Genomic DNA, 144,179 nt, shown 5'->3' with positions numbered 1-144,179 from the left:
AGAGGGACTGGAATTTAGCGAGAAAAGAGGGATAAAAAAACGAGAGAGAGAGAGAGAGAGAGAAGAATGGGCAAGACCGTCAACAGGTAAATAAGAAGCGCATCGGGAGGCGCCTTTGCATAAATGCAGTACGCGAAGCGCGAGCAAATCTCGTGAGAGAGTTGGAACGACGGTGCGGAGGAGATGACGAGGGAGAGAACGAGAACCAGGAAGACGTGATATGGAGAACGGTGAGTACTTAGCCGGGTATAAGGTGCGCAAAGCCTGTGAGAGAATCCTGAGCACCTACAAGGCGAGGCACGCGGCACGCGTGCGCCAGGACACTCGGGGATCTAGATGCGGCACGGATCATCGTCTGGACTCTGGCTCTGTCCGACCGGTCGTTACAAAACTTCTTAAATAGCCATCGTCTGGCTCCATAAACACTCGCATTAGCAGGAGCAGATCGTTGCGGCGAGAGTCTCGCGTTACACAACTCACCGCGAGTGCCGAGGCAGAAGTCGCGCTATCTACGAGACTTACTAGCGAGGCGGCTCTCCGCAAGGTTGCGACGACTCAAGGAGCGGGATTCATCCATGGACAACGACCCCCGGCAAACTTCTCTATCTCGCAAAACTCACTTTGCATACTAAACTTTTTCTCTCATTTGTCGCCGTGCACCTTTTGTCTTCTTCTCCTCATCTTCGCCACGATCACGACGCTTTCGCGGCATCTTACATCCCTCCGCCCTTCACCCTTCGCCCTACGCTGAGTTCAGATGCGTGCGAACGAAGAATTGAAGAAACGAGTTGAAAACAAAGGAAAAGAAAAAAAGGAACGAATCTAGCCACGCGCAGAAACGCGTGATCATTCGCCTCGAGCAGGGTGGGAAAGGCATGGACCTCACGCTTCACCGGTAATTGCTTGCAGCTTGACGTGCAGGAATTGTTTTTCTCTGATCGTTGTATGAATTCGTTAAACGCCAACTACGTGTACGACCTTCCGTTTTCATGCGGCGAACTTCACTTTCGCAACGATTCTTCGTAACCGATCCAGACTTTAATTACACAAACGCACCATCGGTCGGATGAGTGATCGACGGGCGACGGTGACGGACATCGATATATCGAATAATAAGTCCACAATGCTATCTTGAGTTATTATTGACGCGATAGTTGGCATCGCAAAGTCTAAAACCCAGCGATAATATATATCAAGTTCAATATTTGCTCAAACAATGTGCCACGGCATAAAGCTTACGGCAACATCCACATAGCTCTAGATCATCCGACGTTCCTAAATAACTCTGTACCTACGGTCTGTATCGAGGCAAGAAAATGCGTTAACTCTGGATCTGGACTCACCGGTCGCAGATCTTCTTCTCCCTCCGTGTTTTGCTCTCTGCCGCATTGTTCCGGTGGGCGACGACCAGCGATTGACTCACAGCGGGTTAGGGTTAGGCCTTCGCGGAAGATAACGAAAGGAAGATCAGGGTGGCTGCTCATCGCGTCCCGCAGCTTCGCCAAGGGGCGAGATCTCGCCAGGGGCGATCCCCGGGTTCGACTGGCCTCGACTCGTCCGGTTTCCGTGCTAACCCTGAACAGCTGACGGTCGGAGATGGACAGCTGATCGTGGAGTCCTCAAATCAGCTGACCACCCCCGTCCTGATTACCCTAGAGATTTCTCTCCCGGCACAATGATACCCACCTCCTCATTACTGCAGCCACGGTTTCAGGGTGCAGTTTTCCCAAATCCGTTTTGCCGGAAGGTGCAATTAGACGCTGCACGATTCCTTCCGGACATGTTGAACAATGCGGTGAAAAATATGTCTAGCACGTGATCGGTTAGTGTGATAATTATATTCGTATATGTATATTACGATTGCTCGATATATGTTTACGTTCAATAATTCCGTTGAGTTTGCGCTCCGTATTTACCCTGGACTGTGTCTACGCTTCGGACACAAATAACTTCTGACACAAATAATCATCGCCGTTATCTGGAGAAATATTCGAATGTCAGACGAACATTACTCGAATTCTGTGATCCGACATGTGCCCTGATACGATAACAACTACTCGAATTCATAAAATATTCAGAATTCAGCTGTTTTTTTTTTTACCATTTTTTCTACGGAGTACAAAACTGTTCATCAAGCTGACAATCGAGTCACGTGGATTGTTTTTGCACTATCCGTACAGGCACTGGAAACTATCCATTTCCTTTCATTCGTACGAGTAGAGCAACTAATGGCACTTTAACAGTTCATTTTTAACTCATGCATTTGATAAATTCAACAATATGGATAGCTGTGGAATCGATCAGCACTGTCTTCATCACAATAATTGATGTAGACTTTACTGCGGAACAATTTGTAGGCATACCCATATTCATCGTTCGAAGGGAATGGACGATTGATTGTTGCTTGATTTTCAATACATCACGGCGGTTAGAGGGTTGCAATTAAGAAATCCAATCGGAACGAAAGGGGGGTTTGAATTGCCGGAGAATATTAAAGCGCGAACTCGCGTTGGCATAAAGACGGCGCAGTGCAGGATGTAGGAAAAATAATCGAGTACGGGTCGAGTAGTAGTGCGTCTTTTGTAAGGGGCGCATTGTTAGACGGGACAACCTGACCCGACCCCCATCGGCCTAATCCATCGAGCCATTCGCTGCAGTGCCTTTACCGATGAAAAGATTGACAGTTTAAAATATGTATAATGGATGACGAGGACGCCTGTATGGAGAACCGGAGCCGGAGCGCATCAGCGACGTCGGGGCGTCGGGACGCCCTCGCCCCCTGTCGGATAGCGGATTAAATTGGACGCCGAGAATTAATCGGCTTCTGTTTGAGTGAAATTGGGCGAGTGTTGTTAGAAACGTGAGCATCGGGATTGGCAGCTTTCGCATTGTGCGAATCCGACTGACCCCCGACCTCTGCCCCCGTCGTATTCATTCCTCTTTAAATCACCGCACGCGTATCGGAAGAGCCCGCGTTATGCCGGCTGTTCCGAGGAACGCGGACTTCGCATATTATATGCAAGACAAAAGGAACGCGGGGAAAAAAAACGTCCGGACTGATCTTGCGGCACGGTAGCAAGTGCCGCGTGGGCGAAGAAGCGCGGAAACTCGCTATGACGAGCCGCTACCGAGATCGGAGATCCCCCGGGTTAATGTTTATGCAACGCGATTCTGCCGCATGCGGATACGGAGGCAACCCTCGCTTGGTGCAAATCTTTAGGAGGCTGTATTTTCAGGAATATGAGATAGCTCAAGAGCTTGAATTCTCCGGCTCCTCGGCGAGATAGACACTGATCCAACCTCACCGGCCATAACGAGTAGCTCTTCCGATCAGATAGACCCGTGGATCTTGTATTTATGCAAAGATACCGCCGTAGGAGGTGGAGGAGCCGCGAGTAGCGGAACTGCGTTCGTCCTCGGCGAACGCTGAACATCCAATAAAAGGTCTCCTTGCTAAAATAACTCGCCAGTGTTGTGGTCGAATTTTTTACGGGAATAATATCTGGACTTTTATAATGGTCGTCGTATTTTTAACGGTGGGTACGACATTTTTCGTTGAGCCCTGCAGGCTGTGACATTCCTACCGCAGGGATGAACGTAGCGGATATGTCAGTGGATGGAAATAATCGATCGGCATGTCTGTGCCGGGAGTAACGGTGGGGTATGATGCATGTGCATACCGACGTTCTAACAAAGGAAAATTTCCGATACCGGATAATTTTGTATCGGTAATAACTGCGCCGATACATTGCGGAACGAGTGAGGCAGAGTGAAATATTCAGTCTGCCAATCCTCCGGCTTATTAGCCTCCACGGTTCGCATACGCTGTGGTACAGTACGTCAAGTACATGTAACGAAATGTGCACTAGACCGTCATCTCGTGATGTGTGCGTTACGTTCGTGAAAATCACCGATTCTGCAGTGGCATTTACTCTTGAAATTACCAAATATGACTCACGTTGTGTTCATAAATTTAGAGATACTTTACTATTGGGATTGTGACTTTGCAACGCGTTATCTGGTGGAATAAAGTCAAACTAATGCAATCAGCCTGACAATTTGAGTACCCAAGAATTACGATTTGCCTCCATTAAAATTAGAAAACTTAGGTTATGTGGTGATAAAATGGCACCGACAACCAGGGTCTGACGTCACGAGGACAATTTCCAATACAGATCCAAGTAATCCGAAATCACGTTACAAAGATTCCCAGACAATGATTCAATTCCTAGAACGTATTTCGGATTTCGCACGCCACTCGTTCAATTTTATTGCCAAGGGTTTGATAAAACGGTTTATTCTTTAGATTCTTTCGAAATATCAAGTTTTTCCGAATAAAAGTGTTTTCAATTTCGTAGAGATGAGATCGAACGTGACGATCGTTTCTTGATCGAGATCGAAGCGTCCAACGTGTTATGAAAGAAGTCGGTCTTGGTACGGGATGAAGTTTGCAGAAAATGCTGATACGGTGCGGGTTCGATTTTAGAGGGTAGTTTACATCTAGACCGTATTTGCGGACGTGGGTTTGTATGCTCGAATACTCGTGTGCATGCGAGTAAAACTGAAGCAGTCAAATTTCCCCAGCCTCTATTCTCGGTCGAAAACGCGGTGCGCAGGGGTGGTTAACTTTATTACTGTCACTCGTCCAATAACGCTTTCGCTATTCCGATCTTGCAGAACCGATACAACGTGCCCACCACCTTCCCCGATCAGGGACGCGACGACGCGGTTTACGCGTCCTCTGGGTCCCACCAGATCGGCCCCACGACCCCCGGTCACGGTTAGTTATGGGTATACCTTCTCGGGCCGAACGACCAATCTCGATCGGCCTCGGCTATAAAAATATTGACCACTCCGCAGAAACGGGAATCGATCAAAGCTACACTGAGAAAGATTTTCTTAGTTGCATTTGCCAGAAAATTATAGTGATACGAGCTGTTGGAATTGTACGAAAATCTGATACGTGTAACTGTTTAGTGTAGTCACAGATGTCGATACTACGTTTTCTTTTTATTGTAAAGTAACATCTGTTTGCTTAAGTCGTTACATTTTTTACCACATTTCTTTGATCCCGTTACCTCGATTCAAATTATTGTGATACTTTATTGGAATGAGGTTTACTTGAGCTTGGCAAATTCAATCCAATCGGTACATTTTCAATTAGATTCAGTAAAATTTTACCTTCGACTAACAAAATCACTATAAACTAAAGGACTGTTTGAAGAACTTATTTTTATCTAACAAGCATATATTCTACAGTTTTTTAGATATTAAACAAATGTTCATCTACCTAACTTAACAGGTTTTAATTGTTTGATTAAATGTTTTGTTGGTGAAACAAAACTTTTGATCCAATCAAACTGCGAATGCTTTAAAATAAATTTACAATATTGAAATCAATCTAATTTCAGTCGCATAAAACTCGGTTAAATGAATCAAGTGAATGGAATTGCTGAAATAATAATAACTTCTGGTAATCTCCGATAATAATTAAAAAGTCGTTCGGAAAAATATATTCGAAATTTATACTCACGAAATTGCTCTCCAGAATTAAATTTAAAACAAATTTTTCATACATCCACACCCCTTGCCTCGGAGAAGGCTTAGATTAGGTGGCAAAGAATGGGATAAATGATCGATAAATTTTATATATTTTGCTCGTCAGCGTCCCCTCCTCGAATAATCCGAGGCATAAGCTGTCAAGGCGCTTTTCCATAAACGGAACTACCTACCAGAGCGCTGGGCTAATCACCCGGTGTAGAGTTCGCCGCCAAGCCCCTAAAACTACGCCGACCTACGACCCTCGTAATAATATCATATTCACCGCTGCACCGGAGTTATTAACCTATAAGGTTACACAACTCCACCCTGCTGTGTCGCCATAAGCCACGGTTAATTATCAGAAAACCGTACCCCAGGGAATAATGGGGGACCAAACGGGCTCAAAGACACAGCATTATATGCTCTCACGCCTCTGCCTACTCTCCTCGATCTCTTTCGGCGACGTTCAGCCGCGCAGAAAATACGCAAATCAATTATTCTCCCCTTGATTGCAAACTGTGTCACAAATTATTGAACCCGCTCGAATTCTGTTCTACGAAAAATCAGACGCATCGTGCCGATAGCTTACAATTGGATGGATTATTCGGTGGAAACGTGTAAATTTGACGTGACAAAAATTCTGAAGGCGCAATGAATACAAAAATTAAGTCAAAAAGCGAGTTACAAGAAGACTTGAAATAATGGAATGGAGGGAATTTTTATCACATTTTTTAGCTGTTTTTCATACGCAATTGTTGACTCGTTCTCTGGATGAAGAATAAAACGAAACATACGGTCTCACATAAAACGAGTTGTTCGTTCGTGTCACGTATATCGCGTCAAAACCGCAAATGAACAAAAATTTCCGAAAATTCATGGAGTTCGTGTCATTTATAGTATCTACAAAATTTTAATTGATCAATTTTTGCAATCTCCTATTCGAAAAAAAAATGATACCAATTATTTAGCGAACGAAACGTTCTAGTCTTCAACTTTTCGGGGGTTGAAATTAACTTGAAATTTGAACACGCAGGCTGCATGTAAAAACTAACTAATTATGAAAAAATTTTTAATTGTCATACGGCATTATGAAATCCAAATTAGTAATTTTTAATGTTCGAATAATAGCTGGCCATCAATATGGAAGAAACATGAAAGCCCAACACTAATTAAGAATATCCGACGCCAGACATCGAATAATTAAATACTCAGTATGGTGATTAAATTTTTTTTTCCTTTTATCTTCCGAAGAGTGCCCTTAAATATTCCGAGTTTCTGTTCTTTTTCTAAAACTACTTATAATTATTATCAACTATGAAGTTCTTCGAAAATCCGGATTCCCGGTATTACGCAATATGACGAAACCCCGACCAAAGAACATGCCGAAGACATGCACGTAACGAAGTGGAAGGAAATTCTATACGACTTCGCTTGCACCATGCATAGTCGGTTGAATGTAACACGTGAGGAATGAATATGAAAGTGGAAATATCCACCGGTCTATACAAATGTGCCGACACAAGTTTATCGATCGCATACGTTGCCTTTGCGTGATGACAATTGATTTGCGATCGCACCGAGCCCCACACGCCGCTTCGGGCTTCGACCGACACGGAAAATTAATATAAATGGCTCTATGTCTGTTTCGATACGCCGCTTGGGCACATACCTATGATTCACAGTGCCGTATCAACGGAATTAACCTTCGTTGCGTCCTCTTTCACCGATCAATAGATGAATCATTGAAACGATTTTTGAATCAGAGGTTTTATTTCTATAATTCCTCCCATTCTCCCCTCCCGCGAAACTTTATCAAAGATCAACACTTTTCAGTTACGATCTTTTCAAAAATCCCTTCTTTCAAACATTTTTGCGGAAATCGTAAAATATTTCTACTACGCTTTGTGAAATACAGTGAATTCGTATTATTTAATTATTTCAGAATTATTTTCACAGACTGCTACGATCCCACGTTTTGAGATCGGTTTAAACGGCCCTGCGGCTATCCAGCGCGTAGATTATTCTACGTGTTAAGTAAGCGAGTGTATATATCGAGGTACAAGTATTATACTTGGAAGTCAACGGGTTGGCATAAGAGCGGCGCTTTATGTTAATTCTCCACCATCGATATTAATATTGAATATTTATGATGATCGCTTCTGCGACTTATAGCATCTATTAATCTCTCAATGCTGCGCGGCTCCTCCGCTTACATAATTCATAGGGAATAGGTCAGGCTGTATTAAACGAGGCTACATCCAACCCGGTCAATGGTCACAGAACGTCAGACACGAGGAGCGCTCCGATGTGCCAGAATTAATTTTTTTCAACGAATAACAGTCGGTCATTGTCGTTGGGTTTAAATTCAGATCGCGCATTATACCGACGTGTACATATTCAATTTGCCCGAAAGCTCTCGCTTGAACCCGCTCCTCGGAGTACGATCGCGTTACACGCCAAGCTTTAGGGAAACATTCGATCGTGAGTCCGGTATTCGTTTTTCTGGATTTGGAAATTTCTTCAGAGTACATCGGCAGCCGGCTCTCCATCCGCGATAATCGCTCTCGATCCATACCCAGAGAGTGCGTTACTCTGGGCTGCAGGACTAGAGCTGGAATCAACCGCAGGCTGCACAGGTTCGAGCTAACCTGACTCAGCGAAGCGCGAGTCCGAACACGAGAGTAAATTGCTTATACGAGCTGCAAGCTGCTACCGCTGCTGGGATCCCATATGCTTGGCTGACTGGACCAGCGTCCTGCAGCGCACGGCCGCACCGATCAACAGAATTACTGACTGCGTGCAGAAGCAGCAGAAGTGATACGTGTCGTTACATAACCGGCAGGTCACCCGTGCCGCTGCGGCCGTCGTGTTGCACGAGGCTGTACATTGCGCCTGATCGTAACTCACACAATCGTCAAGCTCGAACGGCACACGGATACCTCTGCCGTGCCATCGTTTTGAATCGGGTAAGTTCGCTAGATTTATGCTCTGGTAGGACATCGAGATGATCGGGACATACCGTGGTGGTCTTTCGGGAGAATGACAATGGTACGCGATCTCTTTACACTGAGAAAAATTCAGTAATTTGACAACTTGGCAGATAATCGTGAAAGTCTGGTCAACGTCGTATAAATATGTCTTTTCTATCAGCCGCTGACTTTTTGATTTCATCTTCTGTCATCGATAAGTCAAATATGAATCGACTGTATGTTAGTTGTAAAGTTTTTTCAAATGATTTTGAAAAATGAAGTAAGCACGTCTCGTAATAACAGCTGAAATATTGGAACTCGAATTCTTAGCTGATTCGTCAGAGCTATATCTGTTTTCTAGTTCTCCCGCATAATCTATTCCGCTGACACTATGTTGGCCAAGAAAAGTATCACGAAGAGTGAAACTTTATACGGAATAGATTTCAACGTAGTCTGCCAAATTTTTAATTCAAATCAAAATATATATTACAGCGAAACTTCGATACACAAAGAGATCCCGAGGAAAGTTCAATGTTCTTCTTCGTCTTCTTTTGCTTGTTAGACGCAGTTAGCCACGAACTTTGAACCCCGTTCAGTTGTTGCTCGTAAACAACGTTTTCAACGAGGATGTATTCGACGGAACCAATATTTCATTGCGATGACAGGAGTCTTGACCTCGAACTTTAATTGTGAACAAGAATCTTGGACATGCAGGTCACGAATAAAACGCAATAATTCTTTCCAACGTTTCGGACGCAGGTATGAGCCCTCCTCAAGGAACAATTTAGTTCTGACCAAGCCTAGGACAACATTTTTTCATCGAGTTCATGTCACAACGACCAGTATATAATTCAGAAACATTTTTTGAAAAAGAAGAAAGTGAACCATATATATGTGTAAAAGCCAAGTCATTTGTAACAGATTATTGAAATGGATCACAAGATCTTTCTTCTTTCTTCAAAACATGTTTCTAGATTATATGCTGGCCGTTATAACATGAACTTGATGAAAAATCGATCCCCTGTTTGTTCGGAAATAAATTGTTCCCTGAGGAGGGTTCATACCTGTGGCCGAAACGTTGGAAAGAATTGCTCCGTTTTATTCGTGACCTGAATGTCCAAGATCTTTCTTGGTAATATTACTTTGTGGTAAAATTTCTATGCAAGATAACACATTCCTGGAGTATAACATACGTCTAAGCCTAAGATCACAATTAGGGGAAGTTTGACAGTCGATCAGCGGTTACCTTCGACAAAACCGGTGCTCGTTGAGATGGGCGTAAAATGTGGAAAAGATAAGCAGCTCGACTGTCCGTCGCATTGGGTGGATCCCTGCCGGTTCGTACCCTTGATGAATGTGGCACTCGAGGACCGTTGACGACACAAGAGGGAAGCCAGCCCTTGATTCGCTCATCCTCTCGGAGGGCCGATGTAGCGGTGCAATTATTATCGACTTATTATATAATTGCAGTGCAGACGGCGGGGGCTAATGAGGCCTCTCGAGACAACAAAACGATCCGGCAGACAGTGCGGAGGACTGCCGGAGGCCGTCGCAACTGCTTTATTATAATTCATTCATCTGGGGACGTGTGCGTTCGCGAAGCGAGTCTAGGCGCGGGTGACGTGCAATTTAAAAAATGAAAGCGGCGTCGCCGAGACGCGATTTTTGCTAATTTTAACTCGACTGTGCAGATTGGAGGAGCATATGCGGCGGAATTAATTGCGCTGATCCAAAGCTGATAAACTGGTTTTCGTTTGGCTTGCAGACGTAAAGCCGGGGCGATTAGCGCCGAATGACTGAATCCCGAGGTATTTTCTTTACGTGCGGTATATAAAGCTGCACGGTGCTGCAGGTGACACTCGGTGTTTCTGAATATAGAAATCTTTAAAACGAGGACTCTCAGGAATGATTTTGTAATAAATAAATTGCCGTCACGAAGCGCGTGCTCCAGTTCCATTTATGGTCGAAACTAGGAGGCGCGCTGCAGGTGGCAACTCCGCAGTGCTGCAGGTTAACGTGCGGCAGGTACACGTCGTAATAGTCGGTGAAAATACCGCCAACCATAATTGCTAAGGGCTCAATTTGCATCGAAACGCCTCGAGCCCGCACGCACGCACTCACGCTTTCTCTTTCTCTCTCTCTCTCTCTCTCTCTCTCTCTCTCTCTCTGTCTTACCTTTCAGCCCTGATTCGCCTGCATCGCTTTAAGCCCGAAATTTTCACGGAAATAATCAATCGAGGGGGTTTTTGTGGAGACAGGAAAAAATAACTGAGTAAAAATTTGGCTGCAGAGTGATCATGAAACGATCAGAATAAACTGTAACAGCGTACCAAGGCAAAACATTTCTTGAACGTAAGAACTTCTGGTTAACATTAGTTCATTACGTCGAAGAAATTTGGCATTATCACTCAATTCGATCGATAAGGAATCAGGGCATTTGTATATTACGCTTTATTTGGACACTGTTTAAAAATTCCATATTTTACAATATTTCCTAGAATCGACCACGGATTCATGTACAAGCTTGTAAAAGCACCCTTAAAAGTGATAGCGAATTGGGACATCCACCTCGAGTAGAACAAGCCCCTTATTTTTCTTCCAGCCCCTCACAATTCGCCTTTATAAATATTCATAAAAATCCCGATGAAAATAGCCTGGTTTTGGAGTTCGAAGCCGATCCTCTCCGCGGGTCGCAGTGCCGAATTTCCTGCGGCCGCAATGTTTGGCGAGGGAAGAGAGCCGCGGGAGTTGCCGGGAGTGGAGCAAAGGCGGGGGCAAGCCGGGCGAAGAGGCAGGGAGGGGCAGGGAGTCAGGCAGGCAGGTATATTGGTGAATTGAGGAAGGCGGTATTACAAAGCGAATCGTAAATTCGCCAGAGCTTCGACACCCGACATTCCCTCCTCCATTTTATTTATCCCCTCGCCTCACCTCGCCTCCCGGAATCGGAGGGCCGCCGCCCTCGCCTGCTTGGGCGCATCACCCCGCGCGGGGCAATCCGCATGAAATACGCCGAGACATTAAAAATAATAGGTGGTACCGCGGATAGCTTGGGGGAGAGAGGTGTCCTCGCGGAGGGACGGAGCGGCGGCATTCCGCGGAATCTTCGCCGACGACGAGCCCGAGGAACCCGGAGGAAGGCTGTGCGTGGCTCTGTATGCGCCCGCGGAGAGTGAGAGAGAGAGAGAGAGAGAGAGAGAGAAAGGGAGATGGCCGGAGGTAGAGGGGAGGGAAGGGGAGAGGAGAGCCAGGAACGCTCTCACCAAGCAGCTCCGGCGCATAAGAACGGGCATCGGCCATTATAAACATATACAAATTCGTCAGAGGGCTGCTTCGAACAATGGGCCGTTTAGCTACCGAGATATATATCATCGTGGCGGCGGTACGCGAAACCTCTCTTCGCCTTTTCCGCGCTACCGAATGCAGCCGCCGCTGCCTCGGTTTAAGCGGCGGGCCCACGAAGGGTCCGCGAATGCGAAGCGCAAAAATTTCGCCCCGCTTCACGCCTCCGGAGAAATTTAGCCCCTGCAGATATGTTGATCTGGAATGGTGGAGAAGGGTGAGGAGAGGGGGAGGGAATACCCACCCCGCTCGAATCATCCTCCGGTGAGACGCAATTACCATCCGAAGACGATCCGCAGCGTTATACGAGGTCTCAGATTCCGGACCGCGGCCCGTCAAGGGGATGAATCGATCGTTGGACCGGATCCGCGGAACGCGGGGAGACAATCGTTCGTATCCGGCTGTAGGACGGGAAGGGCAGATACAAATGGGCAGGAGAGACCGGCCGCAGGTGGCACCCGTGCCGATAAATATGTCAGCAGGTAACACCAAGCCGCGGCAAATCCTGCGCCTCCGCTGCAGCACGCGGTGCCTCCGAGCGCCTACCGGCTACTTGGATATTTTATACATTTAAATATTATGCTGATTCGACTACCGATCGCCTCTCTCTCCATCTCTGTCCGTCTCTCTCCGACTCTCCTCCAACGCGGCTCGGCACGTATTTTTTCAACAAGCTTTTGCCGAACATTCGATACCACAAATGCTCTGGCCATTTGGCTACGGCCTTATCGCGACGTATGATCGCGGATATTCGAACACCTATCTGTCCCTGCATCTGTCATATTATACGACGCCGGAAAAATTACTGCCTCCGTCTTTGCGGAGTGGGATATTTTTACCGACCGCCGTCTATTCGGGAGCTCACTTTTCGAACGACCACGCTTTGTTACAATTTTTCGTTTGTCAGACATTTTACGAGGGGAGGATACACGCAGCTATATACCGACGCGCTTGGGTGTGTATACTCACTTCGCGATATAGGCTAGGAGTCCGGTCCAATAGCTAACGGCACTTCATCGCTGTAAAGTTCAGTGAAGACAGCTGACACAATTTGCCATGCACTCGAAATCGCCTGCGAAAGAAATCACGGTGTACCAAATATGCCGGTGACTACTTTTCTCAACTTGTGTCAATGTGACCGATGATGCGGATTGTCCACTAGTCATAAACGAGACTATGATCAGGATTATTCCGAGCTTCGTTTACCTCGGCAAAACTCGAAATAGGAGCTCCGGAGTCCCGCATGAATGAAATCTTGAACCCTTATAATCCCCTAAATGATACCATGAACTTGAGTCTATTGGTGGCTGTTTCCCAAGACCACAAACTGCATAATCGCAACATCGAGAGGAGTCGGTTTCCCGGGGAGGATGCTTAAAGCGATAATCAATTTAATCGTTCGATAATAACTATCAAAGATTTTTCCGCGGTGTATAATTGCCTGAGAGATCGCAATCGGTAAGATTGAGCTGCAGAAGCGAACGAGGACTAGTTAGATCCTGCAGGCGGAGTTGGTTGCAAGCTCTGCATGGTATCGAGCGTCTTGGACCAGGCTGACAATCGACGAGGTATTAACCCGATGAAGTTGAAAGAGATCCCCGCGGCCCGCTCGACCGGCAGAATAGCTTCACCTATACCTATTCGTCTTCGGCTATCTCTCTCCTCTCTCTCTCTCTTTCTCTCTCGCTCCATTCTCGCTTTCAGCCGTTGTCTCCGCGGCTCTGTTGTGCAGAGGAGGCTCCGACTGCAGCCAAAGCAGCAGAGGCAAGAGGTGCACAGCGGAAAGGCACTGCGCCAAGGGTCGGTTTAAATGCGCGGTGAGTTTATACAGCGGGCATAAGGCAGGGACCAATACCGGACACGAGCAGGCTGCCCGCGCTGCAGGCCAACGGGTACCAGAGAGATGATTGTAGTTGCAAATGGGAGGTTTGCATGAAGAACCGGATGGGACATGCACGCCCAGTGCAAACACTGCTGACCCCTACACCCACGCAAAAGCCCCTTCTCGTCGGCGGTGCAGGACCAGGCAATGAACCACCGCCACAACTACTCTTAGTCTCTTCCACAGCCTGCACCGTCACACTGTCCACCTCTCTAATTTCGCTGTTTGTTTCGCCCTCCGTCACCCCGAAATCTACCACCCGGCAAATTGCCCTTCGTGCAGATATACCGGATTACCAAAGTCCGCTGCACCCTATCAGAATTCAACTCTCGATCCCGCATCCTCGGATCCGTGTCAATCATATGTGAAGACTCCAAAGTGGCACTCTGGTCAAAGAATTTTCGCAACTTCTCATTCGCTTTGTCTTGCAGAGTTTTAGAATATTCTCTTCCAATTTAGGACAATTGGAAACCTATTCTGTTCAGTGACGTGTCCATCGGATCATAAAGTTTTCCAGGGATCGTAAGAGAGACTACGGTCTACCGCAACGGAACACCACGTCGAATATTAACTCTAACAACTACAAGCTGCACAATGTAAGAAGAATGCAGTGTTCACTTCCGTAGATTATGAATTGGTCTCAATCTAACACTATCTCATACTGTTCACACCGGCCAATTTGGTTCGATTTCAAAACCACCATAACTCTCTTACAGTGGTACGAAAACATGAAAGCAACGAAGACGCTGACTTGCCGTACTTACACCTTGATTCCGCACTCGCACCTGACCCCCTTCATTCCTCACCGTTCGTTTCGGCGATTTCGCGTCCGGATCCGGTGCCGAGTGCAGGGTGGGGGTGAATAAGGAAAGGGATCTCTATTATACGCGTGTAGAATACACAGTGTATGTAACAACGGATCGGACGGCGGTTTGTAAAGAGAGCGAATACAGACCTCCGGTCGATTAAACATGCGCATATTGCATGAAACGGCTACCTGCCTGTCCCCGCAAGGCTCGGAGTTCGCGAATCGACCGCTGTATTAACACCTATGCCACGTGGGCCTCTCGGCACTCGCCTTTGCCAGCGTCCTCATCCCCGAGCACCGATATACCGAAGTATGTTAGTAGCCACCGGTGTTATACCCCGTGGGGTACCGTTGCTGGTAGTGGTGGTGGTGGTCGTGGTGCTGCATTGCACCGGTGTCTAGATAAGCGTTCACACGATTCTCTCTATCCGCGATGCTTGAGTCGAACGATAATGTTTCACGCTCACAACGAATATATACATATTATTTAAATATCCGACCTAACCGTGTACCGCACACTTACCTTCCGTCCCCTTGTAGCCGCTGCTACGGGCTGGCCTGCTCACATATATTTACCCTGTGAGGATTTATTTGCCGATTGAATTTGAACGACTATCGTGCGAATGCGCGAGATCTCTTCTGATCATCGTGCCAGACTCGACCGGATTAGTCGCGTAAAGAGCGAAGCCAACTTCTAATTCAACGCGACGGCTTGCCCTGTCGCTTATCTTGTAACGATTCGCGTAATTACACCTGAGGAATTATGTGCAGCCCTGACAGTATTTAGATTCCAACACCCGGCGAACACTGCGACTGGAAGCTGCTGCTCGTACATTATCGTTTGAAATACTCGAATTTTCATCGAAAATTTTCGATGCGTTTCACCTTGTAGATTACAGAGATCGACGAACACCATTGATCGGATGCTGGTGTAAAAATTGCTGGCGTTAGGGCTTTGCATCGGGAGAAATAACATTTATCGGCTGTTTGTGATTCTGTCTAATATTATTTCACCCGCATACGCAAACACCGATGCAATATGCATCAAACAAACGGTGCCTCACTTTGAGGTCTGTTCACCTCAACGGGCATCGTCAAATATGCTGAATTCCAATTCTCGGGGAATGCATGGTTGGACCGTGAAAATAGAAAATAATAGAAAACAGAACGCGGAAATACGGACCAAAAAATTAAGTAGGTACAAATTTATTAAAAAGCTTTAGAAATTGTCCACAAATATTTCTTTTGTCGTACATTGATGGCCTGGAGACGATGGGAAAAAAAATGTAGCAAATTGTAAGGAGACACGGTCCATGGAATCGCACACTGCGACGATTCAAGGATCAGAAATTATAGGTATACTTAATCCGTATCCGTTTGTATGTATGCGAAAGGTTTTTCCGGGTCGAAAATTACGGCGGAGTTGTGAGTTGGCTAAATTGTCGTTTGCAATTCGTGTGTACTTAGGGCTGAGGTACGTAACCTATTTGGATGACAGTCGAGGATGTCCTGTTCGAGGACGAGCCGGGTCCGCGGGATTATCCCATCAGATTTGTCCTGCGGGCAGGGATGAGAGCTGCAAACCGTTGAAGCGGGACGATCGCGCGTAGCATCCGACGCAGGTAGGTATAATAAGAGGTATGACATCGTGACAATATTTTGAAGGGTTCGCCGAAGCGCGAGTAACCGGTTTAAAAACGGTCCTTCTTATTTCCCCAATGCCCGCCGGCTCGTTTAGGCGCGTCTCCAGCTCCGGAGCCGCGGGGACTCGTTGGAACAAGGTGCGCGGTTCGAACACACTTACACTACTCTATCTCTCTCTCTCTCTCTCTCTCTCGCCCTCTCTCTCTTTCTCTCTGTGCGACTTCGTGCTTTGTACCTAGCCTAGCTGGGAGGCGGAATGTCTCCGTCACCAGCTCCATCTGCAACGGGAGAATTTTATGCCCCAGAGGAAACGCGGCTGCGGTACCGCACCGTAATGGTGTTTCATAATTGCCTACGGTGACCGCGGCCTTTGAGACCACATCATTCACCGACAGCTGCTCGTCTAATTCCCCATCCGACTATACGTCAACCGAAAAATCGTTCTGCCCGCGATCCTGACGACAGAAATGTGACCGTAGACACACTGTGTCGTTTCACTTCTCTACGAGGATCTCATCGACACTTGTCTTCTACGACATCGTTGAAAGCAGCTAACAAGTGGCGTTGGTAGGTGTATCGGCGGGACGTTGTCCACTTGTGAGGCCGACTCTCAAGCGGGGGATCACATCGAATCAATATACCCGACGCAGTTTCAATGTCACACTACATCTCGAGTGTGGTGTCTGGTGAAGAGATGCTACAAAACTGCGAGTGTGTTGTGCGGTATGCCGATGAAACTGACTCTTGACACGGTCGAACATTGCCATTGACCCGATGGTTCAAAGCACCTCGAGTCAACGGTAAGTTATGTGATTTTAACACTCCTTGAACGAGTGCAACGTGTTTTGTAACATTTGAAACGTTTCAAATCGATGGGCAATTAGTTAATGTGGTACGATGTACTCGATTGTAATCTTGAAAGCGGCGAAACGAAAATTCTGCCGAAGGATAGATGGATCTCCTGTTAAAAGCATGACTCGAAGACAGGTCGTACACCTGCGTGTTCCGATAATTTTTGATGAAAAACCCAGACCGTAGCGTCTCCTTAATTCGAAATATGGTTCTGCCAGCCAATTATGATAGCAGGAAGAAAGAGTGTACCGAAAAGAATCGGAGTTGTCCCAAGGATTTCTTTGGGCACGAACGCGTTTAAGGAGCGTAATATTTCAAGGTGTCAAGTTTTTGTGATTGAGGTAAAATTTTTGGAGCGCACGTGGCGTGTTCGTTGGACCGATTCGGAGTGAAGTGAAGTGAGGAAAGAAGATATGAGGAGTGGAGAGGAGAGGTAAGGTAAGGAGAGGAGGCGAGGCTGGTTAGTTCGAGAGAAATACAAAAGAGGAATACGCCGAGTACGTCAAGTCGCAGAGTCTTCCTATATCGGTAGTACAGCATTCATTAACCGTTCCACTTCATTAAAAATAATTTATCTTTTTGCCCGGTTGATCAACGTTCGCGGAATGCGTTCCGAGCAACGAGTAAACCGGGCTCTACACACCGACCCATACGAACGCGAGTCCGGACCGTGCAGCAATCTATGTACGGAAAAGCAGGTATGTCTATGGAGTTATACCACCTGGTCAACTTTGGCGTGGGCACGCGCGCCGCGACGACGAGACACTCGGCTAGCCGCAGTTCGCGATACGCGTGCGTGTTGCGTGCGTGTTCGCCAATCCGTGCACACCTTTACCGTTGTTGTTAAATACGTTTGTGGAAAATGCAAGAAGCGACCGCGAGCGATCGGCGCAACATTCCCTAAACGGTGATGACTACGGCCGACTCGTTTCCTTCGTAAAAATCATCGCAAATACTCTGTGACTGCGACCTCGGGGCTGAATGGAGGAGAGGCTCGATCCATCCGATTCTTATGAGCGATCGACCGTTTCGCTTTTTACCAACGGACAACTCCAGCCCGGGCACTTCTTCGACCTTATATATCTTTCCTAGCCCCGGCGACATCCTCTATCTTGCCCTCGTCCATCCGGCCACCATTTCTTATCCCGTACCTACCGCTATTTATAAATCCAAAATGCCTTTAAAGGGCCTACTCTACCCCTGATCCACTTCTGCCAATCAGATCTTCTCCTCTCTGACCAACCATTCACCTATGACACTGGCACGCGAAGACCGCGGCGAAGAAGACAGCCTTGCCAATTTTACTGTACGAGACGGAACTTGTCGTTTACCAATTATACTTTTTTCAGTTTTCTTTTTAGAATTATAACGACGCGACGGTACGGAAACTTTTCAAACAAGGCTCGTACCTTTTGATAAAGGCGATGACAATTGTACTCCAAAAACTTGTAGTACCTGCAGCTTTTATACCTAGTTTCGATTATAAGTAGTCGTTGATCTATATTTTGTCAATTTTGGAAAGCTCGCTTTCGTATCAATCAAATTGCGCGAGAGTTGTGCCAACGAATATGCGACACAGGTATGTACCTAAAGTAATATTCATTAATGCCTTAACCTTTCCGACTAACTTCTTTTCCGTCCGAAATAAAATGCGAGTTCAACTCGATACGAGTTAAGAGAATCGGATGCATTGTCACATAATTTTTAACTAATCGAAGTCGCATTTCGTTTCAGACTGAAAAAAAGTTAGCCGGAAAGGTTAAGGCGTTAATAAATATTACTGTACGTCTTATACAGAGCTGAAACTTTAAGTGCCCGGTGAGTCCGACTTCTTGGAATTCCTCGTGTATCTTTTTTCAACACATCAAACACGATCGTCTCAATACTGTGGGGGATACAGTGCAAATTTCAAGATTATTGAAATATCCTTTAATATCGTACACACGCATATATACGCGCAACGGAGGAATGCGCATTAAGTTCGAGTAACTCGGGCATCCGCGATCGGCTAGCTACTCGGTTAAGAAACACTAATATTATCGTTGAAAATAACTTCAGGAGCATATTAAGCTCGGTGCATCCGCACGATGGTTACGGCGCGATGCAAAGCCATTCAACAATCCCAAATATTATGACACGCAAAATACACGAGCAATCATCGGGCATGCAGACCGAACGTTGCGTTGCGTGCATTATATACGGTGCGAAGATGCAACGCGCCACAGAATCCGAAGAGAACTGCTGCTCTTCGACGTGAACGAAAAAAATATTAGACGAGCCGAGATTTTCAACTCGGAGTAGGTGTAATTAAAAATTGGTAACCCGGACCACCGGCTATACGGCTCGATTATACGCCTGTAGGATATAAGAGGTATCGCGCAGGCGGATCCTCACCCCCTTATCCCTGCTTTATTTAAACCTTTATCTTTATCGTTATGCGTCGTTGTTTCAACCTCTTTATGCCCGACACGGGCCCCCATTAACGTTTGATTTACAACTTTCTACAAATCTATAAAGGCGACTCTTCACCCCTCCTCAACCCTGCTCGCGGCATACCTGACCCAGGTATTGGTGGGCCTGCGTACAGGTAGGTGTAATCGGGATTTCGGACCAAGGATGACGCGTCCCCTGTTCCCCGGCCTGTTCCGGGATGCTGAGCTGTCCTCGTGTGCGTGCCTGCGTGCTGCGGGCAGGATCCTCTCACCCGGCTTCGAGCGGCGAGCCGAGCCGGTCAGATCGGAGACTGATAAAATTATACACTAGGGCCCATAAACGAGCTGAACCTCGCTGTTAAAATTAAAAATTGCCGTAAAACGTTGTCACGCGATGAGTTACGGGGGATTACACTCGATCTCGCAGGGAACTTCGACTTCGCCTCCTTCCATTATGCGGCACCCCGTGATATCTCCTCCTCCGACGCCGACGCGAACTCGGAGGAATCTTTGAATTCGGGGAAAGATAAATTGTTCGATTGGAAGAACGCCGATTTGGGTCTGATTAAAAATAACAATTCATTCTTTCGAATCGTTATCACCGCGAGTGATGAAATTAGATGAAACTATTTTACAAGTAACTGTTTAGTAGGACTGTCGTTACCAATTTTTCGTTATTTTAATGTCAAATCTGGTTTTCAGTTAACCCCGTTTTATCACTTAAATAAGGCTTTGAACATCGATCTATTGCAGCATTTAATTTTCGCAACAGTTGCAAGAAAATGCCGCAGGTACTCGGGACGACAATCAGAAAGATGACATCCTAGTCGTTGAATAAATTATTCTTTCATCTCTGATTGTGAGATTCAAGTTTTTCATTCAATTCCCACTCCTTCCGAGATCCGAATTGTAATTTTCGCATCGTACAAACTGAATTATAATTTTCGCAGAGTAGTTCGGCGGCCCTGAAGTCTCAACCGCAGATAATATGGCAGCACGTAATAAAGTCTCGATGGCGTGTCTCCGAGCCGCTCAGAATTACTCGTCCTTTTATTATCACTTTATTATTACTGCAGGTTCCCTTTACGGGGCGAGCATTAAGACCGCCTCATTTTATACTCAGGTACATATAACTATGCATATATCCTGGCTGCGTGCATGTGTGTTCCGGTAAACGTGTGTGAGTAATAACGCTTACACATGTAAAGAGGACCCGGTGATTCATCGGGCGTCGTTACTTTACCACTTCATCAATTAGCCGCAAGCTGGGCCTCGGTTGGTTGTGTTAGTTTATTGAATTTATATTGCTTGAAAACTATTACACCCGCCTTGTCCTTCGCTCCGTGTTCACGTATTATTATGCAGAAATATCTGTCGGCTCGCGTTCCTTGCCACTATGATAACGAGGGGAAGAATAATAATCTTATATTATGTTTGAGCGTGCAGAGATTTCGAAGAGTCAGTGCTCGGAGATCACTTTCGATCAGTGTATAATGTGGAAACGTAATTGTTTTTAAAAGAATTACAGAGTTGTTTGAAACAACGATAAAAGCAAGTTAAGGGACTTCGAATTATGGTTCAAGCTTTATCAGACTCACTTTTCCTCCGACCGTCGTCGCTGCAATTGATAGTTGCCAACGAGCGTTGTTCTTCAGCGACTCGTAATTCGAACTTCGGAAATTCTCCAAATTTAGGAGGTGATCTGCTTTCGTTTAAGGGGATCAGATCAAACAGTAATCTGACGAATATTTTCAAGTTATAAATCGCGCGTTACGAGCTTTTTTTGAATGATTTACCAAAAACAACGATCAACATATCGGTACCATCAATGAGTGGGAAAAATGGTATCTCGATAATTTTCGGTCGGTGATCGCGGGAAGACCAGTCGCGAGTTCCAAAAATCAGATTAACGTGTAAAAATAATTACACAGCACGCAAATTGATGAATCTGTGTTTCAGACCATCACCGCCTGCCCGCTGCAGCCCAGTGACGATCGCGATACGTGAAGTACAATAATTGTGGCCTAAGAATGCGTTAATGCGAGGAACGAGGTGGACTAGGGCGCGTGGGAAGATAGCGCTCGAGCATCCGTATAACCGGGGGTAAAGGGGGGATTTAGAGCGGCGCGGCAGAGAGACCAAGAGAGCGAAGGAGACGCGGGCACCTTCTCCTCCTCCGTAGCAAAGAGAAAAGAAGAGAAGAGGGACTGCAGCCGAGATGCTGAAGAGTGTGCATGCAGTGGGCGCAAAAACGGGCGGCTGATCGCAGGGTCAGAGGTTAGGCCCTGCCTCCCTCAGCCGGCGACGCTCTTCCTCTCTTCGTACCTTGGCATGGTCCTCCCAGGATCCAGAGATCCAATCAGCGCCCTCCACCGTGTACCTGTAGGAGTGCTGCAAAGTGCTCGAGCGTCTGTACTCCATCGTCTGCACGGAGCAACGTTTCGTGGGTAAGTTTTGCACGCACCCACAAAACGGTGGGAGGTTCGGTCTTGGCGCGAGGTAGGTTTAAGGTAGGAATACAGTTTGGCGTTACACGCGATGCCCTTTGACTGGAAATTTGTTGTTCGAAAACGTCGTTTTTCCCCCGCACCTCCTTCTATTTCTTTTTCTTCTTCGTCTTCTTTTCGGTTTGATTCCTCTTTTTTTCCATCCCGCGTCACCCTTATAACGAGAAACTCTTCCCGGTTGATCTGGTTTCTGAATTTACGATCCGCCTTGCTCAGTCTTCGGCCCTAGATAGGGTCTGCATGGCCCCGGGAGAAATTAGGAGGGAGGAGGATAGGTCCTTGGGAAAAGGACCAGCGGACGGAGAGAGGTTAAAAGTCAGTAAAGCACCGGAGGGCCGAGCTCGCTTGGTGCCTGAGGATCCCCCATTATTCCAATTATACCTATCTATTGCTATCGAAGTTTCGGAATTTCGTGGAAAAAGTGTCCAACCGATAATGATCTTTATGCGATGCAGGGAACTGAAATATTAGCCTCATTAGAATCTAAATTGGGGTTCTCTCGGAGACATTGACCGTATAGGTATATTTATAATTTGACCGTCTTTTTGATAAACCCGCGCGCCCGGCATTACCCGTATTTACATATTAAACTGCCTTTGTTTTAGTGTACCGGGCTTCCTTTTAAATATCGCATTTAATTGCCTCCGTAATATATACTATTATCGTCGTGGAGCGGAATTTTTTTTTACGATTATACATTCCTCCCACTCCGCGCCGCCGTACTACGGATTTGATATTGAGGCTATCCCGGTATCCTTCGTCTTCGATGAACGAAAGAGGGACGATGCACCGGACGCATCATTGCTCGATAAAACATTCCCTGGAATTTGAATTTCTTCGTATATTACCGAATAGTCATAAAGCCGGGACAGAACCAGAGGTGAAGCTTCCACTTTAACTACCGTTCAAAACCCATCATCTGGAGCACCGGATACGTCAAGTGGGGGTTTAAATTTCTCCGAACGCTTGATTACGGAAAGATAAGTTTCGGTAGAGAGACGCTTAAAATTCGGTTCAGGCAATCGTCGAAGAAATTTGTAGCAAGCGAGTAACGCACGAGCTTTTTTCATACCTAGTACCTACGAAAAATTTTCGCTTTCTAAGAGGGACTGAGTTCCACGGTAGCACGTCTTGTCTGGTGTTGGACTTAACTTTACTTGGCACCAAACGGCAGAGTACACGTTACAAGGACAAGTTTACCTGTTCATCGAGTACCACAGATCAGTTTGAACCTAAACTAGATATGATTAACTTCAAAGATTAGAAGAAGGCTTTGTAAAAACTAGCAAAAAATCATCAACAGTTTAAGCTACGAACGGGTTCGTTCCGACTATCAATTACTAGACACACTCGGGCATTGTCTTTCGCATCGGTAGGAAGGGTTTTCACGGTACCAAAGAAATTCCCTGGTTTAATAACAAGCTTAAAATGCTAATGGTTACTAAAACGGTGCTCGTCTCAGTCAGCCGCTGATCATCTTGGCTTAAAATGTGGTACCTAGCCCAGGGAGTGTGTGTACGCGGTAGCGTGGGCCCGATACGTAGGTCACATGCATCGAAGTGTGGTTTTTTTTTTTTTGTTCCCCCCCGTTGGACGAAAGGACTGCCCCCGAGGACCACCGTGAGCGTCTTGGTTCCTCGGGTACAATCGAACGGTGTCGTTGGGGATGGCGCGAACCTTGTTATTTTTAATTATGTTTATAATCAAGGCTCGTCGTGTCTATGGTAATCGTACCCTCCTCTCATCCCCCGGGCAGCCAGCCACCTCGCGATCGATGTAGCCCATATTCATTACCATGATCCTCTTTACCGTGGTACGCGCTACTTGCCGGGTGCCACTTGACACGGAACTCGAAATCAAGTCGTGCCTTTGGCTTCCCCTCTTGTCCTGGTCTATGTTCGGGGGACTGTCGACACGGGGTCCATCAGCGTCAACCGTGATGATCGCCCCTCCAGCGTTATTTGAGGATTCGGGAGAACGCTTCGTCGAAAGTAAGAGCCACCCTGTATATTGACGCTTCGTGATCGGGACACCCTACTCCGAGAGGCACCTACATCTTCTCTGTATATATGTATATGCATCGGCTACCGTACGTACATGCATACCTGGACCATCCAACGCGCATATACGATCCTGCAACAGCAGAGACAGTCGCTAATGACGCGAGGAGATACCCCCAGATAACTCTAATTAATCCTTCCTATCTCCTCGATATACAAATGCCTATTGGCTACGTACTCCGTTCTGCCATGCGCGTATACCTGCTGTACAAACCTCGGGTCGCTTCTCGTCCACATCCGATCATCTTCACCAGCTCATCTCTTGCTCCGCTGCTCAAACCACCATTCAAGGAGTATTGTTCTCCGCCGGGCGTTACGTTTATTTTCAACTCGCTTGTCAGTGTAGGTGATCAATTCGAGAGATTGTTTCAAGGAAATGTTAGGTCGTAGTGAACGTTGGTTCGAATTTATGACAAATATGTCTGCAGTGACGTTGCTTACTACGAGCATTCAAATTAAGGTCACCGATCACTCGGTACATTGTCAGAGTGAATTTGTGCGGCTAGAGCGATTGCGCGATACTTTTCAAAGTATCGGAACGATCGGTGTTATGAATTCGGGTTCGAGTTTTCAGAAACTCGCGTTAACTCGGCACGGTTACTTTGCTGAAAACTGACAATTTACTAACCGCTGTGTAACCACCTGCATGAATCGCTGATGTCCGAGATACTGAAATGACTTTCTCGGAGGTCTTCTTGAATACTGGTTTGAGAAGCCAGGTGTCGATTATGCGGTAGCGATTAACAGTTGGTAACCGTTAATCAGTTGAAATAACTGAAAATCAATTACAAAATGATCCACACCTTGAAAGAACCGAAGATATTACGACATCTGCACGCAGAATCCTCAGTTTCGAAAACCGACACAAAAATTCAATAACGATAACGATACCAATAACGACAGACTTTCCGTAATGCGTTAAAACCATTAATATTCATCTTTCCAAACTACTCGATGCTGCAACAGGAAGGCTATGGGAGGCTATGGGGGTGGTCGTATCCTCAGCGCATGGATATACGAAAGTTAAACGAAGTTGTTTACCACCAGGGGTGTGTTTATGACACGTTTGTTTGTTCGCTTGTTTGTTGGCTGTTTGGATAAGGCGGACCAGGAGGAGGTCCACGGCGTTATAAAGAAGTGACGGTGTTGACAGCTCGGTGACAGCTCAGGGCGTGGCACAGCCCCGGGGCCGGAGCCTCGGGTCGCTTCAGTCGGTGTAAATTATCATCGCCCAGGATGACCTTAGCTCGAGCTCGAGGCCCGGGGCTTAATAGGGCAAGGGACTCGGGTCTCTAATATATAATAACAGAGAGCGGTAGCCGGTTCCCTGCCCAACTTATTATCGCTTAATAGGAAGCCCAACGAGTTCCCGCCCATCAACGATGCCTCTTACATCTTATTATGGATATTAGATACAGATTTTTCTGCTCCCTTTTTACGGCTCGTTCGAATCTACAGTAGCTCTTTTGATCCTACAATCTCGAAAAAATGAAGAAATAAAAACGATACGTAAGATCGAAACCTGCGGACAGTGTATGATCAATTTACTGTCCATTCCACGCGATTTGGTTGTTTGGAAACAAAATAGCTGGAAAAATAACGTCCTCAGGATTTTACCACGCGTCGCTATTGTAAATGACGACGACGCCGACATGATAATAAGAATTCAATGTTGGCTAAACGATCGGGATTCCTCTTCTGGTTTTTTATTTCACGCTTAGTGACCGTTTTCCCCCGTAACGATCCCGCTAAAAAATCGGTCCCAGTCGTCGGCACTGAACAATTTCCAATATATAATGGTCACCTGAGATACAACGGGTGCCAACGTCATAAGCGGATGAGAATTGATACAGATCCAGTTCATTATCCCTTTCGTTATGAATTTCTTCTTGGCCCCCATCCTGACGAATATATGCACCCGGAATCCGGAGCGTTCCCGCGGTTTCGCGCTTTGTCGGTTTAAGTCTCTGAAAAATCTTGGTTTGAAAAGGCTCGCGCGAGCTCCGCGCGGTGAGAAAGATCGAGAGATCGAGGGATCGGAAGAATGCTGAGGTCTCACTGTCGGTGACAAAACCATATAAACGTGGAGTCGGGCCTCGATCTTGAGGACGGCTCGAGCCTACCAGGGCCTGTTTCTGTGATATCCGAAAATTCCACCGCCAATGTATATATCGAATTATTACCAAAGGCGGCCGATGGATGCCGAGGAACGACTTATACCTACTTATACTCATCTCCTCGTTTCCCCCGGGCGAAGACGTTGAGTCTGCACGGAGTCGACGGCGGCGGCGGTAGGCGAGATGTCAGTAGGTGCACTCAAGGCCACTTCGAATCTGAACACATAAACATGCCACCGCGGTCGCGGACGCGGGCGCATCACTCCTTATAATAACAATAAGGACCTCGTCGTCCTCCTTGGCAGCGTTAAATCGCGTATGGTTTCGTCCCTCTCGCGGGGAAGCGACAGCGAGAGATCTCACGTGATTACGGTCTCAGGAGCGTCTTCACAAATCACTCGGCCCTCTCTCTGCGCTCTCTCATCCCCTCCCTCCCCCCCCCCCCCCCCTCACCCACCCTCCTCCCTCACTCCTCTCTTTCTCTCTCTCTCTCTCTCTCTCTTTCACTCTCCTCTTCTCTTCTCTCCTCTCCTCTCCCGTCCTTTCCTTCACTCTTCTCTTCTCTGCCGGCATCTTCACCGCTCCTCTTCCGCCGCTGCGTCGCGGACCCTTAGGACACACAGCGCGAATCGCGCTCCCGTCTCTCGAAGGATCTGCTCCTGCCAACCGACGCGTCCTCCTCCTCGCACTCGCCCTACGGACCTCGAACAACCAAAGCTACCCGCTACCTACATAAATCTATATCATATGCTCTACACTCCTCCTCACCCCTCTACGTGCAACCGTGTGTAGGTTGTACAGGTCGATCCACGTCGCACTGATCCCTCAATTTTTACCCTCCCTTCGGAGGATACCAGCTCGTATCACGTATAGTGTTCGATCCGCTACTTTAGGATCTAACCTAATGTAGAGTCATTGTACGAGCAAATATTCCTGTAGCCTCGATTCTGTTTCTTATCTCTTCGATTGTGTAAAAAGGGTGTGAATTTTTCACGAACATCGTAGGTAAAAAACAGAACGTCAAAGCGTCGATACTTACGCTGAAGGACAAAAGGGAAGAATTGATTTTACTTTATACTTTTGATAACATCATTTCATCATTTTTCAGAGTTCATCCGGAATTTTAGGTTCAAATTTAAGATTGCGAATGAAACGAAAAGCAAAGAGGAAACTGTAGCATGAGATTCACAAATTTCGTAAATCAAATCTCGAGACCATGAATTCCCAGTCCGAAACCGAGTTCCCAAGGGTTCAATTTCGGTATAATCGTACGCGAAATGAATCACCCTGTACGCCGTAGCCATACGTATAGCTGGATGGAGTTTGCACCGTCTTTGGTATATATGCCCTGGAGAGAGAATCGCCTTCCATGCCCCCCTCACTTCGGTTTACTCTCTCTCGGTCTCTCAGGATCGTTTCGTACCTCTCCGTTTCTCCCGATCTCCCCGTCTGCCCCGATCGCCCCCGCATAACACAGCAGTCCCGCAGCATTCGCCGGTCGCGTCGCCGCAAGCCAATTAAATAAATATTCGTTGACATCACGGTCGCGTCGCTCTTACAAACTGCCCCCTTCCCTCTCTGCCCCCCCTTCCACCACCTACCAGCCCCCCGGGTGCAACCGAGGGGTGCTCATCCGCGATTCACGGCTACTTGAACGACGATACTTCTTCAACGATCGCGGAATCGATTCCGCAACTTCAAATCAAACCTATTTTACTTGCAAGTGGGAGCAGATGAATGCTTTTTAATATCGGACCCATAACGGAGTGACAGGGCTCCGGTATAAAATTTGTCAAGGAATACGCGTTGTTCAATTTCGAGATAAAGAACTCTCATTACGTGCCAGAATCATGTTCGATTTGTTGGTACCTTTATTTGGCTGTTCGATGTATTCAAGAGAGTTTTGAAAAGCCTCTCAACTGGCGCAAGCTGAGCTAGAAATTATACCTGAAATTCGTACTGCGTGGTATCAGATTTTCACAATAGTACTTCGATCTTAACTCGCTTCATCTTCTTCGCAAACGAATCATTAGCAACCGTTTCCAACAGTTGCCGACAATAAAGGTTCATCGCAAATGTTTAAGTACTAACGATTTAACGTACTAACAATTTGTTAAATCGCTACCTTTTTTAAACAATAACCGTACAATTCTTAACACCTACGTTACCAAACTGGTCTCAAAGTCTTCATATTATAACCGTGCAGGAGATGGAAGAAACTGCCTACCTATCTCAAGAAATCGTGAAGTGGAAAGCTCTCCCAATCGATGGTAGTGAGTTGTTCTTGAACACCGCGCTCTTGAACTCGATAGGATTTTCAGAAACGTTAGCTGTGCTGCACGGATGTAAGCCTGCTCTCAGGTTCTCGCTTAACCAAAGTCGAGTGGACAAGGCTAAGATCATTTTAAACCATACTAGGAGTTTTTCTCGCCGAAATATTTCACAGTTTTAACATCGTAAAAAAAGTTCTGAAGGGTGAAAACCTCAGTGAACGGCATTTGTGTTGACATACTAATATTTCGTCCCCAACTCTTGTCAAACTTGGTGGTGTAGTACGTGGTCTTCGATTTAACTTGGATCATCGTATCCTGCAATGCTGTAACAACCCCAGATATTTGGGTACCCGTAACTACATACGTTTTTAAGAACTGCCAGATACACGATAATCTTCTCTTGAACTTCCATTGAAACAGTACAATCAAGCTCAGAGGGATAGCCATAGCTCAGAATCAGTTGATTGCACATTCCTGGCATGAGAAGTTCGTTGGTTCAGAACCGAGCATCGGACCGGCCGAGGGGAAAAACGATGAGCTGACGATAGTCGACGGAGTTAATTTGAGCGTCGGCATATCCTTCTCTGGTACCTGGTACCTCGGATAGACCGCGGAATTAATACCCTCGCGGTGAGCCCTCGCGATCTACGGTACACCCGACTGTTAATAAGCCAAGACAATGCTCGGCGGATCCTGGGTATCCTCCTCGACGCGTTCCACGCGTGTGCGTCACGGATACTCCTCCCGCAATCTCGCCTCCCCCCTGTATAAAGGCCATATAACCTCCTCTCCCTCCGTCACACAGACAGGCATTAAACCCACACACACGTTCAATACTCGAGCCATGCGTAAGCTGCGATGTAGTTCAATGTGTGCGCGGACACGGCCGGTCATATGTTTATTAGCCAGACCCCGCATAAATAACGCAGCCATAAGCCATAAGGAGAGGAGGAGGGAGAGGTGGAAGAAAAAGAGGGAGAGTAGGGAAAGTAGGAGATGAAGGAGAAGAAGAGGACCAAGAAGAACTGGGAAAGTTGGTTTTGTTTCGTTTGGAGAGATCGCCCGAGTAAATTGTCACACGGTCTCTTAGTTTCGTGGTGAACGAGGGAATTGGGCAAGGGGCGCACACCGGCAAAAGTCCGGATACTGCGGCGGTCCCGGCGAACGGGGAGGAGGACCAAAACCCTATCCCCAAGGTAGATCTACGCGTGTATGTATATACATATACATACAAGTATATGTGTTTACGTATATATGCATACCTACTATACGTTTATAATGTGCACCAATATCTACCTGCTTTAGACCAAGGTGCTCGTTTCTCTCCCTCTCCTTTCCTCGTTTCTCACGAAGTGGCTGCATCGTGTGGATTTGTACGATAAAGAAAGTAAAAGAAAAAATGCTCGTTTGTCTCTCTTCTCTCTTTTCGATCATCTTCCTTTTCTGCATTTCTTTTGTACGATACATTCGCTTTGCGGTACCTCAAAAATTTTCACATTCCATCGTAATCGTGGAATGATATTTTTATTTAACGTTTCACGTCTTCCCCGATGTTTTGTTTCATTTTGCGGCAAAAGAGCGTCGGGGGCGAGGCGAACGCCACGTCGAAACAGCGAGGGAGATCAGAGACAGTGAGTATAGAAGGAGATGGAAGGAAAAAGAAAGAAAGGAAGAAAGAAAGAAGGAACCTCTCTGGTCCTACCTAATTTACCTCCCAGATAATGCGGCATAATTAAAGCAAAATGTAACGTCGCTGGCAATTAAAACAAATTTATGCGACCAAGATTCGCTGATCGGGCGACCCTGCGGAGCCCAACGTCCTCCTCGCCAGACCAACATTCGGCCAGCTTCGCGTCTTCGCGTCCCACCCTCTTGACTCTCGTCGAAATCCACTATTTGTTTTGTATTCCGTTTTTTCGACGGATTATTAGCCGATATACTAGAGGGCTGCGTAAGCGAATTAGCAAACGCAGGGTCTAAATGTTGAAAACTTTTATGATTACGCGAGGGGATGTGAGAAAAGATTGGATTAGCAGAAAAGCTATCCCCTGTCGAAGGAAAGTATTCGAAAAATACACGTCTTCGTGTGTATTCAATTTTTTTTATTACTATAAAAATAAATATTACGATTACATTTGGAGTCCTGACGGGATAGAACGATTATTCAAATATCATTTTTTACATGATCTTCCTTACGTCGAAGAGGTGTTAAATTTTATGGTTAGCCTTTCGTCGATGGCAGAGTTCAGTATTTTGATTCCTTCTGAATTTTGGATTAAAATCAATTTCGAAATGCAAATATAGATTTTGAAAACTTTTCCTCGAATTATCGGCGCACTCTGAATGCTGTATTAGACAGTTGACGAATATATATCGAAACACTAATGTCTGCAAATACGAAAACTATGTCATTATTGATAATCAATATTTGCGATTTTCTATTTGCTTTTTCATTTTAATAAAAATTGAGCAATTTCGTTTCTCTTAGTTAAAAGAAATTAAGATTACCGTTCATCTTTATAATGAATTTGTAAATGACCTCGAGCTACGGTGAATTTGAGTACAATTAAACCAACGCTAATTTTCAGTACTCGTTTAGCTGTTCCAAATCCAAAAATATAACACTTATTAAAAAATATTGTTACAGATTAATAAAAATAGGGTATCGCTGTTGAAACAGTTTATCGCAAAAGGATCGTGGTTAATATCGTAAAGGATACGTTAAACCCTGCGACCTGTTTTCCGATTCTTTCCACGATTGCGGTGGGAGTGATTCGAGAGACGAGAGTGAATCGTGATGAGAGTCGCCTGCTTTTAACGTGCAACCTTTGCCGGTCTCTGAAAGTAAGTTTTTGTTTTATGACCCGTACATTATATGGTTTTGACGTGCTGCCCGTAGTGCCCGCGGCATCCCCCGTGATCAAGGCTCGGCTCCGGTCCCTACTTCTCGAAACGAGGATAACGGCGAAGCCGCTGCTTCTGACTCGGAATATTTGTGAGAGGCCGAAAATCGTGGGCTTAAGAGTATGCCGAGATTAGGGTAAATATCCCCGACAAAAGTCGTGGGAATCAATACTTATTTCACATCTCAACTTATCGTATGGAAATACTAAAATGCCCATTTCGAACCACGGCGTGCCTACCGTAGTTCTCTCGGGGTGAACGGGGAGAGTCTAGTTTGCATTCGATCCTCGTATAAGGTCCCTATATACCTGACCGTCTCGTACCTTGTTTGCCTCAGATTATACACCCGGAGCATGGCTTATATATACACACTCCGATGAATTCGATGTCATTTGAAAACCAATTAGGTTAGGCTTAACGACGTCCCTCTAATATCCGGTCCGTCGTCAATCTTCACCCCGCCCGCTTAACACTTTATGACTCCGGGCCAGACTGGCCATCATGGCCATTCTGGCCATCCTGGCCGCAACCCCTGGCTGGTTGCAATCGGATTAAGACTTCTTACCCGAGAAAATTTCACGGTTCTTGGGAGGGTTGAGCTATTCCTATAAAATTCTATTTTCTGTACCCGTTAATGACAGGTAACTGTGTATACCCAATTAAGCAACGTATTGACGACTGGTATTTGACTCACTTCCGGCGGAAAATTACGGAGTCAAGTTGTCGGTGACTGATGAAAAGGGCGTATTTGAAACCAGTAGTTGACTACGCGATGACAACCAGACGTTCACGAATGTCGACAGGATTACAAATTTACAATAAGAGGGATACAAGTTGCCTGTAAATTGACATTTCGTCATTGCAAGATAGTCGGGAGGAACTTTGAAATCTCGATAATTTACAGATTTCGTTGATCCTACTGCATTCACTATGGCAACTTCTGTCTGTATACGATATTTATTTTTTGATTTGAGATTGTCTTGACTCCAAAGTTTTCGAAAACATCCGTAGATAATGTAGGATTAACCCTGTTTTGAATTTCCGGACTTATTGATAATCCTTACCAGATTCCAAACGAATGATCATTGTCTTACCGTTGTTACGCTAATTCTGAAAGTATTCATCCATTGACATCGTATCGGCTTTAATTTCAGTCAAACGATAGCGGGTGTCTGGATAAGCGTAATGGTACCTGGGTAGTGTGCCGGAGGGACTAATACCTAAGGTGACTAGCTGCAGGTAAGGTATTTTCACGCAGGCGTTTCCAAGGGGCGTTTAAGGGAGCAACAGTGAAAAAGCTCTGCTAGTTTCCCGGCGGAGGAGGAAGAAGGGCGGAGACTGCAGGGGATCAACAGGTAGCAGCTACGATGTATCATAATATTATGAGTGCTTATGAGAGGCTTAACAGCTGGCGCAGTCAGTCGAGGGGCGAACAACTGCAGGAGGGAGGCACGCGACGCGTCGTTTTCTGTTAGGCGTGCGCAGCATTCACGGCGTCGCGACGCCTCGAGCGTCGCTCGCGGCGTTGAACGACGCTGGGAGAGAGAGAGAGAGAGAGAGCGGCAGGTAGGCGCGCGCTGTTCTTGACTCGCGCCTTGCCGCTTAGAATATTATCAATTACGTCGAAAGTTCTTCGGGGCTTCCCGGCTTCCCCGTTTGCAAGGGGTCGCTTAATATTATAATCGATTTGAATTCCCGACTCCCCCCTTTTCTGCCTGCTGCACCCGGCAAGACGCGGCGCCGCCGTCGAGCACAAGGGACTCGAATACTCATCGACTCGGCGTGGCGCTGCGTGTTCGAAATTATTTTACACCCTCCTTTGGATTTCTAATTGACCATACTCAAGTTTTAATCACGACACAAACTTACCAACTCGATTATCAATTTAATGTACTATATTCACCCTCGGAGAAATTCATTTTCGGAACAATTGGAGACCCTCCTTCCTCAGGATTCCTGTTGTGTACTGACAATAAGCATTAATACTTCGACTACGTGCGTATTATATATATATATATATATATATAAGAGCTTTACACAGCAATTTAACGTCGGAGACTTTCGAAAATTTAATTAAACTAATGTTCCATAAGTAGATTTCTAACCGGGTTGAAAAAATCTGCAAAATGTTTTTTTTTCGCTCTTTACTCGCTCAAATGTTAGCGTTTCGTAGAAAAAAAGATCCTACCAAAAGGTGAGCTCACTAGCTCAAGTCCAACAGATCGCTCTTTTTGATTTTTATTTTTCATTCATAACATGGGAAAATTTCACTTTTCATTTCACTTTCAAACGTCAAAATCCTCGTAAGCCATTCGATATTTAAGAAATTTATGCATAGATCCTTGGAGCTGATTTTTCAAGCTTTCAAGCAAACCCCTATAACAAATCATAGTTATCATCATTAGAAAACACGTTACAGTTATCTGAAAACTACAGATTTTCTCTTTTGCAGTAAAACTTTGTAGTTTTCAGATGGCTGTATGAATGTGTGTACCAACGATGGTAACTATGTTTTGATGCAAAGGTTTGAAGAGCTTGAAGAATCAACTTTAAGGATCTATGCATGAATTTGAAAAATATTGTACAGTTTACGAGTATTTTAACTTTTAGCGAAGACTGAAATTTTCCCTAGTTGAATGAATGGGAAATAAAAAGTAAAAGAGCAATCCGTTAGACTTGAGCTAGTGAGCTCACCTTTTGTTAGGATCTTTTCTCTAGTACGCGTTGAGAATGCGATTAAGAAATAAAAAGAAAAAAAAAACCTCTGCGATTGCCAAATAAAGAGCAGCAAGCGAGTCAACAAAATCGGACTACATAGTAGAATCAGCAACGGCATGGCGAGGGAAAAAGAAAATCGAACGCTCGAAAAGGGATGTAAAAAAAAAAAGAAAAGAAAAAAGAAAATAGCGAAACAACAAAGTAGGCCGTTTTTACATCGGCGATTCGAGGGAAGAATTGCAGATATGACGTATTCATGAGGGCCTCGGCCCTCGGCGTCGGACGACGGGCAGATGGCGAAGAGATAGAGGATTGGCGAGGGTGTACGCTCGAGTTGGCTGGAAGCTCGCCGCTCGATCATCGGAAGGATCGAGCGTCGGGAGCGGCGGACGGGACTCCTGGAGGATTACGGGGGATCCTGCGGGCCGGGCGGCATCGGCATCGGGCGTACAGCAATCGCCTCCGGATCGCGGGGATGCGAGAAAAACACGAAATAGTCGGCTGCCCGCGCTTCGGGCGAGAGCTGGACCTGTTTCTCGTCACCTTACACTCCGGAGGCCGCGACTCGCGTCGCCGGTTGATCGCCCCCCGTCCCCGCCTACGATCGGCAAGATATTTCCTTCCTCGCAATAAAATCAGATTCAACGTAAATTTATCTCCCGCTGAACCGATATTTCTTATTCTTGTTAGCCGCGACTTTTGCGCATTCTTTATTATACCCTCGCGGCATGCGTGCATTATACCGAGTTTCTCGAGACACAACGCACTTTCGGATTAAAACACCCGATACCGCAAACGACGAGTCGTCTCAACCGCAGCTGTGCGGTTTATACAGTGCGACACAAGATTTTCGACGAGCGTTCAAATCGTTCACCGAGTTGCCTGAATTATACATCAATGATCGACGAAAGTTTCACGGGCGGAGAGTCGATCGGAAAACGCGCAGCCGGCGTATCTTCCGGTGGGTTTTTACGATCGGCTTGTTACATTCTCGGGATCGGTAATTCTCAAATTTGATCAACTAGTAAGGAGAGTGTCGGACTTTCGGATTACAGATTTTACGGAAACTTCTGGGGGTGTTTCTTTGGCCCGGAGTATGGAACTTCTCACGTTCAATTTACAACGCTTCAAGTTTTCGGGAGTCCAAATCTCATGTTTTACTATCACTCTGAAATGATTGTACATCCGTTTACGCTTGGGTCTATTGCAGCCTGTCAACGGAACTTCAAACGAGGACAATGGAAATGAATTTATCAAGCAGAAATACACAACAGGTTTCGTTTATCAGGGTATTCTGCTAAAATAAAGTGCTTTAATCGGAGTGAAGAACCGTTCAATGGGTGAAACTACACGACAGAACCTCCATTTTTTGAGGCAAGGCTACACCTTTAGAAATTTTAGCAGAATCCATGATCCAAAGGTCCTGATAATCTCCTTATCAGTCCTGACGATCGGACTATACCTACGCTGTAAGGAAAGTGCGGTGTAGACTTCTATAGACTAGATAATTTGGTGTCGATCTCACACCGCGTGAATTTTGAATTACCGAATCGACCACGATAGATTATTCGATATAGATACTGGGCAAATTTAAAAACTACACTTTTTTATAGTTTAAGTTCATCGGATTCAGTGAAATTGCAACCGCGCCGAACACTACACGCATTACACAGCTCGATAATATAAAAAAAAAAAAAAAAATTTTTTTTGTAGCCCTATGTTTTTGCCGTGATTTTGCTGTTTGAGAACGTAATATTTTCGAACAAAATTATGATTATATTAGATTGGCTCTATTTTTTATGTTAATGTAGTATGTATTGCAAAGGGAGGGATGGTTTCTAATATATTCATAATTTTATTCGTTAATTCTTCGTTCACAAGCATGAAAATTCACGAAAAAAATCAGGACAACGAAAAAATGTTTCTTTTTTTAAGCTATGTAGCATTTTTTTTTCTTTTTTTTTCTTTTCACAAACTTTCGATATTAAAAATAAAAAAAAACTAATTTTTCATCTAAACATTGGTTTTTTGAATCATGTCATGTATGAAAATGTCTATAAAACGGATAACCGAAGTCTATTTCTAAAAACTACGCTTACTCCTAGGGTCGTTGACATTAATCTTACTGAGATTCCGACGGTTTCGTACCGTGGAAACATACAGTCCGCACTAAACGATACCGATAGCTCCTAAGTCCGGTGCTCGTCGAATCCTATGGAAAAAAAAGAATAAATTTCACGTCGTGTGAATCACACGTTTGAACCGCGGGACTGCCGTCTAGTTTGAATGGTCCGGGGTCAGGAGGGCAGAGATACCGCAGCGTCAATTTGTGTGAGCAACACACGCCGCAGTCTATTTTATTTTCTTTTCCTCCTTGATCTCCCTCTTTTTTACCACCTGCTGCGACGGTGCTCCACAACGCTACGCGGTGCCTCTGCTCGCCCGGATCGAGAGGTTGGGGTGGGTCACGGATTGCCGCGAACCGAACGGGGAGCGGGAGAAAAAGCTTACAGTGAGCCCGATGGTGCCGCTGTTGGGGAGAAGCTGCGGTCCGAGGCTGCACAAGCTCCGGCTGAAAGCTCTACCGTCGCATCTTACGTCACGGAATATATATGGCGGACCGAGGACGAAGAAGAAGAGGAGGAAGACGCTGCAGGTGTCAAACTTGGCGCCGGCGCTTATTCGACACAATAGATGCTGCGCTGTACCCGCGCTCACCCTCCATACCCTTTTTACCTGGAACCCTGGGACCACCGGCCTCAGGTAATCCGCAAGCCCGGCTGTGAGAAAACGGCACGTATTACGGTTTGCCTGAAGATTCTTGCGGTATCAGCTTTACCAGAAGTGGATACGAGCACGAATCCGTCGACTTGTGATCACTGATCTGTAGTGGTGAGTGGACCACCGGTAGAGTTGGTGCTACGCCAGTGTAACCACTTCGAAATGTTCACTGCATTTTTACACTGAGATTGATGTATTGACTAATCGATGAGTCTGTAAGAACAGAAGCTGAAGGGATAATGACCGTGCCTGAAATACTCATTTTTCAGTGTCAAGGAGGACAAGGCCGGTCAGCACAAACGTCTTTCTCTCTCTCTTATTGTTGGTATAACGCTGAATGATATATTCACTGATTCTAACTTCAAGCTTATAGAGTACCTGTAAAGTCAACTAAAATGGCAAGCCGTCCAAGTGCCAAGTGATTTTTACAGCTTTCGAATGCTTTCGTTTCCTGAGACACTCTTCATTAAAATCCTGTTCGAGTGATTCCCGTTTTAGAAACTTCTTGGACTTGACTATGCCAGTATTTTAGTGGCTGGTACTGACGTTTTGTCTTTGTGGATCAAATCCAATCATAATTACCTATCAAATTTTCTAGATCACCAAAACGGCGAGTTACGCAGCACAAACCAACAATCGGGATCAAAATAAAATGCCGCTGTAATTCCTCAGCATTCCATGCGGATTGTAAACCTCGTCCTTTCTCACGCCTGCGAATACAACTTCTCTAAACGTGCACCAGGAACGTCGAAGTATCCGGTAATTACGTCGATCAGAATTGTCTTTCGAGGCGGCGTGCAGCGCAGGTTGGAATTCCGCATCGCACACTAAATGACCGAGGTCGTAGGTCGTACGAGAGGTAGACATCTTCGGAGCAGCCGCAGGAACCTGCCGATATTTCTTTAACCCACGGTTGTGCCCTACACCTACTTTTACCCAACAGCAGTGATCGCTTGGCGATCCACCGTACACGGCGCTTTGGACCGCTGTATGGGGACCAGGTTCATTCATCGTCGTAGTTCCCGAGGCTGAGTCCCTTCAACCGGAGCCACCTGTTTTTCCAACTTCTCTAGAACGCGAGGTGCAGACACGTTCTCTTCCTATATACGGTCTAGGACTCTCTTCCTCGCTATAACATAAAGCTTCCACTATCCAATTGATTGCACGGATATAACGACTCGCGAGCTCTAATGTTTCCACAAATATCCTGGTGGTCAGAGTCAAGACTTCTGCTCGAGGCTCGTGCGGAAAGGTGGATGGATTATCCACCCAGACAGGGTTGGTATCATCGATGCCTGATATAGATGTATGAAATCGTTCGTGTCGAATTCATTGGATCGCGTATGACACTTATCGCGGTGCTCGATAGACAACGGAAATTTTTTTTTTACTCCTCGTCAAGGTGTACGAAGAGCACTCCGTTGTGTTTCTTCGAGATGGCGTTATACCAGTAAATATACTGCAACGCGCAACGATGAGGATTAATTTTCGCAGTCGTCTGGCGACCGAAGCACCACATGTTCCGTAAGTGAGGAATATCCGTGTTTCTGGTTGGAATAATAGAAACCGAAGCGCATGTGGATTATACGGGTAAAGCACAGAGTGGCGCGGAACACGGTCAGGCGAGTTCAGCGCTTGCGCAAGGCAGACCGGAACTCTAAAATTGGTAAAATTCTCACCATCAGGAAGAACGGCGAGTAGAGACAAGGCGGCCGGCATGGTCCTGGAGGTAGATAGGTGGGTAGGTTAGGTACGTAACTCGGAGGCAGCAGCTGCGGGCTCAACAGCCTAGCACTTCACGTACCGTCGAGCAGGACGTAAAAACCGTGAGGACGGAGCGACGACGTCGACGGTACGCAACATCACCTCGTCACAGCGCGTGCATGTACCCGGGTAGAAATTCATAGAGGCACTCGTGTCCGCTATAATAATGTATAAGAGGGGCGGGACCACTCGGCGAGAAAAGACACGCCCGCGCTCTCGGAGGAGAGGAACCTGCCGATGCCGGCGAGGAAGCGTCACCTCGCGGCGAAGCGTCGGCGGGGTTGAAGAGGAGGATGACGAGGAGGGGGATTGAGGGGGAGGACAGCAGCGGTGGGAGTAAGACGGAGAGGGCGTTTACGTGGACTAAGGTAGATGAGAGGACGGCGTCGGTTCGTGCGGTTTGCGGTTCGCCTCGACACCGTCTCTCGTTCAACCGGCAGTCTGGTACCAGGCCGGTTCCATTCAGCCGTCCGCCGGTCGAAGCCCTCCGAAAATCGTATACGCACAGTATACGTCATAAAAGAGGGTGAAGTACCTGGAGTGCGGGTCGCGGTGGCAGGTATCTAGTCGCCGGAGATGCCGTAACCCGAGGTAGCCCAACCTGACCTGAAACCAATCTCTCAGAGAGAGAGAGAGAGAGAGAGAGAGAGAGAGAAAGTAAAAAACTAGCCAGCAACAATGACAACAAAAACAATAAGCTAAATACCGAAACCGAGTACAGAATAGAACGGAGTAAAGTATTTTCGTAACAATCGCAAAAGGGAGAAAGAGGAATAGAGAAAGCTGGAGAGATGCAGCGGCGACAGCAGCAACAGCAGCAGCAGCAGCAGCGGCGGCGGCAGGGAAACGCGAGTATCGTAAGAGTGCGCATCGACAAGGGTGGTACTGTAATCGCGGAAGGGAGGCCGCGGCAAGGCTACTAGCGCGAGTACCTCCGGGGTTCGTTGATAAGAGAGGGGATCGCCGTCGAAGAAGAGGGGGCAAGGGGGGGGGGGTGGTATCGTCGGAGGTGGTGGGGGACCTAGCGCGCGCACCTATCCCCGCCAGGGATTGACGGGGAGTGGGGAGGCCTACGGACGTCAGCCCAGACCTGGTCCGTCCGTCGTTCGGCCGAGCCGAGCTCAACGAGGTCCGGGGCTTAATAACGGCGCAAAGCTCAGCCAGCGTGTTTCTCAAACCGTGCTGTTTTTTTTTCATTTTTTACTTTGATTGATTACTTTCGTCCACGGTAGCCGGGTGTCTCAACGACAAAACTTGTTGTTCTTGGTAAAAAAAAAAGGAATAAAAAAAAAAAAAAAAGAATCAGAGGAAGACCGCGGAAGGTAGAGGACCGTTCGAAGGAGGAGAAACTAAAGAAACTGGATATCGATCGGTCGATCGAAATCGCGTAACGGAGGATCGAGGAACCCCCCCGGTCGATACGTCGCGGTTTCATGCCGGTATCAACACGCGCGCGGCACCCCCGGGGCATCCTAATCAACCACCACACCGCCCTCCGCGTCGAGAAGGTGGTACGCGCAACGGGGCCGGTCCAGGAGCAGCTACCACCCACCTGCCGTACCGCCCTCCCTTCGGCACCCTCGCCCCACTCCGTCGTTCTCCCTCCCTCCCTCCCTACTTCCCTCCCGTCCCGCGGAGACACCCCTCTCGCCCTCTCCTCTCCCTCGAGGCACGTCTTAGTCGGCCCTAAATCGTCTCTCGTGTGACAACCACTGGACCCGCTATAACAACGACCTGGTGTCCAGCCATGAACTGTAAACGTAGTGAGAGTGTCGAGAATTAGTCGAGTCGTCTGGATTCACTGTGAAACCGCCTTGAACATGCACAGAAGTTTTTGTGTACATAGTATAACCTTATCGTTACATCTGTGCGTTTTTAATACAATATTATACGTATACATGTATACGTATACGCATGTGTACATACGGCAATAATACGTATTATCTGCCTAGAGTGGTACGTTGCAGTGAATAATAATAATAATAATAATAACAACAACCGTAATAACGATAGTAATAACAACAACAACAACCAATAATAATAATAATAATAATAATAATAATAATAATAATCGTCTTCGCATTAACAATAACAAGGTGTGTAAAAATTAAGAAGAGGAAATTAAACGACGATTGTTAATCGCGTACACACGTTGCGATTCGTACACGCGAAGATAAACGAACCCAATGTGTATCATGTACTAATATAATAATACACCGTTGCCGCTTTGCTGGATATAACAATGTCGTCACGGTTGTAATTATAGGTATCCTCGTTGTAATAACTGTGCAAACGGAGTAAATATTGCTCCCCCCGTTCGCCCCTTCATCCGTTCCCCTCGGCGTGTCACCCCTCCCAACCGAGGCCTCCCGCTTTGAAGAAGAATCGCGAACGAAACGTTGTTTACGGTCTTCATCCCCTTGATCGTGGTCGTCTTTGGTGTTTCGGAGTAACATTAGCGAGAGATTGATAAAGAAGTTCGCGGTTTAATCGAAACACGATACGCGAACAAATATCGTACACGCGAAACACCGATATTCACTCACTGGCTCTCTCCAACTGACAAGAGCTGGCGCAGAGACGGAGATACTTGACGCGTATAAAAGGATAAAAGAAACAACGTGACGCATGGAATTCTTACGGAAGTGGATATTGCCTGGGGAGGTGCGTCTCCCTGACTCGAGCCTCAGTGATTACGGACGGATAATGTCTGTCGAAGGGGTGCAGTGATAAAACGAGTTACGTACGTACGAGAAAACTAAGGAAATCGGTAATATTCGGGGCCGGATGCGTCGCGACGGGACGATCAGGCCGCTGAGCAGAACCGGGCGCAGGTGGATTTCCGATCATCTTATCATCGTCGCTCTTCTGCTTCCGGATCGCGTTATCGACGAGTAGAGGAGCCGAGGCGAGACTGCCGCCGGTCGTCGCTGGCTGCTGCTGCTGCTGAAAAACCGCGTGTGTGTAAAACTAGATCGCCGATCAGTGCATGGGAAGGACTTTTTTTCACCCGTTAATCACCGCCGTCGGTTGTGCGCGAGGTGCCGGTGCAACGAGGAGCCAAACGACTCCGAATACCAAGAGGTATGTCGGCGAGGCGGAAGCAGGCCCGACCCAGCCGAGCCCAACTCGAAGAGGAACTTCTCGTTCGGGGCCCACTTCTTCGGACGGCCTCGGCATCTCTGCAGAAATCGAACCCTGACGATATACGTAAGTTTCATTGTTTTGCAACAGCGGGGACGAATTTTAATCCCGATTACTCGACCTCGGATTTCCTCATCCGACGGACTCCGAGCGATGCGCGCTGTTCGGTCGTCGAAATGACGCCGCAGCCTCGTGGAGTAGAAAGGGGGATCACCTTTACAGCGTACGGTATGACAATCCTGAAATTAACTCGTGCATGGCCACGTTGCTGAAACTTTCCACGCTACAAGTGATCCTGAGTTGTGGATAGTAAATTCAATCTGCCGCATATCAAATACCGATAGACACGCAATGCGTATAATTCACAAGTTTATATGCCTGTACCAGATGTAGGTATGTCGAGTTGAGTGGGCAACATCGAACGTAAGAAACAACGATTCAAACAGCTCAGTCGAATTTGATGAGTAAAATTTGAAACTCTTTGAACCGTGTAATGAACAGTGGGTAAAATGATGGTTTCAATCGCAAGGGATTCTGCAAATGGTCGACGTAACAATGCGCGGAGTATAACAAAGTAGCAAATAAAATTTTCGGTGGGTGAATTGAAGTGTTCTCTCCTGGTCCATGCTTCTTTCGATGGATATGGATGATTGCGCACATTCTCTACGTAATATCGTTGCGTGAAGATCGTTCCGATCGCATGATCGTGGTTCCCGGCCGAGGTGCGAAGATCCAATTTATATCTGTAAAAGCGTATGAGAAACGAGCGGAGTAGAAACGAGAAGATAACGCTGTCAGGGATGTATAACGTGGCTGTAAGGCAGTTATTGACTCGTTTCGAAGCTGCTGACGCGTTAGTGCGGGTGTGTTGAGCAAAAGGCTGATGCAGACACGAGACCGACCGTCAGGTTATTTCTGAATACTTTGAGACGGCCGGGAAGACTTGCGCGTGATAAATAACCCTTGACATTAAATTTCTGTTAAACACGGAATCGAACATTTGCCCAATGTCTCAGCAAAACCAGTTCTAATAGCGAAAAATTGACCTTTTGTAACGCGCGAGATCTACGAGAACTCTCCCGAGTCACGGAGTACTTACGACGAGCACGATTCGTCTGAGAATTCGGCGGTACAATCAGAGCCTGGTGATAATTCTGGCTTGAAACGTGGCTCGATTATTCAAGAAACACAAATGATAAAAATTCAACGGCTGCGGATATTTCACAAGTCGAATCGGTGAATCTTATTGTTTCCGTAATTTTACCCTGATTTATACGGCTAATCGGCGTAGAAAACACGACGCGCATTCTCCGCGGCGTTTACTGCAATTTTACGACTGCAGCAGGCTGCAATCGCGAGGGTTCGACAAGCCGCTTTTGACAGTTCAACCGAACGAGATAAGATAGGACGCGTTGCCTAAGTAATTGCGGCGCGATGCCGGCGGTCGTACATCAAACGTCCCGAGTACACAAGTGCGGTGTGTGCACAAATATAACAATAACAAATGTGTGTAATGCTCGGGTTCTTCGGCCCAATTATTTCTGGCATTTCATCCCGGGGACAAATTCTCGGATAGGTATGTACGAATTGCGAACAATCGGTTATTTTCTTTTGCCTCGTCTCTGCTCAGACTTGTTCGTTTTCGTGCGTGAATATTGGTGCATCGGAGATATTGAAATCGCGGATCAGGATGAGAAATCGAAGGAGAAACGTGATCGGATCTTCGATGCTCTCAGCATCCGTGCGGACCATGGGATATATTCTGGCAGCAGCCATTTCTCGTAATAGTTGGCGTGGGGTTTATTCTTAGACGGAAAATAGACGCTTAACTACTTGATTTAAATTCAACGCACCAACAGTTGCATTTCGTTCGGCGGGATCTACACACGTATATCTATACATATATGCATATGCCTTACACTCTCGCATCATCGCTCCTCGTTTCACGCTCATGCTGCTTTTCTGCTTTTACTTCTGCTGCATTTTGTACCGCGCTATTTAATCCTTATACTTCGTCGTGCCGTAGTGTATTGTCACTATAGCACACCTTATACTTTCGTCATACGTCACTGGGTGTATAAGTTTACGTAGATATTATAGGTATACACAGACGTACGTGTAGCTAGATCGATCTGAAAGATCTACGGTGATAAAATCGCGGCAGATGGAACCTGGCCCGGCAGTGAAAATGATCAAGGGGAAAAGCCGATGTGAGAATCACGTGTTACAGCGCGTAAACCGAAGGGAAGAAATATTTCGTCAGGTCAATTACGCTTCGATTAAGAATATTTTTTTGCGTCTTAAATAACTATATAGATATATAAACACCGAGTAGATAATTTCACCAAATCAGCGAAATAACCGTACAGTTTTGAACGAGATGGTTTTTCCAATTTTATGAAAACCTTAACATAATTCGAACCTAGCCCAACATTCGATAAATTCTCGTATTGATTCGTTACCGTTGATATGGTTATTCAACGGTACTTGGCTATTGCACCTAATGTTCGGAGTATCCGTTTACTCGCTGTTTCGTTGATTACGTGACTTAGAACACAAGTCAAGAGACCGGTAAAATTTGGTCTTTTAATAAATTCAATTTTAAACGAGAGAACATTTAGTAGAACGAATAGCGAGCCATTAGTTGACTTGTCAACTAAACTAACATGAACCGAATAAAAATATCTTCTGCTTCAAGTTCCAGTGTGTAAATAAAAGGCGTTCTTCCGACGTATATAACGTGATTCCGTATAGCGCGAGAGCTGCGCAAGATAAAATATAACACGATCCTTAGACGGTAGGTATACCCCATAGGCCTAAAATATGTAATTGCGCCTGATTTCGAAACACGTCGGATCTCGCGACGCGTGAATAATGGTAGAATTATTTCGTTATCTATGAAACGCCAGATTCTCGCGAGCCCCGCGGATGACTCCGAGAGTAGAATAAAAAATTCCTCCTCCTTTCTTCCCCCACCCCCTCGTCCTCGGGTTCGTATTCAGGAATATAGGATATCCTGCGCGTAAACGATAGCGAACAAGCGTACGCCGAGTGTGATGTTCGTCACCGGGAGTTGATAGTCGGCCACTGGAAGCTGGTGTTAATCGTTGACAGAGACAATCGGGTTGTACACGGTTTCACGGATACGGGAATCAATCTCAGTCCCCGAGCAGAGTGGCTCCGAGATCTCTCGGCGTTCACCAAACCATCCGGCAAAGATATATTATACGTATAATACAACGCAGAGCGTCGTTTAAAACGAAGGCGCGAACGCCGCTGATCGTCGTGCGTGTCTGATACCGATGCGACATTATTAAGTCGTCCTCGACTGCTGACGACTTCTGACCGTACGTATAGTCGTCGAGTGTCGTACCGGAGGAGAAGCCTTTCTCGAAATACCGAACTCTATTTTTATATCAAGAGACCGCGGTGTGAAATGAGAAAAGAACGACTCCTCCGCATCGCAGTAATGCACTCGGTGATTCCTTACGGCCTTTGCAACACCCTGTACAATATTATACTGGTTATACCAACGTACCCACTTAACGCACCGGCGTTACAACACGAGCCAATGTCACCGCACGCGATGCATCGGCGTATAATTGACGGGGCTGCCTTTTACCCTGCGGAAAACTATTGCCGAAACTCACCTTCGAACCCCCGCAATTAGCTGTCCAGCTTTAGGGCTCGGCGAGTCGAGTGCTGTGAACAAGAGGGCGGAAGGGTGGATAGAAAGAGAGTTATGCGGAGGGCTGCTCTCGACTCTGTATCCGGACCTGTTACCGGGAAATAAAGGTATAACGGCGGAAACCGCGTGTAGGAATGAGAGATCAATAGCCAAGGATAGTTCACCTGGCCTCGCCTTCTTGCAGTTCCCGAGGATTCGTCCAACTTTAACGTCTCGATCCACTCTCCGTCTACCATTTCAGACATGGTTTCCATTTCGATGGACCTTGCGCTACCTCATTTCGTTGCAACGAATGGTCGCTGTGCAGCTGATAAAACACACCCTGATCATTCTTCGTTCAATCTATAGTTGACGACGTTATCGCGGATGTTCTAGAGAACTTCAAATACTTCGGCGCCGGTGCAGAAAACGAAAGTGGTAAACGTTGGTTGGATCGGTTTGACGGCTAGATCTTGGGCTTATTTAACACACTCGGTAAATAAGGAAGCAGCGGTATTCTTGGCGGTAATTGACGCGGAATCACTTCGTAAATCCTGAGTCAATCTGTCCGGTGAATCCGGTGAATCCGGTGAATCGATACTTTCTTGTGTATTTACAAACTGTGCAGATAGCGATAATTATTCAGGTTCCACCGAGGATCAAGCTCGCTCATCTATCACTACTTCGCCGATTTTATTTTTTCTCTCAGGACCATTGCCAACTTGTTCTTCGATTCCTACGACGACCGTTACACGGGATGACATTATCAAAGAAATCGAGAGTGACGTTTATCGAAATTATTGTATCAACCAAGCGCTTCTACACGACTAATCCGGTAGAATCCACATGGATGCTCGTCAAAATTGTGTCGTTCCTTGGTAAATTCCACGTCATTGTACGATTAAAGTCGACGGCGTAAAATCTTTGCCGCGTATATCAACAACCAGATGCCCTTGTTTGCGCTACATACTTATGAAGATAAATATGAGCGTACCTTCCGCGAACAAATTAGTGTCCATTCGTATTGTACGTATGATGCGGCTGAACGTTGGCACTCCGAGTGACTACACGACACGTACGTTGCGAGCTGCGTACAAGGTACGTGAATCGAGTGGGGTGTACGAGTGGTGCTTGGGTACATAGATCTTATTAAGCACACGCTGATGGCATTTTGTATGCGTCGACGATATGACAAGTACCGCTAATGCTCTACGAGCGGCTAAGCACCTATTCTCGGGCGCCGTGAAACGCCATTGTATAAACCCACACACCAATCTCGATCAGCGGTATTGGATACGCACGCCCCAGGGATGGCATCGCGCGTTCAAATATTTTACACGCTGTAATTTGCCCGTCTGTTTTACAACTGGCAGATATCTTGGTGCGATGATGAAACGGAAAAACCAGATTTGACATGGTTCGGAAAAAGCTTCGGAATGATTTATTACAAGCGAGAAGAAACAGCAACTGTTTTCAAAGAAACCCTGAAATTTTTTTACAACTACTTACTTCGTTTCAACTTGCTTCACGCGGACTGTAACGAAATGACTTTCAGTTAGGTACTGGAAATTTGTTCAATTTTATTTTTCATCATGTCTGATTACGGATCAAGGAAATTATTACTATCGTGTCATCTCCGACACTCGAATCGTGACAACGATTTCAAGTTCTTTACTACGGCTGCAGTGAAACGGGGAGACGCGGCTGTAAAGAAATTTTCACCTTTTTATCACAAGTGTCTTTGACTTTATTAACGGCGTATTGAAAGATTGTGAGAGTATCTGTCGGCATTGAGAGACTCCGAAATAATTTGAAAGCTGAAAGGATGGTACACCGGCGATACTGAATGGAATGAAATTATTCGAATTCCGTTTGATCCAAGGAGCGAGCGCTAGAACGAGAAAGAGAAAGAGAGAGAGAGATAAAGAAAAACATTATTCCGATGGGAATAACAGAAATCGATGATCAGATTAAACTCGTGATTAAATTGAATAGACATTCACCAACGTTTCTTGAGAACATAATTGACAAATTATGAGTTCTTGTAAAATTCGGTGAACTATAAATCCTCAGGGAGACAAAAGTACAATACTACCGAAAGTCATGCAAGGATTTTTAATAATCAGGGAAAAAACTGCAGAACTGTCCAAACGAATAAGGGTATTTAAATTTCAGGCGCGCAAAGATTTCAGGATTACTGTAGTAAGTCGAAGTAAAACCTTGTTACAGATTAACACGAGAGTTCGCTTCACCGCGTTCCAAAATTTTCGAGACCAAACGGAAGGCGCGACTCTTTTGCAAACTCATTCCCGTTTCTATACATATATATGCAGTGGAATAAGAAGATGTCTGCCAGGTCAGGAGTAAAGTAAACTTGAGAATGAGAATCGGGGGAAAATCTTTTTCTCAGTATTCTCCGTTTTCAAGCGGTGACATCCACCCACGAGACATTAATTCTCACCACGACAGACGTCAACAAGCGTAAAAATTTGGCGAAAAATTAAATTTTTTCGCCAAATTTTCATGCCGCTTCTTCAACTCCCGCGGGTGTTTTCGCGCCGACCCTGCAACCGTGCACCGAATATTAATAGATCTCATATTGCACTTAGGCCGGCTACAGACGTCCCTCTTCTCTCTCTCTCTCTCTCTCTCCCTCTCTCTCTCTCTCTCTCTCTCTCTCTCGCTCTCTCCTCGTATCTATCGCGCGTTGCAGACAACGACGACAACACAACAGTTGTACCCGTGTATGCATGCAGAGGCTGGTTGCCTGCACTTGTGAATTCAGACGAGTAAATATGAGGATCGTAAATCTTTGGGCTTCGTCGTCGGCGTCGGTCTAGTGCGAGCCGGGAGGCGCGGTGTCCGTCCTTCGCGCACGCGTCGATGATCCGTCTTAACTCTTAATTGCGTCACCTTTGACCCGAGTCCCCGGCTCTTGGCGCGTGCCAATATTAACCCAGACGTTCCGTCGCGACGTTATTATCAATTAATAACGCACTCACCGACTCAATGCGTAAGTCGTAAAATCCTAAGTATGGTCAAGCACCAACCGATACTCATTGGACTCTGCCTTCCAACTTTCTAACCCAACCGAATACAACGTTGTAAATTATAATCGGTCCCTCAATTTTCTCGACGTTCAAGGAGGCTCTGGATCTTTGTGATATATCACCGTAACCTAATGCGTCATCGATCATAGTCGAGCTCGGTGTGACGCCATCTTGTTTCGAAACATCCGGAACGATGAAACTTTTGCGAACACGGTTTGCGAATTTTTAAGCAGTCCTGGAAGCACTGTTTCTTCAACGTAATTTGAGAGATTGAAGATAATGACGAAAAAAAAAATGTCAATCGGAGAATTATCGAGTATTTCGCCGAGTCATGCGCTGAGAATAATTTAGGTTGTTATAGTAACTAGAAAAATTCAGGAAAATCAGCTTGCGAGGTTTACTCGAACTTTTTTAGTTAAATAAGGCTTTAACGTCAATTTATTGTTGCACAAGCGTTAAATTTTCGCAACAGTTGCAAGAAAATCTAGCAACAGTGATCGAAATGAAAAAGAGTAGTAACGGATACTAGACTTTCCGGTAACAGTTATAAAACTAATTTTCATTTTCTACGTAGAACTATATTTTTCGATTGTGGTAAAAAATGAAAATAGTCAAGGACCGCGGCTTCCGGATCCTCGTCGTAATAGCGTCGCGGTTCAAGTTACGCCTGATCGATGCTTTTTAAGTACCAAGTGAGTGTACCTGCACGACTACCGGAGGCTTTCGCATAACAATAACGTATCACGACGTTGCGGATACGTTACGAAGAACGTCGCAATTGCGCGAACGGTTCAAACGCATTCCCGAGGGTTTTAAGGAGCGCGCGGCTTCGGTCGGCCGCCTGCAAGCGCGGGTACAATTACGCGAAGGTACGGTAGGGTGAAGGTAGGTAGGTACCAGCGAGCAGCTTCGGCTCGGTTATTATTTATATCGAAGCATCGCTGCAGCGGCGGCGACGGCGTTGCGTAACACGCGGTGACGTTGATGCGGAATCGGCGTCGGATAGGATAAGAAGAGGATGAAAGTATGCGGGAAGCGGAGAACCGACGTAAGAACGGTGAAACGTCACCTAGATGCTGCCTGCCGTGGGATGAGAGGGGAAAAACACCCACGAGAGAATTCCTTCGCGGAAGTATAATATATAGGTACCGCCGATGCCGAGCATTAAACTGTTGCTCGCCTCGTTGTCCCGGTCCAATTGTGCGGTGCCTTCCTTGCGCTTCTTCCAATTACACAAAATCATCCGTGAACATTTTTCTACCGCGATGATAATGATGATGACGATGATGACGGTGATGACGGTACTCATACGTCGAATCGACGCGGAACGCGTTTAGCGCGGTTTAAAACTCGTTGGCCGGTTTTTACCCGATCCCAGCGTCAGCTGTCAGAAACGAAATGTCGAAGAAACGCGCCGTCCGATACCGATCGCGCCGTTCGTCCCGATATTCCGTTCTTGAAGGCTGCCGGATCGCGTTCGTTCGTTCGCAACTCGGTAAACGGTCTTCTCGCGTATCGTGCAATGAGACCAGATACACAGATCAACGATGCGGTGAAACCCGGAAACATCGCAGGCTTAATTTTTTACGAACCTACATTACACTACACGATATTCAAGCCGGGTCGATGACAATTAAAATGGTTGATTTCGTACCGAAAGAAACGAGTACGGGAGTTCTGCTCTCACGAACGAAGAACGATCCTCGAAGCTTATATACCGAGCATCAAACGCCAAGTGCTCGCGAGGTTCAAAATGGGAGAACGGAATTATTCTTCTCCTCTTTCCCTGGTCCTTTTCCTTTTATTCGTGCCTCTTTGTCTCCTGCCCTCGTCATACGCGAAGCGAAACTCCAGGTGATCCGTGACGGGAGATACTCGCTCTCCTGGTGCGAGAGGGAGAACCGGGGGACCGAGAGGAGCGAATAGCACCGTAGTTTTTGCAATGGAAGAAACGGGTTTGACCCAACCGCTAATTGGGCACCGCGGCACTGTACACACAAGGAGAGTACCTAATTTGTTGCCAATTTCGCAAAGATAGCTCCCCGCGTCGTTGGTGCTGCTGCTGCCGCGTCTTCTGCTACAGCTTCTGCTTCTGCTTCTGCTTCTGCTTCTGCTTCTGTTTCTGGACCGATGATATTGATGGGTGTTCCGCTATTCGCGGAATGCCGAACTCGCCGTCATCGTTTCAGGGTGCTTTTCGATATCCGTTTTCGCGCCACGATTCGACGAGAGCAACGCGGTGAAAAAGTTTGCTGTATAATATTGTAGGAAATCGTTGCAGGAGGTGAGCAACGCGCTGGAGCTTATCGCCTGTATCAATTAGATGTACCGAAATATGTTGATGAAAATTTGAAAAATAACCGCGGTACGGGACAAATTGACAACCAAGTTCGGACGGATCTTTGGTTTCTCCGTAGGAGGGCATCCGAGCGTACACTTATAACTCTCTTCTGCGTGGCGCACTTTTTCCCTCTTTTTCACTCTCTTTATTTTTTCGTCTCTCCCTCTCTTCCTCTCGTCTCTGGATGCTCGGTGGATTTACGACGGCGATATACGGCCACAGCCTCCATAATGTCGCCTGTAAACGGATATGCCTGGGAGAGGACATGCGCCGAGCAGCAAAAGACTCGGGACTTTGAATTTCCTAGGCAACCCTGCACCGCGGTACCTTTACAGTTTAGACAAACCAACCAACATCCCCATTCATTCTACCAACCGCAACGACATCGGCCCTCGCCTCGCTCCGCGGTAAGAGACATATTTTCCCAATGGCCGCGGTAGGTAGGTACACGATGCTGATCGTAGTCGCGTTGAAAGGAAATCATTTTACTGCGGTATGGGATAACCGCCCCCGCACTCTCGTGCCTCAGACACCGGGATTCCATTGAGAAGCTCTCGAGAGGATCGACGTACGAGTCGACTTTGAAAAACGGTTCGGAACTCGCGTCACAGATATATAACGCTCGTACAAGTCTGCCGGTCCGTGAATCGAATAAGCGTTACCTACGCAATTTTGCGATTCAATTCGAAGTTGTTCCCAACAAGTCCGAACACTTCGCGATATCATGCCGGGTCTCGTTTAAGGATCAGCAATTTACTCCGAACCTCTGACCTCTGGTTAAGCTTTTCCAGACTTTGGGCTAAATTAGAGAGCAACCGTGCTCCGTAAGGGGAATTATTACGAGGCTAGTGGTCGGAGGATTAGCGTCATAAAACACGCGCAAACCAGTGTAGGAGGGACAACCAGACGCAGCTAGGGACGAGCTAGGCGAACGAAGAGCTGTGACGTGGTCTTCGAATGCGCGATCAACGGACCGAGGACAGATCAAAAGCCAGAGCCGTTTAAGGGCGTTCGTTACATTATTTCGCGCCAGCGAAAGGGTTCCAACTTATCCGCGCGCGGCGGCATTCACCAAAAGCGAATTCATCCCGCGTGGGGTGAATGCGCGGTGTATTTACTTAATAACCGACCCGTCGCCTCGTCTGATCATCGCTGGGCTTTAATCGCGACTGTTCAGAGCCCGGGGGGTCCTCAACCCGCGTTTCGGGACGGTTATTGATAACGCCTTTCTCGACGCCTCTGCCAACATCACGAACGCTCGGAGCGAGAGAGAGAGAGAGAGAGAGAGAGAGAGAGACGCGTGCCGTGGCTTCGACGGGAATAGATTAATCGCGAACAGTTCATATTGCAAATTTAACAAGACGAGATGCTGACGAGATCTGAAAACTAATTACATCCGCTTTGCGAATGTGGCGATGTGGATTTTTTACGTTGGTGTATTTGTAACAACATTCATAACACGATGGCAGATTCGGAAACACGATTAAAGGTTTGACTATTGAATTTTTTGACAAAGTCTGGGAATAAATTTGTGAAACAAACATTTCGACAAACCGGTGCACCGTTTCCCATCAATGACAGGAGGTTTTAGGTAGCCGATATATAGGAAAATTCGAATAGTAGCATCGGGAATTAGAGAAAAAATTTTACTATTCGTCAGAACTACGGAACCGATTATTATTCTCTACACATATAATTTGCTTGATTTGCAATCTACTGTGGAATACTTTCATCTAACGTTGAAGCGATTCATCGTGAAGACATTCCGTTTCACGAGTTTGACGATGGTCTCAACATTGATGAGTAGTTCGCACTTGTGTTACACATTTTTTTGAGCATAGTACGAATACCTATAAGAGAGACATCGATACAGTTGATTGATTGATCAAGGCTTGTGATTCCAATTTTCAATCTTAAGTACGACTGCTGTCAGGAAAAACGGCTTAAACTAAAAGAGTTAACGAAATATAAAAGAATGGCACAATTTCGGAACGGTTTATGTGTAACTGTTACAGCGACGAGTCCGTGCTTTGAATTGCAGGAGAAGAAAACCGGAGCATGAAGAAAGGTGCAAAAAGCGAATTGAGCGGTCTGAAAAGAAATCAATTTTCGTCAATTGTTACTTACAGTACTCCCTTGTAACATCTCGAAGATAAAAAGAGACAAGGATCGTGACCCGCGTAGTACGGTTTTTTGCGTTTCTTCCTTCACCCCGAATTCTCGCATAGGCGCCTGTAGCTATGAGAAGACGCCACAAAGACGCGAAGACGTAACGTTACGCCGTTGAATATAAGAGGACTCGAACACCGGACTGCGAGAAGTTTAATAAAAATCCATCCATCGGCTCCCCGCAGCCGTATCTAGATACGATTCAACACGTTTTCTGCTCGGGCGGTCCCGAATCCGGGTGGGAACGCAATTGCGAAATAATGATAGCTGCAATAACAATAATAACTAGGGTATACGAACCCGCCGGTTGGCTGCAGGCGGGGATTCCCCTGCAGGAAAACGAACGAGACACCCTGCACTCGCTGCAGGGACACAGAGAAAGAGAATGAATGAATGAATGAGGGGGGGAGAGAGAGAGAGAGAGAGATGTCCCCACGTTTTGTCATTTGACATCTGCATTGTCGTTGCATCGTTATATTGTACACACTGTACCCTGTGTACGCATGAATATATGTATACGCATGTTCTCTACGTATATTTCGTTGCTAGATCGCTGGTTCGTTCGTCGGTTACTTGCACCGAATGCAGCCAGAAACCAGGCTACTCATGCACGCTTCTGCACCCCGCCATGCACCTTGGGGCCGATCGGATGCCTTGTCCACGTTTTACGGTTGACTTGGCTAAACAGGATCGCATTAGTGCCCTCCCCCCCCTCTCCCTTCCTTCCCCGATTTCCCTTCCCTCTCAAGGCTGTGCTTATAACGTAGGGAGATTAGCATCTCGGGGTACAATTTTCCTTTCAGTGTTTTTTTTTTTTTTTTAGTTCTTTTTTCGCATCTTTCTCTCTCTCTCTCTTTCTATATATAGGTATATATATACATATATTCTTTTTGTTTATCTTTCATCCCTATCCCGTCGCCATATTGTCTACTATGACATATTTTTACCGTTACCACGTGCACTGCACTGCACTCTCTTCAATTTCTCGTACTTATTCTATCTTGTAACCATCCTCCCTGTCACGTCGCCAGGTACGTGGAGTTTACCGCATCATTCAAGCCAAAAGTATAATGACACAATATGCACAGTAACGTTCATTAATAGGTTTCCAGTGATTCCCTATTTCTTTGTTCCTTTGAATCAAAGCTAAAACGAGTTTGTTTTGTACATTTAGAAAATTTTACGTGTCTATGATCGACGTATCATTTGCTTCTTGTGTCACTTGCGTCGCTGGTCATTGGCGCATAAAATTTGATTGGAAATGAAACTCGTTCCAGTTTTGATTCCAAAAAAATAGTGATCCACTGAGGAACCTATCGATAAAACATTGTCGTACGGTATACCAATCACTGACCAATAGCAAGGGTCATTCTTTATTTTCACAAACAAGGACGTGGCTCTGAATTGAACCAATCGTAATTCGGTATTAAATGTAAAAATGAAACTGTGTTATAACGAAAACGGACAGGAATTTTGGTTTTTTGATACATGCGTCGCGTTGCGAGGCCGGACCGAGAAAGGGTTGGACCTAAACTGCTCGCCATAGCTAGTTAGCATATTACGCCAACGAGAGGCGGGTTGTGTGCCTTAATTCCGGCCGTACAGGAAAGGGTTGAAGCACCCTCGCGACCAATGACAGAGAACCTTGCGGGGACGGCCAACGAGCCATTCCCCCGGGTCTGCACAAGGTATCCTCCGCGTGTTTTCACGTGTACTTGATGGAGAATATCACCGTGTTTTCCGAGAGATCCGTATTCCCGTCATCGCATCACGCACGTGTCATCTCTTCACAGAATCGGGCCCATCTTGGACCGCCTGGACGAACCCGAAGCACCGAAATCTTCCATCAAAGCCCGCCCGACGGATCGACGCCATTTTGTTTCTATCTTACCTATTTTATATCTTTCTCTTATTACCGTTCGTGCCTGACTTGAGCAGTCTTGATTATTCAAATTATTCAAATCAATGAGATGGATTGATTTTGTGGGAATAAGTGCTGAAATTTTTTATTCATGAACCCGCTTCACTCGAGACTACTTTTCCGATAATGAGACATGCGTTCTTGCCTTTGGATGTTTCCGGTTTTACTGCAATTAGGTAACAGATTTCTTTTTGCTAGACCGTGTGAATACAGATCGAAAAAAAAAATGTCATCCCTCATTGAATGTTTAGACCATACGGAACACATGTTTATTTACAAAAAACTTCCATTCGAAGCTCCGAATCATGTAGCAATTAGGGATAATTTTCACGGTATTTTTTGTCTGTTGAGTGAAAAAAAAAACTCTTAGATTTCACCACAATAGAACCAAAAACTTTTTCCTCTTACACAGCTTGTACGGTTTAGAAGCTGTCCAAGTTGAATTCGAATAAAAATCACAACGACAGTAAATAGAAAATTTGAAATACATACAATGATCCGTGTGAAACGATGTGAAAAAATTTCAACTCTCCGTCACCAGATCGTCCCGCAGTACGGTGCAACTGTCATTTAAAACTCGATACCCTGGGACTGACAGATGACAACGGATGACATATTTTTGCGGCCTCCCCCCTGTTGGTCCCCCGCTTCATTGTTTGACGATTGTCTCCCGTTGGATTGGGTTGGGCCCTCGTACAGTAGCTGGTAATCTCCCCGGAAATGCGTTACGAAAGACTAAACAAACGGTTCAACAGAGAGAAATAAAGATACAGAATACAGGGGACTCTCTCTCTCGCTCTCTCTCTCTCTCTTTCTTTCTCTTTCTCTTTCTCTCTCCCTCCTCTTTACCAAAAATTCGGGATAGGACATCGTCGTATGTCGGGTCACCGAAACGGTGAACAGGGGCGAAGAGGGGGACCTTTGACGACATTGGGACAAATTTTTCCGCAAGAAAAATTTCGAATGGAAAAAAATGGTCGTCGGTCGTGGGGCACGGGATGCTGCCGGAGGTGTATTACGTTTAAAATGACAATAAGGACAGCTAATAATAGCGTAGGTACATGCATTATGGAGTATATGGGATAACGCTATGGGACCCGGATTTCTCTGCGCGGTTTACGCCATGTGCCCTGGAAATCTCTCTCTCTTTCTCCGACATTCAGGTTACCTACAGCACCGTGCCTTATATCTACTTACCGTATACACAGGGGCTGAGTGCATCGTTCCGCAAATTCGCGTGTAAACACGACCACCCCTCTGCGTTGCCCTTTGGCCCTTCGTACCACACGATGTGAGACACAGGCTCGATATATAGGCTTATGATACACAGATTCCATTGTCGTATAATCTGTCATTTTATGGCTCTATCAATCTTTGTGGAAGTCTTCCCGTATTTGTGCGAAATGCAATAATATGCAATCTACGAGGTTATTTGCGATTTTTTTGATTATATATTGAAAATGTTGCGGTATTTAACCTTTTACAATTTTTGAAAATCAATCACGTTCAGTGTAATACAGTACGAATAGGTATTATACACGTGGATGTGTCGTAAGATTTGTTACCCAGACTCACTTGAGGTATATCTGGCAAAATAATTTTCCCACAGTATAATTATATTTTTCCGTAAAAAAAAAAAATGGAAAATATAATTTCGATAGTAGGAAGATGAAAAAGTAACGAAGAGAGATGAAAATTCACTACGCAAACGTATAACGTCTTGAATCAAGATTGAAAGTAATTCTTCAAAACCGAATTGCACTTTACAAACTTTCATCGTCAAATGAAACAAATGGTTTTACTAAATGCACAAGATCGACTCTCTCGATCAATCTTTGACTGCACCTTTGAACTAAATGTATACATACCTACGGAGTGGAAGTTTCAAAACGCTTAATTTGCGTTTTCGTATAAGTTTTCGTTTTATAATTGGAGTAAATTTGAAAAAATGCACGCCTGGTTATTTTAAAAGAATTTGAAACGCCATTAGGACGGTATGTAAAATGTGCTACTGATCAGATGGCACGTGAAGTTGATCCCGATTTGTGCGCGCAAGAGACAAGCGAGGCGAATGCACACGTTCTCCGGTATAAGTTGCGTCTAACATATTCGTACACACAGATACCGTATCCACCGGTCTATATTTGGGGAAATAAGAGGCCCGCAGTAATAGAACGCTGCTGCAACGGCACGAACCGTCGAGATACAGAGACAGCCAGCCGGGGTAAGAAGAGGAGCACACATCGTTCGTCATTCGGAGGAGACAGTCGGAGGTAAATCCATACGACGATCCGTGGCTAATTGCTCCCGGCGACAAAAAACCGCATCTCCTGCTCCGCGATGCCGCCGCGGTATTCTCCTCGCAGCTTGAACCACACGCGCTTAATTCCGAGTATTTTCATCCTTCTCTATTCGCCCGTCATATTCCGTGGAAAAATTGCAATTAAAAGACGCATGGGAAATCTGTAGAGCGAAGAAAATCTAGAAGGATATAATCATGCCCTGTACCTATAGAAGGTTCACCCTGCCGGAGGCTGCGCGAGCGTGATAAAAAAAAGGGGGAGAAATCGTCACGCGATCTAGAGTTTATAAACTGACAATCGCAACGTAGAATCGCCGCGAATTCCGTGATACTTGATGATCAAATCGCGGCACGCGATTCGCAGAGAATCGCAGAGAATCGCTCTTATTTGTCATTCTTACGTACGGACATTCCCGAAGCTATAGGGGGTCAATCTTGGCGGCTTATATTTGCCAGTAAATCAGGTTTTTCCGGTCGTGTTGATCGGTTACCGTTCGAAAAGAAAATTCAACATATACAGACCCAAATCATTTACCGAAATTTATTGATAGAAGTAGCTTTCTTTTTTTTTTTTTTTTACAAAATGCAGAGGGCGTTTCTTCGTCCAGCAGATTAAACCTTCTTACCCCGTGAAAAACTATGAAATTGTGCGCGTAAAACGGTTGACATTTATTCTTTGGACAATCGCTTATGCGGTATGACCTTTTGGTAATTTTTGACACCTGGGTTCATGTTTGATCGTACGTACGAAACGGCTTTTATTTTGAAGCGAAAAATACTTGAGCTTCCAAAGTTGCCCCGGTCTACCCTCCGGCAATTAGCGTTCTTCTTTATCGACCGGAACTCTGCACACGCCATAGACCAAAGAATTTGAAGATGAGCCGCAGCCCCTGTTCAAGTCCTGCCGCTACTTACGATTAAACGAAAACCAACAACAACAAAAACGAACGAGGAACGAACAGAACAAACTTCGAGGGTGAAGGCACAGCTTAGAAGTGCGTAAATTCGCGAGGGGAGGAGAGAAAGAGTGAAAGGGAAAATCTCAGAACTTTTGTTATCCCGCGGATTGCGGAGCCGCGGGAACCTCGAGGTGTATACAGCTATTGAACGTAGAGCAGAAGTCATTCCCCAACGGGACCAGGCAGTAATGTCTCGCGAGAGACTCTCTAGCGATAGAGAAAAGGATAGGACTCACCGCGGTTAGGTGAGAAATGGAGAGAGAGAGAGAGAGAGAGGGAGAGAAGGAGGGAATTCATGGAAGGGAAGAGGGGGCGGCAAACTAAGGGATCGGGACAGCTTAGAGAACCCGAGAAAAGAATTCGGATATTTCTTCAATATATTTTAGTCTCGCATCTCGCGGTGAACGCTATTTTCGTTTCGGCGGTTTTTAAGAAAGAGAAAAGGAGAGAGACAGATATATGTGTATATATATATATATATCTATATAAGAACGACGTATGCATATGTACACATGCCGATGTCTTCCTGTATGTACGCATACGTATGTACGTACATATATATCGGTAGGAAAAAAAAAGTAGCCGAAGACTTGGAGTTAAACGAAATGAAATAAGAAAAATTGCCAAAAAACAAGGAGAGTATAAGAAAGAAAAGAAAAACAAATATGTCGAATGAAAGCAGAAGTAAAATTTGGAGAAAAAGACAAAAGCATCAGATGCCATGCGTTTGGTGGGAATAAGGAGAAGCGAGATGAAAAAAATAAAATAAAGGAAAAATAAACGGGTAAATAAGAAGGAAAAACTCGTACGCACACGCGGGCAAGTTTACGGACGAAAAGAAAAAGAAAGGAAGAAAAAAAAAAAAAAAAAATTATAGGTTTCCCAGCGCGTGATCTACGCGCCCGCAACGCGGCAGGGCTCTGATTTATCGACTCTGCTTTGCCCCCTACCCCCTCCCCCCCCCTCACGGAGGCGCGAGTCTTTCTCGTCTCGATCCCCTCCCGGCACTTCGCTCGCGCCTCGGAGACTCCTCACTTCGCTTCACTGCCCTACCCATGGTGACATCGAACTCGTCACTGTTGTGCCTGCTAGACGCGGCGAGGCGAGACGAAACTGGCAACGGCCAACAACGCTATTCCACTCCGAAATGCTGCACGCGTCTCTCTTTATATATCTGTATGCATAGCGTATACGTGTATATATATATATATATTAGGTACATATAAATAGGCAGACAGGGCAGATTGTAGCTACTTTAATCCGAAACAATTTCGTTAGACGTTTCTTAAAAGCTTTATTTTAAAACTTTTACCACAGCATCGGCCTCAACTATTTCCCATCCTGCACCAGGGAATCTTTGACGACGCTTATAACATATATATATATATAGATAATTCTCACCGAGGATACACTCAACGCCCTTTATATTCTATGACCTACGCACGAATCACGATCTCGGTCACGAATAACGTGCAACGTGTAGAGAAGTAATTTTTTGGAAAATTTTTTTTTTTTTTTTTCAACCCGTCTCTAATTTCTACAAATTTATCGACGAATCTATGTTCTATGTTTCAGCATTAATAAACTTTATATTTACGATTTCACTGCGGAGGAAATGACAAATAAGATTCGATGTAAAAACATTGCAAGGTATCCACAGAACCACTCTCTTGAGAAAAAAATTACAATTTTTCGAATGGGGGAATTGCAGAAGCTGCATAGATATTCGGCGCAAGATATTTTTCAGAGGAAAGTGAAAAGATTATTCTAATTTTGTGAAATGAGAATTTGCGAAAGCGAATAATAATATAATTTATTGAAACGAACTCTCATACGTAATTACGTATCTAGACGTACGTTTCTCTGAAACGCATGTAAAGTTGCATATCAAGGTTGAGCAAAATATATACATCCAGTGGCGAGTTGCATGAGAATAGCAGCTAGAATCTAAGTGCGAAAGTGAAGCCTGCAGCTTTCGCCGAAGTCGGGCGGATTGCCGGGTCGTGGGGCATGAGGGGGCATAAGAGAGGGGAGGGGGGGGGAGGGGGATGGGATGTTTGCGAAGTAACACGAAGCCACTAGAGTGTGTCTGGGGTCCCGGCGATATATCTATTTGGCTTAGTACCCGGCTGCTATGCCCCGCCGTAACACTCAATTTTTCAAACCCTTATTGATATAATATAATATTAATACCTCAGCCACGAATCCAGACACGATTGTAACTGAGTAAATAATTCAAGAACCGCAGGCATAGGTATACCTTATTTCACCGTTTCTATAATCCCGTTCTTCTCCCATTACCATTTTACCGTTTTCATCTTTGCTGCAGAATTTTCCCTGTGTTACGGATATGTACGCTCGATTTGCAATTTGCGCCCCTTGTAAGTTACTTTTGCGTAACGTGAATGAAAAAAAAACAAAAAAAAAAAAAAAACTAGAAGATACGAGCAATAAAATTAACCCTGCGTATGTGTAGCGAAGATTTTTATCCCTCGTTCGTCCTTCTTCCGTATTCATTTCGCAAGAGTTTTTGGCAGAGAAAAAGTTTGTCAAATTCTTTATGCACAGGGTGGGGGAAAGAGTCGTCGAGTCGAGGGCTGCAGGCCTCGAATCCCCGTCCCTCCGGCTTTTGCAGCGACGTGGGTTTAATGGAGCAGCAAATTATTATGATGAAATCTTCTCCAATCTTCCCCCTCGCGAGTTGTTTGCGATTACCCTGCAGAAGACCCGTCGTAGTCGTGTCGAGAGGACCCGCCTCCAACCCCGAAAAATACCACCCTCCATTTTCCATAACGGAAGCCAATTTTACACTGACGTAGACGGGTTAAATGAGGCTAACCTTAATTCTTTTCTTACGTGTGTAGAGTTTCGGCATGTCACGTATACGACGTGTATCGTGCATACCCGGATTTTATGATTTGATTAAAGGAACAATCTTTCATCCCTTATTTTTTTCGTCCGTTTTGAATTTACAACGATTTTATTACCTTATTTGCGTTGATTCGTCGATACTGCATCAACCAGCGAAAAAGGGAATCGGCGAAGTTACAATTTGTACGCTGTAAAGTTAGTCTCAAAAGAAGATACTGTGTAACGACAGGCGGAAATATATTCCAGTAATATCGATCGAATCTGGATTAAAAAAGATATGAAAATCAATTGTGATTTTTCATTCTCAATTCTTACTTCGTTGCATTGGGTCTGATGCTTCACTTAAGCTTTTACCATAAATTTCATTCCTATTTCGTGCGCTCTTGTTTTCATACAAATCCAGACGCGCAGCGTTGTTGTAACTTACGGTCGCAAAAATTTCACGCTGCACGCCTGTTTGTAATTTTACGTAAAAATTAGCAAACACCGTAGAAATCTGACAAATCGAACCAAACAATCTGGGATGAAGTTGCTTTCGGGTTTCCTGGGCGGTTTCGGAATATCGGCGAAAGGCGAGAGGCCGATTTGGAGGAATGGTGGGTACAGACACGGACCGGAGAACTGGATGAGGAAGGCGAAGCTGGCCGCTATGAGTTACGACCGTTGGGCCCGAAGGCTCGGGGCTCCACCGCCGCACTAAAATCCCATCTGATATATTATTAGGTATTATTGCTTCTGTTCGCGTTATTTATACCCATATAACGTAATGCCCGCGAGATCGAACCGAGTCGGCTGATACGTCACCTTATCTCCCAAGAGATTTGACGCGGACGCTTTTTCAATACCTTCGGTTCGTTTAGCAGCTGGTAGATATATATATATATATATATAATACCTATCCTATGTAATGTACCCAACCATATACACGCGCAGTTTGCAGCGGTTCAAAAATTACAGATTAATCACGTTTATATTTCGCAAATATTTCCTACGAACGACAAGCCGCGAAATGTTTCGGTGCTGAATTTTAATCGAGATTTTAATATCATCGTTATTTTATTTCTAATATATACGTGAATCTTGTGATTATAAGTGGAGACTGGACGCGAATTTACGAGCCAATCTGTTGGAAATGTGAAAAATATTATAGGTGCTGGTTTAAAAAAAAATGTCGCATCAAGCTTTAACGTTACGATGATTTGGATATTGGTCTTTTCTCCTTCTTCAACTCAGTCTGTTTTGCGTTGAGCAATTATTCAAATAGACCGGCAGCTGATAGAGAATTTGTGCGAATTAATGTATAATATTCCACTCTACGATAACTTGCAGTTCGTAAAATTCATGCATTAAAAGGCATAAAAAAAAGTCCCACGGATAACAAATCTATATATGTACATAGCATGTATGATTTATTGGATATAATTCACATATATCTTTAAAAATTTTCGTAATTCAAAGTCAAAGCATTCCAAATGCAGGCAATTTTCTTTCATGCAACTTGTAATACAAATCTATTTTCACCTAATATTAAGGATTACGTACAGATTATATACCCAGTTCATCTCGCTAGTTTCTTAAAGTCGGTAAAAAATCGAACGTTAAAATTTCTATGAAGAGGATAACCATTATTTCGAAAATCAACACATCTTGATCAATTCATCGTTCCTTCATAAAATTTGTAGTTAAAATAACAACTATGCATGTTACAAAACATATCAGCAAAACTGACTTTTGCACTATATTTATATTCACATTTTTACGAGAAGAAAAAATATACACGCGATGAATAAATGTCTCGATGAATTTACGAGAAACGTACATCAAGACTAATTATGCGCGAACAAGTACGCAAGATATATTGAATAAAAAAAAGTGATCGTTCGAATCAAGAATCAATGAATAAATAAGCGCAATTGAAAATCTAGAAAACAGTTAACCGCTATGTTTATTATCATTATTGTCACAGCTGTCGGTCCTTCTGTTTCATTTTACGAAAGTTAAAATTTTCAGAGAGGTTAAATTCCCGGAGACAAGACGTTGCAGCGAATAGGGAATGGATGGGACGTGAGAACAAAGAAATGGGCATTTTTTTATTCTTCCTTTCTCGTCGAAAATGTCTTTATTATTTTTTTATTTATTTTTTTTTTTGATTTTTCCTCTCATCCTTTGAACACGTTGTAGTACAAACACGCGAACCGAGATCGCAAGAGCGAATTGCTCAGGAGCAGACTAAATATACACCAAAGTGCGAGTTTTGCGGATCGCGAAGAATGGGTCGAGGAGAGAGAGAGAGAGAGGGGGGGGGGGGCTGGTCCGAAAGGCTGAAATAAGTCAAAGACCGGTATCGTATTTAGCATTCTGATGCCAGATGACGAGCGACGAGTCTTCTTCTCCTCCTTTTCCCCCATGCAAAGTACATATAAAATCCTCGCCTCGCTTCGCCTCGTCAATGGACGAGGATTTCCTCTTCCCTCCGCATGTTTCACGCATGTATCGCACTAGCGGAACGGAAGGACGCACGTCCGCATAGCTTGTAAATATTTAGAGATTTCGTCTCCGTTTTGGTGAAGATCTCTCGGATCGTAAAAACTGCGAGACTGCTTGGGGGTGAATGTGTCGGTCGGAACTATCGTCGAGGATCTTTGTAATCTGGCTGCCAACTGCTCTTTACCCTTAGCTTCGTTCATCCGTACACTTAGTCTGTGGTTAAAAGGAATGAAGAAGTCATCACCACAAACGGCGCCAATATGGACCGACAATTTTATTTTTATTTTGCACCCGATATCGGTTCGACAAATGGAAGTAATTCGAGTCTGTTTTCCGGAATTGATCGAAATAATTGGTATTCGGTACGGAATTCTTAAGATCTGGTTCGGAAACGTAAAAAAATATGTACCGACGATGAGTTACCAGAGAAATATGAGTGCGTTTTAAAGTCGGAACCAAGATCGAGTAGACAATGATGAAATTCAAAATTGTCAGGGTTGGATTATAACTGCGATGTCATTGAAAGTCCAAATTATCATCATGTTAAGAAAAATAAACGATGGATAATTAATTAATGAGCTGCGAGGACAAGGTATGAGTAATGAGTTTGAATGTCGAATTTTAGCCGTGATGTGTGCAGCTTAACCGTATTCAATTTTGCTCTGGTTCGTTTAACATTTGCAACTACGCGTCAAAGTGAATTCAGCTGATAATTTTCATGTAGCGTAGCAAGCAGAAACACGTCGAAAGGAGTTCGACTGTAGAAGAGAAAGAGAGAAGGAGTGGCATTAAATTTATGCCACACTAAATAAACATTTACATTTTAACTATTATGAATGTATAATGAAGCCACAAATAATAAAGATATAGCAGATATCGTGAATATTCATGCCAATTCATTACGCATAATGCTTTCATATTTGAAAAGATCGATGAACAAATCTGTATCATATTATGTGATCATGTCCTTTTGATATTTCAGTTAAATCGCTATAATAATACAATAATTATTATTATATTTTAACTTGGTCGCAATTTAAACAGAAGACCACTTCAAAATGGATTTAAGAAAAAATGGATACACCACGATTTTGCATTTTTTAAATAAATACAATGAATGTGTATTGCATAATCCATGTAGTATCGTGTGTCAAGCATACGATTTTCGATAGGCAGCAAGATCTGTGATCAAATCAAGGGAAATATGCGTCATCTGGATGATATTGTCATATCATGAATTTTAATGTGTCTATTTGTTTTTATATTTCTTTTGACTCTTTTATTTTCAACCTTTCTTGCTACCGGTATCTTGTTTCTTCGCACGTGTTATGTCACTGTCATATACAAGGTCTCGATATTGATGCTACGATAAACGAACAAAAAGACTTTGGAGTATCAAAGGCATCGATTTCGAAAACTCAAGAAGTTACGAGTATAGAAAATTATCAAATTATCATGCTCGTAATTCTCACCCCTTACATTTTACAAGATTAACGAACGATCCTTTTCGCGCACTTTTAAGGCATTTCAATTTACATTGAATAAGTGAAAAATAATTACACTCTTTTCTGGCATTTGAAAACCAAGTTTCTTAACGTCGGCAACTCATTAGATATCGAAAACTGCTGCAGCCTCGAATTAAAAATATTATCCATCGTAATTCGTCCGAATGCGACATAGACTAGCTCTGCTGTACAAGGAATCAATCCTCAGATCAACAACATTTTGAAATTCACCATGTTGATTCTGTAAAACGTCGATTAATTAATTCGGGAACGTTAGTTGCCAAGATAAGGTAAAAATTTAGAACCCAATTAAAAAGTGTTTATAAAATCATTTTTTTTTTATCTATTCTAAATGCCGCAGGTGCAGAGCTGAAATCCTGAATTGCATTAATCACACAGCGAAGAGTGTTGCACAATATTCTTTTCTTTAAACTATTTCCATTAAAGTAGGCATTATGTCTAATAAATACCTTTGACTTGAGGCGGCAGTTTAGTTTACAAATTTATCGTTAAAATTAAAAATGTTTTCCAGAAAAGAAAAAACAGAAAACATCACGATTACACGAAATTGTGTCGGTTTGAAGTAAAAGCACGCGAAAGTTTATTCGTAATTAGATGAAAAAGCTAATTTAATACCTAATTCTTTGCTCAAATTTATCGCTATCGAAGAGAAAATTATTTTCAATCGAGCCATATTATTCCGATGAAAAATATTAATGTCAAAACAACATCACGCTCTTTGCAATAAAACATAACACTTGATCGTTTATTCGCCGTCAATAGCATAAAGTTATTATAAAACCGGTGCGTGAAATAAAAAAGAATATAAAAACAGTTATAACCTCGTCAGGATCATTACATTTCTATACGTCTGCTTTTAGAGTGATGATTGTTTATTTGTTTGTTTGTTTATGATCGACGCTTGTTCTTCATTTCCTATTTAATTTTTATACAGTCGTGCGTACATTTATATACATACGACGATATGCATAACGTCTGTATCTATAATGTCACGGCCTTGTATATGTTGTATAATAAACCAGAATCATAAACGCAAATATCTTATATCTATCACTATAAAATCATCGCTGCCGCTCCAACTCAGTAGCGCAATTCTTACTGTATAAGCGGACAGCTCGACGGCAGTCGCAAAAAAAAAAAAATGAAAAAAAAAAAAGAAAAACTGTTTGTACCATTAAATTGAAACTGATTTTCCGTTCATCTCTGCACCTTGGTACGATTAACCAGTACAATAAATTTCTTTGCGCGTAGACTGCAATCAGCTGCCTTGTTTTACACTGAGAGAAATTTTTAGTTCCGGTTACCGCTCAGTCCTCAATCCGCAATCAACAGAATCGAAAAATTTAGTCCCAGGTATAAAATGAAAATTAGTTTTGTAGCTGTTACCGGAAAGTCTTGTATCTTTCACCATTCTTTCTCATTGCGATCGCTGTTACTATATTTTCGCGTAACTGTTGCGAAAATTTAATGCTTGTGCAACAATAAATTGATGTTAAAGCTTTATTTAACTAAAAAAGCACAGTAAACCGATCAGACGGACTTTGCGTTGCAATTGCCAAAAAAGGATCGACGATAGCGCAAAATGGTTACGCGTGCTTCGTTTTTCCTAATTCCAACAATATTCGAAAAGATTTTTTAGCGATACCTGTTTTACTGAATTTTTCTACTTACTATAACAAATGAAATTTTTCTCAGCGTACCTACCAAATGGAAATTATGAGATTGAAAGAAAGCGAGAAAAAAAAATCGAGGCTACGAGTACATATTCACACGTAAAAAAGCTACTTAGGAAATACCTACACCTTCTATACATACAGCTGGGAATTTTGTTTTTATTTTCATTTCGTCCTCGCGGTTATTTTCCAAATTCCCATCGTAATTATACCGCATAAATCTGTAATAATTTATGGCAAATTGGCATTTCGTCATTTTTATTCGACACCACTCAACTCTAGGATATTTTAGTTATATATTCGTATAGATCTTATCAATTAAGTGAAAATAAAAAAAAAAAAAAAAAATGAAGAAAAAAAAACGATTCACGGATATACCATGGCATAGGCTTGTGTGTGTGTGTGTGCGACAGCAAGAAACGATCGTTTTGCCGTTCGCATGTAACAGTGATGTGTAGGTATATGCATATATGTATAAGACGATCGTTTTAATCATTACGATTTCATACAAGCGTTGATTATTTATTAATAATTGCTAATAGAACCTGTTAAACTACTCTAAAATGTAGCCGAGCTGATTTCCACCGATGTTGCAATACCTAGCGTAACACGCATACATTTATACCTCAGGGGTCTGATATTATAGATACGTATACCTCTGCAGGCGATAGAGCTGATTTAATATGGAAGGTCTACCAGAATTTCCGGAATCCTCATAGATATTATCGCATGATGTGTAATCACCCGACACGTTTTAACTATTTATTTATTTATTTTTGTTTATTGTTTGTTTGTTTTTTTTTTTTTTAACCATAAATCTACCCGTCACTGGAATTCTTCATAATAAAATTCCTTCGCGCACAACCGAATGAGAGAACAAACTCTTGAGAACGAGGGAGGAAAAAGAAACGAAAAGAAATGAAAAGAAAAAGAAGCAACGTCGTCCCCACGGGGAATACGATGAAAATATCAAGTCAAGGGACACGCGAATATATCCTATCGTCTGAGCTACCCTGTATCATCAACCCTCTTGATATAATTATAGTCGGTGCATTGAATAGCTGAAAGGCTTCGCGCCACGTATATAAGTGCAAAAAAATCACCGACGAATTCCTCAGTCGATATGTGTAATAAACTTGCTTTGGTTGCGCAAGTTTCATTTCATAGGCGAACATAAGCTTGTTGAATATTGTTTACGTGTTTTATATCGATATTATACGTACGATTCGGGAAAGGAGGACGTTTTTTTTTTTCCACTCGTTTTTTCGTCGCTACATATATAAATTGAAACTTTTATAGCATTCCTTCAAAATTCGAAGATCCGAAATCTGGCTAGCTCATGGGCGGGGAAAAAATAAAATAATAATAAAAATGAAATGACCGATAGCCGAGTCCGGTACGATTTCTCGCTCGCCCGGCGTCTGAATAAGAATCGGTTATTAAAACTGGCCGCGTATATACTGTCGCTAGTCCTCCTCTCTCATCACGGCTTATCGCTCATCGCTCGTTAAGTCGCTCGTCACGCGGCTGCTTCTTCTCGCCGGCCCAGGAAACACCCGGCACTGGGTATTATAGAGGTACCTCGGCAATGATGCTTCAGAAATTGATACATCCATCACTGTGACGAAATATTGTAACTACTACACCCATACGTGTTCCTTGAAGTTATTTTCAAGTCCAAGTTGACGGTATATATGTGTCACTATTTTACCCGATAATTAAAAAAATTAAAAGAAAAAGGTTCTCTATTTTTACTTTCTCTTCGTTCGTTTTATCCCGTGGAACGTGATGAAATTCTTGTTTTTCTTTTTTTTTGTTGTTTTTAAATTTAACTTGACTCAAAGTTTGACTGCGATAAAATACATCGTCGTAATGCAGAAACTGTGATAAGGTGAATAATTGGCGCTTCAAGGATTAAGTGAAAATATTGCACTCAATCAGAATTGCCAATAATTCATTGTAATTTATTACTCGTCGTATTGAATTTTATGTACAAACAGATTTAATCAGTGTATCAAGTTGAATAAGAATTTAAAAACCTTTGCGACGTTGTCGAAAACATCGAGGACTTGAATTCACCTTCGCTTCGCAATGACGTACCTCCTACAATTATAAAAATCACACGGGTATGTAATTAGAGCAGAACACGAATGATGAGACGGTAAAAAAAAAAAAATTATAATGAAATACCACCAAATCTTATAGCTGAACTATTTTCATACAACAGACGAGATTCGCGGTAATGATGTTGTTTCTTGACCTGATCTAAACAGCTTGCATATCTATTTGTGGATGTATATCATTATCACGCCGTACTCTCCAAACAAATATATTCACCGCGTACGGTAATCGTCAAATGTTTATTACACGCACCATCAATATTTATAATGCATATAGATGGGATGAAATCAATTTTCATCGTACATAGATAGGTTGTGGCGATGTTGCACATGCATTTGCCGTGTGATATTCGTCTGGGAATTAGCAATTCAATTATCATTGCAACAATGCTTCGGCTGTTGAAAATAAGCTCCAGTTTATGCATATTATATGCTAGGGTATATTTGCATTGTCGGGAAGCATTGTGTAAGACCGACTACAAGAACTGAGGCAATTTAATACCGCACTAGCATTATATTCTATACGGTAGAATCTTAAACTGCGGGTGTGAACGAATTTTTTTTTTTTTTTCTCATACCGGCCTCGTCGAATGGCAATGCTTTTCTAAATTACGCATAGAAGCAAGTTATTTTAGGAGATTATTGGTTTATTCTATTAAGACTGGACGAATTCCTCACCGTTTCATGCAGAATTCCACGGTCTTATATTTCTAAAACAAAAATTCTTATCTCGTGTATTTATAATTCTGCACAAATGCGCATCGACTATCAGACAATATTGTTCGAAGAACAATTTCTTCGTTATAACGGATTGATTTGAGTCTACGCATTTTGACGTTGGTCGGATGAAACAGGATTTTTCAGTATAATTAATCGAATGGGGAAACATGCGATTATCTTAGTTTTTAAGAAATGTTTCTACAATGTACTCGAGTGCGTTTCATTTTATTGACGAATCATTTACGAGCCCTTCACGGAGGGAATTAAAGACCAGATTTTACTGAAAACTGCAAGAAAGGAGGGACGCATCAGGTTTTTTGATAATATGCACTTCGTAAGATGCAGCATTCACTCCAGAGACAGTAAAAATCACTGTGTGCAGATTGAAATCTTTTTTCATGCAGTCCCTTTTTTCATGCAGTTTTGAGTAGAACGTTTTAATTTGTTTTTCCAGAAATATACAATTCTTCCAAAATTGTATAAAAAAAAAGCGAAATTCACACAATATTTTTGTAGGATTTAACGAAAGGTGCAAAATATTCTCGTAGAATCCTTTTTCAGGGTCCGAAGACACGTGCGCTTTGCCGTATAACGTAACACCGTGAATTACACGATCGCAGAAGTATAAAACGGCTTATCGCGATGGTGGTAAAATTAACACGAGTTTTCTTCCCCTTGTGTCGTTTCCTTTTCTTCCATCGCCCCGTATCCGCTGCTCGCGGCTGATGAATAATTATAAAATTCGATAGAGTGATAATTTATTTAGCGTGTACACGAACGTGCTCATACAGTTCCTGCGGGTCGCGGTTATAACATGTATACGAATATATAGCCGCGGATATAACAAAGCCTTACGTGCATCCGGGGTTACGATTGATTACCGAAGCGCCTCTATGCTCCACTAATTTCCACGATTCACGCAAACACCTGCGAGCCCTCCTATCTCCTTTCCCTTTTTCCTTTTTCTCTCACTTCTTCCCGCAGGCACCTCCGACCTCCTCCACCCCCGTTATAAACACGCAGAGTTGAGGCGATGGCTACGCGCTCAACGAAGAATTACATAAAATCGGTGCGAGTATCGCAATTTCGATATTCAGACGAACCGTCGAATGAGGGAAGAGTAAACATCGGACAAACTTTTGCTCCCGAAATTTTGTCATACTTTTCTGACCAACGATTGATAAAAAAAATAATAGAGATATGGGAAGATTAAAAGGGCTTACAGCAATTTATCGGTTTTTAATTCTGTGTTAATAACTGCATCGCGAGATATTCATACAGTTGTGGTTACTGTGTGCTGCTTAATGTAACGGTACACAATTTACTAGAATTATCTAGTTACTGTAACAAATAATCATTTTTCTCAGTCCGTGTCTTGAGTGCTTCCTGAAGATGAATTTATCGCTATAAATTAATTTTGAATTACGAGCGTCACGAAACGCTGAAAGGTTGTAGTTTACAACTGTAATCGTTGTAAACGCAGCTCATATATATTTGATTAATGATTGTATTATAGAATCGACATGTATAGATACCCTGGTATTAATTATATCGACTTTATCCTATCTGCCTCTAACAGCAAACGCGTACATCTGCATCCGCCCCGTGAAGTTCTCTCTCTCCCTCTCTCTCCCTCTCTCGCTCTCTTTGGCTCTGAACCCGGGTACCGCATCTATTAATTTATCCTTTATATGATTCCTCTTCGAGTTTTATTGGTTAACGAGCTAGCAGGGCTTAGCCGGTTTTCTCACGAGAATAAAACCCTTCTCTATCTCCCTCTCTCTCTCTCTCTCTCTCTCTCTCTCTCTCTCTCTCTCTCTCTCTCTCTGTCTTTATAAGTATTATGATACCTAATACCAGATACCCACCTTCCTCCTCTCCTTGGATCGGGGTAATTACGTTTTTTAATAACATTTATTATACACCCATACGTATGCAAACAGATCCGCCATTGACTCGATATATGTATACACACGTATATATATATATATATATATATATATATATATATATATATATGCTTTGTCATGAATATTACCTAGTTGCAATAAAATTCTGCACAAACTCGTATCGTCGACTAAAGGAAATTGCTTCGCGGAATATGTTCTCATTTTTATGGCATCAGGTAGAGATTTTAGAGAAATTGCACTCGACTGCACTACGTATATTGCGAGCATGCATTATACACTTTATACGGAGTATTTCGTGTAATTTGTGAATTGAATATGTTAGCTACTTTGCTAATTTTTTAAATTGAAATATATTTGGCCAATACTTGTTTAGGATTCAGTACAGGCTTGTAGGTCAAAATCATGCTAGGTGAACGAAAATTACACGAATTGTTCCTGCTTTTCTTTTAGACACCTTTGTGAAATTTCAAAGCGATTGTCTGAATCATACCGGAGTTATTTTACTTTAAATTTTTCGTTCTGCAGTGAGCCTGACAGTTTGCCTGACAAGAATCAATGTCGAATTTAAAAAAATTTGAAGTAAAATAAGAATTATTCATCAATCGCTTTCGAATCTTACAGAGTTGTTTATAATAAAAGTGACAATTTGTATAATTTTCATTGCGTTGGCACGATTTCGACTTGCACGCCTGTACATCCTTACCTATTTGTCAACATGAACTGATTCACTTCTTTTGGCTTCTTCCTAATCGGTTATTTATTTATTTTGGCTCGCCAGAATTTCAATATCCTACCGCGTTCGCAAGTTTCACGAAGATGTAATTCCCATCTCATTCGCGTTTCCAATTATGGTTTTTTTCTTTGAGCCGCAAATGATGTAGTCAAAACTCGGCGTTTCATACTGTTAAAAATGATTGTGAATTTACTACGCATTTACTGTACAAAAAAAATGGTCAATTCACGAAATCAGGCTGCAAATTTATAAATTCGGTACAGTGATGTAAATTACTGTCTATTTGTCTTAAATTTGCGATGAAAATTTTTGATTTATCTAAATTTTTTTTATTTTATTATATTTATTTTTATTATATATAATTTATTATATGTAACTGTATTCGTAAATTGAACAGGTAGACAGTAAATGTATGATGAATTCACTGTTTCGTATCCGAATAAAGTTTCCATCACAGTCTACGAAGTTCCGTGCCGAAATTTTTCATCAGTTCACTTACCTGACGAAAATGGTTGTACCTACTAACTACAGTACAGCAATAGGTACGGAATGATCGAAGAGTGCTTGGCCCCGAGACGTGTGTCTGGTTATTTAAGTGAAATCGAACGTCAAAACAGGGTTTTTCGGTTATAGGTGAGAGATGTGGCCAAGGGGAAGGAAGGAAAAGAACGAAAAAAAAAAAAAAACATACACCGCACGCTCGTAGATATGAGTGTAGATTTATACGCAAAGGGGAAGGGAACAGCGCGCGGATGTGTGAAGTAGGTGAGGAAGACTATAAAGTCGTTGGTTTACCACGAAACGAGATATAGACAGAGCGCGGGGCGTTTATTTGTATCCTAGGGAATATTCGGGCAGATATAGGCGGGTAGGGAAAATTTGGCCGTTTCACTTCCTTCCGCAATGCAACAAGCCAGCGGCTACAAGGGATGGGTACAAAGACGCGTGCGGACGAGGGCACCGCCGTCTGCGCGTATTCGACTATAAATAGGCAACCCCTCGTCGAAGGGCGAAAGAGAGCTGCTGCTGGTTTTCCTGAAATATGTAAAAGTCGCCCCGACGTTCTAAAAATATAATTACATCCACCCGGAGACGCGGCACGCTCCTCGCAGGTTGGCCTCGCCTCGATACGGCGGGGGGGGGGGGGGGGGACGACGGGGCAACTGGAGACGGAAGCCCTATTTATTTATGGGTGTTACACCCCTGGAAACTGCTGCGGAGGGACGGGGAGGACCCCTTGATGCTCCGGGCACGCGACGCGACGCGACGCGACGCCTTCTAGACTCCTGATGGGGAAACCCCTGCGGGACGCCAGCCTCGTTGATCCCTTTGGCCCGACGCCCCCGCGGACGCGACCTTTGACCCGCCTCAGGGTCTCCTCGGCCGCCTTCGGAAAACGATGCAGCATCGAAGACGCGACGACGCAAAACGGTCATCGTTTTTCCGGACTTTACACAGCCAACCCCGATGTAAATGATTTGACGTTGAAAATTTGAGCGGAATGTCGGAGGAAAAGTTACTCTTGCAACGTTGCGGGTTCTCTGTACGTACACTGAGAAAAATTTCTTTTTTCATAGTAACTAGAAAGATTCAGTAATTCAGGTATCGCTAAAAAAGTTGTTTGCATATTGTTGGAATTAGGAAAAACGAGGTACGCCTAACCATTTTGCGCTATTATCGATCATTTTTTGGTAATTGCAACGCAAAATCAGTTTGTGAGGTTTACTCTACTTTTTTAGTTAATTAAGGCTTTAACGTCAATTTATTTTCATTTTAACGTAACTAATTTTCATTTTCTACCGAGAACTATATTTTTCGATTGTGGCAATTTATAAATAGATAGTTAAGATCTGAGCGGTAACCGGAACTAAAAATTTCTCTCAATGTACGGAAAAATTGCAGTCAAAAACAGTGACGTCAACAACGAAAATCTAGATAAAATTTAGAAGCTGTATACAATAGCCATAGTTTCAACGAAATTTTATATTTACGAAGATTTTCGTATACTTGAAGATCATAGTTCATCAGAGTTTCGTTCAAATTTGATAAAACCATGTAGATGAATACTGTATAAAGTGAATATTGAATCGTGATCTTCTTTCGACGTTGAAAGTTTTCGTCCAACAGCAACATGCGTGGAGTAAAATTATTGTCACAAATTTCATTATTTCTTTAGGAACTTATCCTGCGATCTTGTCAGGATGACAGACAGTCACGGAGTCCGAAGCAAATTGATTAATTATTTTTAATCACCTTTGGTGATGTAAGAAAAGTATTGGTTTCGGTCGAAAATCACTTTTTCTTATTTCAACGAATCTTCACGCTCTCGAGCCTGTAGAATCCGAAAAACAGGTTTTTAGAGAAATGTCGGTCTGTCCGAGAAACTCCCGCGACGATCTCGGAAACGGCTGAATGAAGAAGACCTAAAACTTACAGGACCTTACAATCAAACGATGGGCATGAAAAATTACCGTGTCTCGTTTAATTTGAACTTCCGTTTCTACTGGAAATCAATTGATTTTCAATGTCTTACCGACAATCTCACATTTTCTTCTATTTTTTGCTTTTTATAAATTATCGATCATGTTTTTCCGAGTTCATTTATTTAGTGTTAAAAAAATTTGTAAAGTGATTTGCATTTTTTCATCCAGTACTTTATCATTTAGCCTTTTTCGAGATAGTCAAAGACAACCGACCGACTCTTCCCTTTTCACAGTGACGAAAACTGTCGACGTGTTTCGGTTCTTTAGGCCGTTAAAATCGACCATACAGCGAGAACGGATATGGAAAAACCACCATGACTCTTTCTACTTTGGAGAGATATGAACCGCAAATCGATGTACCGAACTTCAGTGATTGAATAGCCGAAACCTAACGCAATATTGTGATGGCAGGTTCGAACTATATTTATCACCGTCGAAATTTGGATTTCCGCAAGACTCTTATCAGCAGAATGCCTACTCAATTACTCTGCCCTGTAAACAGGAACTTCCGTATCGTATGCTCGTGTCCGTGGTTCGCGCTTGAGATAACTGCGATAGTTAAATACCCTGCAAAGTTGAGCCTGATAGGTTCAACGGTCTTTGAGATATCGCGTCTGGATATCCAGGCACAAGACGAGCGTCGAACACCTTCGAAGGCTGGAATATATTCAAACAATTTTTATATTTCTCGTCTTGTTTTGGTTTCTTTTACTTTTCTGTTTTACTGCTTACCGCAGACAGGTGAGCGTTATAAACGTAATATATAAGATACGCTTCCTCAAACTTATTGAATACAAATCTTCTATGTAACGAAATTCCGTTCCGTATAAGAAATTCTCATACAATCAGGATTAAACTCGCTTCGAAAAATGAATCTTCAGCCATAACGAACGCCTGCCTAGATGTTTCTTCGATCGGTCTACCGCGTTTACAATTGCAGAGACACAAAACGCCGAAAAGTCTAAACTTGAGAGTGTACGAGCCGGAGACATTGGTTCCTTTTTTCTACGTCGTTTCTTTTATCGTCTTGTCATAGTTCCAACTTTTTCCTAATGCTCGTCCGACCTTAACTGGGAATACCGTAACTCTGTCACAACTCTCGGGTTATTTACTGTGCAACGTGAATTATAAAGGGAGTGAGTTTCAGACCTCCGTGTGCAGGCGTGCAGTCTGCGGCAGCCAGTCTAGCCCATGGATGTTTGTTTCCCTGGGCACGGCCAAAAAGCGTGCCTCCGTTTACGGAGCGACGCTTAAACGCGTGTGTCGCATCCCTCCGCGCGTGCCACGATGCATATACACGTATGTAATACGGGTACATAGGCGTGCACATAACTGCTCACCTACCACACTGCAGCTTTTCCAAACTTCTGTCTAATTTTAGAAAAATCTCCACGTATACGCGTGCGTTCGGGCATACCGTAAATACCCTGTATTCCACCAAATTGACGCGTACACTTTATGTATGGCGACTCTGGTTTCCCTAGCCGGAAACATTTCTCTCCGTTCCCCCTTACTTTTCTCAGATTCCGTGATTGCCTATCATATTTCGGGGCAGGGTTGAAAACTTCCCAATTTGAAAACTTCCGAAAGCGCCTGATTCGGAATTGCTCGGTGGCGATACTGGAATTTAAGAAATCAACCTTCTACGAAACAACAAAGTTTCGAAAATCGTCGAAAGGCCGACGGCTCAAAGTTCCGAAATGCTAGATTCCAAAAATTCAAGTTGCGATAGACGAAAATTAAAAAATGCTCACACAGCGTAGTTTACTCAACGAGTAGGTATGAAAAATTAGAATGACTAGAATTCCGAACGTAAAAATATCGATAATCCAAAACAAAGATCATTCGGAGTTTCGATGTTTCGTATTTTTTAATTTTCTAAATCACGCGCACGATCGTTCATTCCGCGGATATACGCATACCGATATACGCACAATGTATATATAATCGACAAGTTACCTTTGCGTCTGCCAAAGCCAAGTGTATTTATGCAGATCGAACGAACGGACGAAGGAAAGAGCCGTAGAGTTGTAACGCGCCGCTAAAGCGGTTCGCCTCTATGCCGGCATCAGCACCTCGCTTACAGGGATTACAATCGTTCTGTGCAGTGACTCGTGGCGGATATTAATTGAACAAGAGACGCGTGTGATACAATAGGCGTTGAATGGTCACGAAATAACCCGGGAGCCGCGATAGGGCGAGCGGCAAGGGTGCACGCAAGCGGGGGTGGAGGAGACCCGGTGCAGAAACCTGGCAGTCAAAACCGTAACGGAGAACCATGGCCGATGATTGGAGCCGCAGCGGCATATGCAGCGAAGTGTCCATTCGGAGCTTTTCTCGTCCCTTGGAATCGTCGTACCTATCGGTATTATAAAACGACGCGCGGGCAATTTAAAATCTGATTTATACCAATAGACCGGGACCCATCGAGGCCAAGAGCTTGTGCACACGGGACAAAGAAGCTTGGCTGGGGGAGTTGCGAGCCGGTGGTCACTCGGGCCGAGTTGTCCTTTATGGGACAGCTGCCACGAGCCGAAACACCCCCGCTCACAGCTGGCCCTGCATGGTCAACTGCTGACCAGCCGCCCACGCACCGAGGCGCCAAAAACACAACGGACAATGCGCGAGGTCTGCTCGGAAAACCGACCGGAGTGTCGCGCGAAGTTTAACGAGCCCGTGCGGAGAGAGAACTTGCCGTTATTACTGAATTAGGCGTGCCGATCTTTGGTCAAAAGCGATGTACCTACTACTAGCGACCAAATTAAGTCTGCTTTCGATATCGTTACCACCACGAACCATGAAGACGAAGCGGAGGACTTCGGGATGTCGTGACTGACTCGTTGCCAACCGATCTTGGTGCATCCGTGAACTCGACCATCGGCCGAATTGTTTTGGGGCCAAGGTGCATAATGGTACTATGAGCCGGATGAAGGGCGTGGGCATTGCGGGAACGAGGCTCTCTGCAGTGATGGCATTAGTGCCGCCAGGTTGACCCGTTGGTCAAACTCGGCATTTAAATCGCGCCTGCTTTGCTCCGCGCGGAAAAAATGTTCACGCATCTCTTTTATCTCGTTGGGTACTCGAGCCACTCGATATCCTCGCTTTTCAGACTTCTTTCCCTCGGGCGGCTCGACGGGTGCAAATAGGTTAACTAACCGATTAGGCCCTTCGTTTATCTTTCTATATCGTTGCGCTTTACGTGTACGATGATGTACAGGCTGTTTCGTGTTCAACGTTTTTTAAACCCACCGAGTTCCTCGACCACGTCGTCAAAGCTTCGCGGGCACTCGCGCCAACCGCCTTTCGTTTCGATTAAGACAATTCTTAACCAGTGACTGACTGAAAGTTTCACGAACGAATGTTTCGAATTAGAGCATATTACGCGGTAATGAAATTGTCACGATTCGCTTTAGTGTCATGAAATAAAAGAACTGACGTACTTACAGTTATTAGACCGCAGCTGCGAACTTACATATGAAGAAACCCTCCATATCCCGATCGAAGTCTCGTCCGTAATCGACCTCTGTGTCAATTCTGGAATCGGACACCGCGTATAGAGTCGTGAGTAGGATACGTCTTCCCGTTTCAAATCCTACCTACACAAATCCCACTTTACAAGCTGTTCGTCGACGCGTAGACCGCAATTCTCCTAATTTTTGTAAGACTTCGCATCGTTCGCGTAATCACCCTGTTCATTTTTCGTAATGGACTGAGCGAAATTGATCAGTTCCAATTTCTGCGGATCGCGCCAATTCCTTCCCATTCGGTGTGCTCCGAGTACTTACTTTTAACTCCTGAAATTGATCCTCGAGCACTGAAATCATATAAAATTTTCCAAGTCTCTACCGGCGGAAAGCTTCGCCTGCAGTCGTGTGAAACACGGTAAGACGGACTGCAGCAAATCACCGCGTAACATTAAACCTCGGGTATACACATTGACCAAAAATTCAATTTCAGCTCATATCAACCTGTCACGGATATCCCCCCAAGTGAAATATCGCGGAGACGACTATCTCCGAGGCCTCCCTAAACTCTAAATCCAGTTGCTGCTTATATTCGTTGACCCATAATCACCCGGCTGACGTATATCTATGTAAAACAGGTACATCCGTCTAGGCATACATCGCGAGATTAGGATTTACGGAGTATAATCGTCTCACGTGCACCCGCACCTGCATGACGGTGTATAATATGATACCTAAACTCAACGCGCAACGATCGGACAAACCGCGACCGCGTATTTTGTACCCTTGCGCAGAACGGGCGAAACGAATCGTCGCGTCAAAGTCCTGCCTCTTTAACAACCTTCCAGCCTTTTTGGTCCCGTCTCGAATAATCCGAAGATCGAAGGACGACGGGACCGGGATGAGGATGGGCCCTCGAGTCTTGAGGGCCCGTTTCTTGGGCCGCGATTCTCACTCGTTCGAAAAAGGTCACGACCGCGGCTGAGCTTCTTTTGCTTCGTGCGATTCCCATACTCATGGGCCTTTACCACACTGGGAGATAATAGTTATTTTCGTGACAAGTGCGCAGAAGATAGGGATTTCTTGACTCGTGGGTTTTTCGTACTTTACACTCGTTGAGAAATCCCTACATGCGCAAGTGCCGTAAATTCTACTTTTTGTGGTACGTCGTATCAAAAACGAGAATACTGTGTAGTTTTTATAAGCACGAGTGCCGCAAAGTCGACATTTAACCACTAGTGCTCAAAAAAGCTACAAAGCAGTCGAGTTGTTGACGAAGTTAGTGCAGGAAAGTTGTTTAATCGGAAAAAATTTTCATTCGATCAACCAAACGCGGCGTTCACGGGCGACCAAACAAATATTTGATTATTACGACAGTTTATAAGTTGCAGGAAGTAAATGAAACATTCTTCTGTTGACTGAATTACTGTTCAACGCAAACACGAGGATCTAAAGTCAACGAAATATTAAGTTGAACGACTTGTATTATATAGTTGATGTGAAAATAATTTTCTTAATCTGAATATCCAACTATTTGATCCAACAAACGTTTGATCAATGCAAGATCATGTTCAGTTGGTTTAAAAAAATTTCAGTCAACGCAACTGAATGTTTAGTTGGAAAAATCACAGCTACGTACAAGTAACAGTACATTCAGCTCAGTCTAGTGTTTCAATAATTAATTGACACAACTTATTTGTAGACTGTAGTCGCATATCGTTCGGACTAACAAATGCAGTGGTTACAAAGTGAGGTAATGATTTGTTAGAATTACTATGAATTTCGATTGACGAGACTGAATCATGGAACGAAAGGAAGTTCTGCAATCATTTGAAATGGTTGCGATCAAAAATAAATTGAAATTTTTGGCCTAATTACGGCTGTTGACAGATTTTTAAGTAACGCAAATCACTCTTGTAATTGTTCGCAAGTTGGATAAAACGCATTTTTAGTTCACGATTAAGCGCCGCTTGATTTTGTTCGGGATTCGAAACGGGGGCCGTTTGCAAATATACATAACCAGCTATCATCCCACCTATAAGCCGCACATCTGTATTCCACTACGCCAAACTATCGCACAGACTTAGGGTTAAGTTTTGCTCACTTGGATGACGATGTATACTTATCTCAGGGATAAGAAGCTATTGCCAGGCGACACGAAGAGATTTTGAACAAAAATGCAAGGATTTCTTCATTGGTATTTCAACAATTTGAAAGCGGGGAAATCGAATAAATGAAATAGTTTAGGTAGCGAATGAAATGCTTCCAATCAACAAAATATTTATTCGACATAAATATTTCGTTTATACAATTGGTCCAATACCCTAAAATAAAAACTTGGATTTCATTACCTCTATGTTATCCCAGCTGCTTCACACGTTGGACTTTTGTAGTATATTTTCGACCAGCAATTTATTCAAAAGTAAGCAAATTTATTAGCCTATTCGCGATTCTAGATAGATTCGTAAAACTTTTTGTATGGAAAGAATTTTTTTGTTGTTTCGACTGATACACACATTTGAATTAACGAAAGTATTTGCAGTTAGTCAAAGTGTATTCATCGACTTGGATCAACGGAACAAGTGGTGGCTACAAGATGTAGAGACTTAATTTGTTTCTTTCAATCATCAAAAGTTCCTGGCGAAAGGCACGTTCATTTCATTCAACCATATCGTATTCAACGATATATAAGTTTCAACGAAAAGAATAAAAATCATTCGGTTCGACGAAATGAATTCGTTTACTAAATCACATGTAGGGGTTGATTTAAGAGAATGAAATTTGATTCCGCGGAATACTGAATTCTTTGACGTCGAAAAAAAAAAATATATATATATATATATATATATATATTGTTAAAGCGATTGCACGCTTTCAACCGCAGGTACCCCCCTCTTCAACTGGATCATTGAGTTGACACAACTAAATATTGTTTGGACCCATCAAATTTTCAATTAAATCCACCGTGTAGTTCAAATAACTCGTTTTGTTGATTTGAACTGACAGAATTTATTACGTCAACTCCGGTGTATTCATTTTGGCAAAATAACGATTGAACCAACAATTTTTTCATCCAACTAAATCGATTTCGTTGATTTAACGACTTTTTTGTGTTGTCAAACGTGTTGACTGGTGAATTTAATAGGAATTCAACGCAAATTTTAACGCGATTTTATCGTGTCACACAGAATTCCAATTATGTGGGCATAATACGTAAATGTTGAATTTACGCTATGTAATTCGTTGAAATAACACGAGATATCGGCTACTACCAACGCAATACCCGTGTTCCTATGTCACCGTATGAGTAGAAATGAAACTACTTCGGCATTTCACAGTTCAACGCGCACAGAAAAATACATCATTTTGAGCCATTTAATTTTTTTCCTAATTCAAATAAATTTGCTCGATAACACGAACCATTGTGTAGGACTACTATTCTGCTCAACCAAATACAACCTTTATTCTTATTTAAAAAAAACAAAAGAAAACGTGGCTTTTGCATCCTTCCTCTGTTGCATCTACTAAAAATTAGGAAAAAGGGTGAAATCAATATACGTTTCTTAAACCAGCGTATATCGTTCGTACCGTTCTGCAGGAATTTCGAGGCACACGAGAGACGGGTTGAAAGGTGGCCATTATATGACCGATTGGCTCGGGGCCCTCTTAATAATAATAATATTTGCTCGCCAGTTATTACCTCTCGAAAATGATCGTCGCTAAAGTGGTCATGATCACTCTTCTTATTGTCGTGCCATTATCGCTGTTGTTATTATTATAACTATTATTTTTGCTATCGTTATTGTTGCCGCTACTGTTATTATTATTATTATTACAGTCGTACAGCGTTCGGTTCCTCGAGCATGCCATACCTGTGCGCACGGTCGTCGTCGTAAAAAGGCGCTCCTCGTCGTAAAGAGGCATCGAGCCGGAGGGCTCGCTTAATAAGGGACGCGCGTGCGCGCGCCTGGCCCAAAACCCCGACCCCAAACTTGTCGGATTTTACCACTCCGTCTACAGGGTGTCCCGTCATTATTATCCGCATTCGTGCCTTTAATATCCGCATGTATGCGGTTGACGTTCGAGCGGTAGCTGGCTGGAGAAAATGGCGAAGAATGACGGAGAGACCGTAATTGGCGTAAAAAAGGGGTAAGGCTAGTTCCGTCACTGATCGTATGTATGACGATGAAATTTCGAAGGTTGGATCGCGATACGTCGAAGGCGAAACGCGCGTGCCTGTACATAATGCGACATTAAAACCCTCTTACAGTTTGTCGTATCGGATACATCGAAGCGGGTATAAGGAACGTAGGTATACATATCTGGTTGGCACGGGTGACCGTGATCAGAATTCCTCTCCGGGAGGCCCCGCGGGGTGAGATAAGGCCCCGGAGTATGACACGTCCTCCCCTGGGCCGCAAGCTCGGAGGGTCCGGAGAAGCACGAGGAAGCAAGAGCGATACTTGCCGGTGTTATACGCGCTCGCCTGCATCGGCGCATCGATCGACCTTATTTATTCATTTGCAAATAAATAAATACTCGAACAGGCGATGTAGCGCTCGCTGCCCCGATAAGATAGGGAACTGCAAATCTGTAGTCTATACCTCCTCCTGACCGGTACTACAAACATCGGCACCGTGCGCTGATCGTCGCCGCTGCATCTACAACTTCGGACTTAAATTAAGAGCCAGAGAGAGGGAGGGAGGGAAATGGGAAAAAAGCATTCCTCGAACCTCGATAGGTACATCGCGATTCACTCGGACAATCAAATCAAGATTTCGAGCGCCTGCGAGGATACCTGCAGGACACTTGAGTTCATTTTTCTATAACAATACCCATGCGGTCAAGTCTTGAGTAGCTTCGCAGAGGATCTTGATAGCGATGGTTCGCAAAAGCTTCAATATATTCTAGGAAGCGTGTAAGCTCATCTTGGACGACATTGAAAGCTCTCATACCGTTGTCAGTTTCATTTACAATTACCTCATCGATGTTATTCTGTTTGGACTGGAACGATAGTCGATGGCCGCTGTTAAACGTTGTAAAAAATCTGCTTGCGCTCCTCAAACTGTACCATAGTCATTCAATTTAAATCGTAACTAAAATCTTAGCTTTATTTCTACACAGTTCCGAAATTTTTCAGAAACAGATGCAACCTTTTACTTGTAGAATTCAAAAACTACACCGCTCAAATTGTTAATGTACATAAAAAAAATACGAGTGCGACAATTTTTAGTAGAATACTCGATGCGTACACACGTCACACCTCGTAAAGACTTTCCGTTCACAAAGTCGATTTATTTATTTACTCCGATGTGTATATCGTATTATAAACAACATAAACACTTGCCGAATGCGCGCATGTTCAACGTCCATATTGCTTATCGATTTCCCGCATATTGTGTATTACTATTAGAAGTCGATGTACCTTCGACCGGTGTGCAGTATTTCTTATCCAAGTACTCGGTAGGCATCGGCATTTGATACTGCAATCGCTGGTCTCCGTGGTAAAATTTCTACAGTCATTCGCCATATCGCTGTACCTTGTTATACATATATCGCGCAATCTCCGATTTCTCAGAATTCTCGTCTTTTAAGTCAAACCCGAACGTTCTATTTATTCGTCAGATAATTCAGATGTTTCTCTATCTAGTAGGTAATTACAGGATTTCAAATCTGACACTTATTGAGTTAAATTATACTAGATATTTGGATATAAAATTGAGAATCGATTTGCATCTGATCGTGGCCTGTAATAATTTAGAAAATGAATGCTCGTGGTGATTCCGAAATTGGAGTTGGCACAATTGCACGTAATTCGGGTGCACATTGAAAAAATGATACATTATTAAGAACAAATCGTACCTATGTGTGGGCAGTTATTAATTTATGTTATTACTGTGAAACTTTGATATCGAATTCATACGCTTTGCCGAATCCAAAACGTTTTGTAACAGGCGCAATGAAGAAAAATGCAGTTAAGTATTACTTTGAGAAGATCGAGAAAAAATTTGTATAATGTATAGTAAATTACGCTGATCCGGAAGAAAAGTGTTTACACGCTTTTTGGCATCGAGTCATAATATGCTGCAGCAGTATCGAACTTTGTTTCTATATATTTCATAAATTTCGTTAATTAATTTCGTACTTACACGTAATCCGTGAGAAGAGGATTGAGAATTCAATAGGACTGATTAACGACCGCGTATAATGAAAATATTACGAAAGGTGAGAAATTTTTGATCCGCTATAAAAATTCAGCGGTACGTAGTTTTCACTGATATTTTACGGTTTCTCCTTGAAACGAACGTCAAGAATCGTTCTAATTCTTTGACTTTTCGATCGTGGAATCTACGCTCTCGTCTGCGCGCAATGTACCTACCCAAGGCGTATACGTTAAATAACGCGCCCTGATAAACCATTGCACCCCGATTAAAATCCACGAGACCACTCGGCAATATCTCACCGCGGGGCTGATTGTAACTAGGTATACCGCAGCACAGCCAAAGCGGGTGGCGGCGGCGTCGGGTATAGATCGCGAGTGGCGAGTCGGAACAATCGTAGGTATCCGTGCACATCTATAAGGGTCCGTAGTAATGAAAGCGGACTTCCATCTTGTAGCGGCTCCGCGCCGCGCGTCTCGCCCGGGAGTATCAGGGATAAATTTAAACCAGTGCGGAGAGTTTCTGCGTCCGTTCGTCCGTTCGTCCGTCCGTCCGTCGGCCGTCCGTTTACCTCCACGGTCGGTCGGTAATCCATACATGCATGTACAAATGGATAATATATGCCCGACTCCTCTCCTCTCCTCTCCTCGCCTCGCCTCGCCTCTCTCCGTGCATTAAACAGGGGCACATATCCTGGGGCCCGGCTGAGAGACGGAGGCGCTGCGGCCCGCGGTGCCTACTTGCAGAGGTTTACCGAACCTCGGAGAGAGAGAGAGTGCGGGGGCTAGTTGCTCGGTGGCTACCTTCACCCCGGTTTATCGTTAGCCGGCGTTGCAGCAGGTAGGCACATTATGCATGGAGGCAGATGGGGCGGGCCTAGGAGTCAGGTGAGGGCCAATGGAAGGCCGCCACGTGGCGGATGTTTCATCGCCGCGGCTCGTTTCTCCGCAACCGCGGAGCTTCCACGTACATAACATTATACCTCGGACCGCCGGCCAGCCGGCTGTTAAACTCGCCGTGTGTAATATGCTGCGCGTACTGCGTTGAGACGGGCTCTCGTCATCGCCGCGTCGGTTTCCGCACGGGCTTGGAAACGTACGCCGAAAACGCCAGTCCGAAAAATTCTCACTTAACCTGCGAACGGCCGACCTTAGCCTCAATACTCCGCTCCATGGGGTCGATATTCCCGGCTCCGTTCACCAGGCATTATTTATGGTTTTTCATAAATCATTTTTAGAGGCCTTTCGGTCCGGTGCGTGGCTGATGGCTGCATAATACAGCTGACATTCAGATTGGGCGAAGAAACTCGGGCTGTGCGAGATTTTTCGAAAAAATCGAGGTCACCGATCGGCATGGGGTCGGCGGAGCGAAACCCTTGTAAATCACCGCGCGGTGTGTCCTTTTGCAGTAGAAAATATCACCCCTGACATATTCACAGCGAGTATCTAGCTGCGGATTTTTCTCCGGATGTTACGTCTCGAGGACAGCGAAGGGGTAGGTATTCTCGGTCCTTCCGAATTCCCTGCCTCTGCACACAAAGGACGAAGATATCCAAAAAGCGACCGCCCCACCTCCCCTGCCCTCCCCCCCACATCCAAGAATAAGTGCCTTTCGAACCTGCAGGGGTACAGAGCTCCCGCCGGCCTTGCTCGGTCGTTTCACGTAATTGCATAACGCGCGGTCATAAGAACGGGAATTCCTTCTCGGAAGGACCCTGAACGCAATGCGGACGGTGAGCGAACCTGGCACCTCGAATCTTCTCCGTTTTCGACGGTGACCGTCGCCTCGGCGCAGCTGCAGGCTCGGTGTGTTGAAAATTTCTAGGCACGCTTCGCAGCCTCTAAACGAACCGTCGTGCCCGCAAACTAGACCTACCTCGACCTAACCCAACTCGTAAGAAACAGGTTATTCCCGCGCCACGCGATGCGCGCGATCGGTGCAACAATTCGTTCGTTCGGTTTTTCTCCCACCACCCCCGGTTATCCGGGAACCGTGGGTGAAACTCAAACGTGTCCTTTACAGGGGAACGACGCGCAGGATCCAATTCTCCGATCCGGTCGGTGCTTTTATCCGTAGGTGAACGGACGATTTTTTTTTTAAATTGGCCAAGGATCGTCGCGGCGGTGTACGGGGGGCGGGGGGTGGTAGACGGGGAAGGAGGCAGGCTCGAGGATGAACAAAGAACGCGGTGGAAACGGCGTGACTTTCGGCGGCGGATCGCGCGAGAAGAAAGAAACGCAACCGCGGCGGACGATGGCTTGATAATAATTCATAACTGCTTGGTGAGTGGCTGAGCCCGAGCCACGCCCCCTGTACCCCCTGATTTATGAATGGCTCCGCCCATCCTGTCATAACCGGCTTTCCGGTTACTCGCGGTGGGGATTGGACGAGCGGGGAATCGCGGCGGCGAGCGAGAGAACGAAGCGCCGCTTGAGGAGAGGCGGGATGAGAGGGGGTGGTACGATCAGGAGTGGGGACCGACGGGGGGTGGGGTGGGGGTGGCAGTGGCGTACGCATCTACGCGCCCCAGTCGACCGAGGCTCCTCAGTCGGAATTGATCCTTGCTGCGTGACTGACGCGGATACGGACGCTGCAGGCCGTCCCCCACCCACCCCCACCACCCCCCGTTGCTGTCACGTAGCGAAATTTCTTTGAGGGAGGTGCGGTGCATAATATACAATAGCTGCGGAGACAACAGTCTGCACCTGCGGCGTGATTTTGTAATTTTTTTTCTCATTTCTTTTTATTTATTTATTTTTTTTTTTTTTTTCGTTATTACGAGAGGGGAGCGATCACCCTTCGTTCGAACGGTTGTTTTGTTTTTGTTTCGATCGGAAAATTTTTGGAAATATTTGGTGAAAGGAAAAATATTTTCGCACTCGTTCGAGAGATTATGATATGTACGGTTTTTCATACTTGTTTTAATACACGAACAAGCTATGATATGATACGTATTGTGCACGGTGGACGATTTATCGCGAAGAGAGACATGTGCTTTTAATTTATACGTATTTGAGGACGTGCTTTTATACGGAGGAAGGTGCTGAGAGTAGTTGGGAATTACGGGAAAAACGTAAGAGGCTCGACGAAATGCAGCTGATGCGCTGGAGCATCACTAGACGATTGTCTGGACGAAGTGATAAGCAACGATCACGGGAAACATCCTTGTCCGCTGATCATTGCCAGCGATCCATCAGACTAATTTCTGGTATATATCACACTACACAACGATCTCTGCGTTCTTTAATCATTATCACTTCATCATTTCGTTTTCAACTTGTTCCATCATTTTAACCAGTTTCATTTCAAATTGCGATACTGGTGGTTTTGGGCTAATTGTCATATCTGTCTATTGATCATGTTGTCACGCGATTTATTTCTCGATTTGATCCGTGAGTGCTCGGCGATATCAAAGCCATCCGTATAATCGATCGAATACCATCAGAAATATATAATACACTCGGTTCCCAAAGTGTACGTGACAATAACAGCGATTTAAGCACTTAGCAAGTATAATAAACAAGCTGCGACGATCGCCGAATAATTCGTGGGTATACATAACAGTGGAATGGTGCCTGATATTATACTCTATACCAATCACTATCGGTGAATTATACAGTGTGTCGAATGCTGCAGTTAGAGATTTATTTTAGTTATTTCTAATGTCCATACTATGTATACCTGTGCGCCCCAGTCACCTGCTTCATAGATTTTTAATAGAGAACAAGTTTTTTGATACGAGGAACGAGTCCGTGACACTGTTATGCGATGTGCGAGGCATCGGAACGTTGATTGCACTCGTGGATATTTTCGAACGAGAAAGATGCATCGTACGATGATTCGTTCCGAAAAAATTACTCCGACCTACCTTAACCGAAGATCTAATCCACACTCCGCTGCTACGTCTATCTATGTTGGATATACTTGCATTGGGGAACGATGTGTGTTATATTAGGCGTTCAAACGAAACCAAGTGTTCCAATGCTAAGCCGAAATTCCGTCTATAATTAATAAGGCTGAACTTAGTGACGTCAACGTTACGAAAAGATTGAAGGAACACCACTGTAGGAACAACTTCGAAGGGGTTCAATTAGCAAAATATGAAATTGTTTCTGTTGTAAAACGATTTACCGAATTTAGAAGTACACGTTACGAACTTTGACCTCGTTCTAATCGATAGTAATTAGAGAATGTAACGAACAAGACTGCTAATTTTATCCTGTCAGTCTCAATATCAAATGATTTTCAATTTAACTATTAATAGTGTGGTACCTACGTGGGTCGCTGTGTATGAAAATTCTGACAGGATTAGATTAACACCGATAATTTTTTACTTGCGAGGTGTTTGATCCAGGTTCCCAATGCTGACGTCTCCGATTATAAATGGTTGCACTTTCTCTTCGTGAAAATTCGTTAGCAGGTTTTACTATGAATTGCGTGTAGGTACGAAATACTTAACGCTTCTAAATTAAATATTGCCAAAATTAGCTTGTGAGAATTGTGCATCGAGTTACTGTTTGAAATGCAAGGGTAGCGATATTGATGGGGAAAAAATGATTGAATAACGATAGGTTCAGGTATACATAAAACTTAAACTCGACTCTCTTATTTTATGTAAATATCTACTCTGTGTGAAATTGCATCGACTTTTCAGTAACTAATCTGGATTTTCTCTGACTTAGACTCGGGGATTAGATATTTCTGTGTTATAATTATTCAAATGTGAAGTATAATTTTCCTATTCTGCGTTATTGACGCATCACGATAGCTATGATATATTAATTTTCCGTTTTGCTACGTTGGGAAAAAAGAGACACTGCAGGGGCCTGACTCATTGATATAAACACAATAATCCGCGTCTTTGGTCAATTTATTCGGTTTCTTTTTCTACCGTTAGTTGACAAGCCTGGAAATGTGGAATATATCTATATAATTAACAGTTTGCGAAAATTATTGAATTAAGTTCTATATTGAAAAATTACGATTACTATTTCTGTGCCAATATGCGCCAACGAATTACGTTCAAAATGGAACATCGTTATGCTATGTATCGCGTTATGCATAGATAGAATGCACAGTAATAATGCTCATACGTAAGCAAAGGCATTGACGTTTCCTGACAAGTTTGTTCTCCACGCTTACTTTTGTTCACTAGTTACTACGATGAATTGATTGTCAGCATTGTAGAATCCATATTACCATTATTATTGCCGTCTCCACGGGGTCGCTGACTATCGTCCGGTAGTGAATATAGCAAGAGTTTCGAATACAGCGCAGGTTAATCATTAATATACATCATACAACAATGGATTCATTAATGCATAAAATATATACATTTGTATCAGACAATGCGTGGCAAACAAAGTACGAGAGGTGAATTCGAAAATTCATTGAATAGTAAAAGAGGTCAATTACAATATGAACTGGAATATTAAATTAACTGGCGCGGGTAACTACGTCAAACTGCCGAAGCCCCTCGATATTTCGAGCACAATTTCTCCCGGACTTGAACCACTGTCTGCGACAACCAATGACCAGTCGAGTAGGGTAATACTGGTTACTCCCTTACCGATCGACGGTAAGGCGTGGCTCAGCGGATACACTGCATGTTTTACTCGGCCGATATGTAACCGCAGTCTTACCTGGTATACGTCGATGAATATTACCAAGCGAGTTTCGTACGACAAGCGTAACTACTAACGTGCCTAACGAATCGTGTTTTGGATTTCAGGAGAGGGAAACGACTCGGGGTCCGAGGGAGAGGAGATCGGGGGTGGTCGGGTCGTGGGTGGAGGAGGGAGCGGCGGCGGCGTCGGAGACGAGGCGGTCGACCTCACGTCGACGCGGTCTCACCACGGTGACGATGAGGACAGAGACGATCAAGGAGGGAGCGAGGAGCTCCCGATGGAGGAGGACTACGATGACGGGGTCGAGGACACCGCGGAGGGGCAGGAGGATGATGAGGAGGAGGAGGAGGGGACGCGGAAGCAGATACGACACAGACAGGACGCTGAGAACAACAACAGCTTCGTCGAAGGTGCGGCACCCCCAACTACCGGGATATTCCCGCCGGCCGGTGCCAGCCACGTAACCCTCGAGGCCCTGCAGAATACGAAGGTTGCCGTAGCCCAGTTCGCGGCTACGGCCCTCGCCGGCGGGGCCGACAGCGAAGCCGCCCTCCAGGACCTCGCCCTCCTCCAGAGCACGCTCTACACGCTACAACACCAGCAGGTCTTCCAGCTACAGCTGATAAGCCAGCTGCAGCAGCAGCTCTCCATAACCCACAACCAACCGACGTCGGCGAGCTCTCACGCCCCCGGTGACGTCCCCCTTGGTAACGAGGGACTCAAGGACGAAGGCTCCCCGTCGCCCAGCATTCACCCGAAGCCCCTTTCCGCCCTGACGTCACCACCCCCCTCCCGACCCCCAAGTCATCATCAGCACACCACGTCGCCGTGCCCTTCGACGCCGGTCAGCCTGTCACAGGAACACGCGGTACCGCCGTCGAGCGTCTCGCCTCTCGGTCTGCCTCTTCCGGCGTCGACGGGAGTCGCGGTGCCCCCGACGATCGGGGGGGTCGGCGTCGCACCGACGACGACGAGCGCCAATCAGCAGACCAATAGTAGCAACAATCATATGTCATTGTCTCATCAAATGCCGTCTCTATGCTCCATTAGCTCCTCGCTGGCTTCCACAATCATCACGAACACCGACCCCCCGCCGCTCCACGAGCCGAACACCCTCGAAATGCTCCAGAAACGAGCGCAGGAGGTGCTCGACAACGCGAGCCAGGGCCTACTGGCCAACAACCTTGCCGACGAACTAGCGTTCAGGAGCGGCAAGGGCTCGCGCCTTTCGCCGTACGATTCTAAGTCGGGGGGAGGCCGCGGGGAGCCATTCTTCAAGCACCGCTGTCGGTACTGCGGCAAGGTCTTTGGCAGCGACTCCGCACTCCAGATACACATCCGATCACACACAGGTGAGCGACCCTTTAAATGCAACGTCTGCGGAAGCCGATTCACCACCAAGGGAAACCTCAAGGTTCACTTCCAGAGGCACACGGCCAAGTTTCCCCACGTTAAAATGAACCCGAACCCCATACCCGAGCACCTCGACAAGTATCATCCCCCCCTACTCCAGCAGTTGGCTGCCCCCGGTCAGAGGCAACTCACCTCACCGCCACCTCCGGCCCCCCATCATCCCCCCTTTCATCCGGCAGCGGCGCACGGATTTCTCCCGCCACAACCGCCCCTACCTCTCACCCTAACTCTACCTGGTATGCCACCCCTCTACCGAACCCCGGTGCCCGTCAACCACTGCAGGGACGAGCAGGACGTACCGGAGAACCTGAGCAAGCCAATCGGCGGTGCGACGATTTCAACCCCGTCCCCCCGTTCGCCCGTCACTCATTCGAACTCGCATCATTCCTTTCACGACCAACCGCTCCATCCGTCGTCGTCGCTGCAGAAGCACCAGCCGCAGCCGGGTCACGAGTTGAAATTGGAGACAGCAAGGTCGCCGACGACGCAGGAGTCCCCCACGGAACCTTACCGACCTGTCCGACCCGCGAGTCAGGAGGATGGAAGCGGGGAACGTGTAACGCCGAAGCGGGAGCCCGAGGAGGCTGAGGAGACTGCCGAGGAGGAAATTGACGATTACGAGGAGACGAGGCGATACCTTTGCGCATCGCCGCAGTCGACGGCGAATCCAACGTCGCAGGCTCAACCGTTCGAGGATTGCAGCATGGACAGTAAGATGAGCGGTCGCCTCGAGGGCGACGGTGATATGGAGGGGGACGAGGAGATGGAGGAGCAACCCGAGAACCTGTCGAGCAGAGGGGCAACCGGACGACTACCTCAGCAGACGGTTGGATATCCGGGGGCTTCGCCGGCTAGCAGTAGCGCCAGCAGTGGAAGTTTGCAGTTCTCCTTTGCCGGTATGCTTTTTCCCGGACCACCTTCCCATCAGCAACAGCAACAGCAACAGCAGCAGCAGCAACCCCATCACCAGTTCTCGGTCGGACCCGCAACCCCTACCGGTCCCTCGGGAGAGATGATGGTCGATCCTGCGAGGGACCCGGCCATCTACTCAAACCTCCTACCGCGGCCGGGCAGCAACGACAATTCCTGGGAAAGCCTGATCGAGATCACGAAGACCTCGGAAACCTCGAAGCTTCAGCAGCTGGTCGACAACATCGAGCACAAGCTGACCGACCCTAACCAGTGCGTCATTTGCCACCGGGTGTTATCCTGTAAAAGCGCGCTCCAGATGCACTACAGGACTCACACGGGGGAGAGACCGTTCAAATGTAAGATATGCGGCCGCGCCTTCACGACAAAGGGAAATCTCAAAACTCACATGGGTGTGCACAGGGCTAAACCACCGCTCAGGGTGCTCCACCAGTGTCCCGTATGTCATAAAAAGTTCACCAACGCCCTCGTCCTTCAACAACATATCCGACTTCACACCGGCGAACCAACCGACCTTAGTCCCGAGCAGATCCAGGCCGCGGAGGTTAACGAGTTTCCATCCGCCTACCCTCACCATCCCCTCGCCTCCTTCCTCCCCCAGGGTTTTCCCTCACTTCATTCCACAGCGGGGGCCGGCTTCGCTCTGGGGTTTCCGCCCTCGAGGCAGCACCACCTCGCGGACCGGCACGAGAACCACGTGGAAGGTAAGGATGCTCGGCACCACCTCCACCATCACCACCTCCACCAGCACCATCAGCTGCAGCAGCAACAGCAGCAAGATAGATATCTGGACGAACAGGGCGATGAGATGGACGATCAAGAGGACGAGGACGAGGGCAGAGAGGACGACGACCGTTGCGAGGAGGCGCGGGAAAGGCAAAGCGCCGACGGGGACGAGGCGGACGATATCCAAGAGGAGATTGACCGACAGAGGCAGGCCTCGGTTCCTCTCTTCTCGACGTCGCTCGCCGCGCTTGAGAATCAGGTGCGCACCATAACGACAACCTGCGCGAACAGTATGCCCGGCAACGCGAGAATAGCCTCACCTCCTCAGCACCCGTTCAACGGGAGCGAGAAGACGAGCAGTCCTCCGTGCGGGGGTAGCGTTGGCGGGGGTGGAGGCGGCGCGCCCCTGGACTTGACCCCCAGGGCCTCCTCGACCCCCGCAGACACCTCGACGTCGACACCAGACGCGACGCCTCCGCCCCCCGCTCAGGTCAGCTCGCATCAAACCCCAGCGCCGCACCCCTTCGGGATGTTCGCCGGCCTGCTCCAGGCCGTCTCCTCACCCCCGTCAACCAGCTCGATGGGCAGCGTCGGGGGTGTGAACAGCATCGCGACGATGAGCTCGAGCAACCCGGGGAACGGTGCAAGCGGGCCGCTGGCCTCGCTAACGTCGTCCGCAGTCCTCGCTGCCACCTCCACCTACAACCCGCTCGGCCTAGCTGTCGGGGGGCCAGCAGGTAGGCGCTGCTAGCAGCAGGGCGAGCCAGGGTTCCCGCTACACCCTCCGCATCCCAAAACATAGCTGCAACCCCATCCGTACTTATCCTTCGACCCCCGACCGCCGAATCGGCACTCAATTCCACCACCCTGAAAGTCGTCAACGAGCCAGCAATTGCCAACTGGAATCGTCCTGCACCCTCGACGCCCCAGGGCGACCGGGTATGAATCCAACCTCAGAGAAAAAAAAACAAAAAAAAATCTAAACATCCTTGAAAAAAAAAAACACCCTCCAATGTTATCCTAACGTGGTGTAGCCGGGCCCAGCACTCCCCTCTATCTCTAACTTGTAACTCTATAATTTTGTACATGTACTACTACATCACTGTCTCTCTCTCTCTCTCTCTGTCTTTTTTGTCTCATCTGCCTCTTTCTGTCCTATCTGTTTGTCTGTAGAGCTATATCACCCTCTGTCTATCTTTTGACTACTTGCATTATTATATGTACGTCATGGTATATTATACGTTACACCCCGCGCATAGTTTAATTTGCACGATTATCTCTTGGATATCCTGATTTCCAATCTTCCCGCATTCACCCACCACCTCAGATTCAATCACCACCAGAAAACTGCCGCATTCTGCAATACCATTTTTCCACACTGCCGAATTTTATCTTGAACTTGCGATTATTATTACTATTACGATCATTGTCATTGTCATTATTATTACTACTATTATCATCGTTGTAATATACGTCTTGATATTACATATTATAGGATTATAGACATGCCTGTTTTTGTATCATATATCTGATAAGTATATAGGTTTGTTTTGTATTATTATCATTATCGTCATTATCGATTATCATTATTCTTATTATTATTATTACTAATGCCATTACGAGTATGGTTACGATTACTATGATTATTATTATTATCATTACAAATTATATTATAATTGTGATTATTATAATTACTATGATTATATTTTCATAACTTCTATGCGAGAAAGTTTGTTAGATACAACGACTCAACGATGATTCTTTCTTTTTCAAGTATATCATTACTACATGTACAGCTCTGAATAAACAGCTTTGTACAGTACAAAACCTGCCTCCACGCTTGATCCCGATCCCTTAGATTACTCTTAAATGCATCGTAGTCGTAGGGTATATCAGTAATATATTCATTTTTTTTTTCTCTTACTTTTTCCATTATTATTTCCATGGTAGAAATCGTACGTGTGCATATTGTTGATAAAGCTTTGATTTAAGAAATTATCATAACGAGTTGTTCGATAGTCAAGTCGATTCGAATCAATTTTTGAAATTTGAACAATTGAAATTTGGTGGAGTCTAGTAGCTTGGGCCTCTGTAATCCCGCGATTCAACGTAAAGCTGATGAAAAATATATATCGAATGAGGGCAAGGCGAGTCGAACATTTATTAAATCGAATCGAATCGCGATGTTAGAAAAAGAAAAAGAGTAACGTAAGGTGAAGGGCTGCCGAGTAGGGAGGAGGAATCGTGCTCACTGTGTGACTTAGCTTTCGCCTGATTTGTTCCAGTCCGTGGTAATACGACCTGCAATATCTGCTACAAGACTTTCGCGTGTAACTCAGCCCTGGAAATACACTATCGAAGCCACACCAAGGAACGACCCTTCAAATGCACAGTCTGCGATCGGGGATTCTCAACTAAGGTGAGGACGCGGGGTCATCGCACTATGGTGCCGATAAACTTAGAATTAACCCCGTCAACTCACCCCTAATGCCCTCTCCTGAACCCCATTGTCAACCCAGTCGAGTTCATGGTACGTAGCCAAAGGGTGAGGATACCAGTGAAGATTATTTCATTCGTTTGAAAACGATCTCGCACTTTGGCTGTACCATGTTTACCGATAGAAGCCGTACTTTTGAAGTAGTTCGGTAGAATAAATGTGTATTGTAAATCAGCTCGTTGTGTTGGCTGACAATGTGATAAAATTTCAGAACAACGGTTCGTGGGACCAGGACGTCTGCTCCTGCGCGAACCAAAGGAACCCTTTTCTGACAAACATCACTACGACCACAACCACGATCACGACCACTACCACTACCACAACCAACACCACCCTCCAAACTAGCCCCCAATACAACCTTCAACCACCATCATTACCACCACCACCACCACCACCACGGTCACCCACCAGCAACCACGAGAGGCCCAAACGTAGGCGGCGGCGGCCTGAGGAACGGAAGAGCCGGGGGCGGTCTGGGTCCGGAGGGGGGCGGCATCTGACATATGCTCCCGTTCGCCTGCCCCCGCTACTGCCCCCCGCCCTCGGGCTTCTCACCTCGGACCACGTCTTCCTGGTAAGGGCCTCCCGCTGAATAATCTCTCATACCTCCTTACTGTATTGCATACTCTTTTGCCTTTCGAATATTGAAAAACTCAACGTGTTATTGCAGCGACAGAGAAGTAATAGGGTTCTAGACCCGGTTTTGAAAGAGTCGTACCGAAAACCTGCTCAATATATGCATGTCGTATAGCCGTGTTGTCGAAAAAATTCAGGTACTACCTTATTATTACTTGGGAAACCGGGCTGACGTCTAAGGATTATAAAAACAGTTGAAACATTTTCACTTACACACTTCTTTTTTTTATGAAAACATACAATGCAGCAGTGAGTTGTAATGACACAATTACAACGCCTAATAAACATTATAATGTATTCGAAAATCATGACTATTGAAGCCTTTCATTCGTATTCTGATGTTCCATTTCAATTGGAAATTCGTTGTTGCCAATTCGAAAATTCATTGAATGAGAAAGACAGCTGTAATAATGCTGCAATTTTTTATCGTAAGATATAACGTGATCTCTAGCTGTGGTACCTTTTTGCAATATGAGCAATCAAGAGTTTGACCGCTTGTTCCGCTCTAGTGTCCAATTAACTAAGGTCGTTTCCAAGATCGAAGATGTTTCGTCATCAACTCAAAAATGCCAAAACGGTAACTTATTGGATCAATCTCTGCAATAACACGTTCAACTTATATAAAATCCCCCTTATGGCACAAGCTACTCTGTACTTCGAGGTGCGTAGAAATCCCGTGGTCGTACATCAATCCTATGTATCCCAACAATGGGATAGTAGGAACAGAAATTATTAAATATAAAATCGTGCGAACACAACTGTGATGAGCTCGAACGTGAACCAAACCTGTGATTGAACAAATCCATCGATCTATCTCGAAATATAAAATTCCCCAAAACCGTAATCTGATTTTCAGTACATGTCTTACAGTTCCCGGAGCAACCTGACAATTTTGTAACGTTTTTATCTGCAGGGAAACATGAAGCAGCACATGCTGACTCATAAGATACGCGACATGCCGCCTCATCTGTTCAGCGACTCGAAATCGGCCGGTCAGCAGCAGCAGCAACAGCAACAGCAGATCGTACAGGAGCAGGAGACGTCCAGGAGTCCGATGTGTTCCGACGACTCCAGCTTGCCGCCGCCACCTCCACCCCCACCACCTCCACCTCCGCCGATGCCGCCACTCGCCATGGAGTCAGCTGTCCCCGTGAAGAGATCACCGCCAGAAGGTGATTTACCTGCGCCAAAAAGACCGCCCAGTAAGTGGAAAAAACACCCTTCTTCACTTCGAGTTCGCGTTGCGGACGTGACGCGTTCAAAGATGTTACATTGTTTTTGTTTTGTTGGAAAGAAATATAGAGGAAAGGAAAGATGATCGTTATTACCAATTTGTTGAAGCAAGGCTTTAACTAATACACATTTTCATTTCTGCGTACATTTGATTTCAAGTACGATTTATACCGCTTATACTCACTCATTAAAAATCTTTCTTCTTTACCCATTTTCCCGCGTCTAACATCACTGACATACTGACATACAGCCTGGTGCCTGGCTATACATGTATCATGCGTACATATTATACATATAATTTTTGTATACCCAAAGTCCACTTGAGAATGGTATGTTTTAACGAATTTTCCGAAACGATGCCGAGCGACTGCCACGGCAAATTCCACTACCTTCAGAAAGCTTGGAAGCTGCAGGGTGAGTTTAGCGTCAGTGTGTGTGTTCGCAGGCATGTCCAGCAAGCATTTGTGCCAAGTTTGCAATAAGAACTTCTCATCGTCATCGGCCCTCCAGATCCACATGAGAACACACACCGGTGACAAACCGTTCCGATGCACCGTCTGTCAGAAGGCCTTCACCACCAAGGGAAACCTCAAGGTAGTTTTACCGCTTATACCGCAAACTTTGTTCTATCTAGCTTCGATATTTCTTATAACTTTTCTCCCTCTACTTCTCGCTTTCGAATCTTTTAGCCATATAACACAACGTCTGCTTACATCTTACCAATTGCCGTTGAGTAGAGACTTTACACCCAGACCAATATCCCTTGAAGATCCAAACATGGTTACCCTTGTTGCAGGTTCACATGGGGACCCATATGTGGACGAATGGTGCCTCCCGTCGAGGACGTCGCATGTCGTTGGACCTGCCGCCGCTGCCAATCACTCCGAAAGACTCGGAGTTTCTCCAGCGGAGGCCAGACCTTTTTTACCCATACCTACCCGCACCATTCCTTAACGGTGTTCAGCAAAAGGTTGGTAATCGATTAGACCTTATCAGAATTTAGAAAAAATTTGCGTAAAAGCCTGTCAATACTGAAAGCTGCTTTTACATAACATTAGGGATGTGTTTTAACTTAAGTGAGAAATTATTGAGAATAACGTTAACCATTTCACTCGATGAAATATTTTGTCGTGTTCACGAAACATCAAATTTAGTTTCCTTCCTTCCTGTGGCTTCAGGCTAGCCATGAGCCAGCCCTCAAACCTCCCGTTCTCACACTGCAGGTTCCAAGTTAAGAGAAAAGCAAAATAATCACATCAAATTCGAATTTTTAACTACAAATTCAGGTTGAGGATTAACGATTCAAACGCTCACAGGTACTATAATCCATGAAAATCGAACAATTGTTTTTATTTTGAACTACTGTAATGGATCCACCATTACAAATTTTGTAAGTTTCACCATGGATACGTTGTCGGCGGTCCGAAAAACCTCCGACTACGAATTTCTACCAAAATTCCAATATTTTTAGATTTTTTTCCACAATATTGGATTCACCAGATTTAAATTTTGCAAATCTGACTTTAGATCCGTGATTAGCAACCCGTAAAACCTGGCGATACCAATTTTCATCCAAATCCATTCATCCATTCTCAAAACCTCATCATTTATATTTTGTTTTTTGAAAATTTGTTATGAAAATATTTAAAAAAGTACAGAACCGATCGAAGCCAAAGTCTACTCAGTTCTAAGTTCAGAAAAGCCCCGTCGCTTGAGACCAAAATAATCGAAATCCGGTAATCCGTTTTCGAGATATCGTCGGGCCAAAAAAATGGATCACACACACATTGAAAACTTAGCTATTCGTTTTCGGGATGAGGACAATGACTTCATTTTTTCTCTAGACTCAGAGAAACGGGCAGTAAAAAATGTCAATGAAGCTCGAACCACATACGTTTCTACAAATCTAATCTCACTTAATGCCTACACTAACTTACAACGAAATCGTACCTCCGAAACCAGAAGCTCTCACTTTACTGAGCAACGTTCCTAAACCATACGATTTCCGGTTTTAGCTGAACGAAATATCCGTGATCCAGAACAGCAACGGTCTGCCGCCGCATCATGGAGGCGCGAGCAAATACGCGGGACTTTTCGGTTCCGTTTACGGGGCGGGATTCCCGTTGGAGAAACAGCCGATGGCACCGACCAACGGGCCCCTGGGGGAGGGTAAATCGTCGTTGCCGACGGGTTCGATGCTGTTTCGAACCCCGTCGCCGTCGCATTCGCCGGGAACGCCGTCATCGAACACGGGCAACCAGAACTCGGCGAGCGTTCCTGCTTGGGGCAGCAGCGTCGTTGGGGGCGGCGGCGGCGGCGGCGGCGGCAGCGAGACGCTTCAGCGCCACTTTGAGAGGGAAGCGCCCTCGAGGTCCGACGACGATTCGACGCCTTCGGCACCGCGGCTCCCACCTCCGCCTCCACCGAGGGGCGAAGGTCTGGCAGCGTGAGCCCTTTCGAACCCGGAGAGCTCGACCCGCGACTGAGAATGAGTGTATTATCCAATTCCGGATGGAATCCGGAACTGGCGAACGAACTCTGCATGCATAACGTCTCGTTGCTCAGAAGTATTTCGCAGAGACTCGCAGCCTCGAGAACCAGGGTTCGAAGTCCCCTGGACTTGAAGCATTCGCGGCTCCCTTATTTTTGGTTTAGTCGGTTTTTGTTTGTTTGTTTTTTTTCTTTTTCTTCCACGCGAATGCTGAGCATACGAACGGCTCGAGTTGACGTTGTAACGATGAAGACACCATGTTCCTATTATCAGACTAGTCTTAAAGTGTAAATTATCGCCCACGAATCATATGCTAGGTCTAGCTTGGCTTAGGACCCTTGAATATTTTCAAAGTTCAGGACCTGTTTAAAAGAAGTGTGTCGTTTTTTTTTTTTTTTTCGTTTTTTCAAATGTTTCCTTGCAATATGCACATGGTCTTTATGTCACGATCTCCATTACCCTCGATGCGAAAGTGTCCCGCATTCGTCGACTTAACGAAGCGTCGTAGTACATTGCGCAGCTCTCTTTAAGAAGTACGACTCGAAAGTCAATGTTCCTCGGTTTACGGCTTTGACGGGATTTAAATTGAACGATTCTCTCCGTCAAGTTATATTTTAATAAAAATCGACATATCCCTCTTGTAACAGCTTATAAAAACTGCATATACCTGCAACGTCGTGAAACCGCAGAGTTGGTGACATGAAGGCCCTGTATGACAGAGACGTTTTATGTGTAAATATAACATTATATACATGTAGCATATAACATAGCGATGCATAACTTATAAAAATAAGGTGTAATCGTATCGTAAACGAGGGTCGGTACCTTGGCGCGGTGCCTAGACTGAGCTACGCCCGGCGAGGACGAGCCGTAAGACAAGTGGCGCCGCGTACGAGGGACCCTCTTTAAGACCGTCCACGAGAGTGATGGTCCCACCTAGGGTAAGTGCAGACATGTCTACGAGACGTATGATTTAATATATAAATACCATGACGAGAGTGTAACTAAACGGAAAAAAAATCACACGGGCCCACACAAACACACGCACGCACACGCAGACAAATGACACACACGCGCGCGTTGTATATTATTACGACACTGTATAATTATCATATTTTTATTATTATTATTATTATTATTATTATTGTTGTTGTTATAGGACGAGTAAATTATCAGTTTACCATAATCACGCGCATTCTGTAATCGGCGCAGTGTTTTACCTATTGGGTTATATTATTACTTGTGTGCGTGTGTATGTGCGTTTGGAAGAGAGCGTGCAGAGATAGAGAGAGTGTGTGTGAGAGAGAGAGAGAGAGAGTGTAAAACGTATCGTGAATCTATAACTGTGAGAAAAATTTAATGATTGAGAATGGATGGCAACGATCTGCGATCATATTATACAACATAGTAGTATAAGATGATGGATATTATTATATCGCGATATGTAAAGGGCAGGGGAATTGCATGAGACATCGGAAAGCGCTGATAATAAGGTTGAGGCGGGCTCGGCGGCACCCCTCGCTGTGATATATATGAGAGGAGCAGCCTGCAATCATTTAAACCAATGTACTTGTAAATTCTGTATTATAGCATTACCATTACCATTATCATTATTATTATTATTATTATTATCATTATTGTTGTTGTTGTTGTTATTGTTGTTTTTGTTGTTGTTGTTGTTATTATTTTTATTACCGTTATTATTATTAATTTGAGTGATCGATTGGTTGGAGAGTTCAATTCAGTGTAGAATCTGAAGTACTTCTTTTAATTTAAATATAATAACTCACACAAAGGAAAGAAGTATTACTTTTTGTGTAAACTTGAGACAAAAGAAAAGAACTTGGAACGTGACAATTAGTTCCACTTTTACTTTGAAGACGATTAAGAAAACACGCAATTGATTAGCCCGAATTTAAACCGTATAAAGTATGATCGCATCACATTTCATTAATTAATATCCTATTCTGCGTTGTAATAGGCAAGACAAAACTTAAACGGTGGCGTTAACTTACATGTATTATACCATAACCGTGGCGCTATTGCGCAAAAGAATTGGAGTATTATGACAATATTTCTATTAATTATTTATTTTATTCGTCCGGTATAATCACGATATCTAATTATTAGGATGGTTCATTTTTTAGCTTTTTTTTTAAGGTGCCAGTGGAAACATTTATGGCATATACTGCAAAAAAAAAAAAAAAAGGTTGTAAAACCTAGTGGAGCGGAGGTAGGAAAATATTTAGAGGTCGCTATCAATTATTGTAATATTTTTTATTTATTTTCATGTACTCACCTTACGGACTTGTTATATATATATTAGTTTATTTTTTTCGTTTCCTGATTCAATTAATCATTGTTCATAAAAATCAGAAATAAAAACTAAATAGGGACATTAAGGTGATGCGATACTTCGGTAACAAAAACGTTTATACAAATTTCTCCGAGACGTTCAATCTTTCGGATCAAAGATGAAAAAAGCCAACTGCCGAATTGTTAGACGCAGTTTGATGTTGATTGGTAAACGATTAATTGGACCACGATGCAAAAAAAAAAAACTAATATATACATATATAAGTCCGTAAGGTGTACACATAAAAATAAACAAAAAATATTACAATGATCGGTAGCGATCGCTAAATATTTTCCTACTTCCTCGAGGTTTTACGACAATTTTTTTTTTTTCAGTATTTGTCACAAATTTCTCAAGTGGCACCTTAAAAAAAAAGTTAAAAAATAAACCACCTTCATTATCCGTCAATTTTCACAACGTTCGCGTCTGTGCGTATATATAGGTACATGATAATATGATGCGTAGAAATATAATTTCTATGATTACATAATTGTTACGTTGAATTTTTTTGTTATTATAAAATATGTTATGTAGCGTATAGAAATTTTTATTAGACTCTATTAAATTGTTATTAATATTTTTTTCCTAATTTTTTTTTTCTACTCATTTTACTTCTGCAACATGGTCGGTAAAAAACAAATTGATTCTGGTTTCAGGGTAGTAGTTTTTTTTCTTAATTTATCTGATTTTTCCAAATTGATCTCCATTTCTTACGACTCCTACAATGTAATTTACATGCCATGTGTCAATAGGCATTCTCTGAATTCATCATAATCTACGTTACAAACTATTAACATTCTTTATTTTCTTGTGTGATTTTTCACGGCCACGACACAAATTTCAGCTGTACTATTTTCTCTTCGTATTTATTATTTTTATCTTAGTATCGTTTCGGAGTGTTTTTTTTAACTATAATGCACATTGTTAGAAGATTCATTCGTTCGTTGTTCTTTCGGAAACTAGCAACGCGAAGTGCGTATAATATTTATATTATTTAAAATTTTTGAACCGAATAATTCAACCGTCTGAAAACAAACAATAAAAAAGCTAAGGAGACGGTCGAAAACAATCTCTTATAAAATAACTCCATGTGTCATGAAGTATATAAGAAATTTTTACTCCACTATTACGACGTAATAATAATAATAATGATACTATAGTTTATAATTTTTTTTTTCAAATCACTATATACAATTGATAATCAAATCAAGGGGATATTCAGAACATACTATTGCTCGTGGAATACACTGCTACAGTATTTTCTATTCTTCTCTCTCCATACCTGTGAAGAAAAAGTTTTTATGAAAGCAATTCAGTTCAATACAACCGGCGCAAAAGTGACAAAATTCATTACAGATTTTAGGAAATCGGTGCTGGCACCGATAATCGCGACGTAATTCGACGTTCAAGTCCGGGTGTAAAGTGGATCGGATAATAAAATACGATAATTTATCTAGTGAGAAAATTCTTAATATTTAATTAAATAACGTATTCCACGAGCAATAATATACATATATATATATAATATATATATAATATATATATATATATATATATATATATATAATAACATTTATCTCTGCGAGCAGCTGGCGTGACAGAAAATCAATTTTTGCCTCAACTTCAAGTTAAAATCTCAGTGACGATCGTTCGAAGGAAAAATCATGAATATAGATTTGAACAAGTGCACTTTCGGCACTCGATTCACGAGCGTAGAATATAGATAATTTGCAAAAATTCCGGAGTCCGTCAGACTGCTGCAATTACAAAAGCATATCGAAAATTTTCTACTTGCAAGAAATAATAGAAAAAATGAAATATAATTAACAAAAGACGAAAAAAAAAACAAAAAAACAAAAAAAAAAAACAAGAAAAATCAGAATATATTTATATGTTGGATAATAAGTAATATGACTAACTATAAATAGTCGTATATACGTGAATGAGCCCCTTATAAGATACACAGTACTATATGCATACAAACGCGTACGTAAAGAGGCTAATGATGTTAATTTTAAATTCCGCAAAAATTGTCATTTTTCTTTTCATACAGACAGTGCCACATCATTATACATTGTATATAAGTGTTGATGATAAACAGTTTTACGTCATCGGGGGTAAAGAAAACCCTTCTACATGTCACGATTAAATTCACACTCTTGTGGAAACTGTAGAATTGGAGAACAGGTGAAACGGAAAAAAAAACGAGCATGTAACAACAATTGTAGCAAAGTGAAAAACTTTAACACCCACACACACACACACACATCATACACACGTAATACATACCTATCATAATGATACACACATCACAGTCGTCCGCGCGAACAAAGTGAAAAACGATGCGTTTCAGCTAATGATATGCCGTACGACACGTTAATCAGCTGTCTGTCAGTGATTCCAATATTGAAAAAATAAGCCCATCTTCCGCTTTGTTCACACGTGCAATGCGTAACTCGACAGCTGTCTTTGCAAAAACAGTCCTTTGTCTATGTGCAATTAAAGAAAAAAAAAATGTATTGTATATAAAATAACGATAGATAATTAAGATATGAAATAAGTCATACCTACAGATATATAAATATATACAAGGCGCGTACACCTACGTAAAATACGTTTGGCATAAACATATATAATAGTAACTTAAATAAATAAGCTAGAACGCATTATTATCGATGTAAACGTTGTATAACGTAGCACTATACGTACTGCTATTATATAAGATTTATAAGATATGAGAAAAAAAAACATTCAAAACGAAAAAAAAATATATATATAATTAAATTACTAGAGACGTTTGATATTGCGCATATCGCCGAATCATGCGTGACTATACATTATATATGAGACACCTATAAACGACGCACGCTGCGTAAATCAGTAAATAATATATTTCTGCTGACTCGTACCGACGTTATACGTACTAGGGATCTAACGACGTTTCAAACAAACGGCTATACGTATAATATCTAATCACGTATATGTATTATAGAATCCGTGAAATTCAGGTGCATGACGAACAATGATCATGATGATGAAAAATGATCGTGGTTCGCGCTCACTGTCCAAAAAAAAAAAAACAAAAAAAAAATGAGAAAATAATAACAATAACAATAATAATCATTGAAATAATAAAACAGTAATAATAATTATAACGATAATGATGATGATAATGATAATAATAATAATAACAACAATAATAATAATAATAATAATAATAACATAGTAACGCTTGTGAATGAAATTCGCTTCAAATTTTCTGTACATATTGTATAATCCGTGTATAAATATGATTATATAATTACATATATACATAATACCCTACCATTCTAGCTTATAATTACGTTAACGAATCATTATATCGATATAACTTCAATAATAAACCATTATTATTATGATGGCGAGAAATTCATAATGCTATAATACATTTCTAACCCTTATCAATGGAACAGGGTCCTTTGTGGCACTAAAGTGGCTTAAAGTGATCTTACAAACAAGAAATCGGGATCATGAAGTGATATTATTCGTGAAAGAATTCCATCCAACCAGTGATGTGGTTCAGAGTGTTCCAGGATCAGCCACGCCGAATATTGTTCGAAGAACTATTCAGTTCGAGGTCGCGATAGAGTCAGAATCATGACAGAACCGTGTTAACCTTACTGTAATTGTTCACGTGATAAATCATAAAATGTTGTGATAGAATGCAACGTGTAATGTATTACGTGATTTATCTTATAGACTTGATATAATGTATAAGAAATCACAGAATAAATTACAAAAGCACAAATCATCAGATATACTTAATCAAAAATCATAGAGCAACTGTACGTATAGTTTAATATATGATTTTTGATCCGATGAAGATCTGACATGTATATGATATCTGATCATTCGTGCTTTTGAAGTTTATTATGTGATATATTATTTATCGAATTTATAAAACAAAGCGTATTGTAATAAATTACAGGCTGAATTCTCCCGTAACATTTTACGATTTGTCTCATGAACATTTTTCAGTAAGGAATGCAATTAGTTTGAAAGCTTGATTAAACCGCGTACTGACTGTGTCAGAAATTGTGGTTTGCTCGTGTGTGCGAATGGTTCAAGTTGAAGCGTAACGTGGCTTTAAACTCGGCTCTATGTCATTAATTAAAATCGTTGTACCAATAGAAGACTAATATTGTAAGAGTCTTGATTTTTCTGTCATAGGTATGTCATCACTGAAGTTTACGTTACATCAGCATTTTTAAACGTTCTTTCAAGCATTGCCGCAGAAGTGTAAAATGTATCCGTAAGCCATAACATTGCTCTGATTATACGGTCACCTGCATACTGTGAGCCGTCGCTATTCGGACTATTTTAAACTTTGGTCGATTATTCTTCGCCAAATAAAACTTATCAACTTCGCAGCTTGCTTTTCAATCCGTTTACTTCTATATGAGAAAAAAAAACGCGGAGTTCCGGCGATTACACTGCGTGTTGTGATTGAAGACCCAGTTTCATACTCCACCTAGCAGTTTGGAATATAGCCATAACTGCACTCTTCGTGACAAGTTTTACGTTTGATAAAGAATTTGAAAATGCCTGCATGATATGAATCGTGGAAGCTTTCGTTCGTGCATACAGTACGTCACACGGAGGAAAAGGAATTCGTGAACCAAAAAAATAGATTTTGATGGGGTCCATTCACTTCAATCTGGTATCCCTTATTTTTACTAAATACGATGACTTCAATTTAAAAATTTCGATTCAGTTATGCTAATGCACAAATGCTGCACCGTCAGACGGGAAGTTGATATGCAGTATGAAATACTGTGGATTGATAACACGCGGTGCTTATGGCCAGTGTACGATTTCTTGTAGTCGATTCTACGCCGTAATTGTGTTAGAGATTGGCTACTGGCTGGAGCGATGTATCAGCTCGGCAGTTAAACTGCGTTTCAGAAGCTGATACAAATTGTAGTCGGTAGTGTTGCCAATGGACCATCAGCGCTCGCAGTTGAAACCACGAAGGTTTTCAAATCACGTTTCATTCGGTTTAGGATCTGGAAACGAGGACAAGGGAATAAAAAGAAGTACTATCAGAGCCATTCAATTTTGACTGCCTTTGATAATCACGGTGTGATTTGGGTCTCGGGTAAGGATAGATAAGAAATACTTTCTACACACTGTAATACATATTTTAATAGTCTGCACGAAATCACGGAAAATGTTTGCACGATTTTCGTAAAATAGATACGTGATGTCAAATTACGGTTCATTGCTGAGTTTATCAGTCCGCTGAAAAAACAACTTGACAACTCGGATTTAAGCTTATCGAGATATGCCAGGACCTGCGAAATTTAAGTTTCGCTTCTTTTCTTTTTCTTACATCTCCTAGATCATTGTCACATCTACAATAATTCATCCCGCTTTAAAATTACGACAAAGTTGTTATCGGAGTCTAAGGTATTAATCTGAATTATATATTCGGCCGGACGTTGCAGGGTATAATTAACTTCCGTCTCAACTTTCATCTGGGAACCAATGCCAAATTTTGTTATGACCGAAAACGCGAGTGATCCATGTTCGAAAGGATTCGTATGATTAGTTGACTTATGTGACAAACAGGAATAAAACGGCCTTAGTTACATTTGAGTTTCGCATTAAACACCGTTTCTCGGAATACCAGAAACATCAATGAAATCATTTAAGATTTAACCATTTCTGCTTTACCGATCGCTCGATCGTTAAGAATTTTTTTATTGTAATTACACAAAAATGAACAGATAACTATTTTGTCCGAAAAAGTTCGAAAATGAAAAATGCGAGTTACTCATCATCTTGCATAAATTTACGTTTGCCCATTTTGTCGTAGCAAACGCGACAACTGGCACTCTCAATCGTAACTTGATTATTTATGAAAAAACTCTCGCCTTCGGAACCGTTTGGCAAAGCTGCATACCTACGAAAATCGGTACTTAAACGAAAAAGCAAAGTTTTTGATCGATCGAGTCCACCGCGACCTGCATGATGGATTTAAATAGACTCCCGATTTGCGCAATTGGTTTAAGTATTGGAAAAACTGTTTTCGAGGTATCGAATGAACGTTTGGCTCGCGTTATCACGCAGGCGGGGAATTTCCTGGAAACTGGAATGCGCGCGCGCGTATTTAACATCGACCGATCCGTCCCCGTGCCAAAAGCTCATACCTATCCTGCTAGTCCGGGTTGTCGTGTCGCCGTGTTCACCGGGTTCAACCCCTCGGCAGTGAGTGAGTGAACGTTCCTAGTGACGTTCCCTTTCATCCTTGAGATAATGCAGAGGGGCTGATTGTAATATCGCGTGGAAAAGCTGTATCACCCCCGAGAAGATGGTCCAGGCCATCCGAATGACGGACAATAAGACATAATTTTTCGCAAAAATATTCTGCGAGGTGCGAACGAGGTACAACCCAAAAATGCAATTGCAATTGCCGGTGAAATCTCATCCCTCGTAGATTCTTGTGTGAATTTATTCATGCCTTTTTCGTCGTCGAAAAAAATTTGCAAACGGATGTACGACTATAATTTGTGATTTCTGTTTCTCGGTTTTCTTTTCTTTTCTTTTTTTTTTTTTTTACTCGTCGCAAATTTCTTTTATTTGAAATGCATTCAATTCGATACCAAGACAGACAGATTAAAGATAAACTGCTTTCAATTCTGAATCTGTGAGATGTTATTGTTTTTCATAAAGAAATTTCTATCTCATGAAACGGCATTTCAATGATGTATATGCTTCGGTCGATTTCGATTGGAATAGAATCGTGATTCCATGACAAATAGGTTTATCATTTATGCAGTTCTTCTGTAATTAAAAACGTAGTTTTCAAACTCAAGTAAGGAGTGTTCTGGGCGGCATGCAAGAATCGAACATCGATAGGTACTACGCAAAATTTGTTTTTGCGAAACATAGAAAATTGTATATTTTTTCCAAGCAAATTGAAATCAAGTATCTTTTTCTTTTTCTTGCTGAATTATTATTTTAACGAGTACAATTAGATTGAATAACAAGTAACTGTGTTACGTAATTCTTCGATATTTTAACGAAAATTTTTGTATTAAGAAAACGAAGATCTTAGTCGTTGTAGATATTGGCTGGTAATCAGCTGGTTCACAAGCTACAGTGATTTCGATCTCGGTAGAATTAGCAATATAGCGCGTTCGCATGTCGTGTTCACGGGGTTTCAAGCAGTAGAGTCCTGTGCAAGTAATAATTATTGCGTACGTTTCTGATTCTAACAATGATTTTCAAACGAACCAATGCTCTAAATATTGTTCATCATCTTGCAGAAAACGAAGTCGTTTAACCAGGATACACAATTTATTTCTGCACTAAAAGTTGATTTCGGTAATAAATATGCACTAACAATAAAGCAAAGACTAAAAAATTTGTAAAAAGCAAGTAAGCATTATTCAGATGTAAAAAAGTACAATGTTCATCGCTCGGCTTTGAAGAGTAGAAATATTTACTCTATAAATTGAAACGTTTGATAGCTGGGAACATTTTCATTTTTGAGTTTAACCATATTATTATGAACAGCTTATTCAAAAATATAACAAATTCCAACCCATAGTTGTTTTAATCGGGAACATATATATTTTTCAACTAAAGCTATAAATTTCATATAGCAAAATAATTAATTTATTTGGTTTCAAAATAACAGAATTATTATTTTACTTGAAATGAGCAATTTTTCTTAAACAGAAATAATGTCCTCTTTGAATGTTAACACTTTGAAGTACGTTCGACATTTGACTGATGACAATTTTTTCTAGGAACGAGCAATCCGGGAATCCGAATCCGTAGTTAAAGAGGAGACATATTTGATAAAACTATTTGACCTGCCAAAAATGTTGCTGAACATCGCGAAGGACAAGGATATTTATCACCGATTGACAATTTCAATCCGCAATTGGGAGATGCAGTTCCTTGGTGATAATGCATTTAATACTACATTCAGTTCCAATTAACGGTCAGTGATTGAACCGATCAACGTTACAGCCTTCGAACCTAGACTAGCTCCGCTCCATGTTCAATAGCATGATATTTTCGGAGCTATAATTCAAATGAGTATAACAATGCGCGCTGCTGCATGTATCGCCCTGTCTGCTAACCATTACTATTCATCGATTCTCAAAGTCAAGACGAAATTGACGGTAGTAATCAGTACAATAAGGAGGTAGGTGTACGTCCAGTATTCCTGCAGGGTCAGGCAATCATTCTGGTAACACATTTTGAAACGAGTTCACATAGAGTGCGTTTGAACTTATTAAACAACTTTTGCTATCATTTTTTCAAGTTGTTTAGTATTTTAGTAACATTTAGTATATATATATATATATAAGAAAATGTAAAGATCCTCAACGTAGAAAAATATTGTATACGATGAATTGAAAGGCCGTGGATATAACGGATATTAGATATTCATATAATATTATACGATATACAATTCGACCGAATAGACACGCGCGAATTGCAATTAATCGAAAGTATACGAGTACACTAAGCAATAAGTTTTAATGTTCCATGTTCGCACGAAATTTTTATTCGTCTTCCTTTCCTCTGCACCACTAGGTACTGTCAAGCTATAATGGAACCGTGGAAACAGAGCAACGCCGCAGACTTCTTAGGGACATGGACCAGGACGAAAATGGTTATATACTCAATGAAATCAATGATAAGAGAGGAAATTCTCGTCTCCGAAAATGGCTTATCGGTGTACTCATTTGCCTCTGTGCTTCCCTTGTGATAGTCAACAGTTTTACATACAGACAATTCACCTTGTCTCGTTCCACACCGCGCTCTCACAATCTGTTACGAGGTAGGTGGCATTAGTAATTTGAAGAAAGCAACGGATGTTTCGACAAATTATCGGGAAGAACAAAGCCGAAAATTCTTACCGACTGACAGATCAACTCATAATTAGTCATAGTTTACGATTATAGTATTTTCCATGAACTGTTCTAGTTTATTCCCATTTTCGTAGAGAATGAGATCGAGGTGGATAATAGCGAAACGGATGTGCCGGCGGGTCCGGTTCTCGGTTTCGTCGTGAAGACATCGGGCTGCCGAATTCCATCATTCGAGGTGATGGACGATAGTATCAAGCGGTACTTCCAGGGTACGACGGAGTTCCAGTGCGATGCCGGTACTCACCTACCCCTGGTCAACTCGAACCTTACCTCGCTGTTCGTGGACCCGAAAGCGAAAGCGCATTTCTACAAAGATCTCGAACCCGCGAAGTGCTGCTGGAGTAGATTTTGGAGAACGAACGGTAGTGACAACAGTATTAGGTACGTGGCAAGCGAGTGAATCTGCAGAGTCGGTTACTGCATGCTAAGATCCTTGGTTTCTTCTTCCAGCTTCGAATCAACGTGCCAAAACTTTGTTAACTCAACCAGGATCAAGGACGGGGAGTTCGTCCAGGTCAAGTGCGAGAGAAAAGGAAAAGAAGTGTACAAGGACTATCATGCGTTTGTGCCGCGTAAGGAGTTAGTCGAAAACAGGTGCGGTTCTTCACCCGCTCCCGGACCGGAGTCTGGCCGTCTCAGTGTCCTCATCCTCGGGTTGGACTCGGTTTCGAGGCTCAATTTTCACCGGACAATGCCGAGGACCGTCGAGGCGCTGCAGGGTCTTGGGGCGGTGGAGATGATGGGATACAACAAGGTCGGCGACAACACCTTTCCCAACTTGGTACCCGTGCTGACCGGGTTGTCCGAAGAGGAGCTGACCATCGCGTGCTGGACGACGAAGAAGAAGCCGTTCGACGACTGCCCTTTCATATGGAGCAACTTCAGCGCCGCAGGGTACCGCACTGTTCTCGGCGAAGACGCCTGCAGTATGACAGTATTCAACTACCTGAAGTCCGGATTCAGGAACCAGCCAACGGACTACTATTTACGACCGTATTGCATAGCGACCGAGAACGGAATCGGCAACACGCACAAGCTGAACGCGGACCTGTGCGTGGGCACAAGAAAGACCTTCGACAATCTATTGGCTTACTCGCGGAAGGTCGCGAGGGAGTTCGCGAGGGACTCGTACTTCGCTTTGTTCTGGCAGGCGAGCTTGACCCACGACTTTATCACCTATTCTAAATTAGGCGACGAGTCCTACCGACGGTTCATCGACCAAGCAGCCGACGAAGGTCTCCTCGAACGCACCGCCCTGATCGTAATGAGCGACCACGGCATCAGGTGGGGCAGCTTTCGGCAGACTTATCAGGGCTACGTGGAGGAGAGGCTTCCCTTCGTGTTTACCGTCTTACCGAGATGGTGGAGAGAGAAATTTCCTATCGCTTGGGCCAACTTCAGACGAAACTCACGGAGCCTTACGACGCCGTTTGACCTCCACGAGACCCTCCAGCACATCATGAGGCCGGAGGAACTCGAGGAAGGTAAGCTCAAGGAAAGGTCAAGGCGAATATTGGGGGAGAGGAACACACCCCGCGGTCTCAGCTGGTTTCTTCCTATTCCTGATCACCGGAATTGCTCAATGGCCGGCATTACTGGCCAATGGTGCATGTGCCATCTTAGCGAGAGTACTTCGACCACTGACCCCGTGGTCCAGCAGGCAGTTGGCTTTTTGGTCGATGAATTGAACCGCCTGCTGCGAAGCTATCCTCAGTGCGCGGTTTTAAAGCTCAAGTCTATTTTGAACTCTAAAGTATGGGCTGCCCAGTCTCATAAATCGGACAAGGCTGCTCCGACGACTGATTACTCCGTTACGATTCAGACCCAGCCTGGTGACGCGATTTTTGAGGCCTCTGTTCGACATCGTGCTCAAGACTCGAACCAAACCCTCGTCGGATCTATCAGCCGATTGAACCTTTACGGTAAACAGAGCGCCTGCGTTGATGACTTTAAAATGCGCCTGTACTGTTTCTGTCCGTGATTATGAACCCCGCACATCACACATATCTCATGGATATTATATACTTTTGATATTTTATAGTATTTTAAATAAATATTATACAATGTTGAGCCGTTATTTCACGATTACGTATTTGAATTCGGGTTTCGCTCGAAGAGTGAACCCGACTATCTGGAAACAAGTTCAAATACCCGACCTACGCATCTTTGTTTTTGAAACTGTGATACAGAATTAATTTTAATTAGATACAAATGTTGACGTGTAGTAGCGTATCTCAGCTGGAAAGTTTGCCAAAGTTGTGTGGAAAACATGTTTTTACTTTTTAGTTTACTTTACACCGAATTTAAACACCGGGATAAAATCAAAATGGCCGCCGTTGACACGCTTCAAATTTTGCTATGACTGTAGGATCATTTTAGGTACAAAAAAGACACCAGGTGCTATTTCATGCCTGTCGAAATGATGGCAACAGTATTTTAGTTATATTTCTTGTATTATTTCCAGTATTCCACCGATAAGCGCTTATAAACTGGGGATTTTTTGTCGGGTTTTCGGAGTTTTTTGAAAAATGTCAACAATCGTGAGTTGGTTGATATATTTCGTTTTGTACGCCTCTTGGCGCGACTTTTGTTCTGCCAATAATTACAAGAGTTTGAAGTGTCATTCGAAAATCGTTGTATCGATTTGACTCGACCAAGAGAGGGGAGCAATTTGTTTTCTGATAATAATCGACGAGGGAATAGCATGTGGCTGCAGTCGTACAAGGTATGAATAAATAAATACTGCATTATTGATTTTTCACTTACTGTATAACTTGTGAACATCATCATGCATTGCATATATTAATAGTTGTACATTATTAATGCAAAAATTTTCTTAAGTCTATGCGTCGCAATAATTTCTGCGCATCCTATTGGCCATTCACACATCAGTAATCATAATGATACTAATAATAACTTATAAATTACACATCATCCGTTCGGTTCTTGTTCAGTAGAATAAAGATAATGAAATACATTGCGTAAGGCAGTTATTATAAATTTTCTATCTCATGTTATTTGAAGAGAATTAGAAGAAATCTTTATAGCCGGCTAGGATGCTGCGACATGTGCTCCATGTATTTTTACGTTCAAAAAACATCCGTATAATTGAAACAAGACGCAGCATCATAACATGCAACATTTTCAATTAACTGTTTGTCAAACATACAAAATTATCGAATCTAATAATGACTTAACTATTTTTGTTTACATATGAATGTCAATCTTTAAACAACTTGGCGGAAATTGAACGAGTTGTAGTCGGAAATCGTAAACTATTGAGCCCTTCTTAAATAACGCCGACGGATCATTCGTTGGCGTACAATTCATGATGTTGCCTGCTACGTTATTCTTTTTCATTATTGATAATTCTCTTAATTGTTGATTTAATTTTTTTCACTAATACCCTCTTAGTCCATTGTACACTTTGTTTACAGAACCCTGCCGCAGGAGCTTCTTGATATCTGTAAGTAAAATTAGATAATTATACACTACACTAATACAATCCTTGCATGCATTATAAAACCATAGATTATCGAAATGGGAGGTACAGAAAACAAAGTAAGTCATAACGAAGATTTTTACCTTCTTTTTCGGTTTCCGAAAATTCGGATTTTGGGAACTCTACGTTAAACGTGATGTACAAAGTACCATGGAGGTTGTTATTTTCATAATTGGGCATGCCCTCGCCCTTCTTTCGGATCCTAGCTCCTGGCCAAGTTATTTTATCCCTCTGTATGGTGACTTTGTGCCCATCTAGGTGATCGATCTCCATAGTGAACCCTATCAAAGCGTCCTGCAGAGATATAGTCACATTGGCATAAAGATCATCTTGAACTCTTTCGAAAACGGGATGCGGTTGGGTGCGTATTCTGGAAATTTAACAAAGTTTTCACATTAATACAGAAAGGCTACTCCCTGTTTGAATGGTAATCAACAGTAACATGCAGTTCTCATTGCAAACACAGGCCACCTGTCCTTTTTTGACCTTACTTGATTATTAAATCTCCGGGATCTCCATCCAAATGCGGTTCCCCTTCGGCAGTGAATCTCGTTTCCTGTCCATCCACCATCCCCGGTTCCACTTCGACTTCCAGTGTCCGTTCTTCGTTTACTAATCTGACGTTCGGACATTCGTCGCAAACTGTTTGCTGCATCATCTGGAATCTACCTGGGCCTAGATTTCGTGTTACCATTTCTTGCCTGCAGTTACACTTTCGCGTTCCCGCGGCAGCTTTCATTACTGGCTTGTTCCTTGTTATCTGCATGATTCAAAAAAACTAGATTAGAACTGCCTTCAAGTCACATGCCTTCAACTCTACTAATTTTCAGATGACCATAATAAATTAGAGGCCTAATTATTGCGAAACAAGCTATAACATTCATAACCAGATTCGCCAAATTAATAACATTACTACAAAATTAGCATGATTTTGAAGCGTGACAATATGAAACTATGTCCACGAAGTATAATTATTATTCGAAAAATGACGTTAAAATACTTTTTAAATTAGAATTGATCGAAATTATTATCAGTGATTTCAACAAACAGCCTGGAATGAAACTAATTCAATCAAAACACGAATAGTTTGAGCTACGTAATATCGAACCTCTATAAAGTTTCCGCTATAAAGTTCTTCCAACGTCACTGGCAGTTCCATGACAATGTTTGCTCCCTTGGGGGTTTCATGTTGGTGCTGTGAATCACCGCCAAAATGAAATCCAAAGTCACCAAAGAAGCTGGCAAAGGGATCGGCATTGTTCATCATGCCATCTTTTTTCAGACACTCCTCACCACACCTATCGTACATTTCTCTTTTTTCTGTGTCAGAGAGAACCTCGTAGGCAGCCCCCAAGTCCTGGAACTTTTGTGATGAGTCCGGATCATCCTTGTTCTTATCCGGGTGCAATTCCTTGGCCAATCTTCTGTACGCCTTTTTTATTGTATGGGTATTTGCATTTCGTGATACCCCGAGGATGGAGTAGAAGTCCCTCCTTTAAATGATTTTCATATACACGTCAACGATTTGTCTTAATAAAAAGATTCGAGGTTATGTATTGGACTGCTCTCTTTTTAATAGCATAATACAAGCATTTGTGACTTAATGATTGATCGTTTTTGGTTAAGATATGATTTCGGTTTATATGATAAAATTAGACTCACCCGGCCAGTACAAATAGAACGCATAGAATTAAATTGACTAGAAATATCCTGGTTAATTGTGCCGCTGCCATCCTAGCAGACGTTTAGCTATCACCATACGTAGCGTCATGTATAAGTACATCCACATCCAACTCTGGTCGTGGTTCTCTGTGATTGGCTTGACGCGATTTGACATAAACAAAAAAAAATCCGATAGATAAGAAACTTCGTTACCATCATCACTCCGTGGTGTTTCATTGTTTGGTATTTGAGCTGCCTGACGGCCCATAATAAAAAGTGAAATGAATTACGTACTTTTTGAATAAATCTTATATTCTAATTTCGAATAATTTTACTTTTTGTTCTACGTGTTGACGTAGTTTTCATTAAGCTGGCTACCCTCTTTCATCTCGCTATAAAATACGTCGACCGGCTTATAATTAGCGTACCAGTTACCAACGGTAGAGGGGGAGTCTTACCCCGGAATTATATTTACGAACACACCCCAAATGCCGTGGGTTTCCCCTTTTTATTTTCTAATGTATATTGATACATCCCCGTACATACCAGATTAAAGGGGTGTCATTTGACGCAAATATAAAAAGATGGCATGAATTCTACGAATTTACTATAGCAATTTCGTAGAATCCATGCCATTTCTATATTTCTGCGTCTAAAGAAAACACACTGGACTGTCTTTGTTCAGGATTGCGTATAGAATGGAACTGTTGAGCCCTTTTACGCGTTTGACATACGTGGACTTGGATATTTAGAGATAATATATACGTCGACGTCGAAAGCGACCAGGGCACCCCTTTAGGTGAGATCGGTACGTATGCTCTCTGCGTATTTTCAGCGGCTGATAATTTACGCAACGGTTGCTATCCCCTCTCTTGACCGATGAGTTCCAAACGTTTCAAAGTAGGGATAAGATTACTAGTAAAAGATTAATCCAGTAAGTCTATAAGCTTTTGAGTATAAGAGCACATTGTAATTCAGTAGAACGGAAACATACCTGGTATCTGATCTCGTTTCAAAATGCCACTGCGAGGAATCAAAGTTATCGAACTAGCCGGACTCGCACCAGTACCTTTTTGTGGCATGATATTATCAAATTTTGGGGCATCAGTGGTCAGAGTAGACAGAGTAAGAATTTTAATAAATTATAGTATTCAGACTATGTATTGAGAACATCAAAAGTTCAAGAGAATTGACATTATTTTTAATGAATAAATCATCTGCATTCATTATAGGCTTCCAGTGAAGTGCCAAATATTGCTATTGATTTCTTGGGCAATGGAAAACGTTCTGTAGGATTAAATCTCAAGTCTAAAGAGGGTACTGATATACTGAAAAAGATGTCTCAACAGAGCGATGTTATTCTTGATCCATTCCGACCAGGCACTATGGAAAAACTGGGACTAGGTCCAGACACTCTAATGCTAAAAAACAAGAGACTCATCTACGCAAGGCTAAGTGGATTTGGACAAACTGGTCCATATGCCAAGATGGCTGGGCACGATATAAATTATGTCGGTTTATCTGGTAAGACAATCGCAAATCTTCAGAGTATTTTGATATGATTTAATATCTATCGCTATAAAATAATGACTAGTAAAGCTGTTACACAGGTCTGCTTTCGCTCTTCGGTAGACACCATGAGAAACCAACTCCACCTGTAAATCTTACTGCAGACTTCGGCGGTGGCGGCTTGACCTGTGCTTTCGGCATAGTCCTTGCATTGCTGGAACGAACGCGGAGTAATGAGGGTCAAGTAATTGATGTTTCTATGGTTGAGGGTTCAGCATACTTGGGGAGCTGGTTATACCGCTCGCAAGGACTTGCCGGACTATGGGGACAACCCAGAGGAAAAAATTTGTAGGGAAAATTAGGATAGATTATCATTCAAAAGATAACAAGTGTTGATTTGTTTTCATATTTTTAATTGGTTACTTCAGGTTGGATGGAGGAGCTCACTTTTATGATACATACGAAACAAGGGATGGACAATTCATGGCTGTCGGTGCCCTTGAGCCTCAATTCTATGCAGTTTTGTTAGAGAAACTAGGTCTTTCAGAAGACGACTTGCCCCAGTTTGGAGACTTTGAGGAAAGTCGTTCACGGCTGGCCAAGATATTCAAGGAAAAGACACAGGATGAATGGTGCACGGTATTTGAAGGCACGGATGCTTGTGTTACACCTGTGCTGTCACTAGAATCTGCACCTCTCAATCCACAAAATGAGGCTAGATGCAGTTTTCAAAAATCCAAATCAGGAGACATCATACCGAGTCCTGCGCCACGGCTGTCACGGACCCCTGGCTGTGATCGGACCGCAGATAAGCTTAGTCCTGCTACAGGTCAAAATAGCATTGATATCCTACTAGAATATGGATTCACAACAGACCAAATACAGAAATATGTTCAACAGGGTATAATTTATCAAAAGGATTTATCAACTAAACTGTAAATGTATTCGATATAATGTATGCAAACCATGAACAAACTTAGCCATTACACCTTTTTTTTAAGCAGATTAATTTCAAGTTCTTAATGGCAGGGACTAATGTATATAATGACAGAGGCATTATCAGGAATGTACTTATTGCACTGGCCACATTTTCATCTTTATTTGATAGTAATGTTTAAACAAAAATGAAAATTTATCAAGTGTAATTAGTGTATTCTGAGTGAAATCGTTTTAATTATACGTGATCACGTTTCAATTATACCGGTCCAATCGAATGGTCAGATGCTTGAAGAAAATATTGATTACTCTTATTGTTATCCTAGTGCGGGGATTTGTTTAAATATATTTTTATACTGTAAAAATAAGCATATAATATAAATTCTAATATATGAAATATTGTTGAGCTACATTACACATTCGCATTGAATTGTTATCAACGTAACTGCTTCAGCAGTTCGAAAATTATCATAATGCTATCTTAGTTGGAAGCGAATACAATTTTTTTCTATTCGTTCTTAGAAAAAGTTTGGATCAAGACAAATTTGAAAGAATCTATTTAGAAGCTCAAAGATTTGTTAATACTAAGGTTGAATTATATCCTTAGTGGGAGAAAAGTGAATATCGAATACGACAGGTCAAAAATAAGTTGAACATCAAGCGCTGATTCAAGAGAATTGTGGTACCGACGTTCTCGTAATGTCAAAATTTTTGGCCGCCAGAGGTCCTTGCAGAAGGCTGCCGTAATCGGTTGACGGTTACTACAGTCGTTCACTGACGAGCGTCGTGATCGGACAAGTTTTCGGCTCGTGACGCTGCGAAGGAAGATGGCAGATTCAGCCATGACCGTTCGGTACGCCGTAGTTGTGACAATCGGTGTATTTTTGTTAAAATCATGCAGTGGAGAAGAGACGGACATAAAGTTAGACAAAAAGGCTCAATTGTTGCACAGGTTGGACAGCTTGAACTTGTTATTGTACACGTTTCTACTAATACTGACAGTGTTAACTATATGGACTTTCAAGCATCGCCGACTGCGATTCTTGCACGAAACTGGCCTCGCTGTCATCTACGGTGAGTCGTCTGCTATTTTGCTACGATTCTCGATTGTTGTTGCTATCTGTTCAACGCCAACCATGCTTATCGATCTCCTTCTATTCGCCCTCGCTCTACCCTAGATACAACCGGACTCACCCCTTTCATCTGCCTTTTTTTTCCGTCTCATCTATTATTAAACAATCATCACGTAAGATTGTTTAGTTCTTTCACTGGTCCGCACGTATTTCACTCGCATTCGTGCAACGCGTGATAAACACGGCAACCTGTCACTGCCCCCCCCTCCCCCTCCTCCTCCTCCAACTCCTCCTCTTCTTCCTCCTCCTCCTCCTAATTCGTCTGTCATTTTCAATTTTCCCTCACGTCTCTGACGGTTAAATCAATTTACTGCTTACCAATAAGTCGATCTGTATAATTCTAAATGTCACGCTCTTGTAACTTAGTCACGAATCATGCATGTTCAGTCCTACTATCAATCACACCTGTTCATTGTTATCAATTTCTATCCATTAGGTTCTTTATGACCCTGGTTTTACGATCTATTATTTGTATACTTTTCTTAATTACGTTCCTAAATTGTTGTTGATGGACATGGGAAAAAAAAAGAAAAACAACCTGTGAAGCAGTATTTAACGAACAAACTTATATACCACTTTTAACAATCGAGACACAGCATGTTGAACGACTTTACCTGGCAGCAGAAAATATAGTGCTCCAAAAGAGGCTTAATTAACTTTGAAAGTCGAATTTTGTTCCATTTTTTTTTCTTTATTTAACTCGCCTTAAGATGTGAGAACTCCACAGCTTTGTTATGTACAACACTATCCATGTATTAGTACTCAATATGGTAATTTTCTTGTGACAAGGAGAGTATAAATTCAATCTTGTCTCAGACATTTAAAAAAAATACATTTCATAGACTGAAGAAAAATATCAGTAACACTAACAAAGACTCAGATTTCTTGGCATTCATTTTAGTTTATCGATTATCAGCAATTGATAGTAGTTATACACAGGTGAACAACTGCTTATTGTTAAGATAATGACGGTGTTGTAACAAGATTCCAATTGCCAAGACCGCTTACTCATCAGAAAGAAAGGCATCGGCTCTATCAATACAAAAAATTTTATACAAGATTTTTTTTACGAAGGTATATGAGTTTCATTGATGAAGTTAAAATTGTCAAGAGAAGAAGAAACCATCATTTCATGTGATAAAAACCTCTGTCCTGGATACTTTAAGACTATGACAATTGAAGAACTAAAATCATATAAGTTGTCAAAATGAAATGTTTCTTGATTTATTATAAAAAAGTAATTCATACATTTCCGTACAACTATCATAAATAATAAATCATAACAAGTTTCAAGAATCTTGGACTTTTATTTATATTAGCGGATATTTGATCTGTATCCGTAAAAGTGGATAACTAAAGTCGTGTTTTGCAGAAAATATTGTAAATATGCTTATGAGACTCTGTTGGCAATTTTCCAAACATAACTTTATAGTCCCTTAATTAAACGGTGTTTTTCTTGCATTCAACAGGACTGATTGTCGGGGCAATAATCCGATATGGTTTCACAAATAGCAGCACAATAGTTCACATGCCTGTAGTACCGGAACCTGATGGTAGCCATTACAATCAGTCGGTACCACCGGATACATTGTGGTTACGTTTTCCGGAAAGTAAGGGTGATGGAACAACCAAGAACAAAACTTTTGCCTATTCCTTTCGTGGAGAAATTTATAAGCGAGACAACGAAATTGACCTCAAGGTAATCAAGCATATTGGAATAAAATCGATTGAACCAACATAGCTGAACATATACCGAATCTTTTTTAATGAAATTCGTCTGATAAATGTTGCTTTTGTATTTGTCAAGCTTAGTATTTATTATGAACTAAAAGTTTGATGTGGTTATTATTAACTTGTAAGCTGTTTCTTAGAATTGAATTTTTCACTTTGGTGTTTATTATATTACAGGCTACATTTGATCCAGAAATCTTCTTCAACATTATTCTACCCCCGATTATATTCCATGCTGGATACAGTTTAAAGAGGGTGAGTTAATGGATTTTCAAAATAGCCATTGTGTGAAAGAAATATTTGAAATTCATTCAAGTTCCAACTGAACGACTTCCTAATCTTATATCTCTGATCAGCAACATTGTCACGCCACACAGATACACAGGTATCGTTTTTACCATCATTATTGTTGTGATTGTTTGTCACTCTACTGTGAAGAATTTTACATATTTTCAGTACAATTTTAAATATTCATCAAATTGCATCTAAGGGACTGCTGAATCTTATCTCTATCTAATTTTAGAGAAATATGTAGTTTAAAAATAAAAAAAATTACAACTGGAGGATAAGAAATTTTTAAATTTATTAATGAAGTAAATAAGTTTTTCCGGTTAGATGAAAAGAACTGCGAATCTTGAACGAAAGCAAGGACTATTATAATCATTTTGTGTTTTAACATATTATAATTCTCAAGTTCTTACATTCAAGAGAAAATATAATCAGGGGAGTTGAGGAAATTAGAAAAATATTGCATAGTTTTAAAATTGTCTGTAGATGTTACGAGGTCCGAGATTGGTCGGGGAAGAATGTCAATGTTGATGAGGGAAACAGGGAAAAGTCAGGGATAATTCAAAGCAAAAAGTGAGGGGCCTCCTTGAACTCTTGTTATGTAATTATCAAACATCTTGACTAATCGATTCACTTCATTATTTAACGCCTTACCATAACATAATTAATTCCTACGTATGAATCGAGTAAACATATTTTTCAAGAATACTATCACCAGTGTTGAACTATGAGCACTTTTGCTCATTATCATAATACATTCAGAGAGATAATAACTCTAGAATGTTGCATAAATATTGAAGAATTCTTGTGATTTCTATTGCTCTTTATCAACTATACACTATCGTTTGTTTCTGTTGTTTTTTCTATCATTTCTGTTTCTTACTTTTTATACACTGACTGTAGTATCTTTTATTGAAATATTCGCATATTATTTCCAGAAATACTTCTTTAGAAATCTTGGCGCTATTTTGACCTACGCATTGATAGGAACTACCATATCTTCCTTTGTCATTGGGTGAGTAGTTACAGACTTCAATAATCAACAAAGTCGTATCAGAATTTCTTGTATAATTTCTTCGGTCTGATAGCAATAAATAAATGTAGCATTATTTGTACCAGATAAGAATAATTACTATCTTCTTCAGCCCCATTCTTTTTAACCTTGCATTTATTGGCAGCACTTTCAATAGATGATAAGTAAATTATTCTCATTATCAGACAAACTTTTCTTATCAATTTCATTATCTTGCTTCGCTCTATATATCTGTCTCTCTTTCTGTTTTAACTGATTATTGCTATGTCTGCGAATATGCAATGAGTCAATAAAAATTGAGGCTTTAAGTCGTTCCTTCATATATATTTATCAATTATGAATACCAAAAATATTAAGGCAATTAGATATTAGATTATCCAACTATTAAACCTAGAAAGTTGAGACACTTTTATCGAAAGGATCTGCTCGCGACGTAACATCTGAAGTCGTAGAACCAGAAATTCATATTTCAAACAATTGAAACACGTTGACAAATCTTTTCTGAATCCTGCAATTACGAAATCTGTTTTTAGTCCAAACTTCTTGATTCGATTTTTCCCACCTCCAGTGTCCCAGTTTCGAAGTGAGGATGATATTTCTTCAATTTTTCTCCAATTTGCAACTTGAATTGAATAGCCTGCAATGAATCTGATTTCTCAATCAAATGTTGTTAGCTTTAGAAGAAATGTTTATTTTAGAAGATGCCAAAATATAATATTTACTCCCGATTATAAAATGGTCGGAAAATGAGTAAAATTCTAAATATTGCTTTTTGTAATCCTTTTCTACGAACAAGCAGAAAAGAACGATAAATGATTAAATATAATGAAATTTTTAATTTCAGCGCACTCATGTACACCTTCATACAGCTGATACCTCATTTAGCTTCATCGTTTACTTTCCTAGACACCTTGTACTTTGGTGCTCTGATCTCGCCAACCGATCCACTGACAATCATTTCCATATTCAACGATCTACACGTTGACGTGAATTTGTACGCTCTTGTCTTTGGAGAGAGTGTGTTGAATGATGCGGTTGCCATTGTGCTTAGTGGGTAAGAAAATTTGTGCACTCAATTTTGCATGCTAATCAAAATTATTTGGGATAAGGATTATTGAGAATGAATACGAATCAGACAATGCAAAGTAAAACTTTACTTTAATGCCCGAACACTAGGTCTATTCAAAACTACGCCGAACGGTATCAGTCAGGCTCTGGCGGGTTTGAAACTTGGGCATTTTTCCAAGCCCTTGGAGATTTTATTAGAATATTCAGCCTGTCGCTGTTCATAGGAGCCACAATGGGCTGCGTTACTGCATTGCTGACTAAGTTCACCCGAGTTAGAGATTTCCCGTTGCTGGAATCTGCCCTCTTCGTCTTGATGTCCTACAGCACTTTTCTCATCGCCGAAGCCTCTGATCTTACAGGTAAGCTGAGATTGCACGTAGTAGGTACAGGGTATCAACTGCTCTATGAATATCCTTAAATCCTCCAATTATCCTGGAAAACAAAAATTGCTGCTCAAGTCCTGGAAAGGTCCTGGGATGTGATATATTGATTGATCCTGGAAAAGTCGACATGATTTTACTTTTTTGAGGTTTTACTTCTTATATATTATTCTTTTCTGGTTTTCAGGCGTCGTTGCTGTACTATTCTGTGGTATATGCCAAGCTCACTACACCTATAACAACTTGAGCGTCGATTCGCGACAACGGACTAAGCAGCTCTTTGAATTGCTCAATTTTTTAGCAGAAAATTTTATTTTCAGCTACATCGGTGTCTCCATGTTCACTTTCCCGAAACATCATTTCGATCCAGGTTTCATTTTCGCTGGATTCGTATCCTTTGCAATGAAATTTTATATATTTTTTTCAGTGCATGGACATTTTCCTTCTGAAATTTTCATTTGCCTGTTCATTTTTTTATACGTACCATGTTTTCAGTGTTACAACATTTACGATCAGGCCCGAATTCTTAGAAAACTTTTCGAATCAATGATTTCTGGTAAGCTGGAAGAGAAGAAATCTTAAAACACTTGTTAATCCTTGACGGAAAATAATTCTAGTTCTGTGCATTGCTTGGTCGAGCAGTGAACGTTTACCCGTTATCCTTCCTCTTGAATTTGGGACGTAACCCAAAAATACCATTGAACTATCAGCACATGTTGTTTTGTGCCGGTTTAAGAGGAGCGATGAGCTTTGCTCTCGCCATTAGAAATACTGTGTCCGATGCTCGGCAAGCTATGCTAACAACGACGAGTCTGATTGTTATTCTCACAGTCATTCTACAGGGTGGTGCCACCACACAGTTTTTAAGCTGGTTCAACATACCGTAAGTCTTATTTTTATCTATTACATCAAGTTTTGAAACCACCATTTGTTTCCTTGTCAGACCAATAATTAATATTTCAGTCTAAAGCTGCCGTTATTATTATATACCGAGATTCTGAAACCACAAACTGATTACAACACAACTATATGCGACACGTGGGATAAAGTTGAATCTTAACCAAGTAAATTCTTTTTTACAGTGTTGGTGTTGACGAAGAAGTTGAAGTATTATCTTACAATGGAGTACGAAGCGTAAGTAATTCATTTATTTATATGAATTGAAAAATCCGTAACTTACATACTTTTAATGAGTATAACATCTGCTTTCTTTAGTTTATATCAATCGTTGTTGAATAGAAAGTTCTACAAAACAACCCTCGTTTATTAATTTAAATTGTGCAGAATTAAACATCAATAATTATTATTATAATTATAAAAATACGCTTCAATTGCCTATTTGATATATTTATCGTATGTCTACTGAAAAAGTGCTCACCTCATATCGTATATTACAATAATTTTTCATACTGTTTTTTCTTCATATATTCATTATGCTTATCCTCCATTGCTTACGCCAAGGTGTACAATTCCATGGACACCACGGGGGTGCGTCAAATATCATTCTTATTATTATCGTTATTATTTAACTGTCATTATTATTGCTATAGTTATTATTACCACTGCTACATAATAATTCAATAACAGTTAAAAGAGGCATGTGTTAATTTTTCAAATCAGCATTAATCAAATCTTTCAGGGAATAGTAAATTGTATAATTTTTGTTCTCGTCGTATAATTCGACTGTAGGCGATAGCTTCTAACTTGTTGAATGCCTTTCTTGTTCTTTGTTGAAATGGTAATACTTGTGAGATCTTTTTCGAAAAAAGGGGATCAATCGATTTGTAAGGAAACTTTTATTATTTTTCCTCAAACTACATTCTAATATATTTATTTTTTAAATTATTTCTTCATCGTTTGTTTGATTTGTTTTTATTTTCGTTCGGAAAAAGTTAGCTGCGTGGGATTAGAATGAAACAAAAATAAAAAAACCAAAATAGAAATCGAGAAAAAAAAACAGCCCAAAAACGGCGTAATTATTTATATGCATCCAAATTAAAACTTCTGGTGTAATAATAATATTTTCTAAGTTGTTTCAAGTCCCTTACAATCTTTTGAATGTTGATGAAGTCATTTTAAAATCTGATAGAATCTTTTTGAAATCACCACTTAAAATCTTTAGATAGATATCATTCGAAATAAGGGAAATTCGCAATAAAAAGCTTATAATTTAATGAATGTGATTGAAAATGCCTTGAGGGTAAAGTAATTGCAAGAATATTAAACACGGTGAAATAAGAAAACACCAAATGAGCGCACGTAATAGCTTATTAAATCTAACTACCGATTGTAATTGTAAAACCCAGTCGAAAAAACTGCTTAATATTCATCTGCGTCTATACGAATGTTGATAGTCTGCTGGCGATGGTGGCTTTGGTGATCCAGAGAGTCGGCGTGAAAGAAGTCCCACGGTACGTTCCCTTTTTTTAAACTTCCAATTTACGCTGCAAAGAAGGTAATTCATTCCTCGTACCTCCTCATGATCCATTGCAACACCATGTAACAAGCCTCCCTTAATTGCAAGTTAACGCGGACACTGTGCATGGCACTGGAACATTCCGCTTGTAGTAGATATAAATTATACGAATTAAAATGTATATGCATATTACTAACAGATCCACGAATGTTATCAAGTTTTGCGTTCATGTGGTTAATAATTAGGAATGAAATCATTGTTTTTTTTTGAGAAAAAAGAGTTTCGGGTTACTAAAGTAAATTTTCAAAATACGTGGGAATGTAGAGGTTTTATTACTGCGCAGAAAATGAAAGTCATTTCGAAAAGAAGAGAAAATTTTTCATCTCAAATTGGAAATTACTTAACTAATAACTGAAAGAATTGACGGATTCGAGATTTCTTAGATTTTGGACTGAAACAATGTGAAAATAGTGAAAAGGAATTGATTGCGTTTTGAGACAATTTCTTCTAAGCCCAATTCATCCTTTTCTAGCCTGAACGTAGGGTAGTTTTGTTAGAGAAACGGTGAAATCCGTGATTAAAATGTTTTGTTTTTTTAGTTTTTTAATCAGTATTTGTCAGTTGCATTTATTTTTCTTAAATAACATCCAACACGTTTGAATTTAGTGCTTAAGAAAAAAGTTATGGAACAAGCCAAAGTGTGTAAATTGGGGAAAACAAAAAATCTAAACTTATACGGTAACGATTCCCCATTTACGGTTTCACAGTACGATTCTATGCAGGGTGGTTCCCTGTCGATGGGTGGAAGCACATCGAAAACAAATGAAAAGGCTCTGCTTGCAAGAATATGGGGCAATTTTGACACCCATTACATGAAACCGTTACTTACACACTCTCGACCAACCCTACTGGACACTCTACCGGTCTGTTGTGGTCCTTTGGCCAGGATCTTGACCACTACTCAGCAAATGACACAGGTATACTTTGTTCCCCTTTGTCTTACCTTTTGTACAGCTTGTGTAAAGATGTCAGTAAAACATGATTGGAACGCTCGATCATACTTTAAAGTCTGAATTTTATATTTTCTGTTAATTAACTTTTGTTTTGTATGACCCTTGAAGGGATTTGAATTTTGCTCAATTTATACAGGACAATGTGGCTCGGAGGGTGGATTCAGACTCTGACTTGTGCCTGGAGGATCGTGACACTGATAGGCGGAGGACGAGCATTCAGCCGGTGAGTTATCATCAACCTGATCTGAATTATACTAACAACCCGTGCTACAGTCACAATGGCTCGGCTCCATCGAACTCTGAAGAGCCTTATGTGGTACTAAATTTTACGCAAAAGTAGACAAACACCAGGAAAAATAGATTTTTCTATTCATGCTATTGCGAGAAATCAATTGCAGGTATCGTATCGTTTCTTTGCGATAAATTGCAAAGTTGAGAATCTGTGCACAAAAAACACGGAAAATAAATTACCGTAAAACGATATCGTGTATGTATATTGAGTGCATGCACGTCAATTTTGTGTAAACAATTATACATACGGGATATGAATTATGTACAGATATGATATTCGCATTGTCAAACGATATGTTTTGTCTATCAACCCAACATTCACCACGATTACTACTTGGTAATTATCGTATTATCAGCTGTTTTAAACCATATCGCTTGGCTTGAACCCTCTTTGATTATGATCTCACCATCCATATTACATCATTCTTATTTATTAATTTATTTATTTATTTCCAACGCTCATTCCGAAGTATTATCGGCATATGTAAACTATAGTTATATACACACATAGAAATTTATTACTAATATATATCCGTGTATTTAAATCGTATAGTATTTCATCTTGAGTATTGAATTTTGTGGAGACAACGGAAAAAACAATATTTTAAAATGAATACAAGGTTGATGAAGTTTTTTCAAATAAAGAAAATTTCGAATACCTACCTCGAAAGACAGAGGGAGCATATAGAATATCGAGCTTCGAGAATTGGATGAAAACTTACTCTACATTTAGAATAGAGAACGACTAATGACTGAAAAACCGATCAACCAAAATTCGCATAAAATAAACAAGTAACTGAATGTGTAACAAAAATTCAAAAATGGCTTGATGTGTTCAAAATAAGCTTTCGACTAATATCGTGCCTGTTATCATAAGCTGGCTTCCAGGCCAATTAACCAGTGAATGATATTAAACTGTTAAGGATGAGGTCTTTTTAAATTTATACCGAAAATGTGCAATTGATTGATTGCAATTAGAAATATTCATTCGTGCGTTAGCAGTTCACTATCAAAATTATCGTGGTTTTCACATTATTTCAAAATATCACACAGTCATGTTCGCTGGCTTCAAGTTACAATATTGCAAAAAGTTCAAAACTTTTGCTTTTGTGAAATGAACGGATTTATTTTTTAAAATTTTTATTATTATTTTTTCATCATATCTGAACAATTCTATCAATTTTTTTTTTCTCAAGGTACAGCTCAAACTTTTTTGGTAATTAAATAGATTACTTACTGGTACAGCTCTCAATTTTTCAGAGGGTTGAAAACCTTACTTCTGTGATGTACCCAAGTCCTTATTTTTTTTACACACTTTGCTAATTATCTATATACATGCAAATTGTTTCTAGAGCTAAAATTTAGGTCGAATGATTAATCGAAAGTATTTAAATATATTATAAATTTGTAGTGTGCTAAAATTACTCGTTGTACCCTCAGGCGGCGGATATTGGTGTGATTTCGTGCTTATTAGAGTAAGGTAGTCATAAAACTAGAGATCGCCTATGATGGCTTCGAAATTTTTTTTTACCGCCTAAAAATTACTTGACGGTTTGCAGGTAGCTTTCATTTCGAAATGATTTGATGGATCAAACGGGGTTGTAAGATTTTAAAAAAGTATATTTGATTTATGTCATATAAATATCCCTCGATTGAAGATAACAATTATCGTTATAATTACATGATTTTTTCTTGATGAAAATACGATTAGTAATTCGTTTGTTCGATTCATTTCTTCAATTCGAACCCTAATTTCAACACATATTGTTAAAATTGCATGATCAAAATAATATCGTGTTTGCTCTTAATTCATGTTGTTTATATAGGGATGTAATAAGATATTCTTGTGTTTTGGAGACAATTTATATTGGCATTTGAGATGTACTTTCTTCGAAATCGATCTTACAATCCTGTAGGTAATTGTGTTTATTAAAAACACGATATACTGCGAATTACACGCCTCGGATAATGCTTGAGCTTGCAAAGGTGTCTGCGATTTCTCTACTTGAGAATGTGACAGATAAAACATCGGTACATAGGTGGGAAAATAAGTTGGTTGCGTGCTTGAGTTAAATGATATGCAGGATGCGTTTTGAAAATTATGTTTAATGAGTAAAGTAACATTCATAAAGTTATATGCATACTGCGAGTGTTTTACAATTTACGTATATGAGATTCATTACTCATATAATACTCATATGTATACAGTCATATTTTAAATATATATACATATATATAAAACTGTACATAAAGCTTGGTATATGTATATGCGTATGAATTATTATGCAGAATCTGGGGCATAAATGATAGAATATATAATTTACTTGGGAATATTTTTTTTTTTTTCTTTTTTTTTTTTTAATGCAGAAGACCTATAACCGTTGAATTTTGGTTTCTAATCAATTTCTTTTAGTGGGAAGCTAACGGCGACGTGGATCTTCCTATGCTTGGAATGGAAGGATATATTCCATTGCGAACGTTGTAAAATGGGACTGATTGTGAGCTGATCGAATCTTACACGATAATCATAGATGTAGCGTACAAATAACAAAAACGACTCCAAAAACTACAACAACAAAAACAACAACAACAACAACAACAACAATAATAACAATAATGAAATTTTGAACTAACATTATATTATTAAACACAAAGTTTTGCACCGTTAAAACTTGAGAATCAAACGCAGAAATTAAAACCTTGTGATAAGCTCCTCCTGTTCCCTCTGCTGCGTCTGAAAACTTTAGAGTTTGCTTACTTTGTATATTCTAATTACACATCACGATGAAAAAGTTCATACACGGTTTCGGAGTAGCTAATTTATCTTTACATCATATACACAATGTTTTATTTTTCTCACTTGTATTATATTTGAAACAATCATTTTCTCTATTCCAATGTTATTACATTATACAGATTCACCGATTGCGTGTTTATTTCAATAACGTATATTTTTCACTTCTCATGTGAAAAGTCTACGTGAATTGATTTTTTAAAAAATTTCAAGTAATTAACAATCGACTTTTCGACTAGTTATAAGTAATACACAATAGTATTGCGTGTATCGTCGCAGCATATAATTTTATTGGGGGATATAATTAGGATCGAGCATTAAACATAATTTTCGAAACAAAGTGTGAGTAAATGTATAAATGTTTTATTTATATGTTATTTTATGATAAATTTATTCATAACACCAAAGTTAGGTACTATAAATTGCTGTACACATAGCTATAATAGTATAATAGTTACTGCATTCCTATATACTAACAATTACCGAAGTTATTATACTTTTTATATGTATAGTTGACGATGTTTGAAGAGTATTTTGCATAGGAAAACAAATTAACGAAAGAAAGAAAATAGCTGAAATTAGAATTTAAAAATTGCACACTAAAGAATTGTTTGCAAAAAGTATTTACCAAGCATTTTTGCACGCGGCTTGGAGGATCCGACCTCACCTCTGGCCTACAACTTCATGTGAGGTGCTGTCTTTAACCATCCGATGAGAGAACTAAATAATATCAAAGAAACATGAAAAGGTTACCTCGGTTTAGCAGAAGGTTTTATTACTTAATTCCTTAATTAACTTAAATGCGTGTCAATGATTGCATTATACCTACACAAGCGATAATCATTGGTATTCGTAATTTAAAAAACAATCATTTTTATACATGTATGTATGTGTATATGTATGTATATATACAAAATCAGCAGCACGATTCATTTATGAATACATACATTCACAAAACAGCATTTGATACGTAGTACAGGGTACAAATGCATTATGTAACGACAGTGTGCCAACTAATTATTTAATTTCACTTTTTCCTCGTTAATTTTTTTTTTCTTTTGATTTATTTTCGCTTATTCCTTCCACACAGCTAGTCAGTTCGTATATACTATACAGAAATTTTATATACGTTTACGTTTGTAAAGGCGATATACCTATAACTATACATATACTAACTGCATATAGGGTGGCGTTGTTTGGATTGGTGTTATCTACTATCATATCACTTTTATTTTCTTTATATGTACAACTGCGCATATTTTATTGTATATGCCTCCTGTTTCTTTTTACTTCTTTTTTTGTTTTTTTTTTTTTTTTGTTTTTCGAAAATGCTCTTTGACAACATATGTGATCTTGTACTTAGTTGATATTTTCTCATCTGAAATAATAATAATAATAATAATGATAATATTAAATGTAATATTATTAGTGATAATATTTTGTAAAACAGTTGAAACATATTCTAGTCTGCATGAACTTTGATATATGTTGTGTGTTTCGATGAGCATTTTTGAAAGAGAATGGTGAATAAAAAAAAGAACAGCGAGATATTGACAGAATTTAAAATAAATATATAATTTTTAAAACAGAACCATGATGACAATTATTTTTTTGATGAATGACTGTTGAAATGCTAATGAAAGTTAGCACGATGATGATGTGGCATATTATATTACTTGATTTCACTTAAATCGTCTATAATAATAACAACAAAAACAACAACAACATGACGATATAATTTTATATCGTATCAAAAAAACTAAATAAATTATAAGTCAGATTAAAACAAGTGATTCATTTTTCAATCCTGTGTACATATGCATGTATATACGTGTAATATGTATGTGTACATATGAATTCATCATGCATAATTTATCAGTATTTTCATTTTTAATACACATTGTTATATCCGTAAATCACATGCATATTTCATTATTCTGCTAATAATACAATCATACTATTATCATACATGGATAGATGTGATATATGAAATATCGGGGCAAATCTGGGAACCTCGAATAAAAGTGAACGATGGGTGCAACACGGGTAACAGGGCGAGAAATGTTGTGTTGAGAAAAGTTTTGTCTCAGAAGCAACTAAAGACCTTTTGACAGTGTATAAAATTAGGATTAGGTGACTTACGTTCGGTGAAAAGTGCATAGAATCGAGTGATTCGGGGGTGTGTATGCGTCAAGAGTGACTCAGTGTGTAAAATATAGCATTTTACTTGCGTGCGTGCGTCAACGCTGCTTTACCGCACTGTTTGGAAACGAAGTAACTTCGAGCATGCTTCACAAGCTTTCGAAAAACGAACTTACTAAGCAGGTGTTGAAAGTAATTAAATTTTTTGGACATTTTTTTTTTTTTTTTTTTTTTTATCGAGTAATTTTTTCCGATTTTTCACACTTTAAGCCAGATAAAAATTTGAACCCTTCACCATTTCTTCTACACTTTTCCAATTTCAGTCGGGGTATCCATTTTGCCCTGGTATCGCCTACATCTAATCTTTAAAACTTACACATATTTCAAATATTTTTTAACTTCCTTACTTTGAATTTTTATTCATTCGCAGACGTGTATTCCAATCAGCCCTGCTAACGGAATGTATTTATCATCCGTGGTTTCAGTCCAGCTCTAATTGCAACAGATAAGTTATGTTTTAGTTATAAATATGATTTGTTTGTGTTTTTTTTTAGTTTTCGTATTATTATTGTCTTTACTATTTATACGTCGAATGGATTATACCACTAATTCTGACACACTTTTCTCTTATAAAAACTAAAATTTATATCGCATCTACGTGCGGGATTCGATACCGTTTAGGAAATTAGTCTACTTTCTGATTTCTATTCTAAAAGGTTTAAAGGATTGTTTTCTGATTTGTTATAGTTGCGAAATTTTGATACTCACTGATACAAGCTATTGGTAATAAAAATTAGTAAGTGAATTATTTGCAATATGGAATGAATCGATAGTGAAAACAAAAAAACCAAAACAATATTCAAATGCAAATAAAATAAACAGAAGCAACTTAGGCCACTTTATTATCGATTTACAAATATATGTCAATTTCACAACTGTTTTTTGGAAAAACGAAAATAGCCCTGTACGAAAATTGCAAAAGAAAATGGAAAACAAAAATGACTACAAATTCTAATCTTATTTACAATTTTGAGGTATATGCAAAAGTGTGCCAGAATACCAACTCGTGGAATGAAGTCAACGTATACATTGTTCCTTAATTTTTTCCACTCGAGGGTTTTGTGTAGAGTTTTTATTATTACTATGTCGTACGTCGTGCACAAAAAAAAAAAAAAGCAAAAGAAGAAAAAAAAAACTGTAAAAAAAAAATAAATAAAAAATAAAAAATGTAGGAATTAAAAGAATAGGGTCGAAAATGAAGAAAAATGTTTGATGCGTTATCGTCATCCGGTTGAAGGTGCGTGCACGCTTGCGTATTGCAGTATTATTTAAATACCAATTATAAAATAGATAATTTACACTGGATAAAAACTGCGTATATATATATAATATATATATGCCTGTAGCTGTAATGCATAGAGCTTGATTCAGTGAATTCAATTGTAATTACAATAATGCACTCTCGGTTTGAATTTGTTAGGGCCTACTATACATTAAATAACATATTGTGTGACACTATTGATGGTTGATGGTTTCAATCGTTTGTGTGGGTCAGCTTGGAACTGTGACGGGAGAAGTTAGTCCGGGGCAACAACCGCTGCACACACGAGTCGCCCTGCCAGGTTTGATTGGCAGACATTTATAAACTATTGCTATTGATAATATTGTTATTAGTATCGATGGTAATCGCGTGGCTTATGAAAAAACAAAAAAAAAAAATTGAAGAAGGAACCACAATTACCGAATCTCGTCTTTCTTATACATTATACACTAATGAATTATAGCTATCATGACGCATTATACGCTCATTGTACCAATTGTCGGGTTTCATATTCTGAACCATTTGCGGTTACGTTTGAAGCTTGTATTCACCATAGGGAATTCGAATGATTTTTTTGTAGTATTGTTAATTATTTGGTAATCTAGTCAAAGAAGTTTTAATCAAGTAATAAGTCACAAAATTCTTTGGACTCAGTTGTATATGTTTCATGGAATCATTCGATGACATCAATTAATATTCACGTTTGAGATGATACATTTTTCATATTCCTTATTACCGATGATTGCGTGAAACGTTTTTTTCTTTTCAATGATATTCACGCTTTACAGTAATGTACGTAATATAAATATACTTTCCGTGGCAGAAACTTACATGAAAAAATCATTCTATTTCCCTACCACTGTATTTGTAATTACCTACATAAATTATACATTGTTCATAGTTTCGAACGTACTTTACCGTAAGCCGGATAGTTCAAGGAGTAATTTGTAAATCTTATCGCACTTTTACCAAATTGTATAGAGGTTTATACAGATTTTTTTATAGAATATTACGCATCCTCTGTTTGGTGATGTGGAGAATTTTTGGCATGCACGCCTCTGGCTTGAAAAAACAGGCACAAAATGTATTGTTTTGAAAGAAAAAATTTCAAAATAAACTTTTGAGTGCAAAAATACCACGGTAACACGGTGTATAATTTTTCAAGCTGAATTTATTGACCAGATAATTTATAAACCGAAGAATAGATTCATTCACCTTCAGTTTTTGTCTGCAGGAAACTATGGGTGTCAGTCAAAATTCAAGTGAAATTCACAAGTCCGAGGTATAGCTTTGCGAAAATCCGGTGTTCTACGGTTATTAAATCAGTCCTGTACAATCATTGAAATACCTGTAATTGATCGCTGATCAAAATAGAGGTTTGAATTTATGCATAAAAATTATACAAACGAATTAAATATATTTACTTTCATGAAATGTTTTCTATGTATACTGACTTACAAACGATTATTATATGTATACATACTGTAACGTAGTGGTTTAGGATATTTTATACAAATCTTTAAACAGATTTCATAACGTTTCATTGATTCGAATTATAAAAAAGTTGGAAAAAAAAATGACATTTCATTCTATATATTTCTATTCAATTGATATATTGACCGCGCGCCAAAACTAAAATTCGAGGATCAATATTGTTAGAATTTATTATATAATTATAGGTAAAAAATTTAAGTTTGGGCTGTGATCTCTCTTTACTCCTTGGAAAATGGAAATGAAAAAAAAAATATATATATATATATATATAATATACGTATAACTTATATTTCTATGAGAAATTTTGAATATTCATCGAATGTAAACATTTGTCGCTGCAGTCTTGGTGTCAATTTATTTATTTTTTTTTCTTTTGACCTAGAAAAATCAATAAAAACAACTATATGAGTCGAGCATGGGTCATGTTTGAAACTCTTGTATCAGTATATATTTGTAAGCTGAGAAAGTATAACAGCGTGAACTTATTATACTCGATGCGATCACTTGCATAAATTCCTCAAATGATTTTTTTTCATGTTGATTTAATTTAGTTTATTACATATATGTATCTTGATTTTTCAACAAATTACCGAAAAGACACTGGTCGTATGTAAATGGAAATATCTCGTTTTGATTGTTACGATTGTTTTTCATCCATGTAATGAATTATTGATGTTCAATTCCATCTGTATTACTGTAGGTACTATTACGATAATGTTGTGATACTACACATACATGATAATTTGTATTACGTACATATATATATATACATATACCTATATACATACATGTATATATATGTATAGGTATATAATATACACCACTTGATAGTATTTAATAAAGTCTCTGTAAACTATACCTTCTTCATCTTCACCTTATCGTGCTCTCTTCCCTTTCTCTACAATTACTCTTAACAATTGTGATTTATGAAATACAAATTATTATCAAATTCACGTCGGAAACGGTTGAATATTCTGATTTTTCCTACGTTGGCCATGATATAATCCCCGCGATTTGCAAAATACTTTCAATAAGTCTCTAAAATAAAAAGTGTATGATTTTTAGTATTGCCATTTCATTTCAGGTGTTCTCTTACGTACTGTTTTAGCATTTGTGATTATTTGTTCAAAAACTTTATGAATATTCATCTGAAAGCAGTAGAAGAAAAGATAAACTGTTCGAGGAAGCATTTCAAGAATGAACTTGGTGTAGTTCACCATCTCAGAATTTCTGGGTTGATCGCTCCACAGTCGGTTGAACCATTGGATTTCTGCAGTCGGTAATTCAAGAAGTTTTCTTCACTTCCAAGAGCATTTGAGCAGCGCTAAAACCCTGATCACATGGTGGGGATTATCTTACAGAGTACTAAAAAACAACACGCTCTGGATAAAGGTATGAACCACACGAAGAGAAATTTCTTATTGTGGTTACTACGTAGTCCTTAATACCTATTTTCATTTTCTAGTGTATCTGAAAAATATAGTTGTGGGTATTAAATGAAACTAATGACCAAGGTGGGTGAGTGACGATGGAAGTGGATGAAATACCGTAGAACTAAGAGAATGAAGAACCGAAAGAAACTAATCGTAAGCCATGTATTACTCTTGCACTGCAGTGGTCTCTGAAAGGGTAGAAACAGAGTAACTCTGTGAATTGGATTACAAGCTCAGAGACAACCGCAAGTCTATGTTCCATCAGAAAAGACATAAATTTCAGTTAATTCATATCAAAATTGAACTGTACTCGAAGATATTAGTTGTTTGTGCTGCTGGTCGTTATAGTTCAATACTAATTGTCCGTACATAGCGATGCACATTCAATGGCTTCCGAAATATTCGATCATTACAGAATTCACTTATAGCATAAACAGGCGATTCCATTTTTTTTCATCCTCACGGTATCAGGAAGTTGTATTAGGAATTCGTATCGTGCACGAGCCGCCGGGAAAGAAGTAAGCTCTCGGTAGGCGTATATTTTGAATGAAAAGCAAGGAAGTGGTATGGTATATTGGTATGGTTCGTGGCGACGTTAGGTTCTTGCTGGAAAAAAAAAATTAAACAAAAAAAAAAAGAAAAAATCGGAAATTGAATTTCCAGTTGAACATGTGACGTAAATACAAAACTCATCGGGTTCCTCTTTATCGTTGAACGAGCATGTAACTTGGGGAGGTTACTGCTCACTCCCGTCGTACTTTACCGTACACATCCGTCGCAATTTAAACTTTCCACAATTCAAGTGGCATGGGAATGCCGTACTGGAACACGTGGAAGCCCTTTCAATTTGTACCTTCGTATATAATATACAATCGTAACTAGAACTCAGTAGGTACATGGTTAATTAACAACTATTCTCACTAAACTTTGACGCATGATTCACTAGACGTGTTGACGCAATACCCGCAAACTCAATCTGACAAACAATATAGGTACTGGTTGCAAAATACTTTCCGAATACACAGGCTGTCGTTAATTCATAATATCAATAGGTTTTAAAGGTTTTTCGATATATTGTTTTATAAATATTTTCACCAGTATTCACGGGCTGACAGGAATTCTTGTTACTAGATATATACAATCGTTCACTCTGGTAATGCCATAGATTTTCACTCTTTGATATTTCCTGCATACTTTCACAATCAGAATTATAGTTCCTGACTTATCAGAGCGTTTGAAACCCGTACGCGAAAAAATTGCATACTATGAATTTATGGGGTCGACGCATCATTTGTGGCATACTGTATTGTTTGAAAATTAGTAGTTACGTAGATCAAATCACTTCTGTGCCATTTCTTGCCATAAACTCAGATGACACGTAAGTCGTAACGCGTATGGCCACAACTGGTACTAGGATGTTAAAAACTGGTACGTCTTATACCCTACCGGTTCATTGTAAGGTGCTAGAATTAGAGGTATTAAGAATTATGATTAGAATTATCATAGAATAATGATTTCAAATTAGTGGAAAAACTTTATAACGAGAGCAACTTTGAACCGTACACGTCCTGCTCAGATCTCGAGAGGAATGAGCGTTACCGTCACGTCAATGTAACGTCTTCTTGCGAGTGGTTCGATGTCCGCCGCATTGAAAGGAGGTATTATATCGACCAAGCGCCCCATACAGCTTTGAATAATGTATCCTTTACACGATTTTAAAAGTATAAAAAATATCGATACACTTCCCATAAGCTGCAAGGATATTTTCCCTACCAAATCACGTTACAGCTTCCATTTCCTTTAAGAATCTCGGCTGGAAGGCGAGACATGGCGTTTCGTCGCTGAAGGTACGGAGGGTCGCGTTTAAGGTGAAAGTAAAGAAGGAATTGGGTGTAGTTGGCTGGTTTTCTCTCCCGTGGAACGGTTGGCTGATTGATGGGTAGCATCGATCAGAGACCCCGCTAGCAAGCTACATTAACTTTATATTAAATACTTCATCATTTCCGTAAGCGTCGTGTGTACAACGTTGCGATACCTCCAGTATACACGTACGAATCACGTAGCTAGTAACCCCGGCTACTTTACTTCGAGCATCAATAACCCTTCACCGTACCGGCAGAGTGGCTTTCATTCTTTAAAACGGATCACTTTTTCATTAAAAACCAATGTGAAAGGGTCGACCAAACTTGACTGAGCCGCGCAAAGTGTCTGCGAAACGAGCTTTCCGACCCTGGAACCGATAATGTGGGATGCAGAGGGTGTAGAACGGGTTCGAGTGAAGGAGAACGCGGTGATTCGTCAATATTTTGGCAAAATGAAAATCTGCTTAAATTCTGAACTATTTGACTGAATTTTCAGGGATACCATAATTCACAGGGATAAATATGGGGAATCAGAAGTAGGAATATGATCGCGCTGAAGTTATGTGGTGTTACTGAACACCGCATCGAAGGGAACTGTGAAACAAACTAGAAAACAGTGGAAAACAAGGTCCAATTTGCGCACCACCGGAAATTAAGCTCCCTGATAGCAAGAGATTGTGTATAATGGATGCCGCGTGCTATGTTTATACGGTGATCCTGAATCTGAGCACACCTCATCGTCACAGGAAGCGAGTTTCATAACAAAAACTAGCTCTACCGGTGATAAGCGATCTGTGAAGAACGACGATCCTCTGTCCTGGATAATATACAACAATTAACCAAGTCATTAAAAGGAGACTGAAGGAGTAACAAGAGTAATTACGCACGGCTAAGGCAATGAATGCCTGGAAGCCCTCTGCGTGACAAACACATTGATGAGCCACGTGCTGGCGAAGTAATTCCGACCTATTTGTTTAGGAATATCGATGCCAACCGACTTGCCAATAAAGCGCCATCTTGGTGTGTTACTTTAGTATTTACTGGGATTAATATTCTAGTCATAAAATTGTTCGTAATATTTATATTATGAAGATCATCATACTTGTTTGATGCTGAATTCGGTATTCGAGTGATTGCGCAAATATCACCTTTCATTCGAATAACAAGAACGTGTGATACGCTATCGGCGGATTCCGTGAATAGTTGAATTAGTTTGAACTGAAATACGGTTTATTCGCTGATAAGTAATAGGTATGATCACAATCCCTGCTTAATTTTGACATCAAAAGTCACTGTTCGTACTGAATTGTAGTATAGTTAACTAAAGAATATATCTGGACTCAACGGCTGACCATCGAAGCGCCTAGCCGCTTGAGTCTGTACTCGCCAGGAAAGATAAAATACGTATTTCTTTTCTGAAATGTCATGACTAAAATCATTATACATCATATCATATCATCATACATCATACATTATACATCGTACATAGTATTAGAGGTCGGAACCATAGTTTGGATGCTCAGATGTTCGGAAAGTGACGTTACCCAAAATTTTCTTTCCTTCCTTCGTTATTTCTCTCCCGTTGATCCCACGCTCCTTTTGCTGCGTTTTCTGAGTTCCTTGGGGTCCAATTGGTCGTGAAAGAGTCATACGAATCAATTCTGAGACGAAAAATTTTTTGGTCAAAAAAAAAGGAAGGTTAACCCCTTTGTATTTTTGGAGAAAATTTTGGCGATTTTCAAAAGTGCTGGAATAAATTAATTGTGGCACTATTCCGACGTAATTTTGCGAGAGAAATCGATTGGGCGCAGTCCCAATACGCTGCGATCAACGCATCGAAAGTTACAGCCAAAAAACGAAAACCTGAATTTTCGACATTTTTCAGCAGGTGCTTTTTTCCTGGTATCTTCTCTCCCGTTGATCCCACGCTCCTTTTGCTGCGTTTTCTGAGTTCCTTGGGGTCCAATTGGTCGGGAAAGAGTCATACGAATCAATTCTGAGACGAAAAATTTTTTGGTCAAAAAAAAAGGAAGGTTAACCCCTTTGTATTTTTGGCGAAAATTTTGGCGATTTTCAAAAGTGCTGGAATAAATTAATTGTGGCACTATTCCGACGTAATTTTGCGAGAGAAATCGATTGGGCGCAGTCCCAATACGCTGCGATCAACGCATCGAAAGTTACAGCCAAAAAACGAAAACCTGAATTTTCGACATTTTTCAGCAGGTGCTTTTTTCCTCGTATCTTCTCTCCCGTTGATCCCACGCTCCTTTTGCTGCGTTTTCTGAGTTCCTTGGGGTCCAATTGGTCGGGAAAGAGTCATACGAATCAATTCTGAGACGAAAAATTTTTTGGTCAAAAAAAAAGGAAGGTTAACCCCTTTGTATTTTTGGCGAAAATTTTGGCGATTTTCAAAAGTGCTGGAATAAATTAATTGTGGCACTATTCCGACGTAATTTTGCGAGAGAAATCGATTGGGCGCAGTCCCAATACGCTGCGATCAACGCATCGAAAGTTACAGCCAAAAAACGAAAACCTGAATTTTCGACATTTTTCAGCAGGTGCTTTTTTCCTCGTATCTTCTCTCCCGTTGATCCCACGCTCCTTTTGCTGCGTTTCCTGAGTTCCTTGGGGTCCAATTGGTCGGGAAAGAGTCATACGAATCAATTCTGAGACGAAAAATTTTTTGGTCAAAAAAAAAGGAAGGTTAACCCCTTTGTATTTTTGGCGAAAATTTTGGCGATTTTCAAAAGTGCTGGAATAAATTAATTGTGGCACTATTCCGACGTAATTTTGCGAGAGAAATCGATTGGGCGCAGTCCCAATACGCTGCGATCAACGCATCGAAAGTTACAGCCAAAAAACGAAAACCTGAATTTTCGACATTTTTCAGCAGGTGCTTTTTTCCTCGTATCTTCTCTCCCGTTGATCCCACGCTCCTTTTGCTGCGTTTTCTGAGTTCCTTGGGGTCCAATTGGTCGGGAAAGCGTCATACGAATCAATTCTGAGACGAAAAATTTTTTGGTCAAAAAAAAAGGAAGGTTAACCCCTTTGTATTTTTGGCGAAAATTTTGGCGATTTTCAAAAGTGCTGGAATAAATTAATTGTGGCACTATTCCGACGTAATTTTGCGAGAGAAATCGATTGGGCGCAGTCCCAATACGCTGCGATCAACGCATCGAAAGTTACAGCCAAAAAACGAAAACCTGAATTTTCGACATTTTTCAGCAGGTGCTTTTTTCCTCGTATCTTCTCTCCCGTTGATCCCACGCTCCTTTTGCTGCGTTTTCTGAGTTCCTTGGGGTCCAATTGGTCGGGAAAGAGTCATACGAATCAATTCTGAGACGAAAAATTTTTTGGTCAAAAAAAAAAGGAAGGTTAACCCCTTTGTATTTTTGGCGAAAATTTTGGCGATTTTCAAAAGTGCTGGAATAAATTAATTGTGGCACTATTCCGACGTAATTTTGCGAGAGAAATCGATTGGGCGCAGTCCCGATACGCTGCGATCAACGCATCGAAAGTTACAGCCAAAAAACGAAAACCTGAATTTTCGACATTTTTCAGCAGGTGCTTTTTTCCTCGTATCTTCTCTCCCGTTGATCCCACGCTCCTTTTGCTGCGTTTTCTGAGTTCCTTGGGGTCCAATTGGTCGGGAAAGAGTCATACGAATCAATTCTGAGACGAAAAATTTTTTGGTCAAAAAAAAAGGAAGGTTAACCCCTTTGTATTTTTGGCGAAAATTTTGGCGATTTTCAAAAGTGCTGGAATAAATTAATTGTGGCACTATTCCGACGTAATTTTGCGAGAGAAATCGATTGGGCGCAGTCCCAATACGCTGCGATCAACGCATCGAAAGTTACAGCCAAAAAACGAAAACCTGAATTTTCGACATTTTTCAGCAGGTGCTTTTTTCCTCGTATCTTCTCTCCCGTTGATCCCACGCTCCTTTTGCTGCGTTTTCTGAGTTCCTTGGGGTCCAATTGGTCGGGAAGGAGTCATACGAATCAATTCTGAGACGAAAAATTTTTTGGTCAAAAAAAAAGGAAGGTTAACCCCTTTGTATTTTTGGCGAAAATTTTGGCGATTTTCAAAAGTGCTGGAATAAATTAATTGTGGCACTATTCCGACGTAATTTTGCGAGAGAAATCGATTGGGCGCAGTCCCAATACGCTGCGATCAACGCATCGAAAGTTACAGCCAAAAAACGAATACCTGAATTTTCGACATTTTTCAGCAGGTGCTTTTTTCCTCGTATCTTCTCTCCCGTTGATCCCACGCTCCTTTTGCTGCGTTTCCTGAGTTCCTTGGGGTCCAATTGGTCGGGAAAGAGTCATACGAATCAATTCTGAGACGAAAAATTTTTTGGTCAAAAAAAAAGGAAGGTTAACCCCTTTGTATTTTTGGCGAAAATTTTGGCGATTTTCAAAAGTGCTGGAATAAATTAATTGTGGCACTATTCCGACGTAATTTTGCGAGAGAAATCGATTGGGCGCAGTCCCAATACGCTGCGATCAACGCATCGAAAGTTACAGCCAAAAAACGAAAACCTGAATTTTCGACATTTTTCAGCAGGTGCTTTTTTCCTCGTATCTTCTCTCCCGTTGATCCCACGCTCCTTTTGCTGCGTTTTCTGAGTTCCTTGGGGTCCAATTGGTCGGGAAAGCGTCATACGAATCAATTCTGAGACGAAAAATTTTTTGGTCAAAAAAAAAGGAAGGTTAACCCCTTTGTATTTTTGGCGAAAATTTTGGCGATTTTCAAAAGTGCTGGAATAAATTAATTGTGGCACTATTCCGACGTAATTTTGCGAGAGAAATCGATTGGGCGCAGTCCCAATACGCTGCGATCAACGCATCGAAAGTTACAGCCAAAAAACGAAAACCTGAATTTTCGACATTTTTCAGCAGGTGCTTTTTTCCTCGTATCTTCTCTCCCGTTGATCCCACGCTCCTTTTGCTGCGTTTTCTGAGTTCCTTGGGGTCCAATTGGTCGGGAAAGAGTCATACGAATCAATTCTGAGACGAAAAATTTTTTGGTCAA

The 144,179-nt window shown here is 42.2% G+C and overlaps 5 protein-coding genes across 22 annotated transcripts; 4 read left to right on the top strand and 1 right to left on the bottom strand.

The window, feature by feature from the left end:
• The first annotated feature begins 40,684 nt into the window (after window positions 1-40,684).
• On the top strand, window positions 40,685-101,487 carry LOC124175531 (homeotic protein spalt-major). 4 transcript variants are annotated; one of them, XM_046555887.1, is made up of 8 exons: window positions 40,685-41,801; window positions 90,024-93,725; window positions 95,274-95,407; window positions 95,697-96,059; window positions 97,035-97,293; window positions 97,800-97,948; window positions 98,151-98,324; window positions 99,370-101,487. In XM_046555887.1, the coding sequence occupies exons 1-8, from the start codon at window positions 41,678-41,680 to the stop codon at window positions 99,802-99,804; spliced, it is 5,340 nt and encodes a 1,779-aa protein (XP_046411843.1). In that variant the 5' UTR covers window positions 40,685-41,677; the 3' UTR covers window positions 99,805-101,487. The 4 variants fall into 4 exon arrangements, with proteins under 4 accessions (XP_046411843.1, XP_046411842.1, XP_046411840.1 ...); XM_046555886.1 differs by having other exon boundaries at window positions 97,035-97,323; XM_046555884.1 differs by having other exon boundaries at window positions 97,035-97,323; window positions 97,785-97,948.
• A 5,613-nt stretch (window positions 101,488-107,100) lies between these two features.
• On the top strand, window positions 107,101-114,216 carry LOC124176916. 5 transcript variants are annotated; one of them, XM_046558796.1, is made up of 5 exons: window positions 107,101-107,338; window positions 109,998-110,154; window positions 110,797-111,043; window positions 111,209-111,515; window positions 111,585-114,216. In XM_046558796.1, exons 3-5 carry the CDS (start codon window positions 110,857-110,859, stop codon window positions 113,113-113,115), a joined length of 2,025 nt encoding a protein of 674 aa, XP_046414752.1. In that variant the 5' UTR covers window positions 107,101-107,338; window positions 109,998-110,154; window positions 110,797-110,856; the 3' UTR covers window positions 113,116-114,216. The 5 variants fall into 5 exon arrangements, with proteins under 5 accessions (XP_046414752.1, XP_046414750.1, XP_046414755.1 ...); XM_046558794.1 differs by having other exon boundaries at window positions 109,998-110,401; XM_046558797.1 differs by lacking the exon at window positions 107,101-107,338 and adding an exon at window positions 108,394-108,616 and having other exon boundaries at window positions 109,998-110,401.
• Window positions 113,885-116,459, bottom strand: LOC124176918 (dnaJ homolog shv). Its single transcript, XM_046558803.1, has 5 exons — window positions 116,299-116,459; window positions 115,745-116,129; window positions 115,128-115,396; window positions 114,720-115,006; window positions 113,885-114,598 (listed from the first exon to the last, which is right to left on the bottom strand). Exons 1-5 carry the CDS (start codon window positions 116,367-116,369, stop codon window positions 114,534-114,536), a joined length of 1,077 nt encoding a protein of 358 aa, XP_046414759.1. The 5' UTR covers window positions 116,370-116,459; the 3' UTR covers window positions 113,885-114,533.
• A 403-nt stretch (window positions 116,460-116,862) lies between these two features.
• On the top strand, window positions 116,863-119,155 carry LOC124176917 (alpha-methylacyl-CoA racemase). 3 transcript variants are annotated; one of them, XM_046558801.1, is made up of 5 exons: window positions 116,863-117,106; window positions 117,280-117,423; window positions 117,531-117,822; window positions 117,909-118,155; window positions 118,236-119,155. In XM_046558801.1, the coding sequence occupies exons 2-5, from the start codon at window positions 117,316-117,318 to the stop codon at window positions 118,744-118,746; spliced, it is 1,158 nt and encodes a 385-aa protein (XP_046414757.1). In that variant the 5' UTR covers window positions 116,863-117,106; window positions 117,280-117,315; the 3' UTR covers window positions 118,747-119,155. The 3 variants fall into 3 exon arrangements, with proteins under 3 accessions (XP_046414757.1, XP_046414756.1, XP_046414758.1); XM_046558800.1 differs by having other exon boundaries at window positions 117,277-117,423; XM_046558802.1 differs by lacking the exon at window positions 117,280-117,423 and having other exon boundaries at window positions 118,236-119,154.
• Window positions 119,156-119,379: 224 nt separating this feature from the next.
• LOC124176914 (sodium/hydrogen exchanger 7) lies at window positions 119,380-136,703 on the top strand. Of its 9 annotated transcripts, none has more exons than XM_046558790.1 (13): window positions 119,396-119,817; window positions 121,346-121,575; window positions 121,785-121,862; window positions 122,834-122,910; window positions 123,773-123,982; window positions 124,105-124,355; window positions 124,564-124,766; window positions 124,994-125,259; window positions 125,459-125,510; window positions 126,731-126,787; window positions 127,560-127,769; window positions 127,942-128,028; window positions 131,545-132,608. In XM_046558790.1, exons 1-13 carry the CDS (start codon window positions 119,571-119,573, stop codon window positions 131,578-131,580), a joined length of 2,004 nt encoding a protein of 667 aa, XP_046414746.1. In that variant the 5' UTR covers window positions 119,396-119,570; the 3' UTR covers window positions 131,581-132,608. The 9 variants fall into 9 exon arrangements, with proteins under 9 accessions (XP_046414749.1, XP_046414741.1, XP_046414748.1 ...); XM_046558788.1 differs by having other exon boundaries at window positions 130,510-132,608; XM_046558786.1 differs by lacking the exon at window positions 131,545-132,608 and adding an exon at window positions 134,588-136,703 and having other exon boundaries at window positions 119,397-119,817.
• Window positions 136,704-144,179: the final 7,476 nt, after the last annotated feature.

The sequence above is a fragment of the Neodiprion fabricii genome, chromosome 2, assembly GCF_021155785.1.
Source record: "Neodiprion fabricii isolate iyNeoFabr1 chromosome 2, iyNeoFabr1.1, whole genome shotgun sequence".
NCBI lineage: Eukaryota > Metazoa > Arthropoda > Insecta > Hymenoptera > Diprionidae > Neodiprion > Neodiprion fabricii.
Note: the sequence above shows the minus strand (reverse complement) of the source record. Positions and strands in the feature narration are given on the sequence as shown.

Bases quoted from the DNA above. Each gene is read 5' to 3' on its own strand.
- LOC124176917 (XM_046558801.1), top strand. From the start codon at position 117,316: ATGCCACTGCGAGGAATCAAAGTTATCGAACTAGCCGGACTCGCACCA. The intron at 117,424-117,530 runs GTAAGAATTTTA...CATTCATTATAG, and splicing joins CAGTGGTCAGAGTAGACAGA to GCTTCCAGTGAAGTGCCAAA. The intron at 117,823-117,908 runs GTAAGACAATCG...GCTGTTACACAG, and splicing joins AAATTATGTCGGTTTATCTG to GTCTGCTTTCGCTCTTCGGT.
- LOC124176916 (XM_046558799.1), top strand. From the start codon at position 110,857: ATGGACCAGGACGAAAATGGTTATATACTCAATGAAATCAATGATAAG. The intron at 111,044-111,208 runs GTAGGTGGCATT...CCATTTTCGTAG, and splicing joins CTCTCACAATCTGTTACGAG to AGAATGAGATCGAGGTGGAT. The intron at 111,516-111,584 runs GTACGTGGCAAG...TTCTTCTTCCAG, and splicing joins GGTAGTGACAACAGTATTAG to CTTCGAATCAACGTGCCAAA.
- LOC124176914 (XM_046558785.1), top strand. From the start codon at position 119,571: ATGGCAGATTCAGCCATGACCGTTCGGTACGCCGTAGTTGTGACAATC. The intron at 122,911-123,772 runs GTGAGTAGTTAC...TTTTAATTTCAG, and splicing joins ATATCTTCCTTTGTCATTGG to CGCACTCATGTACACCTTCA. The intron at 125,511-126,730 runs GTAAGTAATTCA...GAATGTTGATAG, and splicing joins CTTACAATGGAGTACGAAGC to TCTGCTGGCGATGGTGGCTT.
- LOC124176918 (XM_046558803.1), bottom strand. From the start codon at position 116,369: ATGGCAGCGGCACAATTAACCAGGATATTTCTAGTCAATTTAATTCTA. The intron at 115,007-115,127 runs GTAAGGTCAAAA...TTAAATTTCCAG, and splicing joins CCCGGAGATTTAATAATCAA to AATACGCACCCAACCGCATC. The intron at 114,599-114,719 runs GTAAAAATCTTC...TTTTACTTACAG, and splicing joins TTCGGAAACCGAAAAAGAAG to ATATCAAGAAGCTCCTGCGG.
- LOC124175531 (XM_046555884.1), top strand. From the start codon at position 41,678: ATGTCGGCGAGGCGGAAGCAGGCCCGACCCAGCCGAGCCCAACTCGAA. The intron at 41,802-90,023 runs GTAAGTTTCATT...TTTGGATTTCAG, and splicing joins ATCGAACCCTGACGATATAC to GAGAGGGAAACGACTCGGGG. The intron at 97,949-98,150 runs GTAGTTTTACCG...CCCTTGTTGCAG, and splicing joins CCACCAAGGGAAACCTCAAG to GTTCACATGGGGACCCATAT.